The sequence below is a fragment of the Chrysemys picta genome, chromosome 3 (genome assembly GCF_011386835.1).
Source record: "Chrysemys picta bellii isolate R12L10 chromosome 3, ASM1138683v2, whole genome shotgun sequence".
Classification (NCBI taxonomy): Eukaryota; Metazoa; Chordata; order Testudines; family Emydidae; genus Chrysemys; species Chrysemys picta.
The window spans coordinates 162,086,948-162,231,126 of record NC_088793.1 but is presented as its reverse complement, the minus strand read 5'-3'; positions in this window follow the sequence as shown (position 1 = coordinate 162,231,126).

The following is a 144,179-nucleotide window of genomic DNA, read 5'->3' as shown; positions in this document are numbered from 1 at the left end:
CCGTCTCTGTGTCCCTACCAACAGGGCAACTGAATGAAGGGACCTCAGATATGGAAGTAGTTACTCAAGCTAGTGGAAGCTAACACAACTCTCCTATCTCAGCCTAAGATTTACTTTTCCCATCTGGCAGGGAGTGTTTCTTGGTAGCTGATTTGGAAAAAATAGAGAAAAGTCTGATGGTGGTTAGCAGTTGTTTGCAGGTACATAGCCTCCTCCAAGCATGAAATCACACCCGACAATGACATATTTTTGACCCCAATGAAGACCACTCCTGGTTCTCTGGGTGCCATATCGCCAGTCCCTTTGCTGCTCTATCTTCCACTGTTCCATCTTCTGCTTCTGCTGCCCCATGACAATAAAGCATAGACTCATTTTCAGCAATTTACTTGACACCAAAGAACAGCTTGAACAATCTGCTTCTAGGGGATCTAGGCTTGGCATGGTACTTTCTATATTTTCATGGGCCTTGTAAGAAGACTTTCTAATGATGTTAGGTCCAAAACCTTAAGAAACTACTGTCAGTCAATACCAGCTCTGCAGGTATGTCTAAATTATTGTAGTACACAGGGATCCCAATCAGGGAGCCAAAGCCTCATTGTGCTCGAGACAATCCCTGTCCCAGAGAGCTTAAGGAGTGCTTTCTCTGTGAAATGTACTTCATGAGCTATTATAAAATTTCATCTGACTATCTTCAACAGATTGTAAAAGGTAATCTCCTCTACGTGGTTTCCAGTTGTAGCACAAATAAAGGACAACTTGTGCCCACTCAAACTCCACCACTGGGGAGCCTATGCCCTAGCTACCACAGGAAGAGAAAGGGGCCTCCGGTATCATACATAATCCACTATTACAAGTGATAGCCATAAGCTGCGCAGAAGACATTGCCACAGACCCAAGGTTTTTCTAGGGCCTTTTTTTTCTAATCCAAAAAGAGTTGTAATGCATTGTGCTTGATACTATAACCACCACCCACCTGCCATTTCACACCTCAAGAGTTCCATTGTCATGAACAACAGAGAGCTAATTATTTTAGCTTTGAGGGAAGGAAAGTTTTCTGTTGGGTATCATCATCCTGCCTGACATGCAGTTGTATGTAATGCATCCTTTGGAATGCTTTGCTTAAATGCATGTCAGTATCTGGAGACGTGAAGCCTCCAGGCTCTATTGTCTGAGAACACGTGGTGCAAAACTATAATGTCTCTTTGTTTTGTTACTTGCTCCTTCTCAGCTGCTGCAAGAACATCTGTTGCGGGATGCCAACAACCCCAGCACACAAACTCTGCTACTTCTATACTTGTGGTCCACAAAGCCAAGGCCCATCTGACAGGATTATTAATTATGTATATTATGGGAGTACCCAAAATGTGATATGTCCTTTCTGAGCACAGAGGAAGACAGAGACCTTGTCCCAGATAGCTTGCCATCCAACACAAGAGAGACAGAAAAAAGCAGAAATGGAAAAGGATGAAACACAGAATAGAGTGCTAAGGGTCATGATAGGCACATATGTTATTAGCTAGAAGTTTGCTTGTTAATTATAGAGACTTCATTAACATCTCCTCTCAAGAAGGCAGACATCACACCTTTGATACCCTGATGTGGATGTTTGGTGTGGGCATGAGAGAGATTAAAGGAGATCCTGAAATCGTTAATGCCAATCAATGTGGGTTTATGGAAAATAGAATCTGTCAAATGAACTTTTTCTGATGAGACTACAAGTTGCAAGTTTACAGGAATACTCCTTGGATGTTCTCTAGGAATTATTTTTGGGAAGCTCTATGACCTGCATTATACAGAAGGTCTGACTAAATGATCACAATGGTCCCTTCTGGTCTCGGAATCTATGGATGTAAGCAATATGGCTACCTCCAAGCACTCAAAAAATCTGAAACTGAAAACAAAATTGAAACCTAAACGTATTGAAATATATTTGTTTTTTCTTTGAAAAATGGAAAAAATTGACATTAAAGTTTCGTTTTGGTCCCATCTTTTTATCAAAAAATATTTCAACAACATTTTTTGATCAGCTTTAGTTACTTGTATTATAGTAGCAGCTAGAATCACCCATTAACACTGGGACCCCATTATGATAGGCTCTGTATAATGAGAGACAGCCCTTCTCACACCAAGCCTACAGTCTAAATAGATTAGGTAGACAAATGGTGGAATGGGAAACAGAGGTGAAGTAGGGTGACCAGACGTCCCGATTTTGTCGGGACTGTCCCGATATTTGCTCGTTTGTCCCGCGTCCCGACCAATGTTTGGTCGGGACGCGGGACAAACAAGCAATTTTTGCCCTCCGCTCTGGCTCGCGCCCCCTCCCTCGCCCCAACTCCGCCCCCTCCTTCCCCCATTGGATAGCTCCCCAAATCCTCGGCCTGGCCCCACCCCCTCAACTGCCCCATTGGATCCCTCCCCAAATCCCCGCCCCCTACCGAAGCACGCCGCATTCCTCCTCCCTCCCAGGCAAGCGCTGGAGGGAGGAGGCCCGGGGACAGCGGGATGAGTCCGGCCTGGCCCAATCGCAGGCAGGAGGGTGGGGGGTACCTGCAGGGGGGCAGCCCCGGGTCCAGCCTGGGGAACCGGCTCCCTACGCGCCCATGGGTGGGGGGGCAGCAGCTGTCCGCGTGGGGACTCTGGTTCCTCGGGGCTTCACCTCCGCCACGTGCGCTCCGGCCCCGGAGGGGTGTAGTTGGCGCTGGGTGCCAGGCAGATGCCTCTGCCTGACACGCGGCGAGGGAGAGGCGGAGTAGCAGCTGGAAGGGCCGGTCGGGCTGCACTCCCGGGCCCGCGGGGAGCTGAAGCCTGCCAGGGAAGGGGCTGCCACACGCTGGCGCGCCCGCGGCCAGCCCAGGACGGTCTCCGCGCAGGGACTTGGCGGGGGTGCTCCCCCTGTCCGTGCCCATTTCCGCGGCATCGGGCTCCGGGCAGGGGTTGTTGCATCCCGGGACCCGGGGGCCGCTGTTTACCGGCACCAGCCTAGGCGCTTTCCGCTTGTTCGTGCTTTTTTTTTTTTTTTTTTCTCCCTACCGGCTTTTTTATTTTTTGGCTCCGCCCCCTTCCCCCCCCGCCCCCCCCCGCGCGTCCCGATATTTCGCCTCTCTGATCTGGTCACCCTAAGGTGAAGTGACCTGCCCAACATAACACAGTAGGGCAGGAACAAAGCTGGGAATAGAACCAGGTCTTGTTTATATAGTGCCTAGCACAATGAGGTCTTGATCCATGATTGGGTTTCCTTGGCACTACAGCAATACAAATAATAAACAATATGTCTCCTGGCTTCCAGCGTACTACCCACCAGAGTATGCTGCTGCTCCAGAACCTTGAGCCTATGTCTCTGTCTTGACTTTCTAAAACAGGGGGTGTACTTGAAACATTTTGTTTAAGATGAAGATTTTTACCAGTTCTACAGATGTTCCCCAGTGTAAGATGTCTCAAACCACTGGGATCTTTCTAAGGGGAAGAAACTTTTAACATGCAATCACCATAGGGCCTGTATGTGCATTAATTATAATTATGCATTACTATTATATTGTTTAACAGCACCTAAGAAAGTGCTGGGTACCAATATTAAGAATAATTAAGATATGATCATATCTTGGTTTCATTTTAGAAGCTGAGTTATTTGGACACAGTAAGTTAAAAATAAATGGTTCTAGCAAACCTTCATAGCAATCATCGGTATCTCCACTGTGTTTCCGAAGCTTCCTGAAGACATTATCTCATAAAATCATAGAAATGTAGGGCTGGAAGGGACCTTGAGAAATCATCAAGTCCAGCCCCCCAGGCTGCGGCTGGACCAAGTGAACCTAGACCATCCCTGACAGGTATTTGTACAACCTGTTTTTAAAAATGTCTAGTGATGGGCGATTCCACAATCTCTCTTGAAAGTCTATTCCAGAGCTTAACTACCTTTATAATTACAATTTTTTCCCTAATGTCTAACCTAAACCTTCCTTGCTGCAGATTAAGCCCATTACTTCTTGTCCTACCTTCAGTTAACACTGAGAGCAATTGATCATTGTCCTTTTTCTGACAGCCCTTAATATATTTGAAGACTGTTATCAGCTCTCCCCTCAGTCTTCTTTTCTCAAGACTAAATATGCCCAGATGTTTAATCTTTCCTCATAGGTCAGGTTTTCTAAACTTTTATAATTTTTATTGCTCTCCTCTGGTCTCCTTCCAAATTGTCCACCTCTTTTCTACAGTCTGATGTGGTGCCCAGGATTGGACACAGTACTCCAGCTGACGCCCCACCAGTGACAAGTAGAGCAGGACAATTATCTCCCATTTCTTACATACAACACCCCTGTTAATACATCTGGGAATGATTATTAGCCTTTTTAACAACTGCATCACACTGTTGACTCATATTCAATTTGTGATCCACTATAGCCTCCACAAAAACAACAAGGAGTCCGGTAGCACCTTAAAGACTAACAGATCTGTTGCCATTAACAGATCTGTTAGTCTTTAAGGTGCCACTGGACTCCTTATTGTTTTTGGGGATACAGACTAACACGGCTAACCCTTAAACTATCGCCCCCTGATCCTTTCCAGCAGTACTACCACCTAGCCAGTTATTCCTCATTTTGTAGTTGTGCATTTAATTTTTCCTTCCTAAGTAAAGTGCTTTGCACTGGTCTTTATTGAGTTTCGTCTTGCTGAATTCAGACCAATTCTCTAATTTTTCAAGGTCATTTTGAATTCTTATCCTGTCATCCAAAGTGCTTGCAACCCCTCCCAGTTTGGTGTCATCCGCAAATTTTATAAGCATCCGGTCCATTCCATTCTCCAAATCATTAATGAAAATATTGAATTGTACCGAATGCGAGAGTGACCCCTGCGAGACCCCACAAGATACATCATCCCAGTTGGACAGCAAACCATTGATAATAACTCTTTGAATACAGTCTTTCAAATGCATGTGCACCCACCTTATAGTAATTTCAGCTAGACCACATTGCTTTACTTCACTTATGAGAATGTTACGTAGAACTGTATCAAAGCCTTACTAAAATCAAGATATATCAGATCTATTTCTTCCCCCCATCAACTAGACCAATAACCCTGTCAAAGAAGGAAATTAGGTTGGTCTGACATGATTTGTTCTTGACAGATCCGTGAGGACTATTCCTTATAACCCTATTATCCTCTAAGTACTTGAAAACTGATCATGGAATAAATGTTTCTTGTATCTTCCCAGATATCAAAGTTAGTCTGACTGGTCTACAATATCTGGGGTCCTCTTTGTTCCCCCTTTTAAAGATAGGTGTATGTTTGCCCTTCTCCAGTCTTCTGGACCTCACCCATCCTCTTGGAGTTCTCAAAGAAAATTGCTAATGGTTCTGAGATTGTCTCAGCTAGTTCCTCAAGTACCCTAGGATAAATTTCATCAAGGCCTGCCAACTTGCATACATCTAACTTACCTAAATATTCTTTAACCTGTTCTTTTCCTATTTTGGCTTGCATTCCTTCCCCCTTGCTGTTAATATTAATTGTGTTGAATATCGGGTTGCCATTAACCTTTTTAGTGAAGGCTTACACAAAATAGGCATTAAACACCTAAGCTTTCTTGTCATCAGTTATTAGTTTTCCTTCCCGCTTTTAGGGCACGTCTTCACTAACCACCGGATCGGCGAGTAGCAATCGATCTATTGGAGATCGACTTATCGCGTCTAGTGAAGATGCGATAAAATCGATCCCTGATCGCTCTGCCGTCGACTCCGGAAATCCACCGTGGCACGAGGTGGAAGCGGAGTCAACGGCAGCGTGGCAGCGGTCGAGTCGCCGCCGTCCTCACAGCCAGGTAAGTCGACCTAAAATACGTAACTTCAGCTACGCTATTCACGTAGCTGAAGTTGAGTATCTTAGGTTGACCCCCTCCCCCAGTGTAGACCTAGCCTAAGTAGAGGACTTACACTTCCCTTTATCTTTCTCTTGCTCCTAATGTATTTAAAGATCCTCTTGTTATTGCCTTTTATGCCCCTTGCTATGTGTAATTCATTTCGTGTCTTTCTGATTTTGTTCCTACGTGCTTGTGCTATTCTTTTGTATTTCTCTCTTTGCTTATATCTTCTAAAGCTCAATGACTTTGTTTCAAGAGGCAGGATGACCTCATGCTGTTCGTACCTTCCCCTGAGCTTCCCATCCCCCTGTATGTAAATGGTGTTTGCATTGTTTTGATTCCATAAGGCTTAATTTATATAGGAGACAGGTAAATAGCTGCCTTCTATTCTGTCTTGACTTAAACATAATATCAGTATCCATATTTCCTCACAGTGTTAGTATGTACAATTCACAATTATATTAATCACCACTGTGTGATTAGCTTTCTGATAAGACCTCACTCTATATCAGTGGTTCTCAACCTGTGCCCTGCATGTGGCCCAATTAGCACACAACTGCAGCCCAGTTCAGCTGTGCGCTAAAGGCTAGCCTGCGTGCTGGGGGTCCCCCGGGTTCCCAGCTGCCCGGTGTGGAGGGGTCCAGCTGGGCTGCCCCGCCACCTAGCGCAGCAGGGTCAGGACTGCCGGCCCGCCCCGGATGGTCGAGTCCAGGGTTGGGGCTGCTGATGGGCCCCACAGGGTCAGGGGTCGGGGCTGCCGGTAGGCCCCGCAGGGTCGGGGCACCCGGCCGGCCCCGTGAGCTCTGGAGTCTGGGGCAGCTGGCTGGCCCTGTGAGGTCTGAGGCAGCTGCCAGGCTCCATGAGCTCTGGGGTCAAGGGCAGCCGCCCTTTGCGGTGACGATTGGGGTTGGGGCTGCTGTTTCCCTGCCATCCAGCCCCCGCAGCCCAGGTAACACATTGAGGCCCATATGCCCACAGTTGAGAACCACTGCTCTATATACTTTGATAATACAGTAATGTAATATATAATCCAGTTGATTCAATTGGTTATCACTTGAGGTTCCATCCTCTGTCTTTACAGATCAGTAAACCTTTTGCGATGTATTCTTTGAAAAGTAAAACTCAGACCTAGCTTCTTTCTCCTGCTAGGTGTAGATGCCATGTTGTCTTTTCCCCCACTTGTTAGTGCGAGGTTTGCCTCCACCCCTTGTTTGCTCGATGGATCTGTTTACGTGATATGTAAATCCATTCTCATTGTCTTTCAAAATACTTTGAAGTAACTGCCTGATATGGTAAACACATTCCTTTGTCTGGTGCAGATCCATTTACCAACTCCCCCCTACACGCCTGGCTTAAACACACTTTAGTCATAACTCTAGCATACATCCATAACTCTTAATACCCACTGCGTACAGACATCACACAAGAATATTAATGATCAGTGAGATATTAGTTTTCAAATGATACTTCATGTGGGATATTTGGTACAAAGATTATTACAGTAGTATGTAGGGTGTGGATGGTGGGGGGCTTGGGTTTGCTGGTGAACTCAGCAGGCTAACTCCCATAGTCTCCTAGATGCCTGTAACAGGCATCTCACCAGTTACTAGATGCCTGCATGATTTTTAAAGCCCGGCCCTCTCACACAGCTGGAGTGGGTGACTCAACCCCCCTAGTCACTGCCTTATCCAATCACTAGCTGCACTGCTTTCATTTCAAAGGAGCCCCTGCTACAAAGCAGGAGCGAACACACCTAACTGTTGTTCCAAAACACAGCAGCCAGCCCAGAGTCCTACCAAATTCAACGGCACTTCCCAGTACAGTACAGCACAGACAGTGCTCCTCTTTTGCCCCCCAGAGTTAATCAATATCAATAAGATAGAAGTGCCCCAGAGATACTCACCAGCCATGTGTCTTCTTAGCTACTGGAAGCCTGCTTGCTTTTTAAAGTCTGGGCCCTACACACAGTTGAAATGTGGGCCCTACACACAGCTGTATGGGAACTGTACCTATTGGGAAGCCATGTTGGCTATAGTTTGAGCCAAAAGGTCTAGTACACACAGTACAGTGTATGCACGTCTTCAGACATTCTCCAAAAACTGTGCCTAAAATGCACTTTAAGTATTACTTACTCTCCTCCTCACCCTTCATCTCATTAGTAAACACAAAAGAAAGGTAATAGCCTGTGATGTCTATGATTTCAGCGTTAAAACTTTATTGTACTAACATTTATTCTTGTCCACTCTAAGAGTTAATGCAACTTGAAAATCATTTAAGTGAAATGTGGTAAAACATGAGAATATCTGACAGTAGAAATGTGAGATTTGCTCATATACAAATCACAACGAATCATAAAACAGCCACTGAAACATTTTTCCACTCCTCTGAAAAAGGAGAACTCCGAAGACCTACAGCAGGAATATAGATGCAAACTTGTACTTTTCTGCATGCTCTGGGGACATTTCTGGCTTTAAGATTTTTGCTTCTCAGCTTCCAGAGACCAAAGCCAAACACATTGCTAAGGCTTTAGACACATGTTCAGCAATAAAATATTTTATAAAATAGATCCTACAAACACTGAATGTTTGCCAAGTTGCCAATTAATTATTTTACATTCTTGTTGAACAATGAAATATTTTTATTTTAATAAAGGTTCTACCGTTGTAAATTAGTGGTGTGAAAACCACCATTCAGTTTTCAATGAACATGAAGCATCACCATTAAAAATGAGGAGATCCAACCCTGTACATTTATAATTTCATTATTCAGATAAAAATCACACTGAGCAACAAAGACTTCCCGTGAACATTTTTCAGAAGGCATGTTATGGGGCTGATTCTGATTTCATTTACACCAATGTAAATCAGGAATAACTATATTATAGTCCATGGAGCTACAATGGTGTGAGATCAGAATCAGACCTCATGGGATGTGTTGTGGTATTGTTGGAAAGATGCAGGTCATATGCATGCACACTTGACTTCCCCTTCCCATCCACCAGATGTAGGAGTTATTTCATTTATTTACACTCTTCTTTCATCCCTGAATGCAGTTCAGTGAAGAATCAGTGTTGTTTGCAGGCAAAGTGCTAGTGTGTTAATCCCAGTGCATGCAGAAGCTATAAATTAGAACTCTAACATTGACAGCCACAATTTCTAACATCAGGCCTAGCAGAAGGTGGTATTTTATACTTCGGGGAGCTCTTGTTTTATAGAAAGGAGGAAAAACTGGATGTGATAGCGTTAGCAGTCTTGACCCAGCGCCTAAAGTCAAACCAAGACCTAGCACTGAAGAGTGATCTGACAATATGCCGTGTTCCAGATTAACATTTCCTAGTTTGGACTTGAATTTGATCCATTTGAAAATGATGTTGAATTCTATCAGGTGATAGACTATGTGTCCTATTTCTGTTTGGTTAGTTAGAGTGAGATTTGCATTAGGGTTGAATGCTGGCCTAACTCTGTTCCCACTGGTGTCAATACCAGTGCTGACAGTTTTTGCAATTTCCTGCCTTAATAATAATTAATAAAATCTGTTGGGGGGGGTGGGGGGGAAGAGGTCATCTTTCCCTAGCATTGCAGTTGCTATCCAGAAAAGCTTGTGCTGACTTCTTAAATTTTGCCTATAAGCCAGCGGTCGGCAACCTTTCAGAAGTGATGTGCCGCGTCTTCATTTATTCACTCTAATTTAAGGTTTCGCGTGCCAGTCATACATTTTAATGTTTTTAGAAGGTCTCTTTCTATAAGTCTATAATATATAACTAAACTATTGTTGTATGTAAAGTAAATAAGGTTTTTAAAATGTTTAAGAAGCTTCATTTAAAATTAAATTAAAATGCAGAGCCTCCAGGACCCGGGCAGTGTGAGTGCCACTGAAAATCAGCTCGCGTGCCGCAGGTTGCCTACCCCTGCTATAAGCCATGACACTTCACATGGTGCCCTATGGGGTCTTCAAGCACAAGATATGGAATATACATTTTCTCTGTGAAAGGCTCCATCTTCCTCCTCTGCTTCATTTATTGAGTGCCTAGGTTTGTGCCAGACACCCTTAAAACAAATAAAAAGAGAGCACTGTACTAAAGACCATGCAGTCTACCCAACAACTGAGCTGAATAGAGAGGTTAAAAAAAAGAGCGGGAGGAGAAACAGAGGGTGATGGAGATTGCCAGCATGTGGTTAGTGGGTGAGGCTTTCCCATATATTGATGGTTATGTTACTTAGTTTTTTCTTTTTTATGGTCTGACCTTCCCTCCCCTGACTTCTCTTACATGAAATAGCAGCAGAGATGTTTTAAGAGGCCATTAAATGTAGTGAGTGAGTTGGCTTTGTAGATAGATTCAGTGAGTGTGTTCCACTGCATAAGGATTAGCATGGAAGAAGGGGCAGAGATATCTCTGTGCTTAGGAGACAAAGGGAATATTGAGGCTTGGGTTATTGGTTAAGCAGAAGGGCAGGGAAAATACAAAAGGAGACCAAGTTAGAAAGCTCACTACATTCTGTCATCACACCCATGCAACTCCTCAGCACCCATTGATTCCACAGGGGTGAGGGCAGAATTGGGCATATATCATAGATATGTTGGCTAAGCTGAACTTTCAGTTGATATTTACTTAATTTTTTCTTTAGTATTTGTCGATCATGGTTGCTAAATTGGTGATGGTTATGCTTAGTGAAACAAAATGACGAGGGAGTCAACTCTGGATTGGACAAACAGAACAAAGCCTATGCGGACCCATCCATATATGAGCACATATGTAGGTATTCAAGACCATATTTGCAAAAAGCATGAATATGGAAACCCAGATGATAGCCATGCGTGTGCATGTGCATATATATATATGTGCATGGGAGCACCCACACACACATTAGCCCTGTCTTCTTTTTGAGAACTGTTTGCAAATCAATCTGAATTTCTTCAAATATATTAATTCCTTGTATGTATTCACCAAATAGTCCAGACTAACATTTTTCAGCATGTGGGTTATCTGCCAACTGTTCATATTGATTATTTGCTAATAATTGAAAAAAAATATTTTAAACTAAATTATATTTGGATTGCTTCCTAAAGGAAAAGCAGTTACCTAACTATGGGCCAAATTTAAAGAAACAGTTACACATATGCAATGCACTTGTAAAGTGCATATTTTTCTGTGCCACCCGAGTAATACCTATCCTCAACAGCTGTGCAGAGGTTGAAAATAGGATGGGATGCAGATAGGTTTGACAAAAGTGCGTCCAAGATTGCAGACCCAGACTGTGTGTGAACGCACAGCCCAGAGATTTGAAAATAGTGTGGTAGGCTACCTTAGTGCCAGGCAGTCTTATTGCCAGAGGCATGCCATGATACCTTACTTCTGTTCCGAGAGTTACTTCTCTGCCCCCATTTCTCTTCCCCAGGTTCTAGCAGTCCCCACAGCAGCCGCAGCATCAGTTGACTACACTTTGCTCTACTGGAACATACCAGGAATGATAAATAAATAAATAAAACATTCCTAATAAATGTCGGCAGCATTAACTAGCGGTCACCCATTTGAACAATAAACTATTAACGTTGCACATCAACCCAGTCAGTTGCTGTGTTTACAATTAAATGACCCCGGGTTGGTTCTGTGGTCTGGGAGCCACCTCAGGGTCACATTCCAGATGTCAGAACTCTGTAAGAACAAGCAGGAGAAAGACTGTTTAGGCTGTTAGCTCTTGAAGGTAAAGGGTAGTCTGTATTCAGTTCCTTGTACAATGCTGGGCCTGTGGCTGTTGCTTAATAAATAATAAATTAATAAGATCTATAAAAGGCCATTAATAACCTTGTAAACAGCAGTCCAACTACAGACGGACAGAAATGTGCAGTATTTTGAGCTGTCCAACCCCCTGTCCATCTCAAATGAAACATCTCATTTAGCCTTTCATGGCATTCCCAGGCCCGCTCTTGGATGCCTATAATCCCTTTTGGGAACCACTACTACATGGGGAGCAGGGTAGATATCACGCATTAGTTTATGGACACAGAGTTCTACTCAGAGTGTCCTATACATCCACAGGTCATCCTGAATGTTCCACTTTGCACTTGGCACTTTGATTTAGCAGAAAGAACTGGTCCATAGTTCTTCATCCAAAAAATGTTTTTCGGGGGAATGAAAAATAGCTTTTTGATTCAATGGATTTTTTTGTGACAAAATTTCTGTTTTTGTTGAAGTTTCATGGGTTTTTGTCAATCACCTAAACAATTTTCAGTTTTGGATAAAAAAAATTTAAGATTCAGATTTTCTTTTTTGTCGTAGATAAAAATGTAAAAAAGTCTTGGGAAAAACTGATGAAAATGAAATTTTTTTGTTTTCTTCAAAAGTTTTTGCAGACAATGAAATATACTTTTTTGAAAAGCTTTCGTAAAAGCATGTTACCAGAGCCAGACAGCTGCTTAGTTACTATCTGTCTTCACAGGCACTATTATTCTAGCAAGGGTATGGATTATGGAATAAATTTCACTCAAGAAATCTGATCCAGATAATCCTGTTTCAGACAGTTTGATGAACTTGTGGATTGTGCTAACTCCTTCCAGGTTTGGCCAAATCCATGTCCCTGTTTCATAAGGTGATTTAACAAATGTGGAAGACGTGAATCTGAAGAGCTGCCTGATTTAGAGCAGGGGTTCTCAACCTTTTTCTTTCTGATCCGCCCCCCACCCCCCAACATGCTATAAAAACTCCACAGCCCACCTGTGTCACAATAACAGGTTTTCTGCATATAAAAGCCAGGGCTGGCGTTAGGGGGTAGCAAGCAGGGCAGTTGCCTGGGGCCTCATGCCGCAGGACCCCCCCCCTCCCAGAGCTACACTGCTAAGGGTATGTCTATACTACAAAATTAGGTCGATTTTATAGAAGTAGATTTTTTAGAATTCGATTTTATACAGTCTATTGCGTATGTCTACATTAAGTGCATTAAGTCGGCAGAGTGTGTCCTCACTACCGCGGCTAGCATCGACTTACAGAGCGGTGAACTGTGGGTATCTATCCCAAGCTCCCGCAGTCTCTGCTGCCCATTGGAATTCTGGGCTAAGCTCCCAATGCCTGATGGGGCAAAAACTTTGTGGCGGGTGGTTTTGGGTACATGTTGTCAGCCCCCCTCCCCTTCTGTGAAAGCAACGGCAGACAATTGTTTCACGCCTTTTTTCCAGGGTCCCATTCACTGGACCCGCTCAGCCCGCTGCCTGCCTGGATGATTGGAAGCCCAGGCAGGCAGCGGGCTGAGCAGGGCTGGCGGATGGAGCCCCAGACCAGCAGCGGGCTGAGCGGTTCAGCCCGCTGCTGGTCTGGGGCTCCATCCGCCAGCTCCTGCCAGTCGGGGTCCCGCTCAGCCCTGCTCAGCTGGCAGACCTCGGTGAGGTCGATCAGGGGTGCCTGGTCAGACATGGCTATCCTCCTTTTAGAGCACCGAATCAGAGTGACTCCAGGTCATTCTCTTCTTTAAGTTTCGTCTCATGGAGATTCAGTCCTGCCTGGAATATCATGCGAGCTGGTGGCTTCTGCCTCAGGCTGCTCTCCCAGCTGGCAGCACTGTGCGGTCGCACCTACCCCAGCCTGCCCCTTGCTCCCATGGCTAATGAAGCCTGGACAGTAGTAAGTAGCAGTTCAACTTGTGGAATGACAAATCCAGAATGAAGGATTGCACTCTATGGGCCACATTAAGATTATTTCAGAGTCCTAGATAGCATTTAGTCTTTATAAAAAGCTTCATGAAAATTTCCCCCCGCCCCTAACAAAAATGTTAATTTATCAGAGCAACTGAAAGGGTAAGGAACCCAGGACTATAACTTAGAGAGAGCTTCCATATTATTTAACTCATAATTGATATAATTCAAAGTAAAATTTCACAGCGTGGTCTGTTCTAAGACTAAAAATGCAGGAGGGGAGTCAGAAAAAGAAACAGTAACCTGTTTCTACCCGGTTTCGAACCAGGGATGTTTTGTGTATTAGGTGACTGTGATAACCACTACACTACAGGGCTTCTCTTTTTTTTTTGCCACAGACTTTGCCAAATGCACAGGAATGTTTTCTCTAGCTACAGAAGCTACCTAATCCAATGTCTATATCTAGAGTCTTCCTGCTCACAAAGCGGTCATGCCCCTGCCCAAGGCTGACACAGCACGGAGTGCATGTGACACAGCGACCTGGCTCAGGCAGGATTGCTAGCGAGGCATGATACTTTTGCTGTTAAGCAAACACAGCAATTCTTTCCTGGCCTCTGCCACTGAATGCCTCCATGCTTTATGCTGTGCCCTATCAGTGTGGGAGCTCAGAAAACATGTCATCGGGAGTGTGGTTTTTTTCGCCTTCTAATCTGTGATAACCTCAGGGATGGAGATGATAGGGGGAGCGTAGAAACATTCTGGGGGACTGCATGGTCACCTGTGCTGCTGAGTTCGCCACGCTGGCCAAACAGGAAATGAAATTCAAAAATTCCCGCGGCTTTTCCTGTGTACCTAGCTTGTGCATCTGAGTTCAAAGTGCTGTCCAGAGCGGTCACTCTGGCATAGCTCCTGGAGGCCAATACCGTCGAATTGCATCCACACTACCCCAAATTCGACCTGGCGATGTTGATTTCAGCACTAATCCCCTCGTCAGGGAGGAGTACAGAAATCGATTTTAAGAGCCCTTTAAGAGCCCTCGACAAAAATGGCTTCGTCGTATGGACGGGTGCAGGGTTAAATCGATCTAATGCTGCTAAATTCGACCTAAACTCATAGTGTAGACCAGGGCTAAGGCTCCGGCTTCGGCTTTGGGTGGTGGGGCTCAGGATCTGGGCTTCAATCCCATGCGGCAGGGCTTCGTCTTTCTGCCCTGGGCCCCAATGAGTCTAATGCTGGCCCTGCTTGGCGGCCCCCTTGAAACCTGCTTGCTGCCCCGCAGGGGACCTCAGACCCCTGGTTGAGAACCGCTGATTTAGAGGATGACAGAATTCTATTTGATCAGAATTAAATAGTGGGAGGTTGCCTCAAATACATAAACTTATTCCAAAAATCAGTGATTTGCATCGTAGAAAGGAGGGAAAAATTGAATCTAGCCCTACCAGTAACTTGATTAACTAGGCAATGTGCTGGTTCTGAAAGTTAGGAACCTGTGAAAATCAGTTTCACAGAGAGCAGAGGTAACTTTTGCAACCAGGAAGTTGGTGTCCGTGACTTGGAATTAAAAATACAAAGAAGAATCTTAGCTTTCATGTTAACACAAAGTAAGTTTCTATCCCTTTTATTTGCAAAGGTGGCCTTGAAAACGTAAATTGATGTAAACCAATAGTTTATGCTGAAGGGACCAGCATCGGGACAACACTTTGGCAGAGACTTGGAAATAGAGGAACCAAATGTCCCTTCCTCCACCCCACCCCCATTTCTTTCATAAAGATTCTAAGGCCAGAAGGGACCAATATGATCCTCTAGTCTGACCTCCTGCATAAGAATGGCCACTGGACTTCCATGGATTAATTCCTGTCTAAACTAGGGCATGTCTTTTAGAAACGCATCCAGCCTTGATTTAAAAATTGCCAGTGAGCAAGAATCCACCACAACCCTGGGTTAATTGTTCCAGTGGTTAATTCCCCTCACTATTAAAAATATGTGCCTTATTTCTAGTCTTGATTTGCCTAGCTTCAACTTCCAGCCATTGAATAGGGCTGGCTGGAAAACAAGTATTCTGTTTTGTGAAAAAATTTGAGGTTTTGACATTTGTTTTCGTTCTGCATTGGAACAAAAATCAAACCTTTTAAAATACTTCATGAAAACATATATGTATGTGTGTGAGAGAGAGCGAGAGAGAGAGAACTGTGCTACTTTATATAAATAACTACATATTCATTGGTCAGAGAGAGAGAGAGACTGATTCTATAGCCTGGTGGTTGGGGCATTCCAAATTAGGCAGAGAAGGGACTTGAGATTAAATGTCCTATGTCCTGGGTGATTGCCCTTACCACTGAGGTGTTGGCTATTCTGGAGGTCTCCCTCGCTCTCTTTCCCAACAAAATTTTAAATGAAAATGATACATTTCTGCAAAAAGTTTCTATTAGCTGAATATTAGTGTGTCATTTATGATTTCCCCCCACCCCTAAAGTTCAGGGGCATTCCAGTCCAGGGTACTGGGCATAGGCCCATGGCCTAATAAAAATATTTAAAATGGCTCATTTCTCATAATATTCATAGTAGCTTAAACAATATGAATTGACTAGATTCTCCTCCCCACATGAATGCATTGGCGAGTCAGGGAGCAGAGGCATCAGGAAGCAGCTAAAGAGCGTCTGCAGTGGACAGCTCTCCTAGAGAGGGGAAAATGTCTGCTGGCCATTCTGGCCAGTTTACATTCACACTGTGCTACATGAGCAGTGCAAAGTGGACTTAGCAGACTAGAGGCCCGTGTGTTTTAAATGCACATTGCAGTACAGTATGCTGTAAGCATGTTGAGCCCAGATCCTCAGTGAGTGGAACTACAGCGATTGACACTAGCTGAGGATCTGGCTCACGGAGTATATTAAACTAGCAGGACTGTCCGTGTAGTCTAAGTTGAAGTAAATGTGGCTCGGCATGAACTCCAAAGCATACCCACACTGATCCAATTGCAAGAGTCAGGCCTGATCTACTAACTAAAATTCTAGACAATGCAATGTCGGGAACATAGCCCTCCAGGCGGTCAGATGATACAGTCATGGGCACAGTATATGGAGCTAAACAGGCATTTTGAACAGGTTCTAATTCTTTTTCTTCCTCAGCTCCACATAGGGAAAGAAAAAATAGCAGGGAACAAGTCATGAAAAATACCTTGTCATTTAAAAAACATTTTCTAAATTCATTGTTAATCCATTGCAGTTTTGTCTTCTAGGCCTTAAAAACCATCTAATACTTTCGGAACATAAACCCTCCACTGTCTGTTAAAATGACAATGTCAATCTCAGCCAAACTGAAATTTCAAGCATTGCCCTTTGAAGTGGAACTTGAAGTTAATGGTCTGGACTTGCCCCGATACATAATAGTCAGCAACATACCTTGGTTGAATCATAGAAGTTAGAGATGGAAAAGACCTATTAGATCATCTTTTCCGCCTCCTTGCCAATGTAGGATTGGTCCTTGCCAATTCAGGGTTATTCTTGAATGTTTTCTCCAGTCTAGTTTTAAATGACTCAGGCAATGGGGCTTCCACCACTTCCCCTGGGAGGCTGTTCCTCAGCTCTAGTAGACCTTACTGTTCAGAATTTTTCTTGATATCCAGCCTACATTTTACTTTGTTCCATTTCATACCCACACTCCTGGTTCTAACTACATTGTACTACCCTTAATAATTCCTCCCCTATTTGGTGTTTATGATTTTCTAACCCATATAGGTGGTTTCAAAAATCCCCATTAGGGAGCTTCTTAAGGACTAGTATATATCAGTACTACACTGGACATGATACACCAAATATGTGTAATCTTATTTCTGTTAACCTATATTAATATTTTTACTGTTGTGCTGGGAGACCCTCTAACATAGGACATAAATTACAGTGCGTAGGTATCAGGGGTGAATTAAGGGTATTTTAGAGTAGCAATTCCCAGCTGAGGACCATGGACCACAAGTGATCTGCACAGAACTGGTTGGTCACATGATGCTGGTTTTCCCATTGCCAGCTGGTAATTCATATTAAAAGAAGGCTAAAAACCTATGAAATATTTCCTTATGATTACTTTTTTCATATAAACAGTTATAGTTGACATGGGGCTGTTGTATGATTATGAAGTGGAGGGAAGGTGGGCTACACAGTCAGGAATGGGACTGCAGGTTGCCCCTGAGATAGATCTCTCTGAAGACATAGTTCACAGATGAAGACCTTGTAGTGTAGATGAAATTGAGTAAAAAAAAAAAAAAAAGGATCATGTCTGGTAGAAACAATATCACTTTTCAATAAGATCTAAAAAGTAACCTGAGAGAGGGGCAGCATGAGCAGTGAATTGTCACTCTGAGAGTCACAGTTAATTGGTGGTTCCCCCTTACTCCACGGGGAAGTAATCTGCTAACGCCCTTGGCTAGCAGCACATTATTTCTCCCTCCAGACTGATTCTGCTCTTCCAGATGGGACATGTTGGAAATGAAGTTGAGATTTTGCTCCTTCCTTATACATACCTGCTCGCTCCTGCCTGTCTATGTGGGAGGGAGTAGCAGCCCTGCTCTTCCCATCATGATGTGACCAGGGATTCAGATAGTCAGTGAAAGGGGCCTATGGGGCACATACCCAACATAGGGTACATTAGGGAAGTAGCAATACTTGGTTTAAGTAAATTTGTTAATTTTTGATATTAACAATATGGAATTTTTCAAGACAAATCACATCCTCCACCTTCTGCAGCCATGGAGGCCCTTGACAGCAGTGGCAGTTCCACCGCATGGACAGAAAGAAGCCAGAATCCTGAGACACCAGGCACCACTGTGTGCCTTGGTGCTTTGCGGAGGCATCCTGTACCCCTGCGGGCATGGGATTAGACAGAGCAAGGACATGGCTGGTGGATCTGGAATGATGCAGATCCAGTAGTAATTACCTAGGGTGACCAGATGTCCCTATTTTATACAGACAGTCACGATTTTTGGGTCTTTTTCTTATATAGGATCCTATTACCCCCCACCCTTGTCCCGATTTTTCACATTTGCTGTCTGGTCACCCTACAATTGCCCCTAAGGAGTAGTGGGAACAAAACAGTTCTGTGGCTTAGAATGGATGATCATTCCCCACTTAGCCTAACAGAGATCCCCAGTGCAGAGCCTGGTTATTCAGATAGTGAGCTATTATTAAATGTTTTAGAGTAGTGCCGAAAAGCCACAACCAGGTTTGGGCCCCTGGGTATGAAGTGCTGAAGACACACATTATAAATGACACTCCTGTCCCAAAGGCCTTACAGTCAGGATTTCACCAGAATGAAATTTTTGTTGGCAAAGTAGTCTCAACATTTAAAAAAAATACTATTCAATTCTACAGCAATAGGGGCAATGTGAGCATTTCACTGTACTACCACAAGCTTTCAGCTTGGCCACACAGAAAGAAAGATGTTAAAAACCAGGCCCTTTGTAGCTAGAGACATTTTATTAAATTAACAATATGAGCAAGGGGTTAGAAGCCAAATGGAAGTCTAAAACTATGACATGTCTTCCGGTGCTGAGTAGTATCCATGCATGACACAAGCTAAAACTATAGACTAGTGGTGTCCAACTTTTCCGGCTTATTTCAAAAGGCAAGGGGCTACAATCAGCAGTTCTGCTCGGGCAGCTGAAGGGAGCAAAAATTGCTGACAAGTCCCATGATAGTAGTGAGAGACAAGGTGAGCTAATATCTGTTATTGGATCAACTTCTTTTGATGAAAGAGACAAGCATTCCAGCTTACACAGAGCTCTTCTTCAGGTCTGTGTAAGCTCGAAAGCTTGTATCTCTCACCAACAGGAATTGGGCCAATAAAAGATATTACCTCACACACCTTGTCTCTCTAATATCCTGAGACCAACACAGCTACAACACTGCAAATAAGTCCCGTGATATGAATTTCCCTGATGTGGAAGAAGCCCCAACTGACATTCAGCAGCATAACCAGCTCCTAGGCTGGTTAGCAAGGGAAATATGAGGTAGTGCAAGTAGGTGAGTCAGAACAGGGAAATCACAGAATTAGATTCCTCCCCTCCTGCCATTTTTAATATCCCACAGGCATCAGATCAGAAGCAGCAGCTGGGAACGATGATAAAGTGAAAAAGTTTGCCCAGTGACACTGAACAGGGAGCCTATCAAAGCTCCAGAAAGAAGACAGACATGCAGGACCCCACTCGTCTAGTAACCTGAGTGTATGAGATGCAGACAGCCTGTGGGGACTGAGCCAGGGAAGTAAAGGAAGAGTTACTGCCATGGGATTCTGACTGCCATGCCCAGGCAATTTACAGGCCCAGGATAGTCTGCGCATGGCTGGGACAGCCCACTTACATGTCCCAAACCCAGAGAGGCACCATGTCAGGGATATTAGGAGCATAAGCTTTTGTGGGTAAGAACCTCACTTCTTACCCACGAAAGCTTTTGCTCCCAATACTTCTGTTAGTCTTAAAGGTGCCACAGGATCCTCTGTTACTTTTTACAGATTCAGACTAACACGGCTACCCCTCTGATACATGTCAGGGAGTGGGAGTTGGCTTTCAGTAGCAGGAAGAGATACCGCTGCTCAGTTGTTCTCTGAGGCAAGGAGACAAGGAGCAAAGAACCCAGGACCCACTGGTCTTCAGGTAGGGTTACCATTCGTCCGGATTTACCCGGACATGTCCTCCTTTTTGTGCTAAAAATAGTGTCCGGGGGGAATTTGTAAAGCACTCAAAATGTCTGGGATTTCCCCCCTCCCCCGGCAGAGCAGAGCCAGTGGCTGGGAGGGCTGCAGGGAAGTCACGGGCTGGACTCCGGAGCAGCTGTAGAGGAGCTCCTCCTCCCCCCCTCCCTCCCTCCCTGCATTCTGAGCCGGCAGCTCCTCCCCTGCAGCCCGGCTCCGGCAGCACTGTGCAGGGCCAGGGACCGGGTTTTGTTGTGCTGGGGAGCGCAGCCACGTGTCCGGCTCGCACAGAGCCCAACACCCTGTTCTGAGCAGCAGGCTAAGGGGGCCAGGGGGCAGGAGAAGGGGCAGGGAGGTTCTGGAGGGGGCAGTCAAGAAACGGGGGGGGGTCGGGAGTTCAGGGGGGGGCTTTTTGGGGGGAGTGGAGAAAGTTTTGGGCAGTCAGGGTACAGGTAGGGGGTAGGGTCCTGGGGGGTAGGTGGGGGGGGCTCTTAGGAGGGGGCAGTTAGGGGACAAGGAACAGGGAGTCTTAGGTAGGGGGTGGGGTTCTGGAGGGCAGTTAGGAGCAGGGGTCCCAGGAGGGGGCAGTCAGGGGACAAGGAGTGAGGGGGGGGCTGGGAGTTCTGGGGGGGAGCTGTCAGGGGGCAGGAGTGGGGAGAGGGATCGGAGCAGTCAGGGGACAGGGAGCAGAGGGGTTTAGATGGGTTGGGAGTTCTGGGGGGGGGCTGTCAGGGGGTGGGGAGTGGTTGGATGGGGCGTGGGAGTCCCAGGGGTCTGTCTGGGGGTGGGGGTGTGGATAAGGGTTGGGGCAGTCAGGGGACAAGAGGCAGGGAGGCTTAGATAGGGAGTGGAGTCCTGGGGGGCAGTTAGGGGCAGGGGTTCCAGGAGGGGGCAGTCAGGGGACAAGGAACGGGGGGAGGGTTGGAGGTTCTGGGGGGGCGGGAAGTGGGAGGGGCAGGGGCGGGGCTAGGGCGGGGCTCCTCCCGTCCTCTTTTTTGCTTGCTGAAATATGGTAACCCTACTTCAGGTGGCCACAGAGTTGCCCTGGAGGGAGGAATTAGTGGACTCTACCACTTTGGGTGACCAGGAGCATTCCAGGCTATGTAAGTGTGACTACATTACTGTGTGATCTCAGTTTCAGTCTTGGTTTTCAGAAAATATATCCAGTCAATTTATGGCTGATTTAGAATCAGTGGGCAAGGAGGAGAAGGGAAGAAAGGGACCTCCTTTCCCTCAACCTCTTCTGCAGAAGAGACCGCTATAATTTGGCTGGTTGATTTACTAAAGTTCAAGGGGGAGGCTCTGGTCCTCATTGCCCTAGAGTGGGTATGTCATATGTCTGGCTGAGGCCAGGGCCTTGTACCCTCCTCTGCCCCATACATCAGACAATAGTCATAAGGCTGATCTGGGGTAATAAGACCAAGGCCTGGATATCTACCCAAGGGTGAAATCTTTCAAAAAATATATGAGCAAAATCCTTTCAGCAATCTCAGACTTACAATGGAATGAAACAAAACAAAATAGATTTTTCCCATAGTAAAAAATATTCTACCCAGGATATTTTTGCAGGGATACCTCAAAACCAGTTGAACTTTGAAACTTTAAACCCGGAGCACTTAAAGAGATTGTGTTTGTTTCCAAACAATAAAAGATCTTTTGTTACAGGATGAAAAAGCTTCCTAACACCTGAGCTGCGCAAGCACAGTAATATTTCCATAGAATGTTTCTGCAAAGTCAAGTTAGGGAAAAAAGTTAAAGTGGTCACAAAATTTGAGAAGTGTGACAGTTCAGCAAGCCTGAATGTGGGCTTGCATGCATAGATCATCTGCTTCTGCAGTGTGGTTACCTTTCCAGCTACTCCACAGAGGTCAATAATTCAACAACACCATCTCTTTACACTTAGTTGTATGTGTACTTAGGGTCCATAAAACACATGTACAGATCTTTTACATGCTCCCAGTACTTTTGGACCATCCGTCTCAGGGAGAGAATTGTGGTATCAAGAATATAGAGCGTCATCACTTCTAAAACCACACTGTCTTTACTATAAGCTTCTAATGCATCTTGTTTGGGATCAGGCTAGCAAACAGTAGGCCAGATTCCCTATTGTGATGCTGGCTGCAGATGGGCAGCAGAAAATTCCCTTGGTGTAGGGGAACTCCTTGCTGGTATAAATGTGCTGGATCTGGGTCCTGCTCTAGCTGCCCACTACCCCACCTGCCCTCATGGTAGGGTGTGTGTGTTGTGTCTGGGGAGGGAGGGAGCATGCAGAATTGGGGAGATGTGGAGGAGTGGAGCTAGATGTATGCCATTTCGTTAGTGGCATATGGCCCAGTACTACAGAAAGAGGGCAGCTTAGAGCAGCCTAGAAAGTGTTCTAAGCATCACCAGGGCTGGCACAAACCAGCCCTCAGCATCAGGTCTCTGATGCCTCCATAGATGGCACAGAAGAGAACCTTGCTCACTGTCTGCATTGCCACGTTGAGCAGAACATTAATGGCTTCAGTAGAGCTGTGCAAATAGCTGATTATTCAGCTTTGTGGCCTAATCAACAAAACTAAAAAAAAAAAATCATTTTGGGTTGACTAAAACATTTCCTTAACTCAAAATACAATGTAACTTTTCATGTTAAGTTCTTTTTCCTGCTCTAAAAAATAAAATTGAAGTAAAATTGGAAACGAAACATAATTTTGAATAAAAAAAATCAAGATGTTTCATTTAGAAAATATCAAAATGACACACTTTCTTTTTTTCTGGATTTTTTTTTTGACAGAAAGAATTTGGTGAATTTGACATGAATTTGTTAAATGTTTCAGTCAACCTGAATCTGCCTTTTTCCGCAAAAAGAAGTTCCATCAAAAAAATGTCTCTCAGCACTAGTCTTGAATTCTTAAATGTTTTCCTTTTCCTCGTCTCATTCTGTGGTGTTGTTACTACCAAGTCCTTCTCAGTTCTGTTGTGTTTTTACTGTTCCCTAGAATGGATGGCACTGTCATTCAGCAGTGCGCCCTGTCATTCAGCGCCCTGTCATTCAGCAGTGCATCTTAGGATACGTCTACACTGCAATTAAAAACCCATGGGCTGGCCCATGCCAGCTGACTTGGGCTTGAAGGGCTTTAACTGCAGTATAGATGTTTGTGCTTGGGCTGGAGCCAGGCTCTGGGACCCTGCCAGGGGAGAGGGTACCAGAGCTCAGACTCCAGCCTGCGCCTGAATGTCTACACCTCAATTAAATGGCCCCTTAGCGCAAGCCCTGTGAGCCCAAGTCAGCTGGCACTGGCCAGCCGTGGATGTCCAGTTGCAGTGTAGACCTACCCTTAAAATACAAGGCCTATGCTGCCCTTTCTATCTCTCTTGTTAGCTTATAGTCCTCAAGATCCGTTTCTTCTTTAATGTACAGTAAGCAGCATGAGCTGTGGGGTCTGAAGGCCACCATCCTGGGTCCTCTGAATTGGCTGCTCCACCTTATATTCTGTCCTCATTGACATTACTTTCTGCTCCACAGTCATCAGCATCCTTGAAAGGCTTTAGTAGTGGCACTATCTATCCATCATTAAGTTATTTATTAAGTGTAATATCTAGAGGCCCAAACTGGGATTGGGAACCCATTGTGTTAGACATTCTACAGACACATTCTAAGAGATAGTATGTGTTTGGAAAAGCTTACAATCTAAAGAGACAAGATTCACATGGAATGGGAGACAGGAAGTATTATCCTAATTTTACAGATAGGAAACTGAGGCCCAGAGAGATGAGGTGGCATGCCCAAGGCCACACGGGAGGGAGGATTGTACTGCAATGGCTCTATACTAAGTCACAAGCACATGCAATTCCTAGGGAATCCACATTGCAAGGACTTCACATTTGAGACATATACTTAGTGCATTACTCATGAATTCATTCATTAGGTACCAGTAGTGTGCTAAGAATGTGCAAGGCACAAAGATGTGAGGGAAATGCTTCTGCTATGCATTTTAGACATACGTTAACAGTCTGTTGTTGTTATCAAAATATTAATTAGACATTATTTTAGTTTTTAAGCACTAACAATATGGCGGTGGCGCATGAGACCCAAATAAAGATAAATAGATAACAGCAAGATACATCAAACTCTTAGCTGTCTGTGATGTGGGTGAGTTAATGGTTCTATGTGACCCCTCACTTTTTCATTTCCTCCCCTTGTCTAACCACAGTATGTAGCATTAAAAGCAATTTTTTACATTTAATATAAAAGTGAATCACAGACACCACAGCACATGGTGATGCAGCATCAGGTCTTTCAAGATGTTTTCTATCTAATGAGATAGACATGTCACCCATTGTAAGCAAATGGCAATGGGAAAGTACTGTGCAGAGTAGAGACTTGTCTAGATTAAGGGCTCCATTCTGGAAGATGTCCCTCCGCTCAGTAATTTGCAGGAGGTGGGAAGGACTTTCAAGGATTGGCTCTATGTTATTTCACCTGAGTGGTGCTTTTTTTATTTTACATGACTAGTCCCCCCCATGGGATGAATTGTGGCACAGGACTCACAGTAGTGCGGTGTTGGAAGAGGGAGCAGGCAGCCCCACACACCCCCAGTGGCGCTGGAACACTTTTTATAGTGGGGGTGCTGAAGGCCAGCTAAGGAAACTGTAAAGCAGTGGTCCCCAATCTCGTGCCCCCACTTACCCTGTTCATGTCTCCCCACCCCCCAAAGCCGTGGCTCCGGGAGGAGGGGACACAAACAGGGGTAAGGGGGCCGAGGCTGGGGCCACACCTGGAGGTGGGTGTGGGGCCAGGAACAGAGCCCCGGTGCAGGGCTGGCAGCCAGGACCCTGGACAAGGGTCCGGGAGCAGAGCCCCGGGCATGAGAACAGCAGCCAGGGGCCTGGGTGTGGGGCCAGGAGTGGAGCCCTGGTCGCGGGCCAGGAGAGCTGCAGCACCACCCGCACTCCTAGTTCCCATGCCTATGCACACCCCTGCACCAGCTAATCACAGCACGATGGGTGACACAGGCTTGGCAAAGCCGCTTTGTTGTGTCCACACACGTGTGGGTAAGAAGCTCAGGGAACGGGTAGAACCAAGGCTTCGGCGCCTTCCCCCTCTCCCCACATTCCTGGTGTTATAATTATGCTTCCTCATAGAGAAGTGTAAAAAGCAACAGAGGGTCCTGTGGCACCTTTAAGACTAACAGAAGTATTGGGGCATAAGCTTTCGTGGGTGAATGCCCACTTCATCAGACGCAAGACACCTGATACCTGATAGAGAAGTGTGTGATGGCTGTAGACCTGTCAAAGCGTTCTCCCTTCCCAGAGTAGTGTGGGGACTGGGAGAGAGACTGGAATGCTTCTTCTTCTCGGACTGGTCCAACACACAGCCCCTAGCACTTGTAAATAACTGATTCAGAGCAATCTGGATCACTTGGTAAGCTGGGCATAAGCAAACAATAGGTGTTTTAATATGACATTTACAGCATGGGATACTCTAACCTGGCAAGCAGTGACTCTGAAAAAGATGTGGGGGTTGTGGATAATCAGCTGAACATGAGCTCCCAGTGTGATGCTCTGGCCAAAAGGGCTAATGCAAATCCCAAGAATGAGTAGGGAGGTTATTTTACCTCTGTATTTGGCACTGCTGCGACCATTGCTGGAATACTGTGTCCTAGTCTGGTTCCCACAATTCAAGAAGGATGTTGATAAATTGGAGAGGGTTCAGGGAAGAGCCATGGGGGTGATTAAAGGATTAGAAAACAATTCTTATAGTAATAGATTCAAAGAGCTCCATCTATGTAGCTTAACAAAGAGAAGGTTAAGGGGTGACTTGATTACAGTCTGTAAGTACCCAGATTGGGAACAAATATTTGATAACGGGTTCGTCCATCTAGCAGAGAAAGGTATAAAAGGATCCAACGGTTGGAAGTTGCAGCTAAACAAATTTAGCCTGGAAATAAGGTGTACATTTTGAACAGTGAGGGTAATTAATCATTGGATCAATTTACCATGAGCTGCAGTGGATACGCCATCACTGGCAATTTTTAAATCAAGTTTGAGTATTTTTCTAAAAGATATACTGTAGGAATGATCTGGGGGATGTTCTCTGGCCTGTTATACAGGAGGTCAGACTAGATGATCACAATGGTCCCTTCTGGTCTTGGAATCTGTGAATCTATTGTGTGCTGGGACAAAAACAGAGTTTGTGGAAAAACCATGCTAGAGTCTATTCATTTTAATGGGACTACAGGTGGAGCAAGGGAAAAACCACAAGTAAGGGAATCAGAATCTGGCCCCAAAGATGTAGTACCAGGTTCTGAAGTCCTTACATTCAACAGTACCTTACTCCACAATTTGTTCCATTGAGGTCACCAAAGCTATTTGCAGTGTAAGGTTTTATTAAACCAGAATAAGAGTATCAGAATGTGACTTGTATTTTTGAACGTATGCATTAGGCAACCATTGCAAATCTAAAGGAGAATGAGAGTGAGAGGAGAGAGGCCCTGCTCTTGTGTTTCTATTTTCTTCAATGAAATGTGTTTTAGGGCCTTAAGGGAAAACTCATGCATTTTTACTGACCAATATAAGAAGCCAGTTGAACTGTATCCCTCCCATTAATACAACAAACAGAACTGAATTGGGAAGACTCTGTAATTGCTTGTTTATTGAACCGAACAGATTATTAAAAGGTGCAATTAAAGATTAGGAAAGTATCTAGTGTCAAAGCAGTTAAAAGCATAGGCATCCCTACTGACCGCTTTTAAGGCGTTGCTATTCAATACAAAAACAAACGGTACTAGATTAAGTGCTGGGCACTCACATTACAAATTATACTAGTAATCTGGATTTCTCATTATAGAACCTCTGCCAAGTTCAGCCTAGTGCCAAGGATGATTTAACTATTCAGAGTGTAAAGCTGACCTTGAGGTTCAGGGAGAAAGGACCTTAATTGCAATTTCATTGTTTTTTTCATGAAAAACTTAAATATTAGGCTGCCTTTCAAACCATAGGGGGAAAGATAAAATCTTTTCCATTAGCAGCTAAGTGTATATGAAAAAGTGAAATATATTATATACTGTCGCTATATAAAGCCCAGACTCTGCCACCTGTACCGGGGTTGAATAATATCTTACTCCACAAGTTGTTCCATTGAAATCAGTGGTACTAGTCCCGGAATAAGGTACTGCTGATCCTGAGTATGTGTGGTGGTATCTGGCTCAAGGGATATGTAGTTCTGAATTTCCAACACCTGATTAAGAGATGAGTATTCTTTTTTGTTATCAGTTATGTTCTGAAGCAAATGGACTTTTAAGACATGCAGACTGGCAGGAGAGACATAAGGAAGAAAAGGGCACGAATGATAAAGTTAACAAAATGGAATTGTACTGAATTATTTGATTATAATTCTTTTTCTTTATAATATTTTACTGTACAGTTCATCTAAAACAGCATTAAAGTCACCTATTGAGATAACCTCATACAACAGGCACTAGTCAGAATGTGATTTATACTCATCAGTGCATTCAATTTTTTTTCAAGAAAGAAATTTTAAATTGACCCATATTAGAAGTATTGATATATGTTAAGTTAAAGCTGTACAACTGTTCTTGAAATTGTTTTTCTAGCAATTGTTATAGCAATAACATAAAAAACCTTTTAAATCTTCATTAAAAGGATGTAAAAGAGGTAAGTTGCTTGTTACTGGAACTTTGTGTTTAACATTTTCCTCCTATAGGCTGACTAGAATTGTATATTGTGATTACTCCTGAGGGTTTTGTAAAATGCTATGGAAACAATTTGATATGTATAGTTTATGATTAATGCTGTATTCATTGGTAAAGCTTATTTGGTGCCAAGTCTCCAACAACAGATTTAGATTGCTTAAAGCATTGCTTAGATAGAATTTGAGTAACACAAGCAGGCAAACAACTGTTTATAATATTAATATAAAATTGATTTTTCACTTAAATGTTTAAATCATTCAATTATCAAGGACACAGCTAGTTTAAATGTACAGACTAAAACTAGGGTCTTTAGCTCCTGCTAGTTACATTTGCAGGGTTACCCCAGAATTTATCACATTGTTGCAATCTTTAAGTTATAAATGTCATTCAAAATATACAGGGCCAAATTCTCTACTTAGAATCATTCTGTTGAAGCCAGTGGTGCTCCACTAGTTGAGAATTTGACCACTTGATTCATGATTATTGATATGATTATTGAAAATAGAGGTAGAATGTTAGGTTGCTTTCCATGTGGATAGCTCTACAGAGATGCACAAAGAGGAAAGGTGCTCACTAGTGTTGGGCAAACAACTATAAACGTTAGCAACAAAAAGACCTAGTAGGTCACCCCCCTGGATTCAGTAGCATCCTGTACAATAATAGGAATGTTATAATAATAATGATAATAGTACAATTATTTATGTAGTGCCAAAAGCATGCTAGGGTGCTTTACAGGAAGTAAGAAAAAAGGGTCCCAGTAGAACCTATGGCCTAAATGGAACACAGGCAGACAAAGAAAGAAGACAAATTACACTATCATGCATCACTGCTTTTTATTGTATGTCCTGTTAGATACATAATTTTTGATAGATTGATGTATTTTCCCTGTTTCCTTCCTACTATAAACAACATTTAGTCAAGGGATGAGAGCAAAGGTTTAAAGGGGCTAGTGGAGACAAATGTGTTTTCTGGAAAGATTTGAAAGAGGAAAGGGTAAAGGTGTAACAGACAAGGTCAGGAAGAGCCTAGGAAGAGTAAAGGGACAAGTGGAAACTCCCAGAACAGTCAGCTGTGACAACAGGTATTTACAAAAAGCCAATTGATTGATACTGTAATTTTATTTTCACAGGCAGTCCTGGCATGAGTTGCATCAAAAAAGAGAGGGTTTAGTGCACCAAAATCTAGGTTGGATAATGATCATATTACTTAATAATTCAACCTACACCTTATATTAATTATTATTATTATTATTATTAATTTTATTTTATCTAGCCAGATTGTCTTACTCATGTTGAGAAGTGCCTTATTCCACAACTATCATTTACCTCATTGGGGCTTTCGAGGTGTGAGGTACTATTCAACGTGACTACAGTCATCTTGATCTCAGAGCATTATTTCTTCTTATTATTAGCATTTATAAGGTTTCCAAGGGTTAGGGAAGAAACAAACCAGACAAAAGAAGCAAAAAACCCACAAATAAACAAACCCACAAACAAACAAGCCCTATAAAAACACCAAGGAGGGTGAGAGAGGGACAGATACCAAAGAGAGAATATTTGATGCAGGGACAGGTGCAGTAATAGTATCATATGCCCCCACAATGCATTGCAAGTATTTGTAATTGCACTGAAACCCCACATTAACAGCTCGAGTTTTGGCAAGCAACTCTAGGCTCAGAGCCACAGGGATCCGTTTTCTCATACTGTACCTCTCCTAAGCCAGCCTGGTAAAATCCAGTGATTAGCAGCGGTGCTAGTGCAGCTGTTGTGGAGGGAGAATATAGTGATGATATTGATGACATTGCTCATTTCTCCTGTAGGCTTAGAAATGGAATGAGGATTTGCCTTTCATCATTGCATCATCCATTTTATGTAGTCTGGCCTAGGTGCTGGCACTAAGCCTGCTGCTACTAATTTTATTCTCGCTTGATCTTTTTTGCTTCAGCTGCCGTGACTACAAATTTATTACAGTATTCATTAAAACAAGTTTTGCTAATATTGAAGGGGGGCTTTTGTAGCTGGCACCCTAGAACCAGACCCTCTAGAGTGCTGCCAGTTGCCAATTTGTTTTGTTTGTTATTTCAAAATAGCAAATGCTCTCTGTTACATATTTCTAACTTTCTTCTAATATAATGTACTGATTATTCAGTAAACAATGTGTTTGCATTGTGAATTACTTGTAGTTGTACTGAATGAAATGCTAAGGGAGATTAGAGAGGCTTCCAAAATAAAGAACTCGATAATAGTGGGGGATTTCAATTATCCCCATATTGACTGGGTACATGTCACCTCAGGATGAAATGCAGAGACAAAATTTCTCAATACTTTAAAAGACTACTTCTTGGAGCAGCTGGTACAGGAACCCACAAGGGGAGAGGCAATTCTCGATTTAGTCCTGAGTGGAGAGCAGGATCTGGTCCAAGAGGTAACTATAACAGGACCGCTTGGAAAGAGTGGCTAGGGATAGCTCAGTGATTTAAGCGTTGGCCTGCAAACCTACGGTTGTGAGCTCAATCCTTGAGGGGGTCACTTAGGGATCTGGGGCAAAAATCAGTAGTTGGTCCTGCTAGTGAAGGCAGGGGGCTGGACTTGATGACCTTTCAAGGTCCCTTCCAGTTCTAGGAGATAGGATATCTCTATTAATTTAAAAAAAAAACATTTAACATTCCTGTGGTGGGAGAACACCTCAGCAGCCCAACACTGTGGCATTTAATTTCAGAAAGGGGAACTATGCAAAAATGAGGAGTTGTTAAACAGAAATTAAAAGCTACAGTGATTAGAGTGAAATCCCTGCAAGCTGCATGGACACTTTTCAAAGACACCATAATAGAGGCCCAACTTAAAATGTATACCCCAAATTAAAAAAAACACAGTAAAAGAACTAAAAAAGAGCCACCGTAGGTTAACAACCATGTAAAAGAAGCAGTGAGAGATAAAAAGACATCTTTTAAAAAGTGGAAGTCAAATCCTAGTGAGGTAAATAGAAAGGAGCATGAACACTGCCAAATTAAGTGTAAAAATGTAATAAGAAATGCCAAAAAGGAGTTTGAAGAACAGCTAGCCAAAAACTCAAAAGGTAATAACAAAATGTTTTTAAGTACATCGGAAGCAGGAAGCCTGCTAAACAAGCCCCTGGATGCTCGAGATACAAAAGGAGCACTTAAAGACGATAAAGTCATTGCGGAGAAACTAAATGAATTTTTTGCTTCAGTCTTCACGGCTGAGGGTGTTAAGGAGAGTCCCAAACCTGAGCCGTCCTTTGTAGGTGACAAATCAGAGGAATTGTCACAGATTGAAGTGTCACTAGAAGACGTTTTGGAATTAATTGATAAACTTAACAGTAATAAGTCACCGGGACCAGAGTGGCATTCACCCAAGAGTTCTGAAAGAACTCAAATGTGAAATTGCGGAACTATTAACTATGGTTTGTAACCTGTCCTTTAAATCAGCTTCTGTACCCAATGACTGGAAGATAGCTAATGTAATGCCAATATTTAAAAAGGGCTCTAGAGGTGATCCCGGCAATTACAGACGGGTAAGTCTAACGTCAGTACTGGGCAAATTAGTTGAAACAATAGAAAAGAATAAAATTGTCAGACACATAGAAGAACATAACTTGTTGGGAAAAAGTCAACATGGTTTCTGTAAAGGGAAATCATGTCTTACTAATCTATTAGAGTTCTTTGAAGGGGTCAACAAACATGTGGAGAAGGGGGATCCAGTGGACATAGTGTACTTAGATTTCTAGAAAGCCTTTGACAAGGTCCCTCACCAAAGGCACTTACATAAATTAAGTTGTCATGGGATAAGAGAGAAGATCCTTTCACAGATTGAGCATTGGTTAAAAGACAGGGAACAAAGGATAGGAATAAATGGTAAATTTTCAGAATGGAGAGGGGTAACTTGCGGAAGGGTCAGTCCTAGGACCAATCCTATTCAATTTATTCATAAATGATCTGGAGAAAGGGGTAAACAGTGAGGTGGCAAAGTTTGCAGATGATACTAAACTGCTCAAGATAGTTAAGACCAAAGCAGACTGTGAAGAACTTCAAAAAGATCTCACAAAACTAAGTGATTGGGCAACAAAATGGCAAATGAAATCTAATGTGGATAAATGTAAAGTAATGCACATTGGAAGAAATAACCCCAACTACACATACAATATGATGGGGGCTAATTTAGCTACAACTAATCAGGAAAGAGACCTTGGAGTCATCGTGGATAGTTCTCTGAAGATGTCCACGCAGTGTGAAGCAGCAGTCAAAAAAGCAAACAGGATTTTAGGAATCATTAAAAAAGGGATAGAGAATAAGACAGAGAATATCTTATTGCCCTTATATAAATCCATGGTACACTCGCATCTTGAATACTGCTTACAGATGTGGTCTCATCTCAAAAAAGATATACTGGCATTAGAAAAAGTTCAGAAAAGGGCAACTAAAATGATTAGCAGTTTGGAACGGGAGATATGAGGAGAGATTAAAGAGGCTAGGACTTTTCAGCTTGGAAAAGAGGAGACTAAGGGGGGATATGATAGAAGTATATAAAGTCATGAGTGGTGTGGAGAAAGTGAATAAGGAAAAGTTATTTACTTGTTCCCATAATATAAGAACTAGGGGCCATCAAATGAAATTAATGGGCAGCAGGTTTAAAACAAATAAAAGGAAGTTCTTCTTCACACAGCACCCAGTCAACCTGTGGAACTCCTTGCCTGAGGAGGATGTGAAAGCTAGGACTGTGACAGGGTTTAAAAGAGATCTAGATAAATTCATGGAGGTTAAGTCCATTAATGGCTATTAGCCAGGATGGTAAGGAATGGTGTCCCTAGAGTCTGTTTTTCAGAGGATGGAGATGGATGGTAGGAGAGAGATCATTTGATCATTACCTGTTAGGTTCACTCCCTCTGGGGCACCTGGCATTGGCCACTGTCAGTAGGCTGGATACTGGGCTTGATGGACCTTTGGTCTGACCCAGTATGGCCGTTCTTATGTACTATATGTTATATGCTGAAATAATATGTAAGGCCTTGAATAGATAAGAAATAAGATTTCAAAACTGTTTTTGTTTTGCTGGCCAAACAACATTAGAAACCCATTTGTCCCCGATGGACTTTCAACTGTATTTTAGAGTAGCTTTTAAAACTTGGTTGTTACACTGCTGTAGATGTGGCCTAAAAATCCAGAGGAGAATCAGAATAATAACAACTGTTTTTTATTAAGAGTGAGAGATTAAATCAACTCACTGGACCTGAAATTGCATGAGTAGGTGAGGCAAAATTCCAGTTCATCTTAGTTCCAAAATATTCCTTCTCTCACTGAAGCGCCAGAGCAGGACAGGAAATCACAAACATCACATCACATCAGAACAAATGCTCATTGCCTGATCATGAAGGCAGGACACTGCAATCTAGTAACTACTGAGAGCATTTTAAACAAAAGAACTCTTGTATGGGCTGTCACTACTTTCCACCAAACCAAAAAATAAAATAAAATAAAAATCTGAGTATACAGAAATTGTAACTGTAATACATAGATGTGGGTGAATAATGCAAAATAGTTCTTGAAATAGGCTTCAATTTAACAAGCACCTAGTCATGTCCTTAACTTTAAGAATATGAGTAGTCCCATCCCTATTCAGCAAAATATTTAAGCATGTGATTAAAGTTGAACACATACTTAAGTACTCTGTTGAGCTGAGGTCACAGTCACTTGAATTTTTCAATCAATCCTTGCATATCTTTTGTGATAGTTTGCTGTGACTATCTAAGCAACTGGTTCTTATGGCCACAAATACTGACAGAAGAGTATTCCAAAGTCACACGGGTGAATATTCATGGCAGGCAAACTTTATATTATTTGCATGTGCAATTAACTGCAATGGAAGTACTTGTTAGGAAACTGAAATAATACCACGTCTGATCTGCCCAGTGGTGGCTGAGCAATATGGCTTGGCTTGCAAGTATGTTGATTCCTAGAATAATGATAATACAAAAATAGAAATAATTCAAACAGTAAAAAAAAAAAATTTGAGGAAGCTGTCATCTGCGGTTGGAAATGCCACCAGCAGAAAAAAGGGGCTACATTAATCAGGTAAGTGCTGTGTTGTGAGTTGTTTGCTCACTTCTTGTCACCAGTTACTTTAACAATTGTGTTTGCTTGACATGGTAACGTGGTGTATAGAATCTAAGTGAAAGTTGCCAAACTATTCTTATTTTATTATTACTGTTCTCTTTTGTTGTTTATGACTTCTGTTGTTGGTTTCAATACACTTGATGCTGGGTGTGGTGAGCTGAAGCCCTCGCCCTGGGAGGAGGAATTCTCTATATCCCTTAGGTTACCAACAGTGGTTACTACTCTTCCTCCCCATGCTGCTTGAGTACCTTTCTGCTGCTTGTGTATTTAAGGCTGTTGTGCAAAAATAACATCAGGAGAGTGCTCTGGACAATCCAAATCCTGCTTAGCTTAGATTCATCAATTGTTGTTGTTTGTGTTGCTTAGGGTACCAAGGCGTTGCTGCTGCTGGCTTTTCCTTTCTGAGCTGCTCTAAAATCTGCTATCCACTCCTCCTTCCCCCCGTTGTAATACTGTACATAGAAACTAAATGAATTATTGCCAGATGACCCAAGAAGACTTGCTGGCATATCTACAGTGTATTCCGCCTGCCCCGAAATGCCTTTTGTAGACCAACAGAAATGATATAAACAACATCAACAAAACACTTGCATCTGTATTTACATGTGTGTTCAGTTCATATTCATGGAATCATAGAATATCAGGGTTGAAAGGGACCTTTGTCAAGCCTGACCTTAAAAACCTCTAAGGAAGGAGATTCCACCACCTCCCTAGGTAACCCATTCCAGTGCTTCACCACCCTCCTAGTGAAAAAGTTTTTCCTAATATCCAACCTAAGCCTCCCCCACTGCAACTTGAGACCATTACTCCTTGTTCTGTCATCTGGTACCACTGAGAACAGTCTAGATCCATCCTCTTTCAGGTAGTTGAAAGCAGCTATCAAACCCCTCCTCATTCTTCTCTTCTGCAGACTAAACAATCCCAGTTCCCTCAGCCTCTCCTCATAAGTCATGTGCTCCAGCCCCCAATCATTTTTGTTGCCCTCTGCTGGACTCTTTCCAATTTTTCCACATCCTTCTTGTAGTGTGGGGCCCAAAACTGGACACAGTACTTCAGATGAGGCCTCACCAATGTCGAATAGAGGGGAATGATCACGTCCCTCGATCTGCTGGCAGTGCTCCTACTTATACAGCCCAAAATGCCGTTAGCCTTCTTGGCAACAAGGGCACATTGTTGACTCATATCCAGCTTCTCATCCACTGTAACCCCTAGGTCCTTTTCTGCAGAACTGCTGCCTAGCCACTTGGTCCCTAGTCTGTAATAGTGCATGGGAGTCTTCCATCATAAGTGCAGGACTCTGCTCTTGTCCTTGTTGAACCTCATCAGATTTCTTTTGGCCCAATCCTCTAATTTGTCTAGGTGCTTCTGTATCCTATACCTACCCTCCAGTGTATTTACCACTCCTCCCAGTTTAGTGTCATCTGCAAACTTGCTGATGGTGCTGTCCATGCCATCCTCCAGATCATTAATGAAGTTATTGAACAAAACTGGCCCCAGGACTGACCCCTGAGGCACTCCGGTTGATACCAGCTGCCAACTAGCCATGGAGTCATTGATCACTACCCGTTGAGCCCGACGATCTAGCCAGCTTTCTATCCATCTTATAGTCCATTCATCCAGCCCATACTTCTTTAACTTGCTGGCAAGAATACTGTTGGAGACCGTATCAAAAGTTTGCTAAAGTCAGGGAATAACATGTCCACTGCTTTCCCCTCATCCACAAAGCCAATTATTTCGTCATAGAAGGCAATTAGGTTAGTCAGGCATGACTTGCCCTTGGTGAATCCATGCTGACTATTCCTGATCACTTTCCTCTCCTCTAAGTGCTTCAGAATTGATTCCTTGGGGACCTGCTCCATGATTTTTCCAGGGTGAGGCTGACTGGCCTGTAGTTCCCCGGATCATCCTCCTTACCTTTTTTAAAGATGGGCACTACATTAGCCTTTTTCCAGTCATATGAGATCTCCCCCGATCGCCATGAGTTTTCAAAGATAATGGCCAATGGCTCTGCAACCACATCCACCAACTCCTTTAGCATCCTCGGATGCAGCACATCCGGCCCCATGGACGTGTGCTCGTCCAGCTTTTCTAAATAGTCCTGAACCACTTCTTTCTCCACAGAGGGCTGTCACCTCCTCCCCATGCTGTGCTGCCCAGTGCAGTAGTCTGGGAGCTGACCTTGTTCGTGAAGACAGAGGCCAAAAAAGCATTGAGTACATTAGCTCTTTCCATGTCCTCTGTCACTAGGTTGCCTCCCTCATTCAGTAAGGGGCCCACACTTCCCTTGACTTTCTTCTATTATCAATCATGACCCCAGCACAGGGCATTTACTGGGTATTATGACCTCTTGAGGTAAATGGATGAAGAATATGCTGCAGTTTATGGTATCAGCTCCTTCCAGCTAGTACTTGATCCTCAGGAAATGCCCTGAGAACTTGCATATTCAATTGTGAAAATGATTGCTAACCACGCTTTGTACTATCTGACCTAGTCTGCTTAGCTACATGATCACCAGATCCTGAACCATTTAAAGTTAATAGGAGCTTTGCAATTGACTTCAATGAACATAGGGCCAAGCTCCAAATGCTAGGGATGTGCACAGAAATGCATAAATGAATTAGCTTAATTATATATTTTACAAATATTTTAGGAGCTCATTAAAATGCCATTATACTGTCCCCACTGAACTTCAGCCGGAGTGCTGAGTGTCTAGATATTTCAGGTACAGTTGTTTTCTTTAGAACTGCTGATGAATGGCTATATGGATGGGTAGACAAAAAGACAGGATTTTTTTTCCGTACAGACACAAAGTGAGATCAGTGGTTAAACAGTTATAGAAATATTTTTTCAAGACAGCTCTCTGGATTTAGATCTCTTTGATTTTGTTCATAACATTTTTAACTGCTCCAAACCCTCTAGACTTTCTGTGTCATAAAAATATATTATGAGTCAGATCCTCAGCTAATGGAGATTGGCATAGTTCCATTGTTTTCAGTGGAGTTATGTCGATTTATACCAGGTGAAATTCTGGCCCTATATTACTAGGTCTAGACTGTGTCATGTAGCCACAGCTTTGAGTAGGAGGTGGATTAGCAGAGCCCTTGGGGAGGCTGGGCATGGATTGTGCTTCCAGAAGCCAAAATCCCTCTCCACGCTCCATGGGGTGTGTGGCACAGGCCGTACCATCCCCTTGCACGGGGCACTCAAGGAGCCTGATCCACTGGTGTTACTGGAAAAGTTCCCATTGACTTCAGTGGGCACTGGATCAGGCCCCAGGTGTCCTTTCACTTTCTCTACACCTTGTGTCACATGCGTGAATCGGGGACCTTATTATTTATTTCCTGCATGAACATCAGAAATGAAATGTCTTTTTGCAGTAAATATCACATTAGGCCAGAGTTGCTCATATGAGAATGTTGCTAACAAGTCTGTACAATATATACTGTAATCAGCATTCTTGGGGTCTGGGCACTTTTAGTTCGAAAGATACCCCCCATGTTAAAGCAACATTCTAAACAGAGTAGAGTGCAGCCATTTTTTGTAACATGAAGCTTTATATTCCCAAAGAAGACCCTTTTAAATGTGTTTTCATAATAAATATCCATCCTCCTTAAAATTCTCAGATGTAATCAGATAGACAAAGCTACTGAAAAGCAGCTGTTCAGCATAATTGACAAATTAAGCCTAGGCATGCTGTAGTGCTATTTTTTCCCCCAGTGACATGTTTCACTATCTCTTATTTTAGCTTCTTCAGGTTTGTTTTCCATTCTTTCATGGAGAGAGCGCACCAGAGAATCATCAACTGCATATGCATGTGGTTAACATGCATTTGTTCCACTTTTACAAGACACTTATGACTGAAACCAGATTGTGATTTCTAAATACTCTTCGACTCACTGAAATCTCAATAAAACTACAACCTTGTGTTTGCACATCCCTTTTCCTGAGCCCCTTTATCTTTACACCAGCATATTATTTTTACTACTGAGCTCTGCTAGAGGACAGATAGCCACTACTTGCTCAGATCAGTGTTTCAGATAAAGAAATGAGTTATTTAAACCAAACTTTGTTATAGAGCCTTAAAGGCAAAGGACACAGTTCATTGCTTCAGAACTCTTATGAAAAGTGTCCATTGCACAAACTTATATCCATTATCTAGAATGAACTGATGAGGGGGAATCCGGAATGAGGAGCAGCTCTGTGGTTTGGGTAGAAAGGCACAGCACTTCCAAAGGAAAATAAGTTCGTTAACTCTTTAAATGCTGGTATTTCCTTGAAATGAATGTTTAGAAAAATTATGGCCAGAGTCAATACTTAAGGTAGCACTGGCATTTGATTTCTAAAAAGGAGTTTTCTGATGGTTATAATTCTGGCAAAACTTTGTCTTTTGGGTGGAAATTGGTTTATCTTAGCTTAGTTTAATATTCTTGAGAATTAGCAGATCATATTACAGACACTCTATAAGGACTAGTTAACTGAACATATAAGCAGTGAGATCTTGGAGAAATGTTTACTTTTAGTTGTGGTGCCTTTCTTAGATGCTGTGGCATTAAAAACTTCGTTCCCTCTCCCCCCTTCCCCCCGGTTTGAGTCTCATATTGAATAATTTCATAGGTACAGAGCTGCTGCCTACATGATATATCTATGCAAGCAGAACAAAAACATTGCCTAGTAAATGCTTAAGAAAAGGCATCTGGCCAACATTATGGACTTTGCCATACTAAGGATAAACAGGGGAAAGCGTAATGAAAATCAATGTGTTACCATGAAACATTTTGGCTTCGATTAAACAGCATATTTCAATGAAAAAATGCAAGATGTTCTCACATGCTCTAGTAATTTACATATTGGACTGTGAGATATGCCAATTTCACACATTTCAGGATATAACATTTTATTATTTGATGTATGTATTTGATATTAGCAGTTTTGAATTATGTCCCCAATTGTACCTCTCATGACAGTAGTTGCATAAACCACGTGTTATAGGGCAGGCTGTCCTGGAACACCACTTTGTGGTCAGGAGTAGCACTGCAGTTGAGCCCTACCTTGATTTCCTTCACCCACACATAAACAACTCCTTACAGACCTTCAGGTGTCAAACTAAAAGGACCAACACAAAATATAACAGAAACCTTCATCCCAGCATCCTAGCTGGGAGACAGAGCCAGTCTTAGTTTATCTGTCCCTCCTGAGTCCACTGTTTGTCTCTGTCCAGGCCCTGTACCAGCAGGTTTCTCTCAACTCAGGTCCTTTCCCCTGGAGTCAGGTCTCTTTCCACTACCTGGAAGTAGAATACTTCTTTGGAGTCAGGGTTCTGAAGATATCTATCAACTACAGCATATTCCCAGGGCGGTACGTAATTCCTAACACACTGGGCTTCCTGCCACTGTTCGGAAGATTCCTTTGCAGAAACTAGGCCTTCCTGGAGGCTTGCCTTCTGCAGCTTTCCCGTTAGGAATCTCCTCTCTTTAGGAGAAACTCCTAGACCCCCTGCTCTGATGGGCTTTCTGGAGGGTTACCTGTCTGTTGGAGGACACCCTCTAGGCTCAAGGAACATACCTTCCTGGCTCCCTATTCTGGTGAGCTCTCCTGATCAACTCTCCTTCGGAGCTTCTTTTTTACTAGCTCCTGGTGCTCATTTACTAATTTACCATTAAGCAGCCACTTGGAGCAGTCAGTTACCTCCAGGTGGGTCTTCAGAAGGCAGCTGTGGGCAAACTGAGCCCTGATTCCCCCTAAAGGGTCCATTCTCCCCATGACACCGCGTAGTTGCATGGTGCCGTCAAATTTCAAAGTGCTACATGTGACAATAGATATACTGTTTCTTTATATCTGTAACATGACATCTGGCAGGAAAAGGCTGGGGAAGATGGTAGGTGGAAATTTTACAGCGAAGCAGAGAGAGAAAGAAAGAAAGATTGAGAAAGAGAAGCTTTAGGCAGCACAATGTTGCCTCATTCTAATAAAGTCAGTTCAGTTAGGCTAATGACTCTGAATCTTTACCATTTTGATTCAACATCAAGTAGTGGAAGATGCATAGTGACACGTAGCTGTATAATCCCAATTAGCCGCATAAAGCTATGTAGTTCTATGATGCCATATAGTTACATAGTGAACCACTTCAATGCCTGAGCTGTAAAGCAGTCCTACTGATGAAGAATATTTTCTCTGTTAAATTCCGATTGGTGACTTAATCTACATGAAAAAGTGGCCTATTTTCATTGCTTGGTAATCAGGAATCTGTTTTATAGCAAAGTCTGAAAAGAGGTGAGAAATGTTAAAATGCTTTCATAAAAGAGATCCTTTAAAATATTTATAACTCATAACTAATTAGCAGATTTACTTGTAAATTCTCAGAAAAATGCATTCAGTACTCAAAGAATAAGTTCTGTAATTTTGGTATGGATATACTATATTATCAGACACAGCAAAGAGGTTTAGTCCCTGCTTCAATTTCAAATCTCAACTAAACCTTAACTATGGAGCCTTTGTAATAAAAATTAACTTTGAACAACATCCAGGCCCTTTAAACTTTGGAATTGGAGCAATTGTACTGTCTTTTAATTTATAGACTGATCATTCTGAAATATTTAAACAAAGATTCCCATCACCACAACAGACGTACAGTGAGAAATTAATTCCTGGTGTAACTCCATTGATTCCAATTTTTCCCCCTTACTAATGCTAAACAGCAGTAGATTTAAAGAGTGCAAATTTACCCTTGTGGATATTGATATTACATCACTTAATTCCATCAAACTACCCTCAAAAATAAATTCAGACCTAAAGCAGCACTTCCTTCAGCATAGAGGTTCATATATCAATTTCTGAGATTATCCAGCCTAGAGTTTGTTTTCAAAGACAAACTAGTCTTACTGTGAGATGTAAAATATAAAAACATGCAGTGGCATTTACTTCTCTGATCAATCTATTTAAATGTCATCCTCTGGACACAGTTGTTTAACAGAAAGCAAAATGTTTAAACTTAAATTCTGGGGAATGAAGGACTTCCTCAAGTCACATAGATTATAGATTATAGGACTGGAAGGGACCTCGAGAGGTCATCGAGTCCAGTCCCCAATATTTCATCACCAGTGAGAAGAATCAAATGGAAAATTGAAGTTAAAGGACAATAAGGATTGATAGATGGCAGGAAGTTATGACAGGATGAGTAGGAAATTAAGTTCTTTTGGAGCCACAGAGAGCTCCTGGTTAAGGGTATGTAAAATGGCCTCTGTAATGGCAGTGCTATTAAATGTACTTTATATATTCATGTTATTTATTGCTTTATATAGTTCCATACCAAACTTTTTTTTAAAAAGCTCTGTCAATCAATAAATACAAGCTAAATGTGACTTCAGCAAGTAACTCAGGCCCGTAACAATAAACTAGCCAATAACTCAAAGACTATTTCATCCTTTTCACAGGGACGTCCCTTCCAAATCTTCTAATATATTTGGGACACTTAACCATCCACAAATGCCAGAGAAAATAGTTGGGCTTTTCAGCATGCCCTGAAAGTGAACTTATTCAGATAACTTTGAACCAGCATTGGGAATGAATTCAAAAGCCAGAGCTAAAAGCTGTCAGAAGCTCATTCTCCTGTAAACCATGGGGCCTCCAGATCAAGCACCTCTGCTATTTGCAAGCTCAGGTGTCTAGATATTGTGAGATTTATCTGACCACAACCTTCTCAATAACTGTATCCAAAAATGGAAGTTAATTATTTCAAACCTAGTCAATAATTAGCCAGATTGTCTGTGTCAAGACATAATATCTTGAGCAAAGACCATACACAAAGAGAAGGAACTATCTATCTTAGCTATGTATATGGCCCCTCCATTATCATAGCATCTGATCACATCACAATTGTCAATTTTACGTCACAAAATCCCATGAGATAGGGAAGTACTATGATTATCCCCATTTTACATGTGAGGAATTGAGGCATGGGGAGACTATGTGTCTTCCCCAAAGTCACACAAGAAGTCTGTGGCAGAGCAGCAAATTGAACCCAAGTTTCTCAAGTCCTGTGTTAATGACCAAACCTGAACCATCCTTCCTTTCAAGAGGCATTTGAGGAGCAAATGGGGCTAAACCCCATCTATTAAATGACCTCTCCTTTATTTCTTTAAACAAGCAAATTCTCTTTGTGGCAGATGCCTTGTTCTTCACCTCTCTCTCCAGCAGCCACGATAGAACAGCAGGTGGGGAAGAGAGGAGGAGCTGGCATATTCTAGTCCTTCTGATGCAGTACCATAGAATGCAGTTGGAGGAGGTAAGGATGGCAGTATCTATAGCATCTCTATAGCCCCATATAGCCCAAGGGTGGCCAAACTTTTTGGCCCAAAGGCCACATCTGGGTATGGAAATTATATGATGGGCCATGAATGCTCATGAAATTGGGGATTGGGGTGCTGGAGTGGGTGAGAGCTCCAGGTGGGGGTGCAGGCTCTGGGGTGCAGGAGGGCAGGAGGGGGATCAGGGCTGGGACACGGGAGGAGGTCAGGGGTGCAAGCTCCAGGCAGCGCTTACCTCAAGTAGCTCCTGGAAGCAGCGGCATGTCCCCGCTCTGTCTCCTACGCATCGGCACGGCCAGGTGGCTCTGCACACTGCCCTGTCTGCAGGCGCTGCCCCTGCAGCTCCCATTGGCCCCATTTGCTGGCCAACAGGAGCTGCGGGGGTGGTGCTTGGGGCGGGGGCAGCATATGGAGCAGAGCCGCATAGAGCAAGCCCCTGACCCCGTTCCCCAGCAGTAGCTCGAGGGCCAGATTAAAATGTCTGAAGGGCCGGATGCGGCCCCCGGGCCATAGTTTGCCCATCCCTGATAAATTCAATGGGACTGTTTGTGGAGTAAGGTAGCTCTAAACATGAGTGGCTGTCAGGTTCTTGATTATTACTATATAATAATAAGTTATTATTATTATTATTATTATAACTGTTATTATTACAAACATTTATTTAAGGACTACTAAACACGAGTAAGGGTGTCAGATTCTCTTGTTCATAGTCCATTTGAATAATCAAAGTGGAGGACACATTATCTTTCCATAGTTCACTACCATCTATGAGATTTTCTGAAGTAATTTTCTACAACTTGGATTTTTCTTGTGTCGTCACTTTACACTCTTTCCATATTAATAGAGGGACCCTGGAATCTCAATCTTATCTAAGAAAAGCACTTAGAGCATCAATTGATATCCTGATAGAAACTTGCATCTTTACATGCAGCGCTGCCAAATTCCTATTATCCTATTTTCTGAGAATATTTCTGGTTTACTGCCAGCAAGAAACAGACAATACCATGTGCTGGTCCAATTCCTTGGTTTACCCTGTAAAACTTTACCCATATCCTGTGGTGGCTGTTGACTTTTTTGACAGGCGAGGCACAAATCACAAAATAATTATTTCCACCACTGCCCCATGTGAAATGTAATAGCTATTAAAAGCATACGTTATTTATAGTGAAGAAGCAGCAGGCAGACCTGGGAGCTGGGGCTACAGGTATGGGCTCCTCCTGTGGGGGAGGGAACTGGGAAGGCACAGGGAGTAGGCCCACCCATGCCCCCTGCAAACCCCTTGCAGCTCAGGCTTAACTGCAGTGGCCTCGCCAATCCGTGGTTACCACAGCAACAGCCTTATAATTTGACTCCAGGCTGTGGTAAATTGCCAGGGTAACGAGGCAGCTTCATGGGGCACTATTAGCTATATCAAGATTTGAGCCTTGCACAGCACATTTTTCAAACTTTTTGGTGTTGCATTTCCCCTACTGGAGAGAATGAGCTGTGATATTTAAATCAAATCACAATTTGTACCTTAATTAGTATATATTTATCGGTTAAATAAAAAGAACATGAAAATTTTATTTTGTAGCTTTTGGGAATTCTTGGTTAGTCTGTGCCTGACTTGCCTGGGCTGATGAGCTGCCACTTCCAATTTCTATGTTAAAGCCAACCATGCTGTTTTTCCTCAGAAAAACCTGAACCTACTTTTAATTATAGTTTTCATTTCTTTTCTTTCATTAGATAAAATCTCCACTTTATTAGTACTACTGTACTAATAGCAATGTAATTTTCCTTGATTGGATTGTATTAATTATACTACCATATATTAAAGAACATTTAAATTTTCAATTGAGCTGGTCAAATTTTTTTTGATGGAACAGCTTTCTGTCCAAACATACAGTTTCATTGAAATGGAAACATATTGTGAGAGCGCATTGAATTTGACTAAATTTTTGACAAGAAAAAAGTGAAATGAATGGTTTTGACTTTCTTATTTCATTTCGATAATGCTGTTGAAACATTTCACTTTGACAATGTTGAAATATTTTGAATTATATTTGTTCTCTTATGTTACTGATCTCGTTTGGAAAGTGCTTTGAGATCTAATGATGGGAAACGCTCCATAAGAGCTAGGTATTATTACCATTATTATTCCTGCCTCACAAATATAGGACATAATATTTAATATTATATTATAATGTTTCAATATTATTAAAACAGTTTTATCTTATTGAAATGAAACATTTTGACATTATTGAAATGAAATGGTTTGACATTATAAAAACAAAATGTTTCAATGGTTTTGAATAAAAAAAATTGGGAATTTTCATTCTGCAGGAAACTTCAAAATTTTGCCTTTTTGTCCTGATTTGGAATGAAAACAAATTTTGAAATGTTGGCATTTCCCATGGAATGTAAATTCTATTTTCCAACCAGCTGTAGTTTTCAATTAGGTTAACCCTTTGAGAATCATTTTTGATATACGTTTATCCCAAAATGAACATAGAAAAGAGGCAACAAGGTGTAATGAAGTACACCTATGTCTGGGAGCCTGGCATTCCTGAATTGTAAGCCTGACCTTTTATTGACTTAGGGCTTGTTTACACGGTGCATTAGTCTGAACCTTAGGGGTGTAAGTTCTAGTGTGCGCTAGTGTGTCTTGCATAAACTGGCCTGTGTGGAGCCAGACGGCACACACTAAAAGTTCCCTAGTGCATGTTAACACTGGAAATGGGACTATATTAATGAGCACTAGGGAATGCATTAGCGCATGCCAGCAGGGTCCACACAGGCCAGTAGGTGCATGACATGCTAGTATGCACTAGAATTTACACCTCTCTCGTGTGGATTAATGCACTGTACAGACAAGCTCTCACTGTGTGCCATTGCATAAATCTCTTTAAGTATTTTATCTAATTTCCCCCAACTCTAAAATGGGCATAGTAATACTTACCTATGCCCCAAGACCATTGTGAAGATTAAACAGTTAATGTTTTGCAAAACTCTGAAGAGTGACATATTCTAAGACTAGAACGGGCCACTTTGCTCATCTAATCTGACTTCTTGCATAACAAAGGCTATAGACTTCTCTGACTTAATTCCTGTTTGAGCTAAGATATATCATTTAGAAAAACATCCAAGCCTGATTAAAATTTTTCCAGTAATGGAGAATCCACCACAGCCCAGGGCAAGTTGTTCCAATGGGTAATTACCCTCACTGTGAAAAATTTGCACCTTACTTCTAGTCTAAATTTGTCTAGTTTCAGCTTCCTGCCAGTGGATTTTGTTATACCTTTGTTATACGTCTGCTAGACTGAATGGCCCTCAATTATCAAATTTGTATTCCCCAGGTAGGTACTCAAGTTGTTGAGCACTTATAAGAGTGTTAGGTATTAGGAAAATTTACCAGTAAAAATCCAGTAGTCCATCTAGTTGAGTAGCCTTTCTCCAACATTGTCTAGTACCAGAAGTTTCAGATGAATGGGCAATGATCTCAAAGTGGGCCATTTTGGAATAACCTGCCTATAAGAAATTTCTTCCTAACCCCATTCAGTTAGAGGCTGGTTTATGTCAGGAGGCAGTTGGGTTTATATCCCTTCCAAATTTATTAATATAATCCTGTCCAATGTCACTGTGGATGGTTTCATTATCTATGTAAATGGGCAATCATTTCTTAAATCCTTTTGTCCTCAATGATATTTTATGGCCACGAGTTACGTGAGCTAATTATGTGTTAAAAAGAATGTTTTCTTTTCATTTGTTTTAATTTTGCTGTCTTTCACTTTCATTGAATGTCTCCTAGATTGTGCATTATAGGAAAGGCTAGCTAGGAACACCCAATTTATCTCCTTTTTACCATTATTTTACAGTTGTCTGTCTTGTTCTGTCTTATTAGATGTACAGGTTTGGAAAATATAAGGTCCTTTGAACCCTAAACTGTTAACCTTTTCTAGAATTGATCTCAAGCAGGAGAGTTCTAAAGTTCTGAACCATCTAAGGTGTTTTATCCCCACTTCTGTTTTCCATTTAAAACAAGAATTGTTGATATACCATGCAGAAGGCTGTTTTGATTGCCATGACAGGAAGCTGGAGGGCTGGAAATGTCACGAGACAGTCTGTTCTCACAACATTTCCAGCCCAACTGAGCACACTCAAGAGGTTACTTTGGATAGTTCAGATGTGGTTCGGCTAAACATCCTAACTTTTGGATACTTACTAAACTGAGTATGAAGGCTGAAACTTTTGAGGTTTGCCTGGCACTGATACTGAAGTGCTGTGAAATCTAAACAAAACGAACTAATACACCAGCTTCCATGGAAGAATGACTCTTGGATTGAAGTTCACTTAAATCACTGTAAATCAAGAGTAATGCCAAGGAGATCACTGGGATTACACTGGTATGAAACTGGTGTGTGCAAACAAAATCAGGTCCTGTGTGCCAGAGTGACAAGGTGTATTGGAGTGACGACATGTGGGACAATGCCCTTTCATGTAGATTGTCACAGCCTCTACTTGGCCACATGGGGTTAAAGGTTTCCTTCCCTTCAACTTCTCTCCTGCTTGATTCTGCTCAGATTGTTACTCTGGCCAGGGGAAGAGAGCAGGGGTTACTTGCATAAGACTTCTCACTCCAAGCAAGTGCAGGCATGGAGGGCGGGGAAAGAGGTGAGGAGCGGGAGGGTTCTTGTCAACCGGAATGTCTGGCTGGGTACACAAGAGGGAGCAAACTGCTCTGTGACCAGGTGTGAAGTAACTTCATCCTTCCCCACATCCAGAAAGGAGAAGGGGAGGAACAATGATTGAGCCACAATTTATTTTCTGGTCTGCTCTTACAGCGGAGCAGCGCCACGTGACTCCCTTACTCAGGGTATACTGTAAGTTGATGATCTAGCCCTAAATAAACATTTCTGTACTGTCAATACTGAAGTGACATTTTCCCCTTGTGGTGATAGCTCGACTCTGAGAATGCGGCATCAGCACACAGAGCAATGGCAAAGTGTAAAGGTTCTGGAAATGATAGAGAAATATCAAGTAAAGAGCTAAAGTATGAGAATCTTTTTAGCTGGGGATACATTTCCAAGCCAAAATGGAGCATTAAAGCTCCAGAACACCTGCTTGTACAGGCAAAGAAATCCACACTGAGTGTTCTGCTTCTGTGAAAGAGATTATTTTCTTCCCCCACCTCCCATTCTCAAAATACTGCTTCATTTCCCAGCAAAGGACAGTAGGCTAACTCCTCATCGGAAGCCTGATCCTAAACCCACCGAAGTCCATTGAAGACCATGGGAGTCTTCCCATTGGCTTCAGCAGGGTTTGGTTCAGGTCCGTGGTGTAAAATGTCATAGCTTCATAGAAGTACTTGTGTTGGAGTGGCTGTAGTTTTTTCCAGATGTGCCTTGATCCTTCCATTTCCCATAGACCTAAGGCCAGACATCTGATTTTATTCATGCATCTCCTTATCTTTGTGACTGTAACAGGGATGGCCAAATAGATTTGTACAAGACAAGAACCAGCACCCGTCCTTGCCTAAAACTTGAACTGAACTAAAACTCGTTCTTAATTGGAGTTTAAACAAGTTCTTGACTTAAAAACTAAAATTGTTTATGCTTGTGTATCCTCTGCAGTTCTTCATTCCAACATAGACAAAATATGGAAGTGCTGCCTTATCATGAGAATGACTGTCCTTGTGGCATTTTTTGGCACTGCTGGAATTAGGAAATATTCATGAAAAAGGTTGTTTACAGGAGATTTCTAGACCACTTATGATTTGGTTAAGTGTTTAGGTCTTACTTCTCCTACAAAGTCAGTGGAATTACACCAATATGCATCTGATAAAAATGAGATCGGAATCAGGCCTATAACCTTTTGGGTGTTTATGTCAACCAAGCCTTTGAATCTTTGTTATTCACCCATTCACCCTTTTGAATATATTTATAACCTCAAAGAACTGATTCATACTCACTTTGATCAGTCTGGAGTTTGTGAGCCAGGTGCAGCTAACCACACATGGCTTAGGTCAGGGGTGTGTGCAACAATGGCTTACAGCTCAGCATGGCATTCCACTGCTCCTGCTGCAGCCTTTGCCCAGGGCTATTTCCACTGGCCCACAGTAGAGAATCTTCTAGGCTACTCTAATGGTTTGTCTACACTATAATGTGAAGTGTGATTGCAGCATGGGTAAACATACCTCCACTAGCTTTCCCCACACCAGCACGGCTAAAAATAGCAGTGTAGCTGTGACAGCACTGACTGCAGTGTGGGATAGCAATGTATATATCCTGGGTTCTCGGTGGGCTTGTACTGCCCACACAGCTGCCAATACACTGCTATTTTTAGCTGCGCTAGTGCTACCCAGGCTGCACTCACACATCAGATTGCACTGTAGACATATCCTGATGCTGAGCTACAAATGGCCACAGAGAACTGAAAATGTAGCCAAGGATAGGCATATGCCCCCTTTTCCTTGCTATACCCTTCCCCCTCTAGAATGCCAGTGGTAGGGAGGGGAAGTGGTGTAAGAGCCCTCCCCAACCAGGGCCAAATAACACTGCTGATGTGAAACTAAGTGGCCACACTGCTTTGCAGAACCTGGCCCTGTATATGTTAATTCCTACAAAGGAGCTGTAACTAAAAATGTTTTGTTTCATGTGAGTTTAAAATAGTCTAAACTGAAATAACTCATCCTATTAAACTATTAAGATGGATTTTTTTTGTTTCAGTAGAAGAATTGAGATGATGCAGTCCACATGGAATGCAAACCATGCCACTAAATGGCAAATTATATGGAAATATGCCTTTCATCTTAATTATAGGCTGGACAGGGGAATGCACTATATTCTCTCATACATATGAGCAAACTTTCCCAGGGTATTTTTCTTTTACATTTCTGACTCTTATTTGGTTGAAAACTCACCCATGTGATCAAGCACTGTCTGCCTTTCCATAATAAGGCTGAAAATATGTAGGAAACATTTTCTTCAGCATTGCCAGAAAAGGTCTAACATGGACTGGGATATTAAAAGTCACAGCTTTCTATTTCTTCATAACTCTTCTTCACCTTTGCCCATGGTTCCATTATTTTATTGGCCACTTGATTTTAAGTAAATTATGGCAAAATTCTCCCATGTAAGGGAATGTAGAGATTCTACTTGTAATTCTAATGCTTATCACTGCTGCTTTAGAAGCTTTAGTTGTCTTTTGTCTTTTGGTTTTGAGATAAAACCAACATCTTGAGCTTGGGTCGAACCTGCTCACCTTAGGTTCTAAGGGAACTGGGAGTCTTAATTCTTGTGTTCTGGACTAATTCCATTTAAGAAACATTTTGACCTCCTAAAATTCTCCCTACAGCTTCAGTCGGATAGGATACCATTTAATTGTAAAATGTTGTGGACAGGCGAGGTGCAGTGTTAAATAGTTGCAGACTCCCAGGTAACTGTATTTCAGTGGTGGATGAAAATATTTGTCCAGCTACATAGTCCTTCATGAGGATAGGTGCTATATTACTATTACATTGTTATTCTAAAATACACTTTGTACATGATAGCCAACATACACACAACAATTCTCTTCATGGACTATAGGTACAGGGTGTCAGGAACATTGGGCCAGGTTTTCAAAAGAGTTCAGCGCCCAAAACTCCCTATTAAGCACCTCAATAAGCCAGCAACTCCCATTGTTCTTAATTGTCCTCCCTTCATTTAAATGTCTGCACGGGAGCTGAGAGCATTTGAAAATCCAGCCCTAATTGCAGGTACTAAGCACTTTTGAAAATCTGTCCCATTCTGTTTTAATTTTTCAAAGGGGGAGGTGGCTATGTGTGACTGACTCCTCATTTTTAAATTTGTCTTGTGACGGTAGAGTTCATTTCAGTGTTCTACATGGAAGCCTCCACTTTGTCCAGAGGGGAAAGGCTATTGGAAAAGAGATGATTTTTAAGGTGACTAACATGTATAAATAAGGGTCTTTAGAGCTGAATATAATGCTAACAGCAGAAGCAAATCAAAACATGAGGAACAGTGCAACTGAACTCAAAGAGGATTTGGATCATTTCAGATGATCTGAGCCAGCAGGTGGTAAATACAGTTCAATATGAGCACATAAAAAGTAATTTGTCTGCAAGCAAGAAACTGATGCAGTGAATATTGTACGTGCTAAATTAAATAGTCATCCAGCACAATGCTCTGGAAAAAGACCTGGGAATTATTGTGGGAAAATAATTGAATCCAGCAGCACAGCTGTAGTAAAACAAAACAAAAAAAGGCAAACAAGATGCCAGGGTGTATTAGTTAGAGGAAAGAAGGCAAAAGCAATACTGTTTCTGTATTAGCCATTTGTTGCACCCTATCTCGCGCACTGGTCATTGTGCTACAGGAAGGACATTATTGCCTTGGAAAGGGGAAGAAAGATGAGATCCTGTCTATAGACTGTAAGGAACGGTTAAGGACGTAAGATGCATTCTCAATGGAAAGGAAGCTTTGAGAAGACTCACTGAAAGTGATCCATTTTAAGAAAGGGAGTGACAGAAAGAATAGAAATGCACAATCCTGTCTGGTGAAGTATTCCAGAACTATGGGTACCATCTTAAAATTAGAAAACAAGGAGTAAATAGTGAATTCAGGCAGAACTATAACAGGTAAACAGTAACAGGCATACAGAGCCAGATCTTGAGATGGATATGATTGGTTATTGAAGTCAAAGGAACTACACAGATTTACACCAGCTAACGATCTGTCCAACAGAATAAACCATGAAGGAAAAAGCATTAACTGGCTACATATGAAGTGATGTAATACCAGGCGGTGTTGTAGCAGGGAGCTGACAGTGGCTACTACTAGTAATCCATCCTGCTATCTCTGCACTCTGGGGACAAAGGACCTCTGAGGAAGGCAATGATTGACCAATCCCCATTGTAGTAGTAGAGATCTCAGGGAGGAGGCTGCTGGTGGCCAACTACATTCCTAACTATAGGTATCCTCCAGCTGTAGATGTTAATGGTATATGCCCCACTACCTGGAAGCAGGCGCTCTCCTCCTAAGATTCCCCAGTCTGCTCCTGAACCATCATCATTCCCATGAAAGGGCTTTTCCCCTGAGAAATTCCTACTACTTTTCCACATTTTGCTATCACCCCATTAAATCTGACATGCAGAACAGCCCAATACTTGTATATAGGGATCAGGAGAGCCAGTGCTTGTCTAGGAATCCTATGTGGAACCCCTGGGAGCTGCAGGAAGTAGTCTGATGAATCAGTATTTGGCCCTGATTCCTCTGAGGCACTCATTCACACATTTTTAAAATGGCATTTCTCTGGAGACTGATTATCTGTATGGCAGAATCATTCAATTTCAGAACTAGTGTGGAAATGTGGCATCATTAAAGAAGACATTTTAAAGGTTTGTTTGCCTGTATCATTTCTGTCCATATCATCACAAGTCAACAACCGACAAGTAACATGCAAGCCACCCATAATCACAGTTCAAGAAAATAGAGCAGACCTATTACCGAAAATAAATGAGTCTGAAACCAAGTAACAATAATAAAAATCCATGTTATTAAGAGCAAAGCCATAGGAAACGGGAAGGAAATAATTAGAAAGTGTTTTAATAGTTTACCTTAACTGTTATGATTATATTAACAGGATTTTTTTTCATAAAAGCAAGCTCTATTAGAGAAGTAAAAAACTCCCAGCTGTGTGACTGCAAGTCAACTGAGAAGTTGTTCTGAGGCTAAGCAGTCAATAGCAGTTAGTGATGCAAGCAGGGAACCCGGCTGCAATTTCTAGGTGTAATAATGCAAGTCTACAGGGTCAACCCGTCTGTGGAAAGGAAGGAAAATATATTGTTGATTCAGGGATGTGGTTAGCACTTTAGGTAAAGACTGACCGACAGTGATTTATCACTTCAAATTCCTTTTCACACTTGCGTGAGAAACTGAACCAAACAAAATACAGACGTTTAATATTGTACAGGATATACAGTTTTCAAGGAACTCTTGCATATTGGGTATCAGAATTCCATTTTAACGACACAGTGCTATGATATAAGTATTTAACATAAAGCAACGACCTCTAAAGGAGAGAGAGGATGGTCTTGTAGAAACAGCACAAGACTGGGCGTCAGAAGATCTTTCCCCAGATCTACCATAGGCTTTCTGTCTGATCTTGGGAAGTTACTTAGGCCTAGATTCAGCAAGATACTTGAGCCTATGCATAGCTTTAATTACACAAGTAGTCCCATGGACTTCACTGGGATTACTCACCAGCTTAAAGTTACACATGTTTCACCTTGCTGATTTAGGGCCTTAACTTCTAAATGCTTCATTTTTACTATCTGTAAAATTGAGATGATAATAATTACTTACTGTTGCGAGGTTTAATTCATCAATGTATATAAAGCACATTGGGCTCCTCAGATGAAGACAAAAAAAAAAGGTCTAATAAGAATAAACGTGCCAAATGTTATATATGAAATATAAAGCAGGTGAAATAAAGTAAAAAAAATAAAATAATATTATAGCCATCACCCTAAATTTTGACAAATTGAGTTCAGATGTGAAATGTGGCTTACTCAATTGTGCTATTTTGCTTAGGTACTAAAGTAACAGTTACATCCTAGATAGATATTGAATGTAGAATTGACCGTTCATATAGGTTTATTTCAGTTATCGTCTTACACTCTAAGCATAGTAAGCTAAGACTCACTCTGGGACTTTCAGTGCATTGTAGCAGTGCCCTCATGGGATGTTCCTGCAGAGCAAGCTGAGGTGCTGTAGATTCACACCCGGCTTGCCACACAACAACTTGCCATGTAGGCAAGCACTAAGAGGGAGATTCACAAGTCACTAGCTAGGAAAGTACAAATATTCATATACAGATTAGAAGTGTGATAGTACTGTTACAATGAGACATTGGATAACCTACAAATAATCACAAGTTGCAGGTCAAAAAATTGCTAAAGAAAGATGGCATCTGTGCATGGCATCTGTTGTTCTGGGATTTGCACCATTGAGGAAAAACTTGATTTCCCCTCTTTAATCTGAATCAGTTCTAATATAAAAGTTTTAAAAAATAGTTACATGTGCTCAGCTTAAACATTAAGGGGGGGAATAGCCCCTATATTGCAAGGGAATCAAAAAGGGAACATATTCTTGGATCATTGTGCTGTTGATATGAACAATATCATGGTACGAATGTTGTACTTCATGTTGCTTGCCATATGCTACAGCAGGTGAAAACCATAAATCTAGCACTAAAACAATGCATTTCATCACTCAACAAATAATAATTCCAATATCTTCCAAAATGTTTACAAGGAATTTCCATTTTTTTCAACCTCACATTCCCCCATCTGTTCCTAAATCTGCAATGCTCCTGAGTGCTCCTAACCAGCTGTTCAGTAAAGCTTATGTAGTCTGGTTATTTTAGTATTGTGTCTCCTGCCCTCCTTCTTACCCCCACATCAGTTACATAAAGAATCCATTTAATCTGTTCCTTTAAGAACCTTGGTCATTTTCACAATGTCAGATACACACATTTAATCTCTGCTCATTTTTCAGCAAAGGTTTGTTAGCGGATGCTTCAGGGAAGTCTTTTGTCACTGAGATGTAATTGTTCTTAGACTATAGACCTTACCATGGTAATTTATGAGTACATTCTGAGTTGTCATGAATAATTAAAACCAATCTAGAATTGTTAAATATGTTAGCAGACTACATTGTTCTGATACAGTATCTTTGCTTTTTTGTTGTTTGTTCATTTGCTGGTTCACAGATTATGGTTATTTAGTATTATTTATTACACTAGTGATAAATTACCCCAACCAAGATTAGGGCTCCACTGTTCTAGGTACTATATACAAGCACATAATAAGAAACAGTATCTGCCCCCAAATGATTTACCTTCTAAACAGACACGAGAGACAGAGAGTGGGAGAACAGAAGTATTTTACCTATGGGGAACTGAGGCACAGAGAGAGACTAAGAGGCTTGCCCAAGGTCACAGAGGCAAGAATTGAATGCAGATCACCAGAGTTCCAGTCCAGTATCTTAACCACAAGACGTTTCAGTAATTCACCATAGATCTCCCAGGCATTAGTATGAAGTAGCGAGATTGTTATCATATAGAAAAACTGTTTATGTGTCAAACTGCATTTGAGATGGTAACCCTGTTGGGTTAACAATAATGGGAGAGGAAAAGAAAATCAGAGGAGATTAAAGAGGATATGAAACATTAACACTGGATATCAAAAACTAGTTTGCCTGGGCTTTAAAATGGCTGGCCCAGGAGTGACAAGGAATGCACTGTGGGGTCTGGAGAGTGACTCAGTTCAATACTCTGCTGATGGAGGCCTGCTGTGCTGAGACAGAAGTGGATGCATTTTGTCTCTGGGGAAGGTTGACTTCACTTCCATCAGAGGTAAGTGAATGGGATGGAGATGACCGGTACCTGGTGGGCTGGAGTGATTGGAAAATATTTTGGGGACAAAATGAGTGGCTTCCAGAGTGTTGGGGTGCACTTCCAGACATGTGGAAAGTCCAATACCAGGAAAAACCCCAACAGCCACATGTCATCACAGTTCAATCGAACCTTTCCAAATCCATGTCATTGTATTATCCAGCAAATCCGAAACATGACCTTTTCATAGGCATCTAATTCAAGGTCTAACTGTAATGTCAGACATTCTCTTTTGAAATAGCATAGGAGAAATGGACTTTACCCAGAAAATCGTTTAATTTCACTGAAGGGCATCTAACAAATCTCATAGGCCACTTCTTTCATTTATTGGCACCCTGGGAACATACATCTCGTCTCCATAGTTTTGGTGATGCCAGAGATAACAGAGGAATTGTGTATGCTGCTTCCTTGTACATGTCTAATGTGCTTTTTTTAGCCTGATTGCCAGAATCTCCTTAAATGCAGTTGAGCTCATTCAGGGGAGGCCTGGAGTTCTTAGGCCTTGATGTCAGTGTGCAAGCACTGAGGACGCTATGCTGGCCTATGACTCACATTTAAGCTGCATGCTCTCACAACATACTCCGGCCAGCCATCGAGCCATAGGAACGCTCTCTTCTCTTATCAGACAGTTCCAAGAATGTGGATGCAGCAATTACTCCACTCTGTAAGCCTCTTGTGGTTTCCGTGCATGGCATTCCTTCAAACTGCAGCCAGGCTGAAGTAAACCAGAGACAGGGCACTCGCAATTTATAATTTCTTACGTGAGCAGAAGATACTAAAAACCTTTTGGTGTTTCTGGGTGGTTGTATTTCTTTAGTCAGTAAACACCTCCTTGCTAGTGCTGTAGGCTGGGGAGATGATTTAAATGACTGAGGAACAAAATGAACCTGCTGTTACAGACATGGTTGCCAGAGAGAGTGTATTAAGGGAGGCCAGGTGTAACAGGCTGAGCTGCCCCTTTAAGGGCCAGAGGGACTGTGGCCAGACTGTGCTATTCTAAGGTGGAGCCCTGTTACAAACAGGTTGGGGCCCGATAGTTTGCAAGGGGTCTGGTGATTGCCTGATGAGCTCCTGATTCCTATAAGGGCTGGAAGAGCTCAGCTGGGGAGAGGAGCTGTAGGAAGCATGTTGGCAGCTGCAGTAGGGCCTGGAGCAGGGCGGCTCTGGTGGGAAGCCCCAGGGTCAGAGGAAAGGATGTGGTTTAGCTCTTGGATTCATGTTGAACTGTTTGTCTGGGGGCAGTCATGTAGCCAGGTGGAGGAAACAGGAGGAGCAATTAAAAAAAAAAAAGGCGCCACCTGCTGCGGCGCTTTTACTCACCCGGTGGCACTCTGGGTCTTCGGCGGCGGCCCCTTCACTTGCTCCGGGTGTCTTTGGTGGCATTGAAGGTCCCGCTGCCAAAATGCCACCGAGGACCCGGAGCCAGTGAGGGTCCCACCGCCGAAGTGCCGCCGAAGACCCAGAGCGAGTGAGGGTCCCACCGCCGAAGTGCCGCCGAAGACCTGGAGCGAGTGAAGGTCCTGCCGCCGAAGTGCCGCCGAAGACCCGGAGCGAGTGAAGGTCCTGCCGCTGAAGTGCCGCCGAAGACCCGGAGCGAGTGCAGGTCCTGCCGCTGAAGTGCCGCCGAAGACCCGGAGCGAGTGCAGGTCCTGCCGCTGAAGTGCCGCCAAAGACCCGGAGTGAGGCGAGTGAAGGTCCTGCCGCTGAAGTGCCGCCGAAGACCTGGAGCGAGTGAAGATCCTGCCGCTGAAGTGCCGCCGAAGACCCCGAGCGAGTGCAGGTCCTGCCGCTGAAGTGCCGCCGAAGACCCGGAGCGAGTGAAGGTCCTGCCGCTGAAGTGCCGCCGAAGACCCGGAGCGCTGCCGGGTGAATAAAATAAAAGCGCTGCAGCAGGTGGCGCCTTTTTTTTTTATCGCTCCCCTGGGTGAGTACAAAGGCGCCAGGAAATTGACAAGGTGCCACTTGTGCTCAGTGGGGGAGCAGCCACTCCCCCTGCTCTCCCCCTAGCTACGCTACTGTCTGGGGGCTTTGCTGAAGCTTGGTGGTACCACTAATAAAGCTGAAGCATTAAGAAAAGGGGCTGAAACAGATGTGGGCCTGGCGCTAGGTCTTTCCTGGGCTGGGGAGCCAGGCCAGCAGCCTACCCTGTGTATTGATGAGGGGGGGCTAGTTGCTGATGAGGAGCCCTATAATTTCACTTCCCTGTCTGATGGAGCTCAGCCTTTGTATGTTTCTGAGAGGAATAAAGCTACTCCTCTTCCTCACCCTAATGTGCTCTTGGCTGTTAAGGACCTGTGCTTCAAAGGACAATTGAGACCATCCTCATTAACTTACCTCATTAGCTGTTTTCAATAGGAAAACAAGACAGCAAATCACACAGGCTACACCCATTACACTTCAAAGAGCAGGGCCATTAAAAAAATAAGTTTGTGGTGTTGATTTTATTCAGCATGTTGAACAATCTTCATGCAGCAACCTGTATCTCCCATCTGTCTATAATTCCCTGTGACTTCAAAAACACGTCCCTGCATGAAAAAGAACTTGTCAAGCTGAGTTTATTCAGCCATGGAAATAGCTGGTCAGATATTTTTCCCCCGAAGAAAATTTTATTAAAACCTTTTCAGTTTTTCAACAAAATGTTTGAATATTTTCATGGAATGCAGACACTTGTGTGGAAAACTTTGTTTAGCAGAAAACCTAATTTTCCATCCAAAAACAGGTTAGATAGAACATTTTTGACCAGCCTGGAAGATTGTATGTACTTAGGTCCATAATGATAGGCATTATGGCACTGAGCCAGCAAATGGGATTATTCACTTGCTTAAAGGTAAGCCTGTGCATAAGTGCCCTGCTAGATCAGGGGCTCTATGCTAACCATAGACTATATACAAAGATAAGCAGACAGATGCCACAACTTAATGAAAGGTGTGGTTTAGGCAGCAGTGTTAGGAAGTGAAAGTTCATGGGATTTGGTAAGGCATGGTTCTCGTGTCTCATTTTGTCCATTTGAAAACTAAGGTAAAACCCAGAAAATTCAAGCATGACTCTATTTGAGTAGATTACTTTGTCCGGCTTGTCCTCGTCCATCCCTCCATGAACGCAAGTCGACCCCACATCATTCTGACTAGATTAAATTTGAATTTGCCTAGATTGAATCTTTAAAAGTCAGTTCCTATATTACAGCTACAAAATATGCACAAACATGCAATTGTATGTGTGCAAAACATGCATTTGTATCTGTAATCATAGAATCATAGGACTGGAAGGGACCTCAAGAGGTCTTCTAGTCCAATCCCCTGCACTCATGGCAGAACTAAGTATTATCTAGACCATCCCTGACAGGTGTTTGTCTAACCTGCTCTTAAAAGTCTCCAATTACAGAGATTCTACAACCTCCCTAGTCAATTTATTCCAGTGGTTAACCTACTCTGACAGTTAGGAAGTTTTTCCTAATGTCCAGCCTCAACCACTCTTGCTGCAGTTTCAGCTCATTGATTGTTGTTCTAGCCTCAGAGGTTAATTTTTCTCCCTTCTCCTTGTAGCAGCTTTTATGTACTTGAAAACTATTATCATGTCTCCCCTCAGTCTTCTCTTCTCCACACTAAACAAACCCAGTTTTTTCAGTCTTCCCTCATAGGTCATGTTTTTTTTTAACTTTACTCATTTTTGTTGCTTTTCTTTGTACTTTCTCCAATTTCTCCACATCTTTCTTGAAATGTGGCACCCAGAACTGGACACAATACTCCAGCTGAGGCCTAATCAGTGTGAAGTGGAGCAGAAGAATTACATTTTGTGTCTTGCTTACAACACTCCTGCTAATACATCCCAGAATGATCTTTGCTCTTTTTTTTTTAAACGTTACACTGCGGACTCCTATTTAGCTTGTAATCCACTATGACCCCAGATCCCTTTCTGCAGTTCTCCTTCCTAGGCAGTCACTTTCCATTTTGTGTGTGTGCAACTGATTGTTCCCCTAAGTGAAGTACTTTGCATTAGTCCTTATTGAATTTCATTCTATTTACTTCAGACCATTTCTCCAGTTTGTCTAGATCATTTTGAATTTTAATCCTATCCTCCAAAGCACTTGCAACCCTTCCCAGCTTGGTATCATCCGCAAACTTTATAAGTGTACTCTCTATACCATTATCTAAATCTTTGATGAAGATATTGAACAGAACTGGACCCAGAACTGATCCCTGCGGGACCCCACTCATTATGCCCTTCCAGTTTAACTGTGAACCACTGATAACTACTCTTTGGGAACAGTTTTCCAGCCAGTTATGCACCCACTTTATAGTAGCTCCTAATCTAACGCTTATATGTCAAGTACCCATTAGTACCTGCAGTTATGTATTGGTTTGCAGGCATAACCGAGCACTGATGTTTAATATTTTATCTCTCTATTTATTGCTATGATATATCACTACTGAACAACAATTAGGCATTGGTGCCTACAGAGGGTTTAAAACATGTAATCGCCCCCTTTTTTGGTGCATATATAGATATTTTAATCTGACAACTGAGGCTCTGGCCCAATAGGTCTAGCTGGCCTGTTGCTGCTTCATGGAAATTGGTACTCAGGATCATATTGACAAGACTTGTACTCCATGAGTTATTACAATAGAGAGTTGAAGCAACTCTTACCAGCATAGTTAGTGTTCTGTTCACATCTTCATAATAGCTCCTATTTTATGGGAGCAGTGGGGTGTGAGATGCTCATAGAAGTTTACTTTGGGCTGAAATTTGACATGCTCTACAGGACTGTTACAAATAAGTTGTAACGTTTTTCGATGATTTTTTTTTAATCACTCCTATGGTTCCAGAATGAACAATGAACCAAAGAAGCTCCTGAATCCTATTATAACCTTCAGTGTATCTATTTCCGTATTTAGCACCACATCGGTAATATGGATCTTTTAACCATCTTTAAACATTAATAACACTAGATGCTTTTATTAAAAACCTCAACAACAGAAAGAAAAGAAAAGAAACCCAAACCAACCCACAAACACCTCGATCGACATTGTTGGGCTAAAGGGTTGCAATATTAAATTTAACAAAAGCCAATTCCTATAAATGCTTTCCATAAATGTTTATTTAAGTGACAAACTTTTTTCCACAGACTGTATTTCCCTTGTCTTATAACTGTGAGACAAATGATCAATTTTTAAAATTGCCATTTTCATTTATAAAACTGGTTGTATGGTCCTTTAGAGAATGTACGTGTATCAAGCCTTGTTTAGGTGGATGAAGATCTTAGTTATGGCCTGAACTAAAGCTCTGGATCTGAATATCCTCAGACTTCATAAACTTTGGGTGAAATCCTAGCACCAATGATACCAATGGCAAAACTCCCATTGGTTTCAATGGGGTCAGGATTTCACCCTTTGTGCCTTGGGCTCATCCCTGCCTAAAATGTATTTTATACTTGGAAAATACTTCTTGTGTTAAGGGTCTGATCCAAAGCCCATTGAAGGCAATGAGAGTTATTCCATTAACTTCAGCGGGCTTCCAGTTATGCCCTTAACATAATTTCATGTGGTACTTTAGAATAATTCCCTCTGTCCATTCCCCATTGGCATTCAGCAGGCCTCTTCAATGCAAAAGTTAGAACTAGCAAAGTTGCTGATAAGAGTGTTTCTACTTTTCCCTTCCTCAAACTGAAGGGTCAAAAGGCTTCCTGAACTGGTCTCTCTGGAATCTAGTCACTCTTAACCGGGACCGTGTTATTTCCAGTGATATCAATGGTAGTTGCATGTGCATCTAGAGAGGAGACGAGACCTCTGTAGTGCCTAACAAAAGAGATGAAAGAAGGTTCTTGTTAATTTATCTTGCACCTTGTGCATCTCTAAGAAGGCTCTATATAAATAGCACGGTAACTTTTGCACTTGATGCCACTTGAGCACACTATAAGCAGCAACAGGTGGAAGGCATGTACTAACAATTGAACTGATTATAATAACTGTGTTTATTAGGTCTAATATATATCAAATGTAAATTGCATATGCATGTTTGGTATTTCAAATGCACTGGGATTGCTGACTGGTTTAGGGGCTGCAAGAGAGGCTAGGCAACGTGAATATGATTTTTTTTTAAAAAGTAAGAAAGATTTTGTTTAAATAATGTTGGGGGGGGACCCCAACTGCAGAGCCATTTTGTTCAGCATGGTGGGCAGCTATAATGTTCACACAATGAATTTCACATGGGGTTAAATCTGCAGTGAATAGCAGTTCTCCTCCCACCCCCACCCCAGGATTGCCTGGTACTGTAGAATGTAAAAGGAAAACTAAGTTTAGAATTAGGATATAAAAGGGAAAAAAATGCAAACAGGTTTTTGGCATGGGATTATGTATGAAATCCAAGCCAAGAGTCCTTTGCATTTTGTAAAGATATTTGGAAGTGAATTGAAATTACAGAAATGCCTACCTCTGGGAACCAGAGAACAGGGCAAAGGAATCTGGAGAACTGGAAAAAAAAGAAAAGATTAGAGCCAATAACATCACGTTGTCCAGCACTTGGGGGTATAATGTTGCCCAGCAGGACAAGAATCACAGTCACTATACCAAAGACCTCATTACAAGCCAGGCAGAAATGTTATTGTCTACAGTGCCTTTTTCTAAAAAGGATCAAGTAAGTGAGGGGAAGTGTTTTGGCATTTGGAAAAAATCAGAATGTTCATTAATTATATCTTTTAGTTTCTGAAATGGAAATGTATTTTACAGGAGCGCATCATTGGTCTTGAGATAAAACATACAACCTGCTCACTCCTTCACCCTCAGTTAGTGGCATAGGGTCACTGAGCTTTTATGTTCATTTTTCCATGCAGGAAGACCCGCACAAAAGAAAAGCAAGCAGTTTTTTAGTAAGTTGCTGGGCTTGATTACCTAAAAGCTTCAGTGCTATTAAACTATATAGATCCAGATTTGTTCTCAGCCCTGAAAAAAGGCCTAATGATCCTCAGTTGTGTGTGGTGGAAAACTAAGTGTTAATATTTGCTGGTATTCTGGCTGTGAACACCCCAAAAAATGTAACCTTTTGTATCTGTTTCCAGAAGCTGGGCAAAAAAACCCATACATATTTGGAATCATTTCAAAAAAATTTTCTAAGTTGCAGGGTTTAAAATGGATGCATTCTGGGGTTTTGTTGGCATTTTTTTGAGGTGATACTTTTATAATTGTTTAAATCAATCATCAAAATGATTATTAGGATTTCTAATTTACCTAAAGATGGGCTTTTGGAAAACCAACAATTTTTATAACCATTTTGATGATTATTTTGAAAATTTTTCTTTTGTAACAATTGGGTTTTCAGTAAATAAAGAAATCTGGTAACCATTTCAACAACCATTTTGATTAAAAATATTTTTTTTGCAAAAACTAAAAACGTGGGTTCTGTTGACAAGTTTTCATGACAAATTTCAGTTTAAAAAATGGCCATTTTGACAAAAAAAAAACCCTTTGAATTTGAAAAAAGTTTGCTACTGAGCTAGTAGTGCTTTGTGTGGGGAGCTGTGCATGGGGCACTCAGGCTTTGATCCTGCACAATTGAAGTCAACGGGATTTTTGCTGTTCACTTCAATGGGAGCAGGATCACGCCATCAGATACCACATTGATGGGTACATTAGAAATAAGTTTTTTGGAGAGACAGATTAGTTAGAGGACGGTGGTTGATTAGAGTGTTTTCATATGCTTATTTGTATAAACATGGGAACCACACTCTATGCTTGCTTGGTTATACTCAGTAATACTTCTTTGTGATTTCTTTCATGGAGACCTCGTGGAGAGGGCTCTCCACCTCTTTGAGTAGAGTAACTCCTAGATACACTTCTTGATAAAGTCCCAGATTTTTAAAGGTATCAGTAAGTGCCAAGTGTGATGGTGGGTTTTGATGTGGAGATCAGGCCACAAGGAACTGGACTGAAACCACTAAACATTGTCAGTACTGGCACACTAGAAAAGGAATTGGCCCATCTCACTAACTCACTTCACTTAAACCACGAAACAGCCATCAGATGGTCACAACATTTAATCACTATCATGCTAGGCTGAATTTGAAGATTACATCAATTACCAGTCACCTGTATGTTGCAGCTCTATAGTCAGTAGAATTTCAACTACAAAGGAGTTAGATAAACTTAGTTCAGATAAATTCTACAGGATTAATGACTAGAAAAGCTGTGGCCTAGCCCTGATTTCACTTACTATGCATCACTTTTACACTGGCATTACTCAATTGCTTTTGAAGTCCTTCCTGATTAACACCAATGTGAGATCAGAATCATGCCCTATATATTTCTCTCTTGTGTGCAACATTTTGAAAAGGCGTTGTCAGCATTAAAATATGCTCCTTGCTCAAAAGAGGCATTTTCATATTTTCATTACGAATAGCTAGGGTTTTTTATTATCCAGCTTCTGGTATACTAAGGGTTAAGGCTCCGGATTTCTTTGGAGAACAGCGCCTGGTTTGTAAGGGGTTCCTTCTGGCTTTCTGTTTTCCATTTCTGTTGTCTGTCGTCTGGCCAGGCTTTTCCCCTTCCTTCTTACTGCTTGGCATGGCTGTTTGCCTCCTCTGGATCTGAGTATGTTAGACATGGGGCGTATATGTGTGATTTACAGTGCTGCTGGCAGTACCAGACAGAGAATTGCTTTGTAACTGTATCCTGGTCTTCAAGCATAGAAAATCTTTGATGGCAATCTTTATACACTAATGCAAAAGCAAAACCTCTTAATGTGTGCCTTTCATTAGTGTTATGGCTAGTTACGCATGTATATGGAAGGGAGAATACGGGGGCAAGTGTATAAGTGTCTATATACACACACCCTGCTATAAAGACAAAGGGCCAGATCCTCCACTGCTATCAACCAGTGTAGAACCTTTGTCTTCCATGGAGTTATGCTGATTTGCATCAGCTGAGGAGTTGACCCTTGGTATATAATCTCATAGTAAAATATCAATATATCATAAGAAAATTTATATTTATCTCACTTGTTCCCTATTAACTCAAAGCTAAGCTAAGTGGTTAAAATAAGATATACATTAACTGTTAAGGGAATGTGTCCTTGGAAATTATACTATTTTTGAATGGCAAAGCTTAGTTCTAAAGCTGTAAGATTCTTCTGCATTGCCTCTCAACAACTAGAAATATGCTGAGCTATCTGTGTTGTTGGCTACCACATCAACCAGATGATTCCTGGATGGGCAGTGTGGAGCAAAGCATTTTGAAACATTTGCATGACATCATGTAGCCTGGTTCAGGAGAACCGTGTAGAGGGCCTGATCCTTGGGGCAGCTGGGTATACTGGGCACAAGAATACTGCTCAGGAAATGAGCACACAGACTGGATCTGCAACACTGAGGCAGGAATATCTTGGCCATCAGAGAGATGAAGGACCCATTATGCATTTAGAGTGGCACGTCTCAATAAATACTCTCCATTATTCTTTGAATGGTTTGAGACAATAATGGGCTTAACAAGGGTGGGAAGACATCAATTCCCAGTGCATGATCCAGCAGTGAAAAGATAAAATGTCAGGCTGTTTTGCTGAGTCCTTTTTTATTTATTTATAGCATATTAAAGGCTAATCATAATGCTTTCTCAGTTGAAACCGGTTCCCAACCATTCCTGTAAGATCCCAGACGACAGTAGATCCTACAGAATTATATTCGGCCGTTGACTACTTAAAGCAATGTTCTATTATTAACTAACATGTAATTAGTTCATTAAAAAATACCTCAGCTGAATACAGTGTAACATAATACAGCTTAGTAGTGGAGTGGGGAGATTTCAGGCGCTGCACAAATGGAAGTGAAATTACAGTACCGAGAAGTGGAAAAGAGATGGTGCCAGCTGGCAGAGTACTAAATGTTTCAAATTACTGTATGTTTATGACTTCTTTGTTCTTTACAAAAAATTAATTAGATTATGCCATTTGAGAATCTTGAAATGTAATGGCTACATGCCAGGCTTATCAGAACCATATATCTCAAGTTTAATTAAGATGTTTTAAATTTTTCTAGTTTTTTAAATTTCATTTTTATATTATCGAAAAGCTGTAACACACTGTAGGAACTCATAAATAACAGTGCAAGAACGCTGAGGTGGATTCAGGATGGCAGCTTTGCTTAACAGGACTTGTGTGTCAAATATTGCTAGTTCCCAACTGTGCCTGCTGCTCATGTTTGCCGTTGTCAGTTATGGCTGAGAGTGCTACTGGTTGTAGTAATACTACCCACCATTTATATAGTGCTTGGTACGTTCAAAGCGCTGGTCAGATGTTAAGGCCCCAAATCAGCAAGACACCCACACATGTGAATAGCCCCACTGACATCAGAACTTAAAGTAAGTTACAAGCTTAAGTACCTTGCTGAATCGGAGCTTAACTAATTATTCTTTGCAACACCCCATATGGTTGTTCCTATTTTGCAGAGGGGGAAATGGAAACATTAATCACCCCCACACAGGGAGTCAACGGAGGAATCTGGATTAGAACTGCTGCTCTGCGGATGCCCAGCACTACACTTAGTCCTCCAAAGCAAACCGCTTTAACAAAGAGACTATATAAAAAAAAAGTATTTAAATTCATTCTCTCCAATACATTAAAAAAAATTGAATAGTGGTGACTTTTAAAAACATGGCCAATTTTGCCTAAGCTCAATCGCTCTGGTTACTGCAGTATTGCCTAGTACTGACTGCAGGGACTACTGCACGATGAATAATGAACAGTGTGAGGTTGCTGAGTAGTAAATATGTACTTAGTTATCAACAGCAATTGGCAAGTTTTTAAGGGGCCCTGCCATAACAATTAGTCATACTCTCATCATACATGTTCTTGAAACAGCTGGGTATTTTCTCCAGGACATGGTTCCATAATCCTTTTACTGAAAACATATATTTGATACACCTCGTTGAATTAGATTAAACCATTTTATTAGTCTCACACTCTGTGATGGGATCTACAGGCCCCACACTGAACCAGGGCAGGGAGTAGAGCAGTACTGGGCTAGGGAGGCCCCACCCTGAAAGAAGAGCAAAGCACATCCCCCGTGGAGGAACAGTTTAAGAAGACACTGGTAGCCCTGGAGAAGGGGGAATGAGCTGCATGTGGTGCTAGGAAGGAAGGTGGATATGGAGAGCTGTGCAGGGAGTGGCAACAGCTTTGTGAAGGCTGCTCTAGCAGCAGGAATTTGGGTTCCCTCTCCCTTTAAGAGTTGAAAACCCTGAGAGAGAGAGTGACTAACTGAATTGGAGACTGAAAGACTGAAGAGAGTCTGCTAAGACTGCGATCATGCCCCAAATTGAGGCACTCCAGTCTGATAGGAAGTGATCTAGGGGGTAACATAATTTGATGTTGTTCAGTAACTGGACTGGGCACTTTGAGAGACCCCTAGGACTCTGGGTTGGGACCTGGTGGAGTGGGTGGGCCTGGTCCCCCAACCTGCCCCACGGCTCCTTTGTAGTGATGAGCTTGGGGGGAGCAATTAGTGATTGAGGCCACAGCTTGGACTCCCTCAGGGATGATTAGACAGGCAGAACCTGAAAAGCCACGAGCTGACCACTAGGCCAACTGGTCACTACCCTTCCTGCTACAAATCAGAATTTCTGCTCTTCTGTGTTTAAGGAATTACTGCAGTTAGCAGATTTAGAGCCTATTCCTGTATCCTCTTAAATATCGTATGATTCTCATTTGTTCCGTCAAAAAAGTCATCATGCTCTTGCTGTGGTGTATTCGTCTGGAAAAATGTATAGTAAATATTACCCTTTCCAAAACCAGCTCCCCAAAGGCAAACACACCCCAAAACCCTATATTGTGTTAGGAATAATTTACCATTTTTTCCTGTCACAGTTTGTCTTTGTAATGCCTATGAAAGAGGAAATAAGATGATACTGTAAAACATCCTAGATCAGTGGTTCCCAAACTTGTTCCACTGCTTGTGCCGGGAAAGCCCCTGGTGGGCCGGGCCGATTTGTTTACCGGCCGCGTCCGCAGGTTCGGCCAATCACGGATCCCGGTGGCCGTGGTTCGCTGTGCCAGGCCAATAGGAGCTGCTGGAAGCGGCGGCCAGTACGTCCCTCGGCCCACACCGCTTCCAGCAGCTCCCATACAAGTGGGTGACACTTGTATCGTTGCAATCAAGCGTAGATGGGTGAGATATTAAGCTCTGCTGCCTTCATTTATATGCTAACATTGGGACAACTTCACTGCATGACCTCTTAGTCTCATGAGACTAACTTCTGCTCTCTCTTGGCTGTGTTTGCTGTTTTTGCATCTGAAGCTAGAGGATATGATAATTTTTAACCATGCCTAGTGTTGGTCAAATATGGAAATCTTGCATGAAATGTACTTAAAGACAAGTCCTTGCAAATGTTATCTTTGAAATCCAGTCCCAAAGGAGAAAGAGTAACAAAGGATCAGAAGACACATCAAGCAATTCTAGAATGGCAACTCTACCTCAAATCTGTAGAGGTCATAGGGGTACCATTGCTTACCTCCAATGGTAAAGGAAAATAAAATAACATCAGAATGACCATGATTCCTCCTTACACACAAAGTCTCCAGATTTAGGAGGCTGAGAAGTGAAAATCAATGTACCTCCATATTGTGCCTGTATACGTTTCTCAAGTCACGTCTTTCATTTATCCATCCTCTTGCAAACACACATTCTTCACTTTCTTCCCTAAGATGCTGTGTATTGTTGCTTTACACTATTAAAAAAGTTCTGTGCTTCACCCTAGATTGTGCAGCGAGCCATGCTTCACTATTAAGGAGCTCTTACGGAGCGAAATGGTTTCTGCATATTACTGCGTATAAGAGTGAAACTCCTTTCATATATAAGAGCTCCTTAATAAAGCAGCATGGCTCATTACATCCTTTCTATTGCAAGGACAAAGCCACCACCTGCGTACCTGATTCTTTTGATCTTGGTGTTCTTGTTTACTGTGTAGCCCACAGCAAGCAATGAATTCAGTCTCATTACAGCTGGCAAGGGAATGACATGGCTTATGATAGCAGGGATGAGACAACCTGCTAAATTCATAAAAAATTGTGAAACAAGCAAGGTTCTAAAATGCATGAGAAAATGTATACATTGTTTTTTGTGACTAGGGCCTAATCCAGCAAGGTGTTGTGTCCAGGGCCGGCTCCAGGCACCAGCTGAGCAAGCTGGTGCTTGGGGCGGCAAATTGTTCGAGGCGGCATTCTGCCCAATCCTAGGGCAGCACGGCCGCTTTTTTTTTGGTTGTTGTTCCGCTCCGGCCGCCCTGTAGGGGGCGGTGGCGCGGAGAACCAGAGCGCCCTGCAGAGCAGTCCTCTTTCTTCCCTCCCTGCCGACCGGAGCGGAGCCCTCATGGCAGGTGGCAGGAGGCGGCGCAGCGGGAGGGGCCACGTGGCAGCGCCCCTGCTGTAGCCCTGGCCCCCCTTCTCTCTCTCTCCCGCCCGCTCCCTCCTCCGCTCTCCCCCCCCCCAGCCAGTCCCCCTGCACCCGCGCTCCGGCCGCGCCGCAGGTGTTTTTTGTTTTTTTTTTGCTTTTCCGTTCTGGCCGCCCTGTTTTTTTTTTTTTTTTTTGCTTGGGGCGGCCAAAAAGCCAGAGCTGGCCCTGGTTGTGTCCTCCATTCCCGAAGGCTTTGAGGAGAGCTGAGGGCACGCAGCACTTTGCTGGACCAGGGGCTATCTGAATGATATTTTATAACATTAAATTGTAAAAGTTCATGAATGAACCTCAGGCATATATTGAATCTATCCATAACGGTCTGTTTACAAGACACCTTGTGTAGGTGTGTGTGTGTGTGTGTGAGTGTGTTCGTGCATGTGTTTGTATATGATCATGGGTCTGCTTTTCAAGATCCTCCGGACATCTTAATTTTAAGAAAACCTTTAGTAGAGGGCAGATTCTGGCCTCAGTTACACCAGAATAAATCCAGGGGCCAGATCCTTATCCCAGGATATATCACTCCAGCAACACAGAGGCAACTTAAAGCTGCTCTAAAAGGGAATCCATGAGTGACATAAAATTGGCATAGCCGGTTTTATGCTACCTGCTCCCCATTCCTCCACACAGGGGGGGATCTGAGATAGACCAGGCTGTGGAGGGAATGAGACCCATGGGTGAAGTGTGCTACATTCCAGATACCCTGAGCCAATGGAACAGTCCATACCACTGCTACCACCATGAAAGTTAGAGAAACCATGAAGCTGCTCTAACCTATGCCAGGGACAGGGCCCAGGATTGGGGTAGGAGTTACAAAAGGCTGAGAGCCACCTTTGTGTCTCCCCTGTGCCAACCTCAAGTTAAATTAATTTGAGTATTAAATCCAAGTTAGCTTCAGTGGAATTATTCTGGTTTCCCACTGGTTTAACTGAGGCCAGAGGCTGGCCTATAGTGCTAGTTTATTATGATGAGTAGTGTATGCTCACTAGTGATTTCCACTGATCATTTATTTCCCTGTTAAGGAGCTGGCACATCCATTGCTGGCAAATGAACTATGTTTGGATAGTGTGGATCACAATTTCATTTCTAGTTAGTACAATGCCAAAGCCTTGCTACGATAGGATCCTGTCATGCTTATCATCCATTCTGCTAGCTAGAAAGCAACCGGATCTTTGTATTAGAAACCCACTCCAGACTAACATGAAAAATATAACTGTGACTGGACCTTGGAATTAAAAGGAGAGCAGAGGAAATCAGTAGAGTGGCTGGGGCATGGACCTGGGAGTCAGATTCCTGATTGCTCTGTCTCTGTGTAGCTTTGGGCAAGTTGTTTAATCTCGCTATCATTGCCCCGTCTGTACAATTGAGACAGCAGCCCTTACTGCACTGTCCTAGATCATTTGCTCCCATGGAAATCCATGTGAGGGGGAGGAAAGCTCCATGAAGATCCCTCTGACATAGCCTCTGTGGGGTCCTGGGCTTGCCACTGCTACATAGGCCTCAAAGCTTGCCCCAAATCTAGCAGATCCACTACAAGCTGTGGGAGGTCAGGGCCTTCTGCACCTTGTCCTGTGCCTCTGCTCTGGACCCTGGCTAGGATCTCCATGGTTCTGTGGCAGTGCAGCTCCAATGAATCCACACTATCATGGAGTTACTCCAGGCACAGTTATTCCAGGACCTCTAAGAGTAACTCCCAAAATAAATCCAGAGCCAAACTTCTGGCCTCCATTTGTGCACATGCACTTTTTATTCTGCACTATCACTTGAGCTTCCATGAAAGAGTAAATTTAAAAGATCCCATTTGTATGTGTAAACAGTGTGCATGTGAGTTTTGGATGTGTAAATGTGATCATCTGTGTACATAAGAGAGTCCATGAAAATTAGCTATGCGAGTGATTTGCATGTGCATCAGTGAAGGCTGGATTGAGGTCACTTTGAATATATTTGGCCTATACTATTGGGCTATTTTTTGGCTGTTCAGTGATAGATATTATTAAGACTAGATCCATCTTGGTCCACCCATTCAGAAACACACAATGTTCAAGGGCAGCGCAGCTGACCTGAGAAGACCAGCTTCAAGGTGATACTGCTGAACACTATCAAAAGCCCTCCTCCTCTTATTGAAAGAACCGTGAAAAGACCAAGAGCTTCAGAAAACCCAGCAGCTAATACTGACCTTGCAGGTGGTAGCACGACCTGTTTCTATTGAATTTCAGCCAAAATTGTTCCCTACCCTGAGCTCAGTTTTGGAAAATCACATGAGGGCAAGATGCACAGCCACTGGTAACTGCAAATCTATATAGACTGGTAACCATCTCTATACCACTTATTAATATTTAGTATTTTGATTATCTTAATGTTCATAGTCCTCAGCTGAGATCAAGGCTCCATTGTGCAGTACAAACACATAGTCCAGTTATGCCTCTGCTCTAAGGAACTTACCATCAAAACAGAGAAAGGAAGTAGTAGTATCCTCATTTTGCAGATCAGGAATGGAGGCTCAGAGAGATTAAATGGCTTGCCCAAGGCCACACAGGAAGTCTATGGAAGAGCCAGGAACTGAATCTAGTTTGCCCAAGGCCCAGTCCTTTACATTAACCTCTGTTGATTTTTCAATTATCCCTCATTATGACACTGAAATGTCATTAAGATCACAAATGAGATGGATTTTCAAGGTAATTATATTGAGCGATTCAGCCACTTCTATTAGATAATTCTAGGTTGAGCAGACTTTCCTGGACTCCTCTAACCTATAAAATGGGCATTATCCATTCCTAGAACTGCAGCTTTTGGCTAGATTCCTAATCAATTCAATATGATATGAGATGCTGAGCACTTTGTAGGATTGGGCCCATAGGTTTCAATGACCTTAGCACGTCGCAGCATTTTGCTCCGGTGGGAACAGCTTTTCTGATGATATTTCTATTGTTGGCTAAATCCATTAAATTCAGAGCAGTGTTCAAAGTGAAGCTGCTGATGGTGATTGTGGCAAAGATTTTTCAATCTCTTGTGCAGGTCTATCCCCTTTCTGGATACAGATAACCTCTGCTGTCAGAAATAAAGTGTATCTCCGTGCATAAAGGTCCTTTTGAAGAACAAATTATTTGCCTTTGGGATGCACCTGATTGCACCCAATCACACTTACATTTTCTAAAAATATATTCGCAGGAAGAATACCCTAACCCCTTTCACAAGGGCTATATTCCATCTTTCCAACCCCAATCCAGTTCAGACACTGAGCACAGAGCCATTTGTTTACATCAGACAATGTAGCTTCCTATCATTTTATCCAGATGACATCCACTTTGACTGTTAGTTTAAGCTGTAACATAAATGAACAATAGGATTACTTTTCCAAAGCAAATATAACCATTCAATACTCTGACTATATATTCCAGCCTGAATCAATGAAAGGTCACAATTTCCTCACTACTGGAACAGGATTGATGAACCATGGAAAAAATCTGGACTGATATATATTTACCGAGAACAATATAGGATTGTTAGTAAATGTGGTCTTGGAACACTTTTAACAGACATTGTGCAGATGTTCTGTGCACTTGTTCAGCATGGGCATGAGCAAAATTTAAAAGCCACTAACTAATGTTAAACAGTTGTAGTTAAAAGATCTGCAGCAAGCTGTTCATCAGCGGCCCCATCTGGGAAGAAGCTCCTGTGATGGGCTGACAATATCCTGAACAAACCTATGGAATTAAGATAAACTTTATGGAATTAGGATTAAGTCCTTTGGAGTTCATTGTATTACAAATGCAAATGTTTATGGTGTGATTGTACAGAAGTTCTTTAGCAGAAAGACAAGTTTAATGCAATCTCTGGAAGGTATGAGGAAGTTCAAACGTCTTTTTAGAATAGTATGTGTGAAGTGGACTTCTTTAGGGAATACTTTAAGGTGAGGGGAATGCAAATTCTCCTCCTCCAAAGCCAGCCTTTTGAAGATATGCCCTGGGGAGCGAGACCCCTTGTATACTATCTGCTTTTGGAAACTCCAGTTCAAAGACCCTTGAACCTTATAAAAAGGGAAATGAACATGTTATGAGTGAGCTGAAACTCTGATGTCCCTTAGGAGGTGCATTGGTTAAAAGACTGCACTTTCCAGAACCCATGTGAGCATTGGGATGAACTCTGGTAAGCTTATTAGCATGCATGCAGGTTTTTTTGTTTTTAATATGGTTTTTTCTGTACTGTTTTTACCTTAAGAGTAAAGTAGGCTAACACAGAAAGAGCTGCGCAGTAACTCATATCTGTAGCTATTACACTATCAGTCTCTGAAGAGAAAGCAAGCATGTATCCTAAGGTAATCTCTCAGTTCTGGGAATGACACAATGATGGCAGGGGACTGTCCAGCCTGGGAAAATCCCTATCAGAAGGGAGAGAGATTTGGATCTCCCCCCAAGAGAGGCAATGGCTGGGGAGCTGGAAGCCTGAGAGAGCAGCAGAGGTGACACGTGAGGAGGACATGTGGGGGTCACATGCCCCCACCCCCAAGTTGTTGATTGGCTTGTACTGAGCATGGTCACACAGACTGAGCATGCTCAGTAACGTCTGCTGAAGCCTCTGCCCTCACTCTGCCCTCCTCCCCCCAGCTATTTGCAGGTACGGGTTGTCTCTGCTGGACGACTGAGGGGAAATACAGGTGCCATTGCCCTGAACAGCGACAGTCCCCTCCAGAGAGTGCCAGCTTCATCTTATTGTCCCTGCTCCAAATAGCTTACAAAGTAAGGGCTCAACCGTGGCTTTGCCAGGATCCCAGTTAGTGGCAATTCCCTGTGGTGCTGCCCAAGCCACAGCCTGGGAGGAAGACTTGAACTCAGTCACTTTCTCCTTCCTGGTTCCCCCACTGGTCCAGGAAGGGAGTAAGCCATGACAAATGTATGCCCAGCACAGTTTATATTCTCAGTATTGCCAGACCCAAATGCTCAAAAATCACGAGTCGGGCCCAAGATATCATGTGATTGGCTTAAAATAAGCCACGGTGCATTTGAGTCATGTTTTCAAGTTTTCACCCACAAAAAAAGCTGAGATTCTCACTTAATCACATTTCCAGGATCTGGGGCTTTTAAAAACATGCAGAAAAGTACATGACTCACAATACAATCACAAGAGCTGGCAGCACTGTGTTTCCCAGTGCAGCTTTTCAGGCTGATGCATTTATGATAGGGGACGCACTGTCAAGGTGCCTCTCATTCCCTGTCTTCTATCCCCACCCGCATGAGAGAAGCATATAGTGGCTTTGTGGAGCCTGCTTCCTCTTCTGTGCTGCTTACCTCTGAGGCAGACAGCAAGTACAGAGGCATAAGGGCACAATGCCCCTGTGCCACAGTTTGTCCCCAAATGCATTGACAGGTGAAAAAGTTATTGTCCCCACTCTACACATGGGGAAACTGAGGCACATAGACAGTGACTTGCTGAAGTCTGTGAAAAAGCCAGGAACTGAACCTAAGTTTCCAAGTCTTAGGTCAGTATCTAACACACAAGAACATCCTTCCTCTGTGGATACTGAGAGAACAGGAACAGAGAGGCTTTATTTCAACATTATCAGTGGTACTTTACTTGTTAACTTCCTGCATTAACCAATTAAGCTATGCACAGAGACTATTTATTTGGTGTGGACCAGATGGATACAAACATCTATGTGCCCAAGTAAGCCCCTCTTTTTTCCCCCTTTTCCCCTGCTACTAACCAGTTCTGTTTGTTATTAAAAATAAATGTTAGACAATTATTTAGTATTTTGCATTGTTAACAGCCACTTTAGATATGTGTCGAATACCATAAATGTATAAATGTATACCATGTATAAATATATATAGTTCCATGTGGCCAATTGGCAATAACTTGTATCTTCAATCCCTGAGTCTAAATACCCTTTTGTTTCCAGTCACATCTGCTGCTGTGGTATCCAATATCCCCCCACAGTTATACATCTTAAGGAGTAGACTAGACAGCAAAACATGATACTGTAATGATGTCATTAATATCAGTCCATTGAAAATGACTAACGCTGCTGCATAGCCAGGGCATTGAGGGTTCCTGACTGTTTACTTAAGGACGAAACAAATAAGACAGCAGCTACCAAGGTCAAGGAGAGTGATGAACAGCAAAACAAGGAAAAAATGCAACAGAGGGATTGTACTATTCATGGAGTCACTTATAAGAGAAATCAATATGGTTCAAATACCAAAGTAGGAGTAGTCAGCACTAGAGGGAAGATCAGGACTGGAAGGTTAACGAAAAGCAGAGCATGTTCAGGAGAGATGAAAAGGATGAAGAATCTGTCACTAGAAGTGGAGGACCAGGGACATGGTTCATGCATAGAGTGCACCATTTCAAAAGGCCTGGCACTGGAAGTGCGAGGAGACAAAGGGAGCACTGAGAAGATCAGGTTATGATGTTAATACCAAAGATCAGCTACTCCATCAATTTTCATTTAAAAAAAAATCACACATTTTCTGAAGGATCATGGCACGGCCTCTGACCTTCTGCTCCCACCAGGGGCAGCTCTATGTATTTGGCCGCCCCAAGCATGGCAGTCAGGCAGCTTTCGGCGGCGGCGCGCCTGCGGGAGGTCCGCTGGTAATGCGGATTCGGCAGCGTTTCTGCGGGAGGTCCGCCGGTCCCGCGCCTTCGGCGTTCCTGCCGCTGAATTGCCGCAGAAGCCACAGGACTGGCGGACCTCCTGCAGACATGCTGCCAAAGGCAGCCTGACTGCTGCCCCCACAGCGACCGGCAGGCCGCCCCCCACAGCTTGCCGCCCCAGGCACGCGCTTGCTGTCCCAGGCACGCGCTTGCTGTGCTGGTGCCTGGAGCCGCCCCGGCTCCCACTCAATTGAATTTCTGTTCTTTGACCCCAAATTTGGGCTAGATTAAGCTTTTCAACTCGGCCCTGATGATGGCCTAGTTTATAGATACCTCACATGAGGAGCAGCACCCAAGAAGAAACTGTAACTCAAAGAGGCACAATTCCTCCACGTATTCCCCTCTCATGCTGGGGAGGAGGAAGAAGTAAGCTACTTCACTCCTTTTTGTTGTGTATGATTATCTGCCCTTCTCCTCAATCAGCTCCACTGACCAGCGCGTGGGATGGGGGCAATCATGGCTCCATCTGCTTCCTGTACCTTCCTGCCTACTCCAGGTCCACTTGCTTGCAGTGGGGGAATTTCAGGTCTCCCTTCTGCACGTGGGCCCAAGATTCTGGTAGGTCCTACGTTATCACACATAGGGTGGAGCGGGGGTGTGTGGGGGGGTCCTTCCTCCCCTGTGCAGACATGTTGGAAAGTGACACAGTCTAACCATAGACTTGACCTTGTACAAGCCTTTATGATATGTTTAATGATGCAAACATTTTTTCTGAGTTGGTTTTGCTTCATAAAATGCAAAGTCACCAACAGGTAGAATATAGAAGGTAAAACAAAGGCAGGATTTCAGTGCACATGGTAGTGCTTCTTACCATCACTATAATAGCCTCTTATTCTGTGTGCATGATTCTGAAAAGAGCTGCCAAAATGTGACATGTGAAATAGGATTTTGCCTATATGTATTCTGGGACATGGCTAAATAAGATGGAAAAAAAGGCTGATTGCATATGGATGGGATATCTGGGTGGTCAAAGAGAAAGCAGGGTTGTAAACAAAAACTCCATCAGGAGCAGCTGCTGCCGAACTATTCTAAATTATGATTCAAACAGCAAGGCACAGGGTTTCCGGATTTGCTTGCAATGTCTCAGGGTACAGGTGGCCAAGTTAAAAAGGGGGCTCTCACACCCAGTGTAGATCTTACCGTTTAAACTTAAGGTCTACTAACCCCCCTACTTATTATTACATCTATTCTTTTTAAGATTACATTTGTAAATGTGCAGCCCCTGTCTTTGCTTCCTGTTGCATGCAGAAGCTGCTGGCATTGGTCCCAGTACATGGGAGGAGTCCCCCGAGTAGCAGCAGGGGGTTTGAATATCCACCTTATTTAATTTTGAATACTTCTCCATGGCAGTAGGAATAGATTAAGGATTATCATATATCAAAGTTATTAACCAAAGTTAGCCATGAAGTCTTGAAACATAAATATAAGCTTTTATAATATTTTGTTTTAATACAAGAGGATTACAGCAGCTTGTCTGTTCTGTGCCGTAGTGATAAACACACTTCATTGTAAAAAGAAAATTTTATGAGGGCAACAAGAATATGGTGAATAAAAAATTAGGTTTTGAGTTAAGTACTTTAGTTGTAAATCGATATCAGAGCTGAACAAATCATTCAGCATAATTAATTTTAAAAGATTAATACATCTTTTTCTGTTAACTCATCCTTAAACAGACAACGGATTTTATAATATATTTGTTAGCTGAAAATGCTTTCTAAACATAATTCTCCACTTCATCACTAGCTTGTTCACAAGCAGCTAATTGTGAGCATTAATAGCTGAATTTCAAGGTATTTAGGTCATATGGTATGTTTCTGTGCCTCCTTTGGATGAACATGCATCTTGCAATCAGGTCTTCAGTGTGAATTACAAATTCATTATTCCCTTTCCATGAATATGAAATATTTGTTTAAAGTGAGTTCTTTGGTGAACATTCCCACCAGTGTGCTTGCTCACTAGAACATTCATGGGATGTGAACCCATTCACAGGGAATCCATCTAGAAAGTCAAGTGAATATTTTCAGGGTTTTTTGGCAGTATTCACATAATAATAATCTTCTCTTTTGAGGCTTTCACTCATAGATGTCAATATACTCTATATACATTCATTAACTTAGCCTCACAATTCCCCTATTAAGTAGGCAATTATTTATATACCTCTTTTACAAAAGAAGACTCTGAGGCAAAGAGAGGAAGTAATTTACCTTAGGTCCACAGGAAATCTGTGAGACAGCCCAGAACAGAACCCAGATCTCTGGACTCCTGGCCAGATTGCACCCCTATGCTTTGCAGTACATTAATGCTTGTTAGAACCAGTGGCACGTACAAGTATGTTAGCAGCTCCACTGACTTGCTCACATACCAAGCTCTGAGTGTTTTGCAGATGTTAGAGTTTCTGTTTTTTTGATGTCCGGATACCTTAACCTGCCTATTATCCAAACAATAAAATGCAAGCTTTTTGGAACAAAAACAGTCAGAGTGGGAGAAAGAGAGAGAGAGAGAACCTGTTCTAAATACAAAAAGGGATTGGTGGAGACTCTCCTGAGAGAGGGAATGGAAAAGCAGAGTCAAGGTTGCCTGGATTTTCCCCTCATCTTTTCCGGATCTGCTGACAGTCACTGTACTCTCCCTTTGTCAGTAGAATGTCTGACAGTAGAGATATTAGGTTCTTCCCTTTGAGGATCTAGCACTAAAGTGAACTTCAGTGGAAACTTATTCTGAATTCTCTTTACAGTTCTTTAATGTTAAATGAGCTTGCAATGAAAGGTTTGTACTCACTGCTTCCTGAGTGTTTGGGAGTGGAGTTATTCTGTACAGAGAGAGAGAGTGCCTGCAGCTGTCAGTGCAGAGCTCAGTGGAATATGCCAATATTTTTGCAATGCAAGAGCAGATGTGGTTGAAATTGTTGACATGAAGCAAGGGAACAAGGTCAAATGCAGTTTTTCCATATCAGTTTTTCAGATGTCTTTTCCAATTAAAGCAGGGGTGGAACTTGGCCAGGGAATATTATACAAATCTTGTGAAAAACATAATACCTGTCAGGGATGGTCTAGGTCAGTAGTTTTAAACCTGCGGTCCGCGGACCCACGGGGATCCACAGACTATGTCTAAGTTTTCCAAGGGGACCAGTACCTCTATTCAAAATTTTTAGGGGTCCGCAAATGAAAAAAGGTTGAAAACCACTGGTCTAGGTTTACTTGTTTCTGCCTCAGGGCAGGGGGGTGGGTTTTATGACCACTCGAGGTCCCTTCCAAACCTACATTTCTATGACTCCCTGGTAACTGGTCAGGAAACAGAAGTATCATAAAGCACTGCAGCTTGTAACAATGCTACATGATGCACAATGCTTAGTTCAATTCTTATTTTGCTTTTTAAATGTTACGGATGAGTACTGTGAGGTCTACTCTTCATAGGGTGACCAGACAGCAAGTGTGAAAAATCAGGACAGAGGGTTGGGGATAATAGGAGCCTATATAAGAAAAAGACCCAAAAATCGGGACTGTCCCTATAAAATCGGGACATCTGGTCACCCTAACTCTTCATTCTGTGCATGCACATAAATACCCATTAACTCTAATGGGAAATATGCCTGAATTGCATGGAAAATGTAGGTCCTCCCATGTTTGCCCGGCAAGATAGATCCAGAAATCCCTGTAGGGCCTCCTGCTTGAATCGGGGCTTTAGATTTCTGCCATTTTTACACTAGAAATTTCATATAACCATTTGTGACATATGAAATAATTATTGGTCATCAAAGAAGTGTATCAGACTGACTAATAAGTCAGCACATTTGCAATGTTCTGAGAATTGCCAACCCCAAGCATTCAAAAACCATGAGACAATCATGAGATTGGCTTAAAAATCAGGAAAGTTTTAAAAATTAATAAGTGTTGGGTTATTTTTATTTGCCTTCTGCATTTTGAGCCTTTAGGGTGCCCTCAGGTCACATTTTATAGCTTTTCACTACAATCCCAAGGGCTAGAAACTTAGTAGGTGTTTTTGAATGAAAGCTGAAATTCTCTTGTAGTCACAGGACTCCAGGAGCTGGAGCTTTAAGAAAATCTTTAAATGTTGTTATAAAATGACAGGAGCTGGCAACACTGTGTCCTTGTGTACTATTAAGAGAAACCATATTCCTAGCCCCTATTCCTGGGTCCTGGTGACTAATCTCCTGTACACCAGGTGCAATTCACTGAGGTACATTAGTACGATATTAGACCAATGAAGCAGTGAACCAGGATCCTACTTTTATTATCTTTTCAGGCAAACTGCCAGGGGCAGAAGAACTTAGATTTAAAGCATAAAAAGCTACTTTCAAAGCATGAGGGTGTTTACCAGTAACGGCAAAGCGGAAAGTGAAACCAAAAAGGTGGTGTCCCATGTTACCAATTCCCTGAGCCAGCTGGACCCCTCTAACCTGTCTTTGAATGTTTTACTTTATAATTGTTAATAATCTCTTCAGAGAGCTACATGTAAAATTACCTTAGGTACACGTGATGATGACTTGATCACATTTATAATGTGCAAGCAGAATAACATCTAGACCAGTAACACATATACTTGGTGCTTTAATATGGCCAGTTTCATAAAGCTGAAAACAATTATGAGCCAAATGAGCTGGGAGGAAGAATTTAATCAGAAACATGTGAATGATAATTGGGAATCATTTAAGACCAACGCAAAAAGCCTAAAAAGCCACAATGCCAAAATTGAGGAAGAAAGCTGTGCTGGTTAAAAAACCAAGTTCTTTCAGAGGGGAAGTGAAGGCAACTGTAAAAAATCAATAAATACATAAAACAAATGGACAAAAGGGGAAGTTGATAATAATGGATATAAATTGGAAGTTAGAAATTGTAGAAAATTGATAAGGAAAATCAAGGGATACAAGGAGAAATCTATGGCCAACAGAGTTAAGGCAATAAGAAGGAATATTTTAAATATATTAGGGACAAAAATAATCCTGACACTGGTATTTGTCCATTTTTAGATGGAAATGGTAGAAATACCAATAACAATGCAGTGACTCTGAAAAAGATTTGGATATGGTGGAGGATAATAAAGCTGAACATGAGCTCCCAGTGTTATGCTGTGGCCAAAAGAACTAATGAGACCCTGGGATGCATAAACAGGGGAATCTCATGTAGGAGTAGAGGTTATTTACCTTTGTATTTAGCACTGGTGAGACCACTGCTAGAATCCTGTCTCCAGTTCGCATGCCCACAATTCAAGAAGGATGTTGATAAATTAGAGAGGGTTCAGAGAAGACAGGCCTTACAGTATAGACTCAAGGAGCTCAATCTATTTAGTTTACCAAAGAGAAGATTAAGGGGTGACTTGATTACAGTATAAAGTACCTGCATGGGGAATAAATATTTAATGATAGGCTCTTCAATCTAGCAGAGAGTGGTATAAAATGATCCAAGGGTGGAAGTTGAAGCTAGACAAATTCAGACTGTAAATAAAGTGTAAATTTTTAACCGTCAGCATAATTAACCATTGGAACAATTTACCAAGGATTGAATTCTCTATCACTGACAATTTTAAACTCAAGATTGGATGTTTTTGTAAAAGCTCTGCTCTAGGAATTATTTTGGGGGAAGACTTAAGGTCTATGAAAGCAATAACATATTTGATTAATTTAGCCTCATTTTCTCCCCATGCAGATTGTAATTTCCCTGCATTTGTCCATAATTCTAATTTATTTGGAATGTTTTCCATTTTTTAAAACTCTGGATTGATGACAAATATGTGAAACTTGAGCTATGTTGATTAATTATTATCAGGAAGGTAAGTGGTAGGTTGACCAGGGCTGCTAACTCAGCTACAGTGACTCATCCCTCAAGCAGAGCCTGCAGTGACTCAACCCTCAGGCATGCTGCATCAGCCTATCCCTGAGCAGGGCCTGGGTCAGATGACCCATGGTACCTGTATTTCACCCTCGCTGCCAGAGCTGCAAGTTAGTTTGTGCAACAGCACCACTTGGCTAGGAACCCTCTTGCTGCCTCATGGTGTAAAAGACTCCCAGGCTTCCAGACTGCTCTCAATCCTGCCCCAGTTCCTGACCAGCCTTGCCCAAGCCCTGTTCCAGCCTGCTTCAGCTTTGTCCATGTCCTGTTCTGAACATGCTCCGCCACTGTTCCTGATTCATTCCAGCCCTGCCCCTACCTCTTGACCCCCAAACCCTTGGATTGATCCCAACCCTGCTTTGACCTTTGGCCTGCTTCCTGATTGACTACAATCCTGATTTGGCGTGTCTACAGACTCTGACCCTGGTTCTGACCCACAGCTTGTCCCTGGACCAAGGTTTCAGTGCTGCATTCATTTGAAATGTCTTCTGCAAACACTTATGCCAGTACAAGTCAGTCGCTCAAACATTTACCGACCACAAACACAGAGTACAGAAATGTCTAGCGTATGTACATTTAACAACTCAAGCAAATATTTGTGGATTTTATTTTATTTTTGATTGATTACAATATACACCTAGCAAAAGTAATGAAGACATCATTGATATGTGATCAACTACCTGAAGGGAGGTTCCAGAGAGGATGGAACTCAGCTGTTCTCAGTGGTGGCAGATGACAGAACAAGGAGCAATGGTCTCAAGTTGCAGTGGGGGAGGTCTAGGCTGGATATTAGGAAACACTATTTCACTAGGAGGGTGGTAAAGCACGGGAGTGGGTTACCTAGGGAGGTGGTGGAATCTCCATCCTTAGAGGTTTTTAAGGCATGGCTTGACAAAGCCCTGGCTGGGATGATTTAGTTGGGGTTGGTCCTGCTTTGAGCAGGGGGTTGGACTAGATGACCTCCTGAGGTCTCTTCCAACCCTAATCTTCTATGATTCTATGAGATACTATGTATTGGAAAATCGATTTTCTAACCTGTTTTTTATTAAGAATTGTGTCTAAAGTGCAACAAAAGAGTAAATTTTACAAAGAGAAGTTTCTGTATCACTTTAGTTATTAATAGTCCCAAAATGCAACCTTCCATACCAGGGCTTTGATAAACTGCTGAGGTGATCTCTCCAGCTATGTTAGCATATGTAGGGCAGTTCCTTGGCTCAAAGGCAGAAATAAATGATATGTTGTATTTTAAAAGGAGCAACAAAAATCTCAAATTCTCTTATACTCACAGACGTCAGCTTACAACACTCACTAGTATTTAACTTCTAGCGTTGCAGCAAGCTATTCACCATAGGTTCAGACTGTAGGTAACGAGACCCTCCTGGTTGCCTTTAAACAAAAACAAGTTCCTGCCTCTACTTGCCCGGTAGTTTCACACTGAATGTATAAAGGTCTAGACTCAAACAAAGTATCAGAAATATTTCTATCAAGAATTGTGATCCTCAATATTGTATTAACTGAGCCAATGGAGGGGGAATAGGGGGGCTACTTTGAGCACATGGCCCATTCGAAGAAAATAGCAGAGGAGCAGAGTGGTGTATGAAGATGCTACCACTGATGAGAGAAAAATACCAGAGGTTGGAAGCAAAGAAAGGGAGGAGGTTGGAGAGAGAAGAGGTAATGGTTTATTCCTCATGATTGTTCCAAGATAGGCCCTCAACACGTAGGAGTCCAACGTTTGGTTTTCTTCAGAGTGGAAGTGGGGATTTTGCCTGAGTTGCATTTTGCAGTTGTCAGCATGCTATTTGTGAGCAGTTTATATATTTATTGTACAATTCAAGCTGCAAAGTGATAATGGCCTCTCTTAAGTACTGTATGATGAGGTTGGGTTACAGAACATTTTCCCTCTAGGTGGCCAATTCAAATCCATCCCAGGTTAGTAATGGCTGAAACTTGTTTTAATCTGGTATCTGACTGTTCAGTTGCCTGAGTGAATTGACTTTTAGTCTCACCAAATTCCCACAGGACAGATGTTCACATATCATAAGCCACCATCCTATATAGCGCTAATTGGCATCCTTGTTGGCTTCTTCAGTAAATTGTTACAGCGACTGAGCTTCCAATCCTGACAATAGTCACTGCAGGCTCACGAGGCACAATAGCTGGAGAGTATGCCTTGCCACTGTCTATGGTATTCTGGTTTGTAGATAAAGAGAGGACTTTAATCTCCAAAACTGTCAACTGAGCACTTTATGCAGCTTTCTGGGTGGTGATGGCTTCTTTCTTTTTGCCAGCCATTGGAATGGGAAAAGGAAAAGGGATGGGTTTTCTCTCAGCACTACAGCCTTCCACCCTGTAAACAAAAAGGCATCTGGCACTTTGTGATCTAACCACAGAGCAGCGTATATGTTCCAGAATGCTGCTATGTGCTGAAATAATTTATGTCTGGAGGATGGATCCGCTCATCATTGTGAGAGCAATTTTAGAAACAAACTCCTGATTTATATCCTTGTAGCACATCACATGCCTCATGGGAGGGCAAGTGAGGGTAGAGCCAGAAGAGTAAAGAGGGGGGTCAGAATCTGGAAAGACCACCTCTAAGTTTCAGTGTGGCAACACCCTGCTGAAGAAAAAGAACATGAAGGCTAGAAGATAATGTAACAGATTAAGAGGGTGAAGCAGTCCCTGAAAACAACTATTGTATGTATCTATAAACAGAGAAAATGCAGAGAAGAGACAAATTCAGTAGGGACTGGAACCTCTGGGTCTGTGTATGCATAGCACCTAGCAGAATGGGGCCCCAATTCTGATTGAGGCTTATGGGCGTAGCTATGTTATAAATATTGAATAACTACCAATAAAAGCACAGATGCACAAACTTGAAAAATGAGGGGAAATGATCTAACAGTTCAAAAAGGTTGAGTTCAAATTGTGGGCAAAGCTTTTTATTGGGGAGTGAGAGCAGAGTTGCAGGGTCAGACCCTTATGTCTTCCTGGTGTCGATTGCCACAGCAATGGCAATCTTGGTTTATAGCACCTTTTTTTTTTTTTCGTCATCAAATGATTTTAAGCAGACAGCGTGTCACTACGGCCTCTGTTCATATCAGCTTTGTACAAAGGGACCAAACATTCATATGTTCATGGAGAGGAAGAGTGGCTTGGAGGAGTGCTCTGGAAACTTGGATTCAAGGCATGCCTCTACCATGAACTTTATATGTGACCTGGGGCAAGTCACTACATTTCCTCTTGCCTCAATTCACCATTAGTAAAATGTGGAAAACGCTTCCTTTGGCCCACATTTTGTCTGTTTTGTCTAGTTAGATTGCAAGCTCTTTAGAGTAGAGACTGTTTCTTATTGTGTGTGTATGTATGTGTGTGCGCACATGCACCTTTATAGTTGTTAGCGCGTTGGGGCCTCGTGCTACTGTAATATAACCAGCCATAATTAGAGCTGTTTGGGAATTTTTTTTATCAAACTTTTAAAAAGAAAAATACTGATTAATTGAAAACAAAATAAAACAGTGTTAGGTTTGACTAAACATCCAACTTTTAAACATTTTGGTAAAAAAGTTTAGCGATTGTGAAAACAACCTTTTTTAACAATGAACCAGAAAGATTTGATTTTTCAAGTCGGAACAACTTTTCATTTCAAAATTTTAGTTACTTTATACTAAAAAGGTTAAAGCAGGAAAGGTCAAAATCAGAATGAAACATTTCAAAATTAGTGAAACAAATGTTTTGATTGACCTGGACTCAATTTTTCCCCCCAAATGATTGGTTTGCAAAAATTGAGATTTTGACATTTTTGTCCAAATTTGAAATGGGAAAATTTTGGGAATATCAAAAATTCTTATGGGATGCAGGGTTAAAACAACAGTTTTTCCGTTCTTCAGTGCTGGACCTTTTTTCAGTTTTGTGTCTTAGAATGGATGACAATAAGTACATAAAATAAATTGCCTAGGGAGGTTGTGGAATCTCCATCATTGGAGATTTTTAAGAGCAGGTTAGACAAACACCTGCCAGGAATGGTCTAGATAATACTTACTCCTGCCATGAGTACAGGGGACTGGACTAGATGACCTCTTGAGGTCCCTTCCAATCCTATGATTCTATGATTAAAAACAAGCAATGAGCAAAGCTAGCTGAAATCTTTCAAATGACCTTTTTCAGGAAAACCCAGTTTTAAAATGTCTTGTTTAGCTTGATGGGCTCTCTTGCTTAGTGAAATTTTCCATATAATTATTTCATTATTTGCAGTAGGCATCATTCAGTGCAAAAATAGAGATCCTGAGGGAAAAGGCTGTTTATGTGATTGCAGGAGACGTAAGAGAAGAAACCCGTCGGCTTGCAAACACACACCAGTGTTACCAAGAGTTTTGCAGACTTGTTAGGTGCCTGTTTTCTAACTATGTATTGACTTTCCTAGACATTCTATCTCAATAAATAGATGAAGACAATTGTTCTAAATTTAACAGATGGGAAACAGGAAGAAAGTTGGCTGAATACATTGTATGGAAGGGCTGTAATCTATGAAGGGTACAAAAGGGCATTTTCTAACTGCACATTCTCAATGCTGTTTTTAAGAGCTGTGGCTCTTTAGAATATACAAAGAAACAGTTTACAAAGGCCCAAGGCTAAGAAGCACCCTGTTCCAGTATTTGTCGTCGACAAACACAATGATGAAGTTCAGCTTGTGCCCTGAACTGGGGGGGAAAACAAATCCATTAATGTGGTGCTAAAATAGCTGGCACATGTAACAGTGAGAAATGTGGGTGTTTTTGTTTCACTAGCTCAGAGCAGCATGACACTGAGCTCCCCTGACAGACTGTTAATGTATGGTACAGTCTATGGTAATTGAATACACTGTCAACTGAAATTATTATTATTCAAACAACTTTCATTTATTACAGCATTTAACGGCGATTGCAAAAGTGGGGAGAGGGAAGGAGAGGCAGACCATGATGGTAGACCTGTTTTCATCTCTGCAATTTCCTCTATTGCATCTTGTCATGAACCTCCACAGACTCAACCACTCCCTCACATTTCAGCATGTTTGTCAATCTCTCTGTTTGTCACCACATGCAGAAATTTCAAAAGCTATAGACATAGGGTTAAAATGTTTCAGAAGTGCCTAATGGCATGTCTACACTCTGCAATAAAACACCTGCGCAGGGCCTTCTTTAGGGAAAACTGCTCCTTGGGTGAACTTACATTTTGGTCCCCCTGGTCCCTGCTGCCTCCCCATCCATCCCCCCATTGTCCCCGGGCCCTTCTGCTGCCCCTCCTTATTGCCCTGAGCTCCCTTTCGTGACCTCACACACCAGGCCCTCCCTGTTTCTTGCACCACAGTGCCCCCCTGGCCATGGCACCCTGAGCAATTGCCCATGTTGCCCTCCTGTAAGGCTAGCACTGCACCTGCGGCTGGCTGTATCAGCTGAAATTGGGCTTGGGCTGTGGGGCTATAAAACTGCAGTGTAGACACTTGGGTTTGGGCTGAAGCCCGGGCTCTGGGACCCTGCAGGATCAGCCTATGGGTGTTTTATTGCAGCGTAGATATACCCTGAGTGACGTAAGAGCCTAGGTTTCACTGGCTTTCAAGTTGATGTACCTTAGATCGACTTATAGTGGAGTCCACATTACACTATTTTGATAGGAGATGTGTTCCTGGCAACATAGCTTCTGCCTCTCACTGAGGTGGATTACAGACGTCAATGGGAGAATGCTCTCCCATCGACTTAGCATGTCTTCACCAGACCTGCTGCATCAATAGCAGTGGTGCCGATTTAGACATGGAGTGTAGACAAGGCCTTAGTGAGAATATGCAGAGTACAGCTGGTCAGAAAATGGTTATTTTTTTCCCTGGAAAATGTTGGTGAAAACAAAAAATGAAATAAAATAACCCTAAAAAACAAATTTTTGGAGCCAAAATCCCCAAGTTTTCAGATGAAAGTTCCCATTTTTCAGCCAAAAGTTTGGGGATTTGGCTGAAAACGAAACCTTTTTTCAGATTTTTACTTTTTCTATGAAAACTCTAGATGTGTTGTGGGTTTTTTGTTTGTTTTATTTTGTTTTTTGTTTGTGGAAAGAACACACTTTTTTTGCAAAAAGAATTGTTTAGTCAAACCCCAATTTTCCTCCCAAATCCAATTTTCCATCAAATAGGTTTGATGGAAATTTTTCAACGGGCCTAGTGCAGTGGTCAGTAAAAGGAATGGGAATTTTCTAATAGGACTTGATCCTACAAGATGATAAGCATCAACTGTGACATGCTCAGTCAATACTTACAGCTCATTGAAGTCAAGGGGTGCTGAAGATACTGCTCACCAGAAGGACCAAAAGCCATTGAAACAAATGGAAAAAACTCCCATTGACTTCAGGGGAATTTAGACCAAGTGTGAGGTGCTCAACACTGCAGAATCCAGCCCTGTAATGAGGAAAGCTGTCAATGGAAGTAGGTGGGATCCTAGACACTAGACTGTACTGCTGGGTCTAAACAGACCCTGTTCAATTTGCAGTGGCTTCCTTCCTTTGTTTTGGTATGGTTGGCTCCAAGAACAAACTCTCAGTGGCTGTGAATAACCATTGGGGGAGTACAGAAGTAGTGAATCAAAACATGCTTTTTCCCCCCATGTTGCAATAGTGAATTCACCCATTGTTTTGTAATACAAGGTTTCCTTGGCAACTGATACTATATATTTTGCTGCTTTTGCAACTGGTTATTGATGAGTGCAGGCTTTATGGCTCCATGGTGAAGATGCATGTAATCTGAACATTTCATAGACCTTAATGCAAAACATTCAGCATAAAGAAGAAAGCTGGCATGAGGCACCTTTTATTTCTTTTTGAGCGGTGCTAGCTTTCAGTCGTGGTTTTTAGTCATTTAAATACAAATGACTACATTTGTATGCATATAACCTGTTAATGATGCATTCTAGACAAGTGAACTCAGAACTTTCTTGACCACATTTTATTTTTGAAAAAGAATTTACAACATACTCTATGGACTTTGGTGTTTTCGACCAGGCGGTATCCAATATGGTCAATCTGCGGGATGTTGTTTTTTGGTACAGCCTGTTTCTGTTTACGACTATTCTTAACAGCTTGTTTAACATAGCACACATGCTGTAGCCAGTCTTCAATCTTTGTAATTGACAAAGGATTTTTGGCCCAAGATTTTCCAACTGGAGAGCCCAAAGTTAGTCTCTCACATCTATATGTAACCACTAAAATAAAAGCTACTGAGTACTAGCAGATCCCATTGATTTCACTGCCATTTGTGGGTGCTCAGCACTTCTGATAACCAGGCCACTTAAATTTAGAAGCCTAAATGCGGATTTGGGTGCCTAAGTTTAAGCACCGAGGTTTGGAAATGATTTTGGTGTGGGGTATTGCAGTCTGCTTCTTGTTGTTATAATAAAATGTAAGACAACTCTTGCATAATATTGGAGTATTAAATAGTGTGCAGTTAGTTTGCAGAATTACAATGCTGTTTGGAAAGCCATTGAATAGCCTGGAACTGCTATCAGCCTGTGAACTGGGGATTAAACAGAGAAGGCAGATGCTTAAAATGGAAAGATTACAGCTTTAGCAGACTGCACGAAGAATGCTGCAAATTTTTATTTCACCTGTTGAGTCAAACATTATAAATCTCCACAATCTCCATGTCTCTCTTTCAAAGAAGCATCTGTTTCTCATGGACACACTGTGTTAACCATTTCAGGCACCAGGTGGCTTTTATGATTAGACTGAAGGTCTTATCCCATAGTCCTTACTCTGCAAAGTAAATGTAATGATGACATTGAGGGGGTGTAACACAAAGGCCCCTTGGCAAAGGGTCCCCTTTTCTTTGCAAGCAACTCTCGTCTCAGACCTGTGAAACTCACTGCGCCAAACGTATGTCTTGCAGGGTATTTATCGATAAGGGGCACCATGTAGGTATCTAGAGAAGGCTCATAAGTTATCAAGACTCATAATCATGGCAAGATGTATGGGTGGGTAATACTTTCCATATAATTACATTATTCCTTAAATATCCTTTATGGTCTTGGAGCAAAAGTTAGTCACCAGGGATAATATGTCTTGGTGATGGCCCATTCAAGCAAAAGGGAGTTGTTATCCCTCCCTGGTTAGCTGGTGGTGTACGCAAGGCTGAGTTGTCTAGTCTTGCTCCATCCCAAGACTATCAATGGAAAGCCATCAAAGACAATTGCAAACAAACAAAACAACTTGGAAGTAAAAAAGGAACATTAAAACAAACAGGGGATCATTCTGTCTATGCATAGGGACAAAAGACTGTTTCAGTATAACCGAGTGGAGAGATGAACGCTGTATCTCTTCACTGAGGAAACGTCTTGTGGAGCTGGGGTGTTTGTCATGAAAGTTTGGATCCTGGTTCCTATGAAGCCAGCCAGCACTGCAACAGAATGAACTTTGGTGGGAAACCTACTTTTTTAGAGAGGAAAGGTAACAATTAAGTGTAGGCCCTAGTTTGCACTTTTTGATTTTTGTTTTCTATTGTAACCATTTGTTTCCACCACGCTCTCTTGTTTCTAGTTGAATTTCTATTCTTTCTTAAATAAATCTACATTTGTTTTATTATAAGTGCTCACAAATCCAGTATATTATACTGGAGTGGTGGTTTAAAGTATAACTGATACATTGCGGATACACTGCTCCTCTGGAGGCGGATGATCTGGGATTTCTGTGAGTAGCCAGCTTCAAGGGGACTCAGGTATGGGGCTGCACCTATTGTTAACCTGCAAGGCAAAGACAGGAAGAGAATGCTTGAGTGGCTGAATGGCTTGTGGTGTTATGGAGCTGACACCCAGCTACCACAGGCAAGACTCCCTCACACTGGAGAGAGGTGGTAACACAGTGACTCACAGTCCTGGGTTCTCTGAGAACTGTCACAGGGGGCTCCATCTTTATTGTCTTTCAATGACTTCCATATCAAATGTGCTTGATTTGTTAGTAAAAATGATGTGGGGTTTCTTCTCCTAAATATCAGCCCTGCACATTAGCCTGAGACCTGAGTCAAGCTGAGTTCTTTCCATATCATGCATCATTACTTGCAATAAAAGCTTTGCGGGCCAAATTAGGGCCTGAGTTACACCTGTGGTGCACCCCTGTCTTCAATGGGTTTGCACGTGTAGCTGATTAAACCCTACCAAACAGTTCTATTGGTAATGCTTAAGAAGGAAGAGACTCCAGCTCACTGTTTGTTGCTGTGTTGACTCTGCAATGTGAATTGGAAAAACAGTATTGCCTAGTGGATAAAGCGATGGACACGGATGCATGAGACCTGGATTCTATTCCTGGTGCTGCTACTAGCCTTCTGGGTAACTTTGGCCATGTCACATCACCTCTCTGTGTCTCAGTTTTCTTATCCCCAAAAAGGGGGTAATGACACTGATTGCCTTTGTAAAGTGCTTTGAGATCTACTGATTTTAAAATGCAATATAAGAGTGAGTTGCTGTGGTTATAATGATTAGAAACGATATATACTTTTGCCACTGCAGTCAGCAGTTGTGTTTGAATACACTCTGTGAGGAGATCTGTTGAATAAGAAGAAGCCATTGATCTGAATTTGAGGCAAAACTAAGGGCTGGTCCACACTAACCCCCCAGTTCGAACTAAGATACGCAACTTCAGCTACGTGAATAACGTAGCTGAAGTTGAAGTACCTTAGTTCGAACTACAAAGTACTTACCGCAGGTCCACACGTGGCAGGCAGGCTCCCCCATCGACTCCACGTACTCCTCTCGCGGAGCAGGAGTACCGGCGTCGATGGCGAGCACTTCTGGGATCGATTTATCACGTCTAGACAAGACGCGATAAATCGATCCCAGAAGATCGATTGCTTACCGCCGAACCCGGAGGTAAGTATAGACATACCCTAAGTGGAAGTTTTGCCTGAGGAAGGACTGCAGACTCAAGCCCTTAGATTAGTAGTTTAAGTGACAACCAGGCTATCAAAGGATATTCTCAACATTAGAGCTGCAGTTAGTGCAGAACCCAGAATTGCATCTCCAGCAACTCAGGTTGTGAGCTTGTCCTCTTCTCATTACAGTGGCTCCCCACAAGACGTGGCTATTAAGCTCAAGGTATTGATCCTTACCTTCATGGCTCTTAAGGACCCAGGACACCTAGCAGATTGCCTCAGAATCCAGGACTAGGGACACAGTTGACAACTCCACTCCTCTGGAACAATGGAATTGTCTACAGCAGGGAAGGTATAAGAACCTTGGTAAGGTAGAATAGTGTAAAGTTTTGCTTATTAATTTTAGGTTCCCTTTTTTTAAAGTGTTCGTATATAGCAGTTTTTTACATTGGATTGGTTTTCTTAGCTAAAGAAATTGCTCAGCATTACATGGTCAATTTGGATGGAAATGGTAGAATCAAGTCAATTGTGATTTCCATGGACATATTTTGAAAACATTCTCTTCCTTTCGGGCGTAGTAGTTTGGTGTCCACTCTGTAAAACTACTGTTTCTACTGGCACTGGGTTTTAGTAGAGACCAAGAATTTAATTGACATGGAATATCCTCTTACCCAAAGAGGGGGCCTTCTGGAGAGACAGCTAGGAAAAACTTGCCTGTTTTGTGCTTGGGGGGGCTGAGGAGGAAGAATAGAGGAATGTATATGTCTAGAACTATCAATCTGACAATGGTTATAAGAACTAAATTCATTTAAAATAAATAAAACCAAAATTGTGGTGGCTTCCTGTTCATTTAATGTCTTACTAACTTTAAATAATTAAACTGTCACTTAGTCATCTAATATTTTTCATGGCATGCCATACAACAGTTTATTAAATGGATTTTAAGTCTGAATTTCCACTATTCAGCTGTGTGTGTCTGTGTATAAAACTGAAGGTCCATTGTGTCGCATGCATGTGACACAATGCAGAGTCCCTATTTTAGTACTGGCAGCCAGGGGATTAACATCCTATTGAACTCACTTGTCTCCCCTGACCAAAACAGGTAACAAATATTGTGGGTAATGAGGCAGGACTGCTCTCTGTGGATTCAAATAGGAGCCAAGACTTTAAAGCGAGGAGCTGCATAAAGGCAGCTATGTAGGAATCAGAGAAAGGAAGAAGGAAGTGTTATGAGGAGTAGTTAGGCTAACTAGAAAAGAAAAGTCAAATAAATATTCAGCCTAGAGTGTTAGAGCTAGTTATTTCTCTAGCTTGATTTATCCTCCCTATCTTATCTTCCTTGTGTCTCATTTGGATTTCTGAAAAACTGAAGCTGAGATGCTACTGTTTGCAAAAATCATTGTCATTGTTTGGGAAGAATTTAGAGAGCCTTGTTGTGTTAGTTCACCTACTGCAAGAATAATACTTTAAAGGTCAGGCAGTGATTTGCACTGTGAACATTTAGTGCATTCCGTCCAGGAGGGGAAATGAAAACTTAGTATTTTCTAGGAAAGCATCTGTACCTTCATTATGGTTGAAAAACAAAAGGAAGAGAAAAAGTAAAATATAGCCTAAGAATAAACAGCAGGCCCCATGGTTTTGTTACAGTAGTTCCTTGTTAAACTAGGCTCTTTCTATTTGTTGGGGATTGTGAAATGCCTAACTTAATGAGAAACAAACATGCTGCCACGGACCGTAAATGGGCAGTAACCAGCAAGTGGTATCTTCTGATAGCACCATCAGTAAGTACACAAATGACCACTGTAGTTCAATGAATTTTAGGGGGGTCGGGAAGTCTGTTTGAAAATAAAATAATATCACAATATTGGGAGCAAATAATATGTCCAACAGATTAGTTTAACAAAAAATGCACTGTTTACTGATTACATTTTGCAGCATTACCGCCTCATTGCTTGTTCCGGGTTTCAGAATCTCCAGCATCCTGAAACACACTTTGTAAAGAGTGGTGTTCTCAGAAATCCTGAGGAATGATTGGCTTGGGAGGGGCAAAGCTATACTGTTCAAGATCTATGTTAGGGTATATAAGAATACTTGCTTGTTTACAGTGGACTAGATTCTGCCACCCAGTGGGGAGAGGATACTCATCAGGGCCGGCTCCAGCGTTTTTGCTGCCCCAAGCGGCAAAAACAAAAACAAAAAACCAAAACAAAACAAAAAAGCCACGGCACTTCGGCAGCAGCTTTACCGCCGATGCTTCATTCTTCAGCAGCAAATCCTTCCCTCCGAGAGGGACTTGCCGCCGAAGACCCAGACGTGCCGCCCCAAGCACCTGCTTGCCACGCTGGTGCCTGGAGCCGGCCCTGGTACTCATGGAGTAAGGTACTGCTCAACATGAGTAATGTTGCCAGAATTTCACACACGGGTGTCAAATCTGCTCATCTCTTAAATCAACAGTCATTTGCTGTAAGAGTTCATGGAAAAAGCTGACCTATCACAAGTCAGTGGAACTACCCACACCAGTAGGATTTTGTAGGATCAGGCCTTTATTTATTTTCAGCCTAAATAGAACAGTGGTATAAAGCAATATGATTTTTGAGAGGGCATCGAAGTGAAACACTTAAAAGTCTGTGTCATTAACTGTGCTGCTTCAGCGAGGCAAGAGCCATCCTGTTATGTCTAGATAAAAGCATCCATCATCTCTTTGGTGTTGACGTGATCCTAAACAAGATGGCAACCAAGTTAATGATAGTGATGTCAATAAGACAAGTATTTGAATAAGGTTTTGCAGGATTGGGCCCAGAAACAGTAACATTATCAAAACAGACAGTATTTAGTTTGTAATTCTTTAGAGTTAATACTATATGTATCTTCTACTCATAAAAAATAGTACAAACCTATATTGCTATGCTTGGTACCTTTATGCCACCTTTGTGCTTCCCCATATCTTAGTCTTATTTGGGGGCCAGCCTAATGCCTGGCATAAGTTAGAGAAGTCTCAGGGCTGCTCTAACTTATGCTTGTCTGCCAACAGCACCTAGGGGCTGCTGCAGCAGATGAGAATACCCAAGGCATAGTGGCCACCCCTGCTTCCTTCAGCTGTACCTCCAGCATCCCTCTCTCCATGCTAGGGACTGCAATGGGGGAGGGAGCTCTCTGCCAGATGGCCAAGTCCATACACTGGGATGCAGCTTCACTGCTTTCATGGCCCGTTCAATACTTTTATGAAATTGTTTTTCCATTTCTGACTAGTTCTAACCCCTGTCTACTTTAGTCCTGTCAACATTCATGGTGACTCCCAATGGCCTTTCAGTGGCACTGTTTAAGGAGGCAGACTGAAGTCCCCATGCCTATGACCTTGGATTCATGTAGTTCTCTACTCCTTTTTCTGTCTCCCTTGCTTAGTGCACTTCTGGAAGCTGCTTAAATGCTACTATGGTGATTGGAGTATGTGACCTCTACAGCAGTGGTTCCCAAACTTGTTCCGCTGCTTGTGCAGGGAAAGCCCCTGGCGGGCCGGGCCGGTTTGTTTGCCTGCCACTTCCAGCAGCTTCCATTGGCCTGGAGCAGTGAACCACGGCCACTGGGAGCTGCAATCGGCTGAACCTGTGGACGCGGCAGGTAAACAAACCGGCCCGGCCGGCCAGGGGCTTTCCCTGCACAAGCGGCGGAACAAGTTTGGGAACCACTACTCTACAGAATAGAAAAGACGCCAGAATATACTGTTCCCTCTCCAGCAACGGATTCAGGTTACAGTGAGATACCCACTTCAGTTTAATTTAAACAAAAAGAGCATTTCATATACAATTTTCCGAAACAGAGAGGAAATTACAAAAAGAATGCATATGTGGAAATAAACACACTATTGGAATGCTAGAGAAAGCATTGCTAGACTGGAACTAAGGGTTGTTACAGAATATCTAAATATTACCCAGACCTATGCTATGGCAGAAAACTATCATTTTTCATTGCTTTCAAACATTTTCATAGAAAATACTTACCACTCTCCGACCAGCTCTACTAATAACCAAATAACATCTTTAGCTGAGATGAGCAAGGGAGGAGAATTTCATTCCTGATAACATTTCAGTTTTCCTTTGGCATGTTTTACTCTCACCCTAATCTCTCCTGCCTGAATTTCAGGTATATCAGAATTTTAGACAAATCTGTGAACTGTCATTTTGTGCTACGTAATGCGAAAAGGCCCCAGAGGAAGTGAGGGACCTATTATGCTAGGATCTGTATGATAGATATCATATGCTTCAAAGAATTTATAATCTGAATAGACAAGACAGACAAGAGATTAGAGAAATCTAATATTACTTCCATTTTACAGATGGGAAGTGAGGCACAGAGCTTGCCCAAGGTCAAGCAAGAAATCTGTGGCAGAGACAATAATTAATACAATTCTCCCAAGTCCTGGTCCAATGCCTTAACCAGAAGATCATTCTTCCCTTGTTTTGTCTCTAATGGAAATTATGTAAATTAGATCTTGCAAGATATGCAAATTACATCTGAAAGGAGAAGGAGGAATTTGCAAATGCTTATTTGAACCTGAAATGGCATTTTTTCCCCAAATTCAAATTTGCGATCAAAGTTTTGGCTTAGTTCTGATCTTTAGTAGCATTTCATTACAAGGAAATGGTGGAAAGCCCTTTCCAAACAGCTTACCTCATGACAGCATAGAGAAGAATTTGGCCCACTTATTTAAGAATCATACAAGAAACCCCTTAATAAAATTAAAAATATGGTAAAATCCATATCACACTGGCTGGATATTTTCTATCATAGAGGCAGAGAAAGCAGTAAGCAGAGAAGCTTGGGTGGGGCATAAGAAGCAGGGCAAAGGAGTAGGAGGGAAATGCTGCGAGAGATGTAGAAAGGGTGGAGAGTTTTGAAACCGATAATGAGAAACTAGAAAATCAGAAGACAGCCAAGAGATTTAAGAAGGGAAGAAATACCAGCGCATGTGTGGTGAGGGTGAGTTACCTAGTTTATAGAAAAGAAAAGAAATGGTGAGGACTCCAAAAAATGTGCACTTTGAACAGTGCCTAAAAATTAATCATGCTGCTGGGATTAAGCTGTAACCATAACCAATGTGCGTAAGGGCAAATAAGATGAAAGTTGACATTTAATGTTTTTCACTGGCACCAATTGGATTGAAAGTTTTCATCAGGGAATATGGTGTCTTTGCCAACATATGAAGTCAGATTCTGTAAACAGGATATGCAAATTAGGAATGAATATATAGTGTACCAGTAAACCGTATCGGTGTGAAATGTACTGGTCTCGCAGCAGTAGAAACTGGAGTCCTCTGTTTATCCACAAAACTGCAACAATGAGGAGTGGCTTAACCACACTGCCCCAATATCAGTCTGCCTTGACCCTAACTTGGAGGGATCACATTCAGGGTTGAAAATAAAAAAGGGAAGAAGGCGAATCCAGGGAACTACAGACCAGTCAGCCTCACCTCAGCCCCCAGAAAAATCATGGAGCAGGTCCTCAAGGAATCCATTTTAAAGCACTTGGAGGACAGGAATGTGATCAGGAACAGTCAACATGGATTCACCAAGGGCAAGTCATGCCTGACTGCCTTTTATGATGAGATAACTAGCTCTGTGGATATGGGGAAAGCGGTGAACATGATATATCTTGACTTTAACAAAGCTTTTGATACAGTCTCCCACAGTATTCTTGCCAGCAAGTTAAAGAAGTATGGGTTGAATGAATGGACAGTAAGGTGGATAGAAATCTGGCTAGATCGTTGGTCTCAATGAGTAGTGATCAACGACTCGATGTCTAGGGGACTCGATGTCAAGGGGATTGCCCCAGGGGTCTGTCCTGGGGCCGATTTTGTTCAACGTCTTCATTAATGATCTGGATGATAGGATGGATTGCACCCTCAGCAAGTTCACAGATGACACCAAGATGAGGGGAGAGGTAGATAAGCTGGAGGGTAGGGATAGGGTCCAGTGTGTCCTAGACAAATTGGAGGATTGGGCCAAAATAAATCTGATGCGGTTCAACAAGGACAAGTGCAGAGTCATGCACTTAAGACAGAAGAATCCCATGCACTGCTGCAGGCTGGGGACCAAGCGCCAGTTCTGCAGAAAAGGACCTGCGGATTACAGTGGATGAGAAGCTGGATAGGAGTCAACAGTGTGCCCTTGTTTCCAAGAAGGCTAATGGCATATTGGGCTGCATTAGTAGGAGCATTGACAGCAGATCGAGGGAAGTGATTATTCCCCTCTATTCAGCACTCGTGAGGCCACATCTGGAGTACTACGTCCAGTTTTGGGCCCCCCACTACAGAAAGGATATGGACAAACTGGAGAGAATCCAGTGGAGGGCAACGAAAATGATTAGGAGGCTGGGGCACATGACTTATGAGGAGAGGCTGAGGGAACTGGGATTGTTTAGTCTGCAGAAGAAAAGAGTGTGGGGGGGAATTTGATAGCAGCCTTCAACTACCTGAAGGGAGGTTCCAATGAGGATGGACCTAGGCTGATCTCAGTGGCGGCAGATGACAGAACAAGGAGCAATGATCTCAAGTTGCAGTGGGGGAGGTCCAGGTTGGATATTAGGAAAAACTATTTCACTAGGAGGGTTGTGAAGCACTAGGTTAACTAGGGAGGTGGTGGAATCTCCATCCTTAGAGATTTTTAAGGCCTGGCTTGACAAAGTCCAGGCTAGGATGATTTAGTTGGGGTTGGTCCAGCTTTGAGCAGGGGGTTGGACTAGATGACCTCCTGAGGTCTCTTCCCACCCTAATCTGCTATGATTCTATGAAATAAGCTGTTGTCCCTATCTGTTCAAACTTTTGGTCTGGTGGCACAAGCCTGGGTTATGGAACAGAAGATCCTGAGTTCCATCTTTCCATGTGTTTATACCTCCATCATAGTGACAATAACTTCAAACCTTGGTGGCACTTTTTGTGATGTGCGGACATTTAGCAACTGGTGGTAGCACTTTTTGTGATGTGCGGACATTTAGCAACTGGACTCAGACCAACACATTTCATGTAGAGATCTCTGAAAAAGTCACCAAATAGGTTTCAGTGATGACCAATCTGGTCTCACATTTGAATTGTTAATGTAGGTCTAGATTGTACATGTAGCCACAGCCCTGAAAAGGGGGCAGCACAGATCTGTCTCCCCTCCCCCACCCCAGGGCACAATCCCTCCCAGGATTTCCAGGAACATCCCACCTTAGTATTAAGATGTACCTCAGGCCTTCTCCATGGTTCAGTGCAGGGAGTTATGGACAGACCACCTCTTTCTCTTAGTGGTGATGTTGCACCCCTGGGAGTATTCAGCAGAACAGGCTCTCCTCCCCTACACCTAGGGACTGTGATTCTGACTGCATGATGTGTACAAAGAAAGGAGACTCCTTGTGCCCTCCACCCACACATTCAAGGGCTAGTCACAAGGCAGACTGGTCACAAGAGAAAAGATGGTTCTTGCTCTGTTGCAGTCCTGGCTGGAAGGAGGAAGTAGTGGAAGTGTTGCAGAAAGGCCTGTTCTCACATGAATTCCAGATCAATTTTGCACAGGTAGGTGGTGTGGAGAGTTCAAATAAGCATCCAGACATTGCAGGGCTTATCTGTCCTCTCTCTCCTACCTTTTGATGTTTGCCGTACATACATTGCTTCTCAGAATGCCCTCTTACCCTGTATGGCATCAAACAAAGAAGACCTTTTGCAAGTCTGCAGTAAAAATGGTTTTAACAGTTTCATCACTGTCGCTTACATATTTGTCCAGATTCCCAAAATAACATATGGTTTGATATGATACCAATCTGTGCTTGTGATGAGTTTATGGATTTGGGCACTGTGTTGCAGAAAGATGTAGAGGAAACTGGTGCAGAACGTGCCCACGTTATCCTTGGCTTAGTGGCTTTAGTGCTATCCATCACTTCCTTACATTCTTCAGCCTCAGATTCATCGAGTTATATAAACTACAAACTCCATCCCTCCCACCCTCTTTCCCTAAGCCTACTGTCCACACACAGAGTTAGGTACTGTAGTAGGAATCCAGTTCTGGAGTCCACACTACTCACGTACAACTTGTATTGTTAAATACCATGTTTTGCAAGATTTTTAAATAAACTCCTTTGCAATGGTTTAATTTTAGTCCTTAGGTAAAATTTTCAACAGTGCCAAAATAATTTCAGGTATCAGAGTAGCAGCCGTGTTAGTCCGTATCCGCAAAAAGAACAGGAGTATTTGTGGCACCTTAGAGACTACACATTTATTTGAGCATAAGCTTTCGTGGGCTACAGCCTACTTCATCAGATGCTTGGGATGGAACATATAGTAAGGAGATACAGAGAACATGAAAGAGCCCAAATCCCATTTTCAAAGTGACTTAGGCACTTAACCTAAATCCCATTGCCTTTCAATGAAATTTAGGGTCCTGAAGACTTAAGTCACTAGGAAATATTGAAAACTTCAGTCCAGTCTAACTGCATTGCCCACTCGTGGAAGGAAAATAACCTGGGTCAAATCCTGAAGTCACTACTCAATTCTCAATTGTGGAAGCAAAACTCTCACTGAAACTAAGTTAAAATTGAGGTCCAAATCTACAGCTGATTATAAATGGTCCTACCTCCATGAGGATCTGGCATGAATAGGAGCTACAGGCCTTTGCCTCCTGACTCTAAATATATTACACATTGATCCCATAAAGTCTGACCGTGATGGGTACTCAGATAAAAATATGCCCATTTAATTACTGTACGTCTGAGTATTTTGAGAGCTTTAGATCAAGGATTGCCCAAAAAACGCATATGTGATTAGAACCATTTGGATTTTTTTACCACAGCTATGCCAAGAAAGATTTGCATGGCAACCCAATTTTTTTGTGGATATTAGTGGCATGTAAAACGATTTATAATGTCTTTTAAAAAACTGACAGTGGCTTTATTTCAAATAATCTTTCTTACCACAATTTTACGTCCAGGATAGTGTTGGCTTGACCTCTATACAATGTACACAACCTTTTAAAATCTTTTAGTAAATGAGAAGCATGTTTCTCCAATGCTTGCTGATTTTGCATACTTCATGGGAACACGGACCCTATTAACATGTTACAAAGCACTGGAGAGGTGCATATTGCTCAGTGCAGAACTATTTAATCTGGGGCTTTCCTGTAACATTTGCACAGATTTAAAATATATCCTGCCTTTTTTGCACTTCTAGTTCCAGCTCTTTTAGAATTTAGTTGTAAAGGTTCCCCAGGCAGCATTTTCCAAAACAGTCCAAATTTGTTTGTATCATAGGCCTGCTCGGCGCACACAAGCCGCATTATTCCCTATTTGTTTTGAGTTCCAGCACAAACACAGTGAATACCAGCTTTCCTCTGCTTGCCAGGGATTTGTTTGGTGGATGCCAAGCTGCTTCTGTAAACCAAAGGGTGAAGCCAGAATACACTTTAGATGGCCACAAAAATCCAGTCTCTGTTTCTTCTCTAATGGCGAACAGTGTGAGTTTACAAAATCTGTATTAGCATCAGACAGGTGGTGCACTATCCTACAGTTTCAATTCACTAAAACCAGCAAAGAAAGCATGATTTCTGTGTTCATTTACAATGAACTGCGCAACTGGCCATTAGACATGGATAAGCCCCGGTACTGTGGGTGTGTGACAGTATCCTGCTTTTCTTCAAGCTTTTGTCCCAAAATTGCTCTATCCTCACTACTGGCTTGTTTCATGTCCAGCAAAAAACATTCCTCAACGTCTGAAAAAGCAACATTCTGCATGTATTACTCTCATAAATCGGCATGTGTTACTCTTAGGAATGGGCACAGATGCAGGGTATAGGTACAAAGCAATTATTCCAAGGATACCACAAGCACACTGCTTTCTGCCTTCCTGAACTCTTCAACCTCTCCTCAGTTCCTCTAACTCATCCACTGAATGGGCCACATTTGTCCCTGGTATAACCCCACAGGTGAACGCGGCCTAATGATGTTGCACACTAATTAACAAGGAAAACTAGTTGATGAAGCAAGTTACTTTTCTGCAAAAGACAGGCATCCTGCTCATGCGATGACTGTTCCAACAGAGCTAGACTTACTCACTTTGGTGAGCATTCACTCTCATACTATAAAGTGTTTACCAGTTTGAGTGCGGGTCGCAGTCTAGCCCACAGTTTGCTGCATCCCTTTTAAAATATCCAGCACTGGAACCGATTCTGCAAGCTGATGAGCACCTTTAATTTCCATTGGCGGCAGCACATTATGCAGTGGGATCCAATGTTTACAGGTTGCATTCTGTCTTTCCATGTGAATTAGTCAGGGACAGGAATCAAAGCAAAGAGGTAGATTTGGAGAAGCACCCAAAAACTAGGATGACTGTCTGAGCCTTCATTAGCCTTAGGTACCAAGGTGAGAGATGGGTTGGAAACACTTAAAATCAAATTTAGGGCCAGATTCTTAGCTGATGTAAATTGGCACAGTTCTACTGAAGTCAGGGATCTGGCCTATACTGGCTAAACTTCTTGTCATCTTTAAAACTGACTGAACATCTTGTGAGAACGGCTTCTGCTGTGAGATTTTCAGTAGTGAAAGCTTTCATTTAGAGCTGCAAGAACATCTTTTCTTACAGTATTTTGGCACTTCTCATTCAAGTCCTGGCCAGAATCAAGATGAATGTGAAAATGACAAAATAACTTTTAAGTCAGTAGAAATGTTTTGTACTTCAAAAAAGGAATGGAGTTATTGTTTAGCTTGGGGCCAAAATTTTGATCATTGTTATTTTTATCTCTACCATTACGTACATCTCCAGTACAGAAATCATTTTGAAAGATACTGAATCTGAATCCCTATCTATACTTCCGGCAGGGGAAAGATAATCTTGAAGTAAAGGAACAGAACTGGGAGTCAAGACATCTGGATTCTGCAGATCTCCAACACATTATCTCGTGATTTTGGGCAATTCACTTAGGCTCAGCAAGGTATTTAAGTAGCTTTAAGTATGTGAGAGGACTTATTGGATTCAGTGGTGCATTCAGTAGCACTATAAGATCTTGGAGCACTGTAAACAATTGTGATGGATCTGCAAAGCAGGCGACTACAACTCCCATACGCCGCCTCCTTGCCAGTGCACTTCCCTTTCCTTGAACCAGGACATGGCTGGGCTCTCTTTGTGAGGCAACTCTGCGCCCTATGAGAGACACTAGCTGAGCCTGGCCTGGAAACCTGCAGGTTCCTATTTGCTTGAATAGAGACTGACTGGAGAGGGCACCCCAGGCACAAGGACTGAACAGCCCTGACTCTCACTTGGACTGTCCCAGGGACCTAGACAAGAACCGCCATTATTCACTTGAACTGTAACTGTTAAGCCACTATACCTGGGATATTGGCAACTTTTCCCTTTCCTGCCAGCACTATTAAAATAACCTTTCCTTTAGCCATGTGTCCGAGTGGTTATTGGGATCCACTAGAGCTAGTGCCTACAAGTCTTAGCTGCTGAAGAGCTTACAGTCCTTGCCTCCAAGACATGGTACACTGGGCCACTATTTGCAGAGTAGGGGTTCTGTGCAGCCACAATAATTACATATTTTTTGCCTATAATTAGCACCCAGTCATTACTTTTCATGCTGTGGGCCCAAGCTTTGGGAAACAGCAAGTGATGCGTTCAGGACCGCTTAACAATGCCGAGCATAAAGAGGAGTATTGAAAGAATGCTGAAAACAAGCATACTGTGAGTCCTCATGCAGACAAAACTCACCTGTGTCAGGGCTTCAGGATTGGCCTTAGGAAAACACTTCTGGTCTGTTTTGACCCTCCTATGAACAGGGCCGGCTCTACTGTTTTTGCCGCCCCAAGCAGCGCGCCAAATTGCCGCCGTGGACGGCGGGGGCAGTCCATGTGCCATTAGGGCAGCACGCACGTTTCCGTGGCGGCGGCAATTCGGCAGCAGCTTCTGTCTTCAGCCGGAAGACAGAAGCCGCCGAATTGCCGCCACGGAAGAATATTTATTGTATTCTTACTGATACAATAAATCCAAGCATCACTCAGTGGCTGCTTATCGGTGGTAAACCCTCCAAAGAGAAATAGGTGATCTGATGAAACAGGAGTTAAGGAATGCCAAGATCGGCCTACTGGGCAAATGCTTGCGTAATTATTTAATTCCACTCCCATGTGTCCAAATTAAGATGATAAAGATCCTTCATTCTAGAATCTCGGTTTCTGCCTCCAAACACATAGCCTCTGTTCCCAACTGTAGCGCAGGCATGGGCTATGGGGTGAACATAGAAGCTGCCGCCGGAGTGCCGCCGCCGCAGAAACATGTGTGCCGCCCTAACGGCACACGGACTGCCCCCGCTGTCCGCAGCGGCAATTTGGCACGCTGCTTGGGGCGGCAAAAACACACGGACTGCCGCCCCTTGCAGATTGCTGCCCCAAGCACCTGCTTGGAATGCTGGTGCCTGGAGCCAGCTCTGCCTATGAAGAAGCTTAAATAGCTACCAAATCATGCAAAACAGAATGTCCATTGAGATGGAAAATGCCTAGAAGGAAGCTATAGGGAACAGTTCTCTGATGAGGAAAATTTGTATTAGGAGGCTCTTGGACAGGGTCTTGAGTTTCATAAACACTGATTCTGGTTGTCAGGCCATCCTTCTTAACATACCGTAAACATTTTTATGCAGAGCTCAATAAGAAGGCACAGGGGTGTGTGCATATTATCAAGTATCAGGGGGTAGCCATGTTAGTCTGTATCTACAAAAACAACAAGGAGTCCAGTGGCACCTTAAAGACTAACAGATTTATTTGGGCATAAGCTTTCGTGGGTAAAAACCTCACTTCTTCAGGTGCATCTGAAGAAGTGAGGTTTTTACCCACGAAAGCTTATGCCCAAATAAATCTGTTAGTCTTTAAGGTGCCACCGGACTCCTTGTTGTTTTTTGCATATTATCAATCACTCTGGTTTATTATGCTGCTCAGGCTCTGTAATAGTTAGTGTGAATTATGTTGTTTCTCCTAGCAGAATCTCTATAAATGGGAAAATCAAAACGTATTGTGCCACCAGATAAATATACTAAATGTTAAATAATGTTGGGCAAGGCTTTGCTGTTGGCCTGCAGCCCACAGTAAGAGGTACTTCCCCAGTTGTGTACAGGATGGGTGCTAATTTGCAATACCTCTTTCAGGAATGAAGCATCCTCCCCTTGTGTGTCCAGCTGGCTGGCACCTGGGGGATGGATGCAAGGCTCTGTCTCATTCCTGCCTCTTCCTGCCCAGTTGCTCCTAGGGGGAAGAATCTGGGGCATAGCTCCTTGGCTTCTGTGTATGCTAGGACTCCAAATGTAGCTGGCCTTTATAGGGATGCACAAGGAGTGATCCTGACTTCCTCTCTTCCTCTGCGCAGCTGCATAAGGGCTAAGAAGTATCTAGCCACTGAGGGCCAGTTTGTGACTGGGGCTATGGCCCTGAACATGAGAGTAAGGGGATGAAAAAGAGCTTCCTTCCTTCCTCGTTTGGTCTATTTGCATCACAGAAGACAGCAGCATCCATTGGGGCCGCTATTCCCTGCTCACACATTTGGACAGGGAGTGGAAGGAGCTGTGGCTCCCCTCCTTCCCTTCAGCTACCCATGCACTAGGGGACGTAATCTGCACCAGATGCAGGGCTGGTACAGACTACTTCCCTCCACTGCAGCAAAGGGAGGAATCAGACTGTGACTTTGTGTATCACATTCCTGTGACACTAAGCACCCCTGTATTCATACCCTAAACACTGTTGTAATACTCTTTGTACAGAATACGCCTTGCATCATATGAAGACTAATAATTCACTGCTCATTAATATTCTTGTGTGATATATGCACACAATGGGTATTAAGCATTATGAATACATCCTGGAATTATAACTAAAATGTGTGTAAACCAGGTACATCAGGGAGAGTTGTTAAACAGGTCTATCCTAAACTAAGGAATGTGTGTTTACATCAACTTACATATTAGCAGTAAACAGACCCACCAAGCTAATAACAGGTGGAGGCAAACCTCACACTAACAAGGTGGGGAGAAGACAGCATGGTGTCCACGCCCAGCAGGAGAGAGAAGCTTTGTCTGGGTTTTACTTTTCAGAAAAATCCATTTCAAAGGTTTACTCGTCTATAGAGACAAGGGGCTGAACCTCAAGCAATAAACAACGGATTGTATACTACATTACTGTATTGTAAAAGTGTATAGAGTGAGGTCTTTTCTGAAAGTTAATGACCCACTGGTGATTAATAGCATTGTGAAATGTATTTATTACCAGTATATAAGGATACTCATTGATAATAGGCTTTACAGTCTGCCCAGACAGGCGGGAATGTCACAACTATGGCCTGATCTACGCTACAGAGTTAGGTCAACACAAGGCCATTTACGTTGACCTAACTATGGAAGTGTCTACACTAAAATGTTGCTTCCACTGACTTAAAACTCCACCTCCATGACAGGTGTAGAGTCAATGTTGATGTAGTTAGGTCGACACAGTGTCAGTGTAGACACTTTGTTGCTTATATTGACTGTTACTGGCTTTCAGAAGCTGTCCCACAATGTCCCACACTGACAGCACAGTCGGTACAAGCATCCCAGGTAAGGACTCACACTGCCAATATAAGGAGTGTGGACACATAAAAGGAATTTAATTACTGCAGCGGCTGTATGCCAGTGTAATTTAGGTTGACCTAATTTTGTAATGTAGACATGCTTTAAATACCTGTCTCCGGTGAGTTTAAACAAGGTGTCCAAAAACAATGAAAGCCCTATTTACATAAAAATCAGCAAGTGGATGGGAAGTCCACAGGAAGGGAAGAACAGCATGAGGTCATCCTGCTCTTGAAACAAGTTAACTGAACTTTGAAAGATATAAGCATGGATAGAAGCTATCTTTGGCATCCATCACTAGTCAGACACATGAGGCTGGTGCTCTTGCAAGCTGAGAAAGATAGGCCCTCCAACCAAGGTGGGGGTTGAAGTCTCTGGAACTGAATATAAGTGGGAAACCTGCTTAGGCAAAGATCTTTCACCTAAGAAGACAAGGGAAGCCAGTACCTTATACTCTTGTGGAAGGTCCTGACTGAGGAAAAGTTAGCAATGGCTCGGAAAAAGAATGACTGGTGAGAGACACCATTTTGAACAATGCCTATATCTTGCTAGATTAAGTTTTAGACCTTAAGATGTGTGCTTTCACTTTTATTTGCTTGTAACCCTTTCTAATTGTATTCCTTTTACTTAGAGTCCCTTAACCTAAGTCCTATTGTTAAATATTTTTTTTATTTTTACTATAAACCTACTCAGTGGTGTTTAAATGAAAGGGAGTATTCATCCTCGCTAAGTTAATAAGCTGTGATATGGTTTTTATCTCTTTACAGGAGCAACACACTTTATTATTTCTCTGAGCCATCCAGGAGATGGTTGGACACTTCAGGGCACACAGTTTGGGGGAAATTTGGGACTGGGAGTTTGTTGGGGTCATCTGGTTGCTTGTAACCAAGGCTGATAGAAACCAGAGTGTGATGGTGTGTTGCTGACAGGATGCTGGGGTCAGAGCTGTTGGACCAGGACTGCAGCTATCTACGGACACTCAGGGTGTGACCTGCATGCTGGTAGGTGAGCAGCCCAGGTTGGGAGCTACAGCAGAAAAGCATTGTGAGGCACCCAGGGTTACAGGACAGGCAGTGACACAACCCCTCCCTGGTCCGGATTGCACCCCAGAACATGACAAATCTGTACCTGGGGAAGTGCAACTACGTGTAGAGTAAACTTGGTTCAGTGGTTAGGGGCCTACCCTACAATTTGGGGAATCTGAATTCAGGTCCACCAGACTTTCTGTGTGATATTGGACAAGTCACTTAGCTTCTCTGTGCTTTAATTTCCAATCTGTAAAGAGAGGATAATACAAGCATGTTGGGTCCTGTGGCACCTTTAAGACTAACAGATGTATTGGAGCATAAGCTTTCGTGGGTGAATACCCACTTGTGTCTGACGAAGTGGGTATTTACCCACGAAAGCTTATGCTCCAATACATCTGTTAGTCTTAAAGGTGCCACAGGACTCTCTGTTGCTTTTTACAGATCCAGACTAACACAGCTACCCCTCTGATACTTGACAAACATGTTGTGAGGCTAAATGAATTAAGCATTCTGAGGCAGTCAGATACTATAGCAACAGGGGCCACATTAGTACCTAAGATAGATGTCAATAGATACTCAGGGCTTGTAGGAAACCTGCAGCTGAACCCATGGTAATCAACTTCCCCCTGACAATGTGTCACCTACAATAGGACCTTGATTGCTCTACTAGGCTTGCCATGATACTACAAGTAAAAATGCAAGTCCATACTTTCAAACAAACAAAAAACCCTAGGAACTGAATTTATTTCATTTACACTTGTATTCAGTTGCTGAAATATGTTTCATTCTACATGGCTGAAACACAAAATCAGCATGCACAAAGTCTCCGTAGGGGACTCAGTAGCTTTGTTGGTCCCCAGGATCATCATTCTCAGCATGACCAGTCTGAGGAGGTTCAAGGCTCTAATTCTGATGTTATTTTTGGAAATGGTGTGAGTTTCTGCAGGTTTGGCTTTAAAGTGAGATCGGAGTCATGCTTTTCAGTCCCAGGTGCCAAGCTAAACTTTTCCCTTGGTGTGAAAGCACATGTTTACCCATGTGCAAACTAAACTACAGTGTCTTGCTGTAATTGCATTTGTAAAATCTCTTCCTAAAATATTAGCTCTTCGCTTCCATGGAAAAAAAATAAAAAGAACAACACGTTAAGTTTTTGTCCATCTGCACTGGTGGGGGAAGAGTTTAAAAATGCAAGTCGCATGCACAGTATGAGCTACTTTCCTTAGAATTAAAATAACACAGGGCGTCAGATGTTTTCATTTGTTCCTAATTCTTTGCTCTACAGTATCTGCTCCTGTGTTACTTGATAAAATTCCACATTCCCCCACTACACATTCATTATAGCAAATGCCTTTCCAAACACTTCATACAAACCAGGTTTTAGATAGCTCACAACATTCTCATGAATAACAATGTTGTGAAAGGAGGTGGAAGGACAGACACTCTCAGTGCCCTGGCCCCAGCAACATAAATTCAATAACCAGTGATGAGCATAAGTCACATTACAAGGTACAATGTTAGTTCCTATAAAATCATGCTTCCTGTGCTGGCATGCTTACTGAGTAGTTTGAAAAGCCCATTCTAATTCTGCATACTCATGTAAGTCGTGCTTGCTGGTCTTTTATTAGATCATAAAAGCAAATTGAACAGGGCAACCTCATACAAAAGCTACCCAGCACACTAATTTCATATAGCCATGTGAAAGCCAAAGCTGGTTGAATGCATTGGACTCAAATAAGTACCGAACAGAGCCTTTGCCCCAAATTCAACCCAAATCTCCTTTGATCTACAGAAAAAAAAAATCTGGATGCTGTCTTGGCCTTAGTAGGCCATAGAGGCCTGCTGCCACCACGGTGTTTGCACTGCTGCCTTTCCTTAGAGATTTCACAAGATGGGAGCAGCTCTAGTTTCTGCTCAGGGCTCCATAGAAATCCTACTAGTGAAGGGTGCAGCAGAGATGTGCTGATTAAAACAGTGCAAAATCCACATCTTGGCCAGTGTCCCCTCCTCCCCATCCCTCCCGCCCGCCAGTGTTTGGGCTGCACTGACTCCTTACGGGTTCTCCAATGAAGAGGGAAGTTGTTGCCTCTGCTCCACAACCTCTATCACTTGGGCTATCCTCCACCCAGGGCCCTGCACCCTTGCCTGTCCCAGTAGAAGCCTGAGTAATCCAGCAGTGAATTTAACCCATTATTTTTCATTTTCCTGTGCTCATTTGCATTCAGGCTGATAGTGGCAGTGCTCAAATAATGCAAGAAAGTCCATTCACCTTTCATTTTTGGCTGGAAGAGAAACAGGATGTATAGGAAATCTCAGGAGAGAGATTGTTCCCATGAGCTTTCTACCTTGCAGAGCTAAGAGATCTAAATAAGTATCTAAGCTTTTAAGTACTCACATGGACAAAACACTGAACCTATTGAGGTTCATCATCAGGTGTCATTAAACTCTTCTGACTTTATCACCCCCTTGAGCAAGTAAATCCATCATCTCAGCTTCCTGCACTCTCCTGTAGAGTTATGTTTACAGAGTGTATCTTTACTAGGAGTTTTAACAAGTCTTGAGCAAACAAATCCATGAAACAACCATTGCGAGGAGATTAATGTGAGGGTTGTCTCCCTTTTCAGGATGCTGGCAGGCATCCACAGAAGCAAACACACAATGTGATACCCTTAAGAAGGAAAGGCAAAAATATCCTCCTGCATTTCTTGTTCAGTTCAGGAGCCCCAAAACCATGTCCATGGATGGTTATGGACTAGCACTACCATTAGCACATTTTCTTACCACATTTCATAACATTGGCTGCTAACACTTAATGATTTAGACTAGTTGTATGCATTCAAAGCTTAGTGCTGGCATTTAACTGTCCAAGGGTATGACTACACTGCCATCATAGAGCGTGACTGCAGCTCATGTAGACATACCCGAACTCGCTTTAATCTAGTTGGGCTGGGTACCGGAGCAGTGAATCTGTGGCAGCACAGGCCTCAGTGTGGGCGGTAGTAGCCAACCCAGAACACTGAGTAATTACTTGGGCTAGTATTCTTTTGGCATGCAGAACCCCAGGCTGCTGTGGCATCAGTGCTTTGGTACCTGAGCTACCTACATTAAAGCTAGCTCAGGGATGTCTACACAAGCTACAATCACATCTGGTAATTGCAGTATGGACATATTCTAAGTTTAGTAGTATTTGGCTTTTCTGGGATTCTTTTTTTCCACAGGCAGATTTTGAATGGCAGATGGAAGTCGGGAAGACAAGTTCTACCTTCAAAAGAAATGCAATCAAGATAATGCAACCTGCTTCTCTCATATCGGAGCACACATTCATTCTTGCTTACGTAATTGAGTTTTTTACGGCTTGTGCTTTTTATACATAAGGAAATGTTCATAAAATCCTGTCAGGAAGGAATAATGTGGAATCCAGTTGTGAATGAGAAATAACGATACGCAGCCACAAGCAAAATTAAAAAACATCTTGTGAAAAATCCTAGCAGATATTGTCAAAAACATAATACATGGAAAGTGAACAGCTCTCACAGTTCTGGATTTTGAGGCTTCCAGAGTTTTTCGGTGTTTGAATCCAGCATGTCCTGTCAATAGGGACTAGTTGTGAATTTTGGATCTGGGTTAGAATTTCAAACTCCACTTTTCAGAGATGTTGAGTCAGCTAAGTCCAAGAAAAGTGTTCACAACGCAATCTGGAACAATGGAAAACTCACCTGTTTTCATATTTTCTTCCATTCGCAAATCTCAGACTGGGAACATCGAAAGGTTGACTTAGGTTCATAAATCTATTGAACAAACCCGGGAAGATTTATGGTTTTACATGATTTGATATGAACTAAATGAAAGTGCATGGTTTGGACCGAGTTTCACTAGGTTTTAGGTGGGAATACAGAATTTAAAGCAAAACTTGGAGGGGATTGTAGATTAAAACTAGTGATGGCCTGAACTGAACCTTCAGATCTAACCAATCCCTAATTATTTTATAAAGGAATTTATATGCCCCCCCCCATTTAGCTTCACAACCACCTTATGAACTAGGATAGTATTATTTTAGAGGGGGAACTGAAGTACAGAGAATCTAAGTGACTTGACCAGGTTCATGCAGGATAGTTGTGGCAGATCAGGAATTGAACCATGTCTCTTACAGCCCAGATTAATAAGAACATAAGCCTGGCCCTACTAGGTCAGACCAAAGGTCCATCTAGCCCAGTATCCTGTCTACCGACAGTGACCAATGCCAGGTGCCCCAGAGGGAATGAACAGAACAGGTAATCATCAAGTGATCCATCCCCTGTCGCCCATTTCCAGCTTCTGGCAAACAGAGGCTAGGGACGTGTACTAGCTGCACAACCTCTCTCTCTCTCTCTCTTCATGAATGTAAACTCCAGCTCAGATTCTGAACTTTCTCAAACTGTGAGCTATTCAGATTCAGTATTTGGAGTCAGTCCATTATAATGATAGGTTACAAACCAGATCAAGGCTTTGGATCCAGATTTTTATTGAGCATCCCGCTGTAACTGAAACCAAAGAAGCTATTCATGGGAAGGAACTCCAGCAAAGTGAAACTGTTTTCAGGCACAAACCGAACTCGCCAGATAGAGAGATAAGACAAGATGTGCTCAAATGTGCCTTTTTCTTTATAGTGTGTTCTTTTTTAACAGATGCCATTTCAGTTGATAACTCAGTTTTCTTTTGGTACAGGTGCATGTATGAAAATATTTATACTACACTTGGGCTCACACCAACAAGCTGCTTTAAAACATACCTGACATTGGGGAAAGCTGACCAAATCTTTATGATTGGCCCCCACTTATCTCTATAATGAGCTGGCAAATATGGCTATGGCTGCAAATTTTGCTGCTTGGATCCATTTTTAATTTGCATATATGTCTTTTATTTGTATTTTCTCATTCTTGCTGAGCAATCATAGTGCTTTATGGGAGTCCTGGCCATACTGCTTCATGGGAGGTGAAGTCCATCTGGGGACCCCAAATTAAGGCCTCCTTTTCTTATATACCTTAGAAGTATAGCAAAAATTGACCAGGGGTCATTACAAGAGCTGGCCAAAAAAATGCATCAAATTTATTTTTGATGAAAAATTGGGCTTTCAGTAAAATGATTTTTTCCCCCTGGAAAGTGTCAGACAAAATGAAAAAAATTCAGCCAAAACCTGAAACTGAAAACCCCTGCTCCAGTGCCTTCTGGGAGTTGTGGTTTTGGTACCTCATGCCTTCATTCTCCTTTATGGGCCAGGTTCCCAGGATGGTCTACATTTCCCATGAAGCAGTATGGCCAGGGACTCCATAATGCTCTGTGATGGCGTAGCAAGCAGGGAGACAATGATGTATCATGGGAGATGTAGTTTGGTCAGAGAACTCAGTGCATATCGGGAAATGGGGATACAAGAAAACTGAACTGCAACTCTGATAGGGTAGTGTGGTGTCATTTCTAAATTTAAATTCTTGGTTTTAACCCAAAAGTTTTTGGTTGAAATATTTTGGTTTTTGGATGAACATCTTTGGCTTTCAATTTTTCTCCAAAAAGTCATACATTTCCTTAAAAACCCCACCCATTGTGCAACCAACTCTAAGCATTGCCACTGTTGCACGTATTAACAAGTCAGTGGGAATACTGTGTATGGAGTGGTTGAAAAATCAAGCTCTTAGGGTTCGTTCTTGCTCCCATGGAAGTTAATGGCAAAATTTCCATTGCCTTCAATGGTACAGGACCAGGGACATAGTGGGCATATGCTGTATATATATTATTCTTAGAATGTGCTCTGTGTTCATATTTTGTGGTGGCCAAGAGCTACCAAAAACTCAGGAGTTTCTTCTGTAGACAGGGGTCAAAAAGCCAGTAACAAATTGTGCAATTTTTTGTATTTACTTTTTTTATTTATTTCCGAAATTTGACCTATATAAGAGCAAAAAAATTCCAGCAAAATATTTTGTCTGCATTTTGGGGGGGAGTTATTCTTCAAAGAAAAATGTCACAAAAAATAAATTTGAAAAGTTTCAACCATATCTACTTTCTTCCATTTTCGTTTGTACATGCCCTATTTTTCTTTGCTTTCTGGCCCCATCTTTACTACTTTTCCTGTCCGTTTGCTGCTTTTACCATCCCATGCTCTTTGTTTCATTCATACCTTCACCCTTCAAATCCCTCTTCTCTTTTTTCCTCTCCACATTTCATAGCATTTGAACCTCAGAGTGGAGTGCTGGTTAGGCTAGGAGAAAGGGCTAGAGCTCCAAGGTTCTGTTGTTAGATAAATACTTTTATACAAATCATTTAATCTCCCTGTGCCTCAATTTACCTATCAGTAAAATGGATTTTATCTACCTGACAGAGATTGTTGTGAGGCCTGATTAATTCATGTTTATAAAGTGTGTTGAGATTCCCAGAAGACAGGCACTATATGAATCTCATCCAGCACCAATGAAGTCAGTGTTGGATTTGCTATTGACTTCCACTAGAGCAGGATCATCTGTGGTTAATCTAAAGCATTATTATCATTTACAAATCCTCCAGCTTTGTGATTGTCGTGCTGCTTCTCCCAATCCTGCAGCTCCTGAACTCTGCTAAGATGGCCTCTCAGAGGCAGGACAAGTCAGTGGCTCTTCATTTTAAAGTGGGGGCAAGAGAGGGACTAGTGGATTAGTAATAGCAGTGGGAACTCCAAGACTGAGCAGGTGGCAAAAACTTGGCGAGTTAAGGCACGTGGAACAGGTCATAGCCAAGTTGAGTTGAAATGAAAAATCCCCACCCTATTTTGGTTTTATTACTTGGTATGCAAAGACTGAGGGATTATTTGTTTATTTTCGCATTACTCATCTTTAGCCGCATTCAAAATGCACATGCCTAATTTAGACTTGGAAGTTTCTGAGACAATAAAGAAAATGCAACTGGAAAATACTATACCACAAACTTGGTGTCACAATAACTTTACAGTCCGTATAGCTATAAACTAATTAGCGTTCTTCAATAAAAGGCTCAGAAAAGGCCCAATAGCACACAATTTTCTTTGGCAAACAAAGCTCCCTGCTTTAAACACAGTGAAAAGACTTATAGGGGTTCAAAAAGGGTGACAAAGGCACTGTGTTTTGCTATCATTGGACCACTATCAAATTATGTGTCCAAAACAAATGAATGTGGATGGAAGTAGTTAAAATACTGAAGTAAACCAGTCCAATTCTTTTAAAGATATTATTGCTAGCCATATCCTCCCCCATTCAAAATCTGCATTGGGAGATAGGGACCCACTTCAAGTAAATGAGTCACTTTTGCTTCCTAGCCAGAACAATTAAACTTTTTGTATAAAACATGACCTGAAGCCTGCCCTTCACCACATCATCCCTCCTCAAACTCCCAGAGGTCAGATCTGACATTTAACAGCTCACAAATTCAGTTGCTTAGCTTCTGAGGCCAACTTCGTGCTTTTAATACTAAAATTAGGTTATTGGGATTTTTTTTAAAAAATAATCATATAACATGTTGTCAGTTCAGCTTCCATACTGTCCAGCATTACAAACATCCTTCTATCATTCTGCAGAGGGAACATGTTTTTACTACATTTTACACAGCAGCTCTGAATTGCAGGGAAACATACTGTCGCAATGACCATGCTGCAGCACTGGAGCCAAGGTGTGAGCCTGCATTATAAAACTGCACTGAATATAGAATAGAAACAAGTCAAAGAAATAGTTAATGCATTTTGCAACTTGTTGCTTCTTTATTGCTAGCAGCTGAGTAGTTTGGGGTGGGTTTTTTTCTCAGTTCTTATTGATCTCTTGCCATATTCTGCATACAATCCCCTAACAACATTAGCTCATTTCTACTCCAGTCTTAAAGATTAGCTCATCTGGGTTATGTATTTTGGTGTGTAGGTGTTGAGTGCTAAATACAATTTAATTTTTCATTTCTAAGAGGCATTCCTAACAATAACAGCTACTTTAATTAGCTTGATCTTTTGATCTATGAGACAGGATGCAAATAAGATTTTCATTCTTCTGGTATTGCTAATGGCAGTGGGGGAAGGGTTTTAAGTTATCTATATTCATTATTTTTTCTCAACAGTTTCCCCACTTTTCTGGAATGTTTCTTTTTCAGTGGTACTATGAGTGCTGTAATTTTGTTCTATTAATGGCCATCATTCAGGGCTTCAGTAATTGACAGTTAATAAAGATAAACAGTTTTTGCCCTTTTAAAGCCACCTACCCTTTGTATTTCAAACAGGGCTCGTCCTGGGAAGCCTTTAAAGAGCCTCAAATCATTACATGGATTAGGTGAAGCCCAACCAGAAGCTGAACTATGGTTGTGAGGATTACCCCAAGCTTCTTCACTTCAAGTCAGTTTCCCTCCTGTGCACTGCCAGGAGAACACAGAAACCAGATTCCCCTAGTGCAAATCCCTCCTCAGACTCATTGTCCATGCTGCTCACAGAAGTGAGTTAATAACAAGTATGTTTTTTTTTAAAAAAAACAGACCTCAAGTTCTTCCCTCCTCTGCATTTTCAAGGCCTTCTTGTCATCTCTGTGTCTGTCTTTTGGACCTGAACCTACAAATGCTCAGCACGGAGGGATCCCTGCACCTATGAGGAGACCCACTGACGTCAAGGGAATTTCACACAGGTGTGATGGTACATGTGCATGGATCTGACTCTAAGCCTGTTGGGGCAAGGGCTGTCTTTATTTTTTATGCCCTGTACACAATTTTAGCACTAAACAAGCAAATAACAACAATCACAATTTAGTATGTTCCCTATACAGATTTTCACACCATATTTCACAAGCTGGTGAAACACCGAGATGTTACAAAATGAATCCAACAGCTCCTCACAGAATTTTACAAAGTGGTAGAATTTAGAGATAAAGTCCCATTAAATTATTCATTCTAGCCTGCCCTCCACCCTTGTCAATGATAAAAACTTCCGTGGTGTTCTCATTTGCCAGGAAAATAAATTTCATATCATATATAAAAGAACGAATGTAGGGTCAAGAATGGAGACAGACCTGAAGCTAGGTCAGTCTATATTTGCTACCTTTCCTCCTTTTGTAAACAAATAAACAAACAGCTGAGCTGCTCAGCGCTCAGGTAACAGATTATTTTTGTCTTTTTGTGAAAACTGCTTGCTCCCATTTCTGGATGACATGGACTTTACCTTGGTGTGCTCTTTGTGGAGCCATCATCCCATTATGGCACTGAAGTCAGAGTTGTCACTATGCTGTCTGAAGAAAATAAAATACTGTGTGTGTGTGGGGGGGGAATTCTTGTTTTTTCAGTCAGCAGATTTATTTTTTATACCCAAACTTCCCTATGCCTCTGTTACACCAGTTTCGTTTCCCATCTCTCTCAACTAGGACAGGGCTAATTGTGACTGTGTACCTTTTAATTTCAAAAGCGCACAGATTTTATTTTATGACATTCATTTAACTGAAAATAATAACTCAGGAAATTAGGCAAAAGATTAAGATTTTTTGTTTGGTTAGGTTGGTTTATTTTCATTTTTTGCTCATTAACTCTTGAAAACTTATGGGCTGGCTTCCAAACTCACTGCACTCCTGCCATTCAGTTAACTTCCATGGGAAAAGAGGTTGCTCAGCACTTCTGAAAATCAGGCCATTAGGACTCGATCCTGTTTGAGCACCTTTAGCTCCCATTGAGATCAGTGGGTATGGAAAGCTCTCAGTACTTGTCCCGAGGTGTTCATTCTCTTGTAGGATCAGGTTCTTATCAGGGTTGGCTCCAGTTTTTTTGCCGCCCCAAGCGGCGAAGAAAAAAAAAGAAAAAAAAGAAAAACCCAATTGAGCTGCCGCCCAACTGCCGCCGAAGAGGAAGAGGGGGAGTGAAGGACCCGCCGCCGAAGTGCTGCCGAAGACTGAAGCAGAGTGATTGAGTTGCCGCCAAAGAGGAAGAGAGGGACTGAAGGACCTGACGCCGAATTGCCACCGGAGACCCGAACGTGCCGCCCCAATAACAGACAGAGTGCCGCCCCTTTCTATCGGCCGTCCCAGGCACCTGCCTCCTTCGCAGGTGCCTGGAGCCGGCCATGGTTCTTATGTAGGAGCCCTTTTTAAGGAAGGGGACCATCCACCTGAAATGGAAATTAATGAAGTTTCAGGGGTCTAAAGAGTAACAGAAGGCCTTACAGTGCTGCATCTGAGTGAGGCAATCAGTGGAACAAAATCAGATTTTAAACTGGCTCCCCCTCCTGTATTTTTAATACAACAGCCAAAACTAGAGGACAGTGCAGGTCAATAGAAATACCAGGTGGCAAGTTGAAAGTAGGCCAAATTAACCCAGACTTCTGAGTTTGGAATAAGGAAAGGGTTCTAAGCCCTTCATAGATCTTGCCAGATGCAATACTGATTAAAACACTTATGACAACAACAACAACTACCCCCTTGTGTATTTCATTTTAGACATAATGTAAGATTAAGTGGAATTCTTGTCTAGTTTTCAAAGTACTGTTGCCCAGTGGTGTTATATGAATATAGATGTAGCATTCTGTTTCACGATATGCAGTAAAAATTGGGCTTTAGAATTAATTTGTTTCATATGTATGCACCCTACAAATTACCCATTAGTTTTAATGTTACATTATAAAAAGCCCAACACATCAGACAGTCCTAAATTATATTCCACTCTGGGGCTATATTTAAGTAATTTTTTGAGTTTAATTTCTTATTCTGATCAGTCTATTGCAATTAAATTATATTTCTACCTACAGAATAAAATGAGTTAAATAAAAAGTGAGATCTAATTAAGTGCTAATTTAATGATTTTTAAATAATTCAATTGTTGCATTTCCTTGGGCTACCACATAATACACACTGTGAATCAGACATGAATGATCTTATACAGTAGGTTTCTCTGCTGTAAATATTCCTGTTTTCCCTCAGGAATTTCAATGTAGTTTGTTTAGATTTCAGTGTAAAAGAAACTCCACCCCAAGGGGCACATATCCAAAGCTCTAGGTGCCCTTGGCATACATTTAAAAACACAATAACACCAAAGTTAAAAATTATAAATAATCCAGAGCAGTGTTAGCACTTTTCCTTCCTGTCATCAACGCAATATGACTTAACCTACTCACCTCACGGCAGTTTCTCACCAGAGAGGAACCTCACCCTTAGCGGCTTCAGCCCTTTGCCAAGGCAAGCTTAAACAGATGGTTTTTGTAGTGTGTTTGAGAGGTCAGCAAATTCAGGCCATTTACCAGAGTGGCTCACGTAGCTCTTATTTCTTTGGAGAAATAACAACATGGCATTTTTCACAGGAGAGAAGAGACTGAATCAATTGCAGGGTCATAATGGGGGGTGGGGGGGAAAGGGGGTCAGGGGATCCAGGCCACTGCTTTAACCCCTGACTGGAGTTGGAAATTTGGCCCAGCCACCTCTCATGATGGGGGATCAACTGGGCCAAATCTGAGTGGTGCTGCAATCCTGTGCGCCAGATCTGAATGCCACTTACTCTCATTTTGCCCAGTTGCCCCTCTGTCAGGATAGAAGGGTGGCCAAATTTGAGAGGCATTGTGACCCCATACACCTGCTTGGCCCCTTTCCTTTGCAGTCCTTCTGGTGTCCATGAACACTGGGCACCCTTAGTCCCCAGGGAGAAGCTAAGCAGGGGGCACCAGGAACCCCCAGTGCCTGGGAGAGGGGGGTAGGAGGATTGAATCTGGACTACTGGTGCTGCCTGGGGAAGAAGAGATGCAGAAGGAGGTCTGGATGTAGCCAGAATGGCCTGGCCCCTGCTGGGGATGATGCTCTTCAGCCTGACCACATCTTTGGGTAAGAGCCCAGGGCGGTGTGTGGGATGGGAAGGCCACAGAGATTGGTACAATGGTGAGAGCTCAGAGCAGGGTGCAGGGCAATGTGGGGGGATGAGCTCAGGGCTGGGTGTGGGGCAAGGAAAACTCAGAGCGGGGTGCGGGGTAAATTTGGGGGAAGAGCTTGGGGCACTAGTGAGGCAGTGGGAGAGGAGTGTGTGTACAGCTGCGTGCCGGGGTAGAGGGCAGAGGCAGCGGGGGAGAATATGGGGCTGGGTGAAGGGGGAGACGGAAGGGGAGACAGTGTGGATCTGGGTGTAGAGCAGGGGAGGGAGAGCTCTGGGTCACCTCCTGATGAAAATTCTGGTTGTGCCCCAGCTTGGCTGTAATTAGAGCTAGTCAAAAATTGTCCACCAAGACTGGGTTTCAACAGAAAATTGGGTTTTCAACTAAGTGAATTTTTTTGCAAAAACAATCCATGGAAAATTTCAATTTTTCATTGGAAAATTGAAGGCCCCAAAGTTGAAAGTTTCTATTTGTAAATGCTGCTGCTGTGTGTCATGGGTGCTGTAGTTGGGCTGCCTCACCTACCCATTATCCTCTTTGGCTGAGCTCCCTAGCTACACTGTATCTCCTACGATACACCAAGGCCACAGACTCCTGCAATGCACCACCTCTCCTGTCCACCAGGGGTGTGTCACAGTTCAGGGCAGCTGCCCCTGTATTTCCTCTCAGTGGTTCAGCACAGGGCCACCCAGAGGGGGGGGACAAGTGGAGCAATTTTCCCCAGGCCCCGGCCCCGCAGGGGCCCCCATGAGAATGTCAGAGGCTCCCCTCCGCCTCCACCTTTCCCCATCCCCCGGCGCCTTAGTGCGCCGTGTCCAGGAGCGACCCTGGACAGCGCTGCAGCAGCGTGGCTCGGAGCCGTGTGGTAAGGGGGCGGGGCTGCGAGCTCCAGCGGGCCGAGCGGCAGGAGCTCCTGGACGCGGCTCACTGAGGCTCTGGGAGAGGGGGGAGGCGGCATGGTAAGCCCCTCTGAGCCGGGCACCCCCCGACCCCATCCCCCTCCCAGCCCCGACCCCCAGCTCCGAGCCCAGCCCCTCTGAGCCGGGCACCCCCCAACCCCAGCTCCCCCCCCCAGCCCTGATCCCCAGCTTCGAGCTCAGCCCCCCTGAGCTGGGCACCCCCCAACTCCATCCCCCCCACAGCCCTGACCCCCAGCTCTGAGCTCAGCCCCTCTGAGCCAGGCACCCCCTGACCCCATCTCCTCCTCCCCCCCCCCAGCCCTGACCCCCAGCTTCGAGCTCAGCCCCTCTGAGCTGGGCACCTCCCCGACCCAGAGCCCAGCTCCCCACCCAGCTCTGGGCAACAGTAGCGCCACCCCCAGGCAGCGACAGCCCATTGGCACCAACCATTACCATCATCCAGCGACAGTCCATTATGTAATTGCAAATGTATACATACCATTAAAGCATTTAATGTTTTTAAATAATGTATTTTGTGTATTTTCAAATTATTAAAAATTAATTTTTGAATGTATTTCACTGGTTATTTTTTACATTTCCAAAGACATGTTACTATAGTATTGCAACTTTTTTTTATGGAAGGGCCCCCCAAAATTGCTTTGCCCCAGGCCCCCTGAATCCTCTGGGCGGCCCTGGTTCAGCAAGGACACCCAACCCTCAAGCTTCCAGCTCCATGGCTGTTAGTCAGCCTAAAAAGACCTGCCTGCTTTCTCTTCAGAGACTGATAACAGAGTGATTGCTACAGATTTAAGTTGCCACACAGAGTTTTCTAAGTGAGCCCACTTTATTCTTAAGGTGAAAGCATTACAGTGAAAATGTATTTTAAAAAATGAAAGAACTTACCCGCATGCTTATAAGCTTACCAGAGTTCATTCCAGGTCTCATATAGGCTCACCCTGTGGGCTTCCTTGTGGTCACAAGTTCAACAGAGCTTCAGCTCAGAACAAGCGCACAGTCTTATGAGACCTCAGGATTGGGGCCCTTCCTGGACAAGGGGCCCTGTCCATTTGCTGCATCAGGAAGAAGGCCCCAAGTTGGTCTAATCTTTTCTTTGCCGGTCTTTGGAGAATGCAGTTTGAACCAGGCTGACAAGTGAGGAAGTTCCTTAGCATCTCCCCTCCGGACTAGAGAAAGTACATAGACTGTTACAATAACACATACACAATTGCATTGTAATACAATGGACCCCAAAGGTATTTAACCTATTTCAATAAGGTTTAACTCAACTCACTAAAGATTTTCTTTAATTCCATAAGGTTTGTTCAGTGTATTACAGGATATTGTCAGTCTGTCGCAGAGAGATCATGGTACATCTTGAGAGATGTAGTTCAACCAGGGAGCATGGCCTATAGGTGAGGATGGGAACTTAAGACATGGGCACAGCATTTCCAAATCAAAATATTTTGGTTTTTGGCCAAAATATTTCAGTTTTGGATTAATTTTTCCATTATTTGAATTTCTGCCAGAAGGTTGAATTCTTCCACAGAGGAAAAGGATTTTTTGTTATCACCAGCTCTAATTGTAATGAGCATTAAGGGGATTCTTTACTGAGGCTGCTGGATGCAAACAATACCCTGTAGTTTTCTCTGGCTCTTTAGCTCCCAGATTAACACAGCTATCACAGTCATTGCTATATAGCGTCACCACACAGGGTTTCCCTAAGTCCTGGCCAAGAACAGGCAATCTAGGGAGTGATTAATAACTATTCTACACTGATAAACACCTTTGGGTCTCTTTCAGGATTTATATATAGATGTTAATTGCAGTATTGTATAGTTGCCCTGAACTGTAACCTGTATTCCTCCTCCGTGATCCAGCAAGGACACCCACTTTTAGCTTCCAGCTCCCCAGCCGTCACCTCTCTTGGATGGAGACATGCGCCTCTCTCCCTTCTGATTGGGGTATTTCCGGATTCTACAGTTCCCTGGTTAAACTGTGAATTCCCCAGCTAGGCCTGCTTTACTTTTATCCTCAGATGGTAAACAGAGTAATTGCCACAGTTAAGCTATCCCACAGCTCTTTCTAAGCAAGCACATTTATTCTTAAGGTAAAATAACTATAGACAAAACATATTAAAACAATAAAATATCCTACATGCATGGTAATAAGCTTACCACAGATCACCCCCTCCCACCATTTCCACAAGGGCTCTTGTCAGTGTCAAGACTGGGGCCCTCCCCTTGGACAGGGAGTCTTATCCATTTGCTGGATCAAAATGAAGGTCCTGTGTCAGTCTAAACTATAAGGTTATTTATACAAAAGTCCTTTCTTTGTCTGTTGGTCCCCTGATAATTCAGTTGAGCCAGTATATGTGAGTCTCTCTCCGGGTGGTGGTGGCTCTCTGAAGGTGTTTCAACCTGAGTGAATTTGCCTAACCACGCCCCACTATTCTTAGTTCCTGGAGGGGTTGTGGTTACCCTTCCACATGGAATTACATACGGTCCCTGGCCCACAATCATACGTAAACTTAATACAGTAAGATCTCCCCAAGATATTGCAGGAAATTGATATATCTGTCACGTATATCTTGTGAAATTTCTAGAAGCAAGTTTTCCTGAGGACATACTATACAGTCTGTGCAGTTCAACTGTGCAGTTCAAGAAGTGAAAGTTCAAGCAGTTATGGAAACAACAAAGCACAATAGAACCTTTTGACATCAGATGCCAGATTTGACAAGCCATTACGGTTTTACATGAAGTGTTCATATACTAATATTCATACCTTTAATTAAAAATGGACCCAAACCATAATGTAGGTTCTGAATGGCCCCAGACTTTGGAGGGAGCTCAAAATATGATTCTGGTTCTGGATCTAAATATAAGCACTTCTTTGTAACACCTCCGAACTTTACCAAGTTTGGAATTCAGACTCAGGTCTGAATTTTGCAGCTTGGGCCCATCTGTACTTTTGATGACTATAATGATAGCATTTGTGCTGATAGTGGAAACAGGTTTTTTCAGTCTTTCTCATGGCTCAGTGAAGAGTCCGAGAAGCCTCTATGGAGCTAGTATAGTAAGTGGCTGAAGCTAATGTTAAATCCCATACCTAGCTGATGAAGACATTTAGGAAAGAGCCTATTCTAACCATCTTAAGAATTGGACATGAAAATATTGAGGTAGTAAAGGAGTTTAGCTTCTTTGTGTTCCTATAGGCATGAAATGTCAGCCTCCTCCAACGGCATCAAGAAGCAGCCTTTTCCAGACACCTTCTACCCAAACCTCTTATAAAGACTTTTTTTTTAACAGAGACTTGATCCTAGGTCCTGTCTCTCCCATTGTAGCATCTGTGAATGGATTACTACAGGGTCAACAACACAGTAATGTTCAGGGGCTGAGAAAGGGACCCGAGAGGGGAGAATGTGGTATTCAGGGGTTAAGCGCTTATTTGCATGAGTTCTCCTTTTCCACCTTGTGGCAGCTTCACATCTTGCATCTTCTGAGGAGTAAATATAAATCCCCTCTTCAACATCTTTAAATACCAAGTTTTACCATCTTTGGGATCAATGGACCAGCTGTGAAGGCTGGGTTTACGCTCCTTAAAACAATCTAAGCAACAGATCCCAGGATTCTGGCTCAGAATGTGAGACACCACAAGCATTGGTTACAGAAGTCCACTGGTCTCTGGCTTGAAGGATGAGGCCAAAATTTGATGAAGATGTTGGCAAGGTTTTAATAAATATCCAAACAAATCCCTCCACATAAGCAAACAGGATTTTTCATTCCAGATCAGACTGTTTGTTCAATTAGTCTGGTTTCCAGCTTCCAGCAGTGACCAGCACTTGATGCTTGAATACCTGATGTTCCATGGGGAGATAATTAAAATCCCATGATGCTCATTGCCTGCAGTGCAGTGCTATTAATGGGGAGGAAATTCCTTCTGAAACTCTGCATGTCATCAATTTACAAACTGTAGCAGTTGATGGATCTGATTTCCTTAATTATTTTATATATAAGGAGATATACATATCTCACAGAACTGGAAGGGACCCTGAAAGGTCATCAAGTCCAGCCCCCTGCCTTCACTAGCAGGACCAAGTACTGATTTTGCACTAGATCCCTAAGTCGCCCCCCTCAAGGATTGAACTCACAACCCTGGGTTTAGCAGGCCACTGAGCTATCCCTCACCCCATACAGAAGCAAAACCTTACAAAATTAGCACTCTTCCATTGGTCTGCATCTATATAATTATTAGAGAATCCAGAAACAATAAAATGACAGGGCATAGAAGCTCCTAGTTTATCTAAGATCCTGGGGGGGGGAATCCCAACTGTCCTAAGAGAAATAAGATCCAGCAAGTTGAGTCTAGGATTTTTGCTTGTGTTACTTGGATTTTCAAGAATGTTTGGAAATGTTGCCTGACTGTTTCATCTCTTTATTGCAATGGGCTTTATTTGCCCAATTAATTTCAAACTCTGAATTTTCAGGACAAAAATTAAGCTCTTTTAAGATCTTCAGTAGTTGAGTGACCAATGGGACTAATCATGGGTTTAAGGTTACTTGTGTAGGAACAGGGTCTAAATTCATTTCTGAGCTATTTATTTTACTTATAAAACAAGAGGAAGGATCATTTTGTGGTTAAGGCACTGGAGTGGGACTCGGAATATCTGGGTACTCTTTCTATCTAGTCTAGTTAGACTGCAAGCTTTCCGAGGCAGAGACTATCTTGTACAATTTGTTTGTATGGCATCTACAACAATGGAATCCTTTTCTACTGCAGTACAAATAATAACAACATATCATAATGATTATTATTGTTTATTTATTGATTTTCTAGTTGTGCACAGAGGTTCCAATCAGGGCCCTTTTGTGCTAGGCACTCTACAAACATATAAATAAGACAGTTCCTATCCAAAAGAGCATACAGTTTAGTATGTGAAGGGAAACGCAACATAAATGTATAAAACTTATAAATGAGCAAACTTAGCAGGACATTTTAAAATTGGACAGAGGCCCTCAGTGGCCCCACATACACACACACAAAACCACAATTAATAAAGCATGTGATTCTTATGAACTATAGAACAAGTCTAAAAAAATCCATAAAATCAAAGTTTCAACAAATGTCCTTGCGGAGACTCATTTAAAAAACTGAAATACAAAATAATAAAGGTATGAAAGGAAGAAAAAAGTGAAACAGAAAGATGTACCTATTTTATCCCTTTTCCTAAGCCAAGCTATTAGCATATGGGATCTTGTTTTGCAGAACACTGGATAAGAATCAAGGATTTTGTTTCTTCAGTTTTAAGAACTTTTCATCACTTTTTCCTTCTAGCATGAAAATACAACCTTAACTGCTTTAGCAGGGGAAGTTTTGGGGTTTGAAAAATAATTTCTTTCCGTGCCAACGTCTGCAGTTGAAATCAACGTCAATCCTGATTCAGCTCTGATTCTCATAGCGGAATATTCATTTTCACCAGGAATCTTCTTTACTTACATGTACATCCTTTGCACAGCACTAAAGAGAAAGAGTGGAAGTCTGTGTTTCTGTGTTATGGGAGTGCGTTCTTCCTATTGCGCTGTCCGAACGTTCTTACTCCTTGGATTTGTTTCACACGCTATGAGGCACCCAGAAGGAAGGTTGCCTACCTGACCCAGAGCTGGTGCAGAAGCAGCACTTTTGGATTAATCGTCAAAGAATAAAGAATATGAACTAATAAAGGGGGAAAAGCCATTTTTGATAAACATCTATTAATGCGATTATTATGTAACATAATGGCATACATGTGACCACATTGTGTAGGAGGTTGGAACGTGGGATTTGCCGTGCCAGATCAGATCATTGGTCCATCAAGCTCAGTATACTGCTTCTAGCAGTTGATGCTTATGAGAAAAAACACAATGATGCGCCTAGCCTATTGTGCAACACTGAGCAGGGCGAGAGGTGTGTGAAATTCCTTTCTGACCTCCTAGAGTGAAGAAATAATGACATTTGTTTACTTTTATTGTTATTGTAGCTCCCACAGCCACAAGTACTATTCATGATTATAAAACAATCCAGTCCGTCTTTCAGTTCTACCTGAAATTCTGTTTGCACCCTGTGTGCCTGCCTTTTCAGTGGCTATTCAATATGGAATTTATTTTATTTGACATGAATTCTGTACTTTAAAATAATATTTCTAATAGAAACAACATTCAGACTTATGAATAAAGTTTCTTCTTTCTCACCTCCTTACCTATGCTGCTGCTTCTTATAATATAGGGATACCATAAAGCAATGGTACTTACTTCCCTTTCAATTGCTTGAAAGTCCACTTCCCCACTGACTGGCGCCTCACACAGCCACCAAGTACATAATAACATGGCATTAGGACATTGCACAGCAAAGTTTCTGTCATGACATGGCGTACATATACGTAGTACCCTGGAGACATTTCCAGATGTGAACAGCACACAAAACTTCAGCCACAGGCTGAGCCTTACTATGCAAAGGGAAATATTTTATTTTAGCTCCTACCAATGTAATGCCTAGCTCTCTGTCCAAAGCATGAGGATTAGAAATATCCTTTTGAATCTACGGCTACATCTACATTTGGAGCTGGAGGTGTGATTTCCAGCTTGTATAGACATACTTGCACTAGCCAGAAGTGGTATGACTTTCCAGAGGAATCATCATTCATGCTAAAGTTTGTGAAACTTTTAGGATTTGCAAACATTTTCATGAATAAACTGGAGTTTATCTGACTAGTTTGAACAACAGAAAATATGTTCCCAACAATAACAAACAGTGGAGCAAAGTCACTGGGGTTATTTGTAAAAATATTGACAAATTTATTTAACATTTACATTTTTTATCTGTTCTAATTTTCTCCAGCAGGAGAATTCTCTCTAAAGGGGCCTGAACCAAAGCCCATTGAAGTCAATAGGAGTCTTTCTACTGATTTCAATGCACTATAGATCAGGCCTTAAAAGTGAAACCCTATTGTTTTCATTCCTTTTAAATTCTACAGGACTTTAACCTAAGGACAGAACTGTGCATTGGGGCAAAAACTTACCAAGTCCTCATTTGCTCTAAAATACTGCTGGTAAGCCAAGAGCAAGAGATATTGCCATTTTTGTTTGTTGGTTGGTTTCTGCTATTGTTAGAATTCAACAATACTGAAAATTCCAGTCTTTGTGAAATACAATCTTATTTCCAGCTTGAAACATTGAACTTTCTGCATTCTTCAGTAACTGGTGGCAGAAGCCACTGCTCACTGCTAAACCAATTTTGTCCCACTCCATAATTGCTTTACTTCTTTTCTTTAAAGTTCAGGGTAGCTGCTCCAGAAAATTGTAGCCAGCCATTTGCATAGGAACAGAGAAATCGTTAACTAATAATTGTGTGAGGGAGAGAGCGAAGGGTTTATGAGGCCCCTGAATGAGAGCTAGGTTACAGGAAGCTCACTCACCATGACTTGAAGCTTTAGAGAGAGGAAGTATTCGAGATCTGGGTGCTCCCATCACTGATGCTGAATAACTGACACTATTGGTCACATGTATTGTGTCATTGTGGAAGAATGTAGGACTAGCGTGTGTCTTTTCACGAGAAGCATGCCTGGCACGCTGTAGAAGATAACCTTAAGCTCAGGAGAATCAATATGTTTCAGTTAATAGCTCACTTGGATAAACACATCCATCTCTCACTCCACGCAATGCTTGTTCCCCACAAGTTAGGCAAGTACGTGTGTGATATTGACACCTCTTGCCACTCGCCAGTGGAGATGGTATATCATTGAGAGATTCTTCCTGGAGTTGGTCAGGGATGAGAAAAGCCTACATGATATGCAAATATATTCTTTAAAAAAAATGTTCGCGTTTGCCAACTGTTGGAGTCTAATCATGTTAAGTTACAGTCAATGGAGATGACTAAAATACGGAAACTGGGCTCAAACCTGTAGTTCCTACACATGTGAGTAGTTCCACTGAGGTGTATGGGTGAAATTCATTGTTGGTGTAACACAGTGGATAAATCTGGCTCATTTGGGATTGCTTGTGTGCACTGCAGGATCGGGTCTGTGAAGGGGTATATAGACCCTACAAGGGAATGGACAGTAAAAGGCTTAAAAAGGAATCAGTCACCTCCCTAGCTGCAGCCTATGGGCAGGCTAATAACAGGAAGGATAAAAAGGCAGCAACTGAGCCAGAATGAGGTGGCTGCCCCCAGACAGAGAGCCACAGTGAAGGGGTTCCACAAGGTCAGACCAGAGGAAGCTGCCCAGAAAAAAAAGTCAGTCTGGGGCAGAAAAGATTACCAGGGGGAAGGTAGGAAGCAGCCCAGAGAAGCAGTAGGAGATTTAAATAAACAAGCCTCTGACTACACCACTCATGGTCCATCAGGTTGGACCCAGTGGAGAGGCCAGGCCTGGGTCCCCCTGCCCCCTCCCAGCACAGATGGGGGTAGAGATTGCCAAGACCTGACATGGGGTGGCAACAAAAACAGGAATATTGGACTTTGCCTTGGTGTTCCTGCTTTAACTTACTCTACTTCTGCCCTGGTGAACAAAGAAGAGAGGGAACCTGCAAAGGGGCAATGTCGGAAAGAGAGTTAAGAGAGGCCCTCAGGCAAACTCCTGGTACTATTGACTGAAGCGCCACAGCTGCTAAGAGGACGGGTGGGACTTGAGTGGGGCCAGACTCCTTTCAGTCCTGGAAGGGGGAAGACACAAGTAACACAGTGGAAGGAGTGGAGTTACAGATGAAGACGGATGAATTTAGGTTGCATCTCTGAATCTACAAAGGAAAACAGAGGTGGGGATGCCCACAGTGCCATGGTGGACCACTAGGGAGTGATGCAGGGCCAATGTCTAGCCATTATAGGGTCTTGTACCAATAAGGAAAGCTGAACTGCAAATCAGATGAAACAGACCATGGAAAACCCAGAGGAGCTTGCTGATAGTTATAGATTTTTAAGAGATGGAGAATGTTAAAGTCAGCAAATGCTACATGAGAACCATAATGGCACAGCAGCTGCCAACCAGTAGTTATCCTTTTCTGCACAAATGTGCTGTGCCATCTGGCGGGACTCTGTGAGTGGGGAGCTGGATCCAGGGACTTGCAAAATTCAGGTTAAAAACCAGCAAAACCCAAATACTTGCTTTTTCAAAACTCAGGAATTTTGGGAGGAAATTCAGTAAAAACTGAAAGTGAGGGGCCTTAAGTATCTTTAATAGCAGTAGTAGCAGATTCTCATTGATCATCCATGTGAATGTGTGTAAATAAGAACAGTTCTCCATTCTTTGTATTAATTTCACATGTGCTGTACAATTAGTATCGTCCTCACCAAATAGCTATCAGGAAGCTCTGGATTCAACAGGTGAATTATTTCCACCTTAGAAAATAATTTTGTAGGCTGGATTATTTCTTAATTATTATTTCATAATTTTTGTTCATTATTTATTTATCAGCAACAATGTGCTAGGCATTTTACATAGAAGTAAAAAAAAAAAAAAGGTCCCTGCTCCAGTGAACTTGCAACTACCACATTGTAGTTCTGAAAACAGATTAACGTGTGTGTGTGGGGGGGAGGGCTATTGGTTTTGGGGTCATTTATTTATAATCTTCTGCAGGGACATTCTCAGGGACCATTTTCCAGTCTGGGGCGTCTTGGGAGAGACAAAGATAGGGTGACCAGACAGCAAATGTGAAAAATCAGGATGGGGGTGGGGGGGTAATAGGAGCCTATATAAGAAAAAGACCCCGAAATCGAGACTGTCCCTATAAAATAGGGAAATCTGGTCACCCTAGACAAAGAACATAATGTGCTGTTCATCTCTCATCTGTTCTTGTAAAAACTCAAGATTCATTAACCACAGCATCAGCAATCACCTGGATGGGGGGGCGGAGGGGATGTCAAGTGCCTTGGAGGATTGATTAGGGGGAGAGTTACCCACTTCTAGCCTGGTGCCTCTTTGTGATGCCAGTGACTCTCCTTCAAGATAAGGGAGAAGGCCAGCCCTGCTTTGTATTACTATCTGGATACAATTTTTAACAAGATTAAATTAATATTATGGGGGAGATTTTCAAAAGTGCCTTGGGGATTTAGGATTATGCGCCTAAATCCCTTACTCAAGGGGACTTGTGCGCCTAAAGCCCTCAAGTCCTTTGGAACCCCATCTCCAAAATCTTAATTGTGTTTCCTCTCCAAAAGACAAACTTCCTTCTCCCCTTGGTCATATTGGTTATTTTTGGGGCAAAGGTAAGAGCTGAAAAGTGCTAATCATGACAAAGGTGAGGCAGTGGGTGAAGGTCTATTACAGGGGTGGCCAAACCATGTGGCTAGTTTACAGTTAAAGTGTGGCTCACGGAACCCTTCATGCCCCGCCCCCATTCTCCGCCTACCAGGCTGGGGGGAGGGGAACTCAGGGCTTCTGCCCTGTGGCGAGGTAGTGGGGCTAGGGATTTCTGCCCTGCAGGGAGGGTGGTCTAGGGCAGGGGTAAGCAACCTATGGCATGCGTGCCGAAGGCGGCACGGGAGCTGATTTTCAGTGGCACTCACACTGCCCGGGTCCCGGCCACTGGTCCGGGGGGGGCGGGGGGGGGGGGGCAAGGCTCTGCATTTTAATTTAATTTTAAATGAAGCTTCTTAAACATTTTAAAAACCTTATTTACTTTACATACAACAATAGTTTAGTTACATATTATAGACTTCTGGAAAGAGAGCTTCTAAAAACATTAAAATGTACTGCTGGCACGCGAAAACTTAAATTAGAGTGAATAAATGAAGACTCAGCACACCACGTCTGAAAGGTTGCCAACCCCTGGTCTAGGGACTTCAGCCCTGTATGAGGCATCTGCTGGGGCTTGGGCTTTCAGCCCCACAGGGCACACCTGTTGGGTCTGGGTGCTTCAGCAGGAGCGGGGCTAAAGCCATGAGTCCCAGCAACTGGGACCCCCTCCCTGAAGGGCAGAAGCCCCGAGACCTCCTCCCTGTAGGGCGGAAGTCCCTAGCCCCGCCATCCTGCCCTGATGCCCAGCAGGCATGCCCAGCTGTCGAACTTCTGAACATTATCATATGTGGCTCAGAGGGTCAGTAAGTTTGGCCACTCTGGTCTATTAATTCAACTGCACAATTACACATTCACTAGCCAGAAATTATATATATATAATATGTATGTATTCAATATTCACCAATTCACTATTGCCCTGCACCTTGTGCTGTCATTTACATCAGCACAGAGTGGGTGCAACAAGCTACCAAATAAAAATGGTAACAATTTGCACACAATGTTTTGGACTTAAGGTGCAGAGCAACAGTGTGTTCATCTGACTGAGCCTAAAAGGGTGCTAGGCATTTTACATACTTACAGCAAGGCAGGACCCTCCTTCTCAGCAACTTACAGCTAAGTTTAATGAAAGAAATAAATAAAATGCAATGGAAAGCAAACATTTGGCTATTTTCTGTCTGTGATTGTGGCATTATTTATTTTCATTCCTTTCTTGGATTCTTCCTTTACAATCCCATGTTTGATTAAAAAAAACAAAAACAACAACCCCAACAACTTCCCAGAAGAATTGTTTTTGATTTTACCACCCCTACAGAGATAGAGTGAGTGAAGATTTAAGTGAAGTTGCTTGTTATGGTGCCAGACAGGAATTATTTATTACAAAGCCTTTGGCTCTAGCATAACAAAATGGGTTTTGGATTAGTGTTGCCCAAAGCAACCTTTTTCCTAAGGGAAAAAGCCACACCCTTATGATGTCTCCTGAACTTAAGGGGTGCAAAAAACAATGATAAGGCAGACCACACAACTTAACACTGACTGCAGAGCTCCGAAAATTTAACTAATAAGGGCTTTACAAAGCAAATCCTGAGGTTAATTCTCCTAAATAAAAAATGACTTAATTTATTATTTTAAAGAATGACATTCTCTTTGTCAAGTAAGTAGTACTTATATCAGAGGATTTAAATATCTATATGATTACACAAGTTCACATTTTCAGGCTAATTACAGCTCTTATGCAAGCTAAAGGGAAAATCAGAGGCATTCATCTTTTAAACTAGACCCTGAGTGACATTTCCCCCACATCCCATACTTGCACTTCCTGTCTAGAAAGGGCAGATTCTGCCACACTGTACACACATTGTGCACCTTACTCTTTGAGCAGACCCGTTGATTTCAGTGGGACTACTTGGGGAGTAAGGTACTACTCAACATGAGTAATGCAGGCAGAATCTGGCTCTCATTTCAGATTTGAGGTATTTATGGGTAAAATGTTAATCTGAGTTACAATGGCACTAATCAGGAGGAAGTCCAGTCAGAGGATGAAATCCTGGCCCCACTGAGATCAACGGAGACAGGATTTTACCCAGAGTCAGTGGCAGATTTAATAGTCAGCGAGGTCAGCAAATGATGACTAAACCTCACCTGATCTGGGCCCCTCATATCCTCCTATCTGCCAGTGGCAGAAAAACAAAAAGATGGGCCGCAATGCAAGTGTTTATTGTGGGCCCCATTCAAATAAACTCTCACTTCCCCCACCCCAAAATGCATGTCGCCCATTCCCCGGCCCAGCTCCATGCCATGCTTTCTGCTCCCTCTGGCCCAGGCCCTGCACCACTGCCCCTGCCACTAGAGCCATCACCACTTCTTCCGCCAAAGAATCATAGAATCATAGAATATCAGAGTTGGAAGGGACCTCAAGAGGTCATCTAGTCCAACCCCCTGCTCAAAGCAGGACCAATTCCCAGCTAAATCATCCCAGCCAGGGCTTTGTCAAGCCGGGCCTTAAAAACCTCCAAGGAAGGAGACTCCACCACCTCCCTAGGTAGAGGTGCAGTAGCGGGAGCCAGAGCCATGAACCACTGCAGCTGCTGCCACCAGAGCTAGAGTGAGAGTCACTAGGAAGAGCAGCGCACCCACGCCTGCTGCCCACATTTGAATTTGGGAGAGGAGGAGGGGCCTCCAACCAATATGGAGGCTCTGTCTTTGGTGGTCCTGCTAATCAGAGTTCCTGGCAGAGCTATGGAAGCAGCAGCTGGGGCCGGGCATATGTTGTGTGGCTGAGCAGCCCTGAGCCTGCAAGGAACCTCCAAGTGCACAGACCCCTAAGCAGCTGCATTAGCTATTCCTCTGCTACTGCCATCTCTACTGCTCGACTCTGGGGAGTCTAAGTAACCGAGTCAGTCACCATGGCAAGGGGCTCCCTTAGGGCTGATGCAATTGCATGGGTTGCATGTGTCTAACACTGCCCCTGGCCATCAGCCTCCATTTTTATAGAGGTTCCAGGGGACCCTGAAGTGCCTTTGCAAAAATCCCACAGCACTGAGCATGCCCAGAACACAGTAGCTGGTAATAGTAGAAGTTTCCTACCCCATCCTGCAGGGGTCACAGCCACTGGGCATGTCCAGAGCAGAAGGAGCTGCTGTTGGGAATTGCAGTTTGTCTCCATAGCCTCCGTAGCCTCCTCTTGCGGCAGGACACTGGGAGGTATGTATCTGCCTGCTTTCCCCCCCACCCTCCACTCTAGTTCTACATGTCTCTGCTAGATGCTGCACAGAAAATCAACACTTTGGGGGGATTTCCCCCACAACTGAAGGCTAAATTAAGCAGCACAAAAATACACTTTATTTAGGAGTATATTTCCAACTTAGTTATTCTCATATTGGAAGATATCTGAAAATGAAACCCATAAATACAAATACAAGTCTGGTTTTAGAAAATGAAAAGAAAAAATGTTATTACAAATTGCCTCCAAAGATCCTAAGCTGTAGAAGCTACCATTTTGTAAACTTCCTGATCAGCTCCCGCAATCTGAAATAGAAAAGTCAAGAACTGCATCTCAGTGCAGCAAGCATGAATCTGTCGTGTCATGGTTTAAGTCAGGAAAATGATTTGTGCAGTAGTACTGATGTTGCACCTGTAGTAGTAGCTGATGATATTTCCAGAGAAACGTTGCTGGAAACCGGCACAACTGAAGACCCTGTGATGAGAACATCTGAACATAAGGATGGCCATATTAGGTCAGACAAAAGGTCCATCTAGCCCAATCCTGTCTTCTGACAGTGGCCAATGCCAGGTGCTTCAGAGGGAATGAACAGAACAGGTAGTCATCATGTGATCCATCCCCTGTTACCCATTCCCAGCTTCCAACAAACAGAGGCTAGGGACACTATCGCTGCCCATCCTGCCTAATAGCCATTGATGGACTGATCCTTCGTGAATTTATCTAGTTCTTTTTTGAACCCTCTTATAGTCTTGGCCTTCACAACATCCTCTGGCAAGGAGTTCCACAGGTTGACTGTATGTTGTATGAATAAATACTTCCTTTTGTTTGTTTAAAATCTGCTGCCTATTAATTTCATTTGGTGACCCCTAGTTCTTGTAGGAGTAAATAACAAAGCAACAAAGCCAAAGATCCCATAGATGATCTTAAAACCAAAAATCCCAAAGACCCTGTAGATGAACTTGAAAGGAGTAAAACCAAGAGCCCTGTAGATGGGCAGGTCAACAATAAAGCAGGTCAAAGCAGTCATATTGCTGAAATAGGCTTGAAGTTTGCATCTGACGTTGCTTTCAAGATTCAGTTTTATGTGAAGGATTTTAAGAGATAGCTTACTCTATTTGGTTTCCTCATCCCAGGCGACTTCAAAATATAATGTTAGAAGAGTCAAAGGAGGAAGTTCTTAAACTCATGGGGAAAAACTCATATTTTTCTTTAGACTTGGTACATGAGATTGTGTCTTTCAAGATGTATTATTTTAGAACGTGCACAGAGGTGTTCAGTTTGTCACTTGGAGTCCTGAGCTACTTGAATTTCACAGTGTCAAGTTCTCTTGATGGTGTTTTACCAGCAATGGAAATGTTGTGTCAACTCTTTCTAGTCATACCAATTGGAGTGGCTAGTGCCGAATGTTCAATGAGCACTTTCAGACATGTCAAAAACTATATGTGGTCAATGCTATCACAGACACAGCTGAGTGACCTTGCTCTTCTTGCACCTGAGAAAGATGAGAAAGCAAGGCTGGAGCTGGACAGCATCACAGAACAATTTGCCAAGGAAAAGTATCACTGGGGCATGAGGATTCTATAAATGGGAATACGCAAGTCAATTTCAGTGAGATTCCACTTTTGTGTAGGCCCATGATTTTGTTTTATTGCTTTTTTAATATCTAAAAAAGGCTAAGGTGATGTGACCATTGGGCCCCATGCTGCATGTTTGCTGACCAAGCTCTGACTCTTAAATCTGCCCCTGCCCAGAGTCCGGCCCATTGGTTTTTAAGGTCTGATTCTGCTCCCATTGAGGTCAATGGGAGTTTTGTAATTGACAGAACTCTGCTTATTATGGATAACCAAGCAACTGTATGTAGACTGGAGTTGTAGAAAAATTCTGTCATTGTTGCAAAAAAACCACCTGTACCAAATAGTAATTTAGAGCATCTAAGCCGAGAGTTGAGTATCCCCTATTATTTACTTGATTAAAATTCCCACGCCCTAGGTTAGCCTGGAACAAATCTAATGTAATTTACCAAATCTAAAGGATCATGCAGTTCAGACACACAACACATCCCAAAATTGTTGTAATTTCCTAGGCCTCCATCCCATATACCCTTATTCATACAAGTGCCTGTTCTATTGATATAATGAAAACAAAACACAGCTCATTATTCATTCAATGGAGGGCAAATGGAGAGCAACACCAATGTAAAGATCATGAAGACAGCACATGCTGGATGAAGAATATGAGCTGAAGCTGTTTTTCAGCAGAGAAACTGGATTCAGTTAAATTGTTTTTGAAAAGTGTCTGCTTTCTTCCATGGAAAATTTTGATTTTTATCACAAATCGAATGTCCCAACCCTAAAATATTTCATCCAAAAATGGAATATTTTTATTTGAAAATGCTGCTACAGTGCCTCTTGGGAGTTTAATTTGGGTCCATCATGCTTCCATTATTCTCTATGGCTGGGTTCCTTCATCCTACATCTCCCATGATGCACATTGGCCAGGGACTCCTATCACACACTACTTTCTGTCTCCAAGAAGAGAGACCATAGTGTATCATGGGAGATGTAGTCTCACCAGGGAACTTAGCCTTAGAGGAGAATGGGAGCATAAAGCACCAAAACTATAACTCCCATGAGGCACCACAGCAGCATTTCCAAATTGAAATATTTGATTTTTGGGCCAGAATATTTCCTATTCTAATTTCTGCCTAAAAAAAAAATCAAAATTTTCTGTGCATAATAATTTTAACCAGGTCTACCTATGACACTAGCCAGATCCACAAAAACCCCTTTGATGATCTAATCCTATACAAGTTAATGCTACAAATGTTGTTTTAGGAGTTTCTCTCTTTCAAAACAGGCATAATTTATGGGTGTTGTAATACAGCCATGAAATGTACACTTCTGATAGCATCATAAAAGGGACGGGTACATAGAGACTATGGTGATGGTTGCGCTAGAAATATGTAACAAAGTGGATGGATGGAGAACCTATCTTCCCACAGAACTAAATTCTTATATACCTAATAATTTAATTCTCTTTGCTGCTTATAGTGCATTGTACCTGTATCTGTTGCATTTGCCCAAATAGCTGTGTGTAGATTATTTAAACCCATGATTGGGAAATTGAAGCTGGCTTTGAGCATCTTGGCATCTTCCTGCTTCTTTCCCCCTTGTTATCATATTTTCATGCATTCTTTGAGCTGAGAAACCCTTTTTAATTAGGCTAGTGTAAGCTGATCACCACAGGGCTCAGGAAGGAATTTTTTTCCTGGTGGGCAGCATTGCACAATTGACTAAAGTGAATAATGTTTATTTTGTTTTTACCTTCCTCTGACACATCAGGTGCTGGATGCAGGATACAAGACTTCATGGGCCAATGCTCTGATGTGGTAAGGCAAATCCTGTGCTCCTACTTATATTGCATGAATGGAATTTGACTTATATCATTAAAATGCACGTTATCCTGAAAAATATATGAGGCATCTTGAATACAAAGTGTTAACTTTTCTTGTAATTAAAGCCCTTAATCAGGGCTCAGGGCATAAAAGAAATGCCAGTATGAATCAGATGGGCAGGACACATGCAATGTGGCAATAAAAGAGAAGCCCCTCTTCGGAGATGAAATAGCTGATGAAATAAAAGCCAGTCTTCCCAGACGACTGTGAAATTGACAGAAGAGCCTTTGTAGTACGATAGCCATCACCGCCTGCATGGGACAACCTCAAAACACTTCTGAATCATTTTTGGGATACATAAAAGCCAAAGGTTGATAAAGAGATGAGTCAGAGCTTCCTCGGGGAAGCGGGGAGAAGAGTGAAGGTTTTTTTCTGACCTTTTGTAAGGCTGAGGTTTTATCTCCCAGGGGGAGCCTTGGTGAAAGGAGAGAGCTTTGCAACTGTAGTTGCAATAGATTTAAAAAAAAATCTGGCATCTTTTTATTTAAAGCCAAAAGTTTATAAGCTGATTTACAGGAACCTTCCAAGGAAAGAGAAAAACATCAGCTGATGAATGGAAGTCTGTAGTCTAAAGTGAGGCCAATAGTAATTTAATTGGAATATTTGAAACCATCCTACCCATACATATTAATTTTGTTGAATGTCAACTTAAGTTGACTTATTTACTCTTCTTTCTGCACCTGCAGACATATAACTACATGGGCAGAGGTTCTCTAGGGGATTCAGCCATTTAATGGGAACTGTCTAATTATATCCTCTCCTCAGCTTTGAAAATCAGGAGCTGTGTGGCTAAATACCCTAGCTGGCTTTGAAAATCTTAGCCATTGTGTCTCAGTGCTATGAACTATCCCTGCATCTTTACAGCCATGTCTACACTGCAGCTGGGAGCGTGTCTCCTAGCCCAGGTAGACAGACACATGCTAGTTCTGCTTGAGCTAGCATGCTAAAAATAGCAGTGTGGATGCTGGCGGCATGGGAAGTGGCATGGGCTAGCCACTTGAGTACAAGTCTGCCCGATCCCTTGGCTTAGCGACTCTGCCCAGGCTGCAATATCCTCATGGCTATTTTTAGTGTGATAGCTTGAGCAGAGCTAGCACGCATCTGTCTACCTGGGGTAGGAGGCACACTCCCAGCTGCAGTGTCGACATACCTATGTGGCTGCAATTTTGTGCCCACAGAACTGGAGCCTGTTTCTCAACTCCAGGACCCACGTGTGCATTATCTGTAGAAAGAAGCTAGGATTGTTGCTGCTTCTGTTATGTATTACACTTAGAATGGTTTATTTTCAACCTGTGCTTAGAACCGCAATAGTTCTACCAGCAGGCAGCAAATGGCCTCTTAATAAGAACTCGGTGGAAGTTTGCTTCAGCGGCAAGACCCCTCACTGTCCATGTGGATAAAGACGCTGACGATAACATATTAACAAGGCTCTTTCTAGTGACTCCAGTAGGAGACAGCTGGCCTCAGTATTTGCCAGTTTAAGGATTACTGCAATGGTGTACCAGTGTCAGCATCTATCCAGAATATCAAGGATATTGTGTCTGGTTAGTGGATACATTTATTGTTGCTAGGCAAAGATGACCTTGACCTTGTCAATCTTGCAAAATGGTGTTGCTTCTGCAGACTGCATAAACTCTGTGGGTAATGCCTGTCTAGTGAGTAATCTCCATATCAGTAAGTGCTATAAGTTCTGCAGGATAGAGCTACAAAGCTTTGTAAGGGTAGACCTGCAGAACTTATCAACTCCATAGGAAATACCTGTGGATCTTGTAACTAGTGCAATGGAGTTTATAATCTCTCTATGGCATGTGGAAGTTTATAGTATCCACCAGGATCTAATGAATCTCTTAGAAACTTAAATTTCTATAACAAATAAAACCATATTTATGCATCCGAAGAAGTGGGCTGTAGTCCACGAAAGCTTATGCTCTAATAAATTTGTTAGTCTCTAAGGTGCCACAAGTACTCCTGTTCTTTTTGCGGATACAGACTAACACGGCTGCTACTCTGAAACATATTTTTCAACCCAATGTTATGAACTATGCCCCAGTTCTTATTCAGGACTGAAGTTTAAAAGAAAAAAAATCATTTGGAGAGCATTTTATGCACACTGTTGGGAAATTGACCGTCCCAGAAAAAGTTTGAAGACTTTTCCAAAAGTGAAAAACATCCTCTTCAAAATCCCACAGTTCAAATATGCCTTGTCTGAGTAACCTCAAACCATCCTCAAACTCTTCTCTGGTTAGAGACCACACATCAGAAATTTCAGACAGAAAGGAACTTTTTACGGAAAGTTAGAATATGAATTGGGATAGGGGAATCAAAACTGAGTTTATAATGGAAACTTCTAACATTTTAACTATGGGGCAACTACTTGTGGCTGCATAATTAAGTAACATGAGATATCTCTGCAGTTTATCAATGTTATTAAAAAGCAAATCACTGCTACCAAATGTTTGTCCTTTGCTACTCCTTTGTAAGGTTTAGTACATAAATGCCCTGTGAATCTCTGCTGGATCAATTAGAATAACTTCTGCATATTACTGCATTTTAATAATATTCCAGGGCTGGTAGCCAATGCTGAGAAACACGGCCTGCTCATTTAGTAACACCGGTAGTGTGAACTTCAGTTAAGAGATTTTAGAGTTGGGCTAAATCTAAAAACGCCCACTTGACTGCCCAGACTCGGAAACAAATGTGCATTTCCTGCCCTGCTAGGTTAGTCCCGTTCTTATGCTTGTTGATGTGGTGCCAAACATTTGGCAGCACCCCTCCTTGTTCTGACAGATTGGTGGGCAGAACACTTACTGCTCTGTCCATAGGCTTCAGCACATCAGCCAGCAGGGTGGAGCAAAAATGTCTTTTTTGAGGGGGCGAATTGAGGGAGGGGAAGAAGGCTCACCTCCGGTGAGTGCAGTGCCTTGGGGGGAACATAGGAAGTACAGCCATCCCAATGCATACAGTGGGCAGTTCCATGGCCCGAACCTCGCTTAGATATTCTCATACTAATAGAACCAGTGTGCCCTGTATGCTAGGGAAAGACAATACCTGAGCAGCCATTGTTTTGCTCCAATCAAACAGAGGTATTCTAGTTTTGTGTGTTTGCATAGTGGTGGTAGGGCAGGCTGGAGGAAAAGGTGGTCCTGTTTGCCCCTTCCCTGTTTGGTTAACAGCACCTCCTGTTAACAGCAAAAAGTCCATTAATAATATTTTATTAATAATAATAATATTTTCACTGACTGCTATGAAGAAGAGCATTAAAGAAAGAGAGAGAGAGAGAAAGAGTAGGTTCAGTGTTCTGAATTGTATTTAGGAATTCTCCAGAGAGGAACAGAGAGAACCAACATGAATAACTGCTAGCGACTTTCTCGTTAATTAAAATCTGACAAGCAGCTGGCAGCTGAAAGGGGGAGCTGTAGGTGGGGGAATCCTGTGGTTCACCACCACATTCCTTACATTCATAAAAGCTACGGAATATTCACTATAGGCTTGCCAGAAAGGTACATGAAAATGTGAATTAAAAGAAAGAGCTCTTTGGAGGTGACACAGATACCAGAGGTGGCCAAGATAATCCACAGACTGAAATATATGAAGGCTTATGACACGTAGGAGGCAGCTCCTGTAAAGAGCATTCGTTTTTTAAGAGCAAGGTAATCCAAGTCAAGGGATGGTTTGGCTTGCAGGGCAAGCACATAAATTATAGTAATGTAGGACTGGTAGGGACCTTGAGAGATCATTTAGTCCAACTCCCTGCACTGAAGCAGGACCAAGTAAACACCTGACAAGTGTTTGTCTAGGCTGTTCTTAAAAGCCTCCAATGACAGAGATTCCACAACTTCCCTTGGAAGCCTATAGTAATGCTTAACTAGCCTTATAGTTAGAAGCCTGGGAAACAAGCAGGGAGAACTGGAAGTCCTGTCACAGTCAGGGAACTATGATGTGATTGTAATAACAGAGACTTGGTGGGATAACTCACATGACTGGAGTACTGTCATGGATGGATATAAACTGTTCAGGAAGGACAGGCAGGGCAGAAAAGGTGGGGGAGTTGCGTTGTATGTAAGAGAGGAGTATGACTGCTCAGAGCTCTGGTATGAAACTGAAGAAAAACCTGAGAGTCTCTGGATAAAGTTGAGAAGTGTGAGCAACAAGGGTGATGTCGTGGTTGGAGTCTGCTATAGACCACCAGACCAGGGGGATGAGGTGGACGAGGCTTTCTTCTGGCAACTAGCAGAAGTTGCTAGATCGCAGGCCCTGGTTCTCATGGGAGACTTTAATCACCCTGATATCTGCTGGGAGAGCAATACAGCAGTGCACAGGCAATCCAGGAAATTTTTGGAAAGTGTAGGGGACAATTTCCTGGTGCAAGTGCTGGAGGAACCAACTAGGGGCAAAGCTTTTCTTGACCTGCTACTCACAAACAGGGAAGAACTAGTAGGAGAAGCAAAAGTGGATGGGAACCTGGGAGGCAGTGACCATGAGATGGTCGAGTTCAGGATCCTGACACAAGGAAGAAAGGAGAGCAGCAGAATACGGACCCTGGACTTCAGAAAAGAAGACTTTGACTCCCTCAGGGAACAGATGGGCAGGATCCCCTGGGAGAATAACATGAAGGGCAAAGGGGTCCAGGAGAGCTGGCTGTATTTTAAAGAATCCTTATTGAGGTTGCAGGAACAAACCATCCCGATGTGTAGAAAGAATAGTAAATATGGCAGGCGACCAGCTTGGCTAAACAGTGAAATCCTTGCTGATCTTAAACTCAAAAAAGAAGCTTACAAGAAGTGGAAGATTGGACAAATGACCAGGGAGGAGTATAAAAATATTGCTCAGGCGTGCAGGAGTGAAATCAGGAAGGCCAAATCACACTTGGAGTTGCAGTTAGCAAGAGATGTTAAGAGTAACAAGAAGGGTTTCTTCAGGTATGTTAGCAACAAGAAGAAAATCAAGGAAAGTGTGGGCCCCTTACTGAATGAGGGAGGCAACCTAGTGACCGAGGATGTGGAAAAAGCTAATGTACTCAATGATTTTTTTGCCTCTGTCTTCACGCACAAGGTCAGCTCCCAGATTGCTGCACTGGGCAGTACAGCATGGGGAGAAGGTGACCAACCCTCTGTGGAGAAAGAAGTGGTTCGGGACTATTTAGAAAAACTGGACGTGCACAAGTCCATGGGGCCGGATGCGCTGCATCCGAGGGTGCTAAAGGAGTTGGCGGGTGAGATTGCAGAGCCATTAGCCATTATTTTTGAAAACTCATGGCGATCGGGGGAGGTCCCAGATGACTGGAAAAAGGCTAATGTAGTGCCCATCTTTAAAAAAGGGAAGAAGGAGGATCCGGGGAACTACAGGCCAGTCAGCCTCACCTCAGTCCCTGGAAAAATCATGGAGCAGGTCCTCAAGGAATCAATTATGAACCATTGAGAGGAGAGGAAAGTGATCAGGAACAGCCAGCATGGATTCACGAAGGGGAAGTCGTGCCTGACTAACCTAATTGCCTTCTATGATGAGATAACTGGCTCTGTGGATGAGGGGAAAGCAGTGGATGTGCTATTCCTTGACTTTAGCAAAGCTTTTGATACGGTCTCCCACAGTATTCTTGCCGCCAAGTTAAAGAAGTATGGGCTGGATGAATGGACTGTAAGGTGGATAGAAAGCTGGCTAGATCGTCGGGCTTAACGGGTAGTGATCAATGGCTCCATGTCTAGTTGGCAGCCAGTTTCAAGCGGAGTGCCCCAAGGGTCGGTCCTGGGGCCGGTTTTGTTTAATATCTTTATTAATGATCTGGAGGATGGTGTGGACTGCACTCTCAGCAAGTTTGCAGATGACACTAAACTAGGAGGCGTGGTAGATACACTAGAGGGTAGGGATCGGATACAGAGGGACCTAGACAAATTAGAGGACTGGGCCGAAAAAAACCTGATGAGGTTCAACAAGGACAAGTGCAGAGTCCTGCACTTAGGATGGAAGAATCCCATGCACTGCTACAGACTAGGGACCGAATGGCTAGGTAGCAGTTCTGCAGAAAAGGACCTAGGGGTCACAGTGGACGAGAAGCTGGATATGAGTCAACAGTGTGCTCTTGTTGCCAAGAAGGCTAACGGCATTTTGGGCTGTATAAGTAGGGGCATTGCCAGCAGATCAAGGAATGTGATCGTTCCCCTTTATTCGACATTGGTGAGGCCTCATCTGGAATACTGTGTCCAGTTTTGGGCCCCACACTACAAGAAGGATGTGGAAAAATTGGAAAGAGTCCAGCGGAGGGCAACAAAAATGATTAGGGGTCTGGAGCACATGACTTATGAGGAGAGGCTGAGGGAACTGGGATTGTTTAGTCTCCAGAAGAGAAGAATGAGGGGGGATTTGATAGCAGTCTTCAACTACCTGAAGGGGGGTTCCAAAGAGGATGGAGCTCGGCTGTTCTCAGTGGTGGCAGATGACAGAACAAGGAGCAATGGTCTCAAGTTGCAGTGGGGGAGGTCCAGGTTGGATATCAGGAAAAACTATTTCACTAGGAGGGTGGTGAAACACTGGAATGCGTTACCTAGGGAAGTGGTGGAGTCTCCTTCCTTGGAGGTTTTTAAGGCCCGGCTTGACAAAGCCCTGGCTGGGATGATTTAGCTGGGAATTGGTCCTGCTTTGAGCAGGGGGTTGGACTAGATGACCTCTTGAGGTCCCTTCCAACTCTGATATTCTATGATTCTATGAAAGCTTTTCCTAATATCTAACCTAAATCTCCCTTGCTGCAAATTAAGCCATTATTTCTTGTCCTGACCAGTGGATATGGAGAACAATTGATCACTGTTCTCTCTAGAACAGCCTTCATCATATTTTAAGACTTTTATCAGGTCTCCCCTCAGTCTTCTTTTCTCACAACTGAACATATCTAGTTTTTTAACCTTTCATCACAGGTCAGGTTTTCTAAAATTTTTGTTGCTCTCCTCTGGACTCTCTTCAATTTGTCCATATCTCTCTCCGTGTGGCAGAACTGAATAGAGTACCCCAGTTCAGGCATCATTAGTGCTGAGTAGAGCAGGACAGTTACCTCCTGTGTGTTACGGACACCCCTGTTAATACACCCGAGAATGACATTAGTCTTTTTTTGCAACTGCATCACATTGTTGACTTGTTGACTCATTTTGTGATCCACTATAACCCCCAGATCCTTTTCAGCAGTACTACTGCCAAGCCATTTATTCCCAATGTTGTAGTTGTGCTTTTGATTTTTTTTAATTCACAAGTGTAGTACTTTGCACTTGTCTTTACTGAATTTCACCTTATTGATTTCAGCCCATTTCTCCAATTTGTCAAGGTCCTTTTGAATTCTAATCCTGTCCTCCAGAGCGCTTGCAAACCCCTCCCAGCTTGGTGTCATCTGCAGATTTTATAAGCATTCTCTCAACTCCATTAGCCAGCTGGCCCAGGACTGATCCCTGCAGGACCCCACTAGATTTCTTTCAGGATGTGTTCCCCATTAAGTTGTAATTCTTTGATAATACCCCATATGAGTTCCCGTGTGGGGTGGTAGGTAACAATGAGGGGTGTGCAGTCGGTGGGTATTTTTTCTGTATTGAAGCAGGTTCTCTCGGAGTATTTGGTACTTCTCTGGTGCAACATCCTTGGTTGGTGAAGGCAGTGTAAAGTGTGTTAGGAGTGGATCCCAGATTTTCTCCTTTGAGCATATTCTGTGACATCTGAGTGCCTGGCTTTAGATTTATTGGTGTGTCTGGGGTGGCTACTGGATCTAAGGCAATAAGTGTGGTGATCCATGTGTTTCTTGTATATAGCTGTCTGTAGGATTCCATTGTTGAAGCTGATTGTGGTGTCCAGGATGTTGATGCCAATGCGGGGGAGTTCTAGAGAGAGTTTGATAAATGGTGGTGGTTGCTGAAGTTGTGGTGGAAACCTATGAGGGACTTTAGGTCCAGAGGATGAAAATATTATCAGTGTATGTTAGCTATATCATTGGTTTTGTGGTGCATTGTTCCAGAAATTTTTCCTCATGCACAAGTTAGTATATTGGGGAGCCATCCTAGTAATTTTAGCCCACAACAAACTGACAGGGATCATGGGGATTTTTAACTCCTTCTGGCACTAGTAACAGGGATTATGTTATAATCAAATGGGGATATGGCCTTTAGAAATTAGCATGACAAGCACCTTAAAATATATAGATTATCCATGTGATCAGTTGCAGGGAGGTTTCTGTGTTATTCCAACACCAATTAATTGTTAAAAGCAAACTGTGACATGCAGGTCATTAGTAGCTGCATATCTCCACTAAACAGTTTTTAATCCTCAGTTGATACGTCGTTCATAAGTAATTGATTAGGGCCATCCCTAAGTATGGTGTAATCTTGTGCAAAATAATAT